Below are 119,302 nucleotides of genomic sequence, written 5' to 3'. Positions count from 1 at the left end.
AACTAGCTAACTGGGTTAACTAGTTACTTTATCCTGAGGCTTAAAGGACACATCACAAACTAACCTTACCTACATGTATCAGTGTATACTGCAAATAGTAGTAACTCTAAATAACCTTTGACGCTGTAGGTCAGTTCTTATTATATGACACTCCCGGTTTTATTGCCTTAAGTACAACTTAAGTACTTGCTGAAGTATGGGAGCAAAATATTTTTTGCCACCTCTGATGAAAAGTGTTCCTGCCAGAATATAAAATTACTCTTTTATAAGCATTATACAAAAACTAGAAATGCCCATTTCAGAGTGGTATTTTATTGTTATGACTGTATGCAACATTTATTGCTCCAGCAAATTGAGGTGGAGTTCATTTTTTTTAGCTGATCATATATTTAATACATCTGTAAAGTAACTGGTTGGGATGCCAGATAAATATAGTCAAGTATAAATGGCAGTATTTCCCACCAAAATGCAGAGGGTTGCATAAAATGTAACTTTCACCTCAAAATCCACTCAGTACATTACTCACATAAAAGTACTTTGTCAATTTCTACTGGATGGCTAGTGTAGATTTTTCTCTACGTGTTTCCTATCAGACATTTTTGATTGGTTATAATGCCAGAATGAGAGATCAGAGCTTCAGACATATAAATAATCTTGAATGCTGTTTGCATGCGTGTTGTAAAAACACTGACTTAGCTCGCAGGTTTTGTGACTTTTCAGACATTCCTGAAAATGATGGCCACATCGCTCAGATTTTAGTTGACTCTCCTGGTCCTTCGTCACTCTGCTGACAGCTGCTTCCAGAGTCCAGATGAATGCCAAAGGTATGATTTGCCTCTTCTTTATTGAGATTGTCTCACACCCCCATCTTGCCTCATCCATCCTCAGGAGAATCCTAATGCACTAATACCAACGGGGAATAATTTTTTTTTTCTTTACAATCTACTTAGCAATGATTTATTGATTGTGGCCTCCACCCTCACAGAGAATTACCGATCCTTTTTGGGAAATCAGATTTTCACACCTTTCATGAGTGTGTATGTGGTGCAGGTCTCTAGAGACGGTGTGAGGGGAAACTGACTTTGAGGAGCAGCAGTGTGTGAATCTCTGCGGTGTCACTCCTCTGCTGTCAGTGCTATGCCCAGTGGATGGCCCTGTGATTTTCTGCTGCTCTCCCCATCTCTCTCTCTATAGTTTTGCATTATTTATTAGTTGATAAATACAGTGTCTGAGCTTTATTTCAATATGTTTTCATCCCCTTTCAAAGCTTTAAAACACATGGTTCGCCCACTCTCGTATCATAAGCATGCAGGAGCTCCTCTGAGGTATAAGCGTTTCATAGAAAAAAAGAAAATAATAAAAACAACCCTTGCCCTCATAGGAGGAGTCAGATTAGTGTGCTGAAAGCTTTGATGCTCCAGAATGTCAGCTCTGTGGATCGATCTAGCAAAAAACACACACACAGCTGACCAATCAGAGGCGTCTATCTGTTGTGGACCTGCTGGGCACTGTGGTTTACAAGCTTCAAAGAGCTCCTTTTAATACACTGCTTTGATAGCCCTCAGCCTTCACTGACCCACCGATCATCCACTGGGGAGCATTTTAGCTTTAGTGGAGTCGAGAGGGATAACTGTTGATCATATTAATGAGTGCAGGAAAAAAATCAGTTCAAATGTCCACTACTTATATCTATAGACTGCTACTCCGAGACAGGGTATATATAGAAAAAGTAGATTAGAGAGTAATTTTAGAGATCGTTTAATTCAAAACTGCTGCATTGTTCAATTCAATTCAGTTTTATTTGAATAGCGCCAAATCACAACAGATGTCATCGCAGGAAACTTTAAAGTGTTTATTGTTTAAGACTTTATAAAATATTACTGTATACAGAATTACTGTATATAGAAAACCCAACAACCCCACTTGCCTTATTTCATCAATAAATAATAGAAAATATTAATAGCACTGATAGATATTTGCATCAATATAGGAGCTTTGGTGAAAATTGTCACTCATGTACAAAATTATCCTTTTACTTTAGAAGATAGAGGAACAGTTTGGTTAATAACCCTAAGGGGGAGACAAATCATCATCTACTGTACCGTGACACATTAGACAAAAAGGTCTTGAGATAGTTTCCCATTTGCAGCAGAAGAACAGAACAGATATAGACATAAATATATAAAAATCTTCAGACTGAATAGTTATACTTCATCTGTCATTAACACATTTGTACTCTTTCCACAAAATCATTATTTCATAATTTATTCTTTAGGATAAAGTTTTCAGTCTTTACTTATTGTAGAAGTCAAATCTACACTGTAAAAAAGGTAAAAAGACATAATATGCCAGTGTGTTTGTCTTACTTTAACATACATTTATAATTTCTTTAAAGCATTAGTTAAATTCATATGTTTAGCGTTAATTAGCCTTCATTGTAGTAGTTGTTTAAATTATTCCTGCAAAATAGTGACATATAATAAGACATTTTGCTGCAGCAATGAAAGCTATTTTCTCATGACAGATATCAGCTGCATTACTCAGGTCTTAGTTGCATAACAAATTATATCAACTCATCAGGTCAAAACAAATCAGTTGATCCAGGGTTTTAAATAAGGCTGTCACACGTTGTTTCCAGACAATAGATGATCTCTGGAGTACTTGGATGACATTTGTTGGCTCATATAACCAGACAGTTATTCTCATTTTAATAACATTATATGTCTAGCTTTTATCTTCCAGTTTAGGGTTACAGGTGTGTTGAGGCCTTTCCCAACATGCAATGGGACCAAGGGTGGAAAACAAAAAGTACAACCCACTAGAACTGTGTTCAAATTCTAGTCTTTATTTCTTTTCTTTTTCATTTGTCTGTAACAGTAAGACAAGTACAGACTAAAAAATATATGTGTTACATCTTTGTCTTGTTCCACTGTGAATGTATGTGACAGAAAGTTTTATATCTACTAACAACCATTGTTTCTGTTAAACCTGTAAAGTGTACAAAAATGGGTAAAGTCATAATGTCCTACAGTCTAAGGTAATACTTATACTTAATTTTATTTGAGCAACCCAAAAATATTCACTTTACTATCAAATATGTTTTCTATGACAGAAAATAGACAAGGATGTTTTTGCTAATATCAAAATAGGTGCTCATCCAATTTCTGTAGATGAATTAATTGCTTTTAATTGATGAATTATCATGTTGTTAAAACATTGTAAAACAGTACTGTATGATTTATGTATGTTGGTTGACTGTACACAGGTTTGGAAAATATACATCATATGATGTTAAATACCCTGAATAACTAAACATACTGTAACTATAGTTATGATGAGTAGTAATTATTCTTTTTTTCTCTTCAGTAACCACAGGAGCCTTGTGCATTGGAGTGGAGCGTACTGGTCTCATGTGGAAACCCTCACCCTGGGGCAGCACTGGTAAGACCATTAGCTATTAGCATGGATATCTGATGATGCTCAGGACTCTCTGCCAACTACTGATTCTCCAGCCACTAGAGGTGTTTGGTGAGTGGCAGGCAGATGGCGGGATCAAGTGCTTTTTCTTGTTTCTGCAACCTGTTCCTGAGAGCTGTTCCAGACTGAACAGAGCCCAAATGAGACAAACCTCCTCCCAGATGTCCGCTCCCCCCAACCCTCCTACACACACATATTCACAAACTCAAATTAATGCTTCAATCAACGGTCTGAAGTCTCCTTTCAAAATGAAGCTAATCCGTTGCACATCCACTGCTTAGAATCTGTAATCTAATTTCTTATGATAATTTTATTATATCCCTTTGAAATATCCCTTTTTATTGGGGATTTTTACAATGAGATTGAAGTTATCCCATTAAGTGTAATTACATTACTCCCTGCCTTTGAATTAATAAACACACCCAATTTGATGACATGATGGAAAATAGGCAAAGCTAGCTGTTTTGAAATGAAGTAATTAACAGCCGTGTAAGATGGTGAGAGATGTGTTGGCCCTCGTATCCCTGAGCTTCAGAGGCCAGGGGAAGATTAGAGCTCTGATCTCATTCCAAGCACTTGTTTGGAGTCTGTCAGGAAGAGAAATGCCAGCATTAGAGAGGTACCGCCACACTCCTGATATGATGAAATAAGGAGAAAAGGGGAAAGGGAAAAAGATGGAGGGATGGACAGAAAGGATCCTGCCCTTCTCTGAAGTGTCAGTATCTTGTTTATTCTATTTTTCATCGTAGCTGCTGGGGCAAAGATTCCCATTTTTCCTTTATTTTTTCTACCACCTCCTAACAAAAACCACTGCTCTCATTTTTTATAGGTCTTGCAAACTCTCATGCCCCAGTGAAAATTACATTGTGAAACGGTAGAAATTTCAGGGCTGCCTGTGCTCTCCGCTGTCCCTCTGAGCTTTCAAACAGTCAACAGACTGTGAAGAATAAATAATAAAAAACTATTGATTATTTTGATGACTGCAAGATTCAATTAGGTATTAATTTTGCCCTCCAGTGGACCTATCAAGCAACTCAAAGGAGAGGAGGTAGGAGGTGGGGGTGGACCCAAATGCATGCAGAGTGTGGCCAGGCTCAGACAGAGGGGAAAATGTGTTTACCTCGGCGGGCAGAGAGATGCATTGATGCGCAGTATCCCACATTTAAGTGCTCCACAAATGAAGCCCTGATGACTAGTGACATTGTTACCACAGATATAAGTATTGACCAGGCGCCTCGCGTATTTAATGACAGCTTAAACTATTTCTATTGATTAACATTTTCATAGATTATCATGTGTCATATCAAGGAGGGCTGATTCCCGTGATGAGAACATTAAAAAGGCCCCTCTGGGCAGGAACTCATCGACCACCCTGATAAAAGTGTGTGGTTGCGGAGGGGGGTGATGGTGTTGATGGGTGCACGGGCAAGATAAGACTCACCATCCTTTATCCTTTCTGTGCCTTGACTGTATGTGCTGGTCACCTGCCCTTTGCTTAGACATATTTAGGCTGGACTTGATTCATACATAAGGAAGAGGGCCTGCTGCTCCGTGTCTGTGTCTCAGAGCCTGAGGTTGGGTGAACACTGTCTGAGGAGCTCTCCAGTCAGAAGACACAAGGGGGAAGAGACAGAAGGAGTGAAGGCAGGAGGGAGAGAGAGAGCGTGTGTGTGTGTGTGTGTGTGAGGGAGAGAGAGGGAGGGAGGAGGTGACATCTTCAGTGCTTGTCTTAGGAAGCAACCTCAGGCTTGAACCTGTGGTGGGCATTCAGATACATGAAGGTTGAGGAGACTGCTTCTTGTTCAGTAGAAAGCATGAACTAGCTGCTCTCTGCATTAAGGTGGCATGATTTGGCTGCTGTTCGACTGACTTTTGGACGTTAATTTGGACTTCCTGAAAACTGTTTTGTTTAGTTTTTTGACTGTTTTCTTCTGAGGCTTTGTTTAGGTAAGAGCAATTTGTTCTTTTTCTTTCTAGGAAACCTTTACTATTTGTAAAAGTAAAAAAATCTATAGAAAATGTTTATTCCATTAATTGCGTGAGTTGAATTTCTTTAGAGTGAAAATATCTCAATGTCAGTATGACATGTTCCTAAACTTAAGTTTTGTATATTTTCAAACAATGTTTTTAATTTTTCTCTCTGCAGAATACGTTTTATTCCAAGACGTTTTCACAGATAATACTCAAATCATGTCACGTACTGTATTTGCACTTTATCCTTATTTCTAAGTGTAGACAAAAAATGAAAATAATTGGGAGAAAAATTTGGGAACAATAGTGACATCATCTCTCATTTATATCAGGCCTTAAGTTCATGTTGGTTCTCTGCTGCCTTTCTGCTGCAAGATGTCACCTTTGATCTCATGTTGTGTCCCCAAGTATGTGAAAATTGATGTAATCGCTGGTGTGTATTTTCCTTCATATTGTCTTTTTGGATGTAGAATTAGACCTGTTTCATTTACTTATCAGCACACAGCCCATGGACCTCTTTGTATCTCTGTATGCCTGCTGTCAGCTGAGTGTTTGCTGAAGATGAGGCACATGTCAGGTAGTAATGAGCCCATGGAGATGGATGTATCACCGTTTTAGGACTGCAGGGTATAATGGTAAAGCCACGCGATCCGTAACAGTTCTTCACCAGGCAGCAGCCGGCAGTATCAGCGGGGTAGCACCAGCGTCAGATAAAAGAGAGAGCTAGAGAGGGAGGGAGCAGGAGAGAGAGGGAGAGTGATGAGTGAGCGATAGAAAGGAGAAGCTGGGTAGAAACAGAGTGGGTAGAGACATAGTGAAGGAGCTGGTGAGGTGAGACGCTGAAACACATCTAACCAGGGGTGTTTTCTCTTTTTTTTTTCTCCTCCTTGTTTCCCACCTGGGCTCACAGCTCCCTCCGGGATCCAATGATTACAGGGCAGCTGAGCAAGCCGCTGCTCTCCCTGCGCAGCGACATGAGCGCGGCAGAACTCCGAGCGGACGACAAAGCGGCCACCCCAGACAGTGATCTGAACGACGAGCCCCTGCTCCTACCCTCCGAGGCCACGGACAGAGAGGGCACTCCCAACAAGCTGTACGGTGAGTCGGCTCACTCCTCCTGTTTGTCCCGTCTCCTTCATAAAGCTGCTAACTGAGCTCTGGTTTGAGCAGCGGTGAGGTGAAAACAGAGGAATTCCAGTGCTGGGACAGGTGTCAGCAGTGTCAGGAAACAAACTAAGTTTAAGTGCAATGAGCAAGACAGTCTTTGGTTCTTTTAGCATTTAGATATGTCAGTGTAAAAATGATATTGTTGAATAGTAAATTGTTCTTGAGATGCTTTATGCACCTTCAGACTCCATATTTCTTCATATTGTATTGTTCATTCATTTGTAGAAGAGACTGTTAGTTAAACGTCTGATGCCATTAAAACTTTAATAACTTCAAAAGACATTTTACGTATAAAGATGCAGTTCTTTCCTAATTGCAATAATAAAAGTATAAATACGTTATTGATACTTTAGTGTTCTGTGTTTTGTAGCAACAGCTGTGCATGAAACTCCTTTATCTGAAAGTTTAACTCTCTCCTAAAAATCTAATTGTCAGGATATTTCAAACACACATTCATGACCCTGGTGGTGTTAGGTAAATTGTTTTTACTTATTTTTTAAATCCATAAGAGAATATAGTATATATACATTATTTAAATATTGATCGAATAAAAAGAAATGCGTGCAGATGAATTCTAACTCAGTGTTTGCTGAAATTAAAACCTCAGCATTATAGCACATATTATAGTTACCGTCAGCACATCTGATATAATATTATTGTTTTTAGATTATTGCAGAGACTTCTCTCTTTGTAATTATTTATTTTTGGCTTATTCAATTAATTCTTTTGGCATCTTTTATTGCAAATGATCTTCAAAATTACCCCATTTCTTTATCAGCATGCCTCATTATTTTAGCAGTCATCTAATTAATTGAGTGTTCATACTCTATTTTGGTTGTGTCTAAATAAGTGTGTTTTTATTATGAGTTGTTCCAGTCATGTGGACTAATTCAATCACTGTGCCTCATTGTGGATCACTAAGCATAATGATATAAATTAGCATTTATCACATTTTCTAATTATTTGTTGTGATGAGAAAGGTAATGTAGCCTTAAAGTTATTCTCGTCTTGAGATGTTTTCTTTAGAGAGATTTTATAATCATTAGAATTAGAAATAATTATAAAGTGAGCATTATTATTTACTGTACATCAAATTATAATGTCTGCTGCAGTAGTTTAACAGTTTAACACATTTGTTCTTGTGATAAATAGAAAACAGAATTTAAACTTTAATGTATATATTTAAATTCAGGGAAATTGTATGCTGCTATCCTTAGTATTTGTAGAATGTATTCATCTCCACTAACTAGTAGTATTTCCAAGGCTTTGTTTTTATTTGCTTAATTTCAGTAGAAACCTTTTTAGAGATCATTCTAAATAATATACTAAAAACTTTGTAGGACCTCTTGAAGAGAGCTGATTTAACTTCTTAACATTATGTCTTCATTTGCCCTTTTGCAAGGGGACAAGTGGCTTTAGATGTTGGTTTTGAATATTTATACAAACTGTCGTGTCTTTACTGCTTATTCCACCATGTCTGAGTTAAACTGTGCAAGTATTTGTGTGAGAGTTTGGCACATTTATTTATTGTTTATTTGTTCTAATTTAAATCAGAGTTGTCAAAGGGAAATTAGTATGTGAATCTCTAAATAACCCTCTCAGTGGGTATGTGTGTGTGTGTGTGTGTGTGTGTGTGTGTGTGTGTGTGTGTGTGTGTGTGTGTGTGTGTGTGTGTGTGTGTGTGTGTGTGTGTGTGTGTGTGTGTGTATGCGTGCGTGCGCGCCTGTGTGTGTGTGGGGTTCCAGTGAAGAGATAGAGAGGATAGCAAAGTGCCTGTAGAGGGAGTTTGCCAAACATTTCTGAACAAAATAAAATGAGAATTTGGAGGAGGGATAGCCGAATCTTGTTCTCAAACCTAATCAGCGAGAGTTCAGTTGTCTTTTAAATCCTTATTTCAAGAATAACCTGGGGCTAGAGGCTTCTAAACAAGGACTGTGCACTGCAGGATTTGTCTCAAAAGTGTTGCAATTTGGTTTAATAAGCATCAAGTCTCTCCCTCTTTCTTCCTTTCTGATCAGTCTCCATCTGAATCCATCAGCCTTTTGCTTGTCTTATTTTTTCTCAGTGCATGCACACTTAAATGTTGTTAAATGATTTACTGTTTATTCATATTCAAAGCTAATATAATTTATTACTATTGCATCTTTGTCAGTGAGAAATTACTTAGCCCTTTAGCTTCTTAAACACATTAGGGATTTCTGGCAACCATGTATGTTTAGTTGTTGGTGTTTGCTGTTGGCATGTCGTCATTCTGCATGTGGCTGGTTCAGAGTCGCCGCTGTGTAACTTGAGAATTTTAGTTGGGGATAGCTTCTGTTTGCCTGGTGGCAGTGCCCAGGGCTGTGCCAGCAGCAGGTTTGGTTCAGGAATAGCTGCCCACATGACCTGTCAGGGAAAGAGGCAGGGACCAGCGAGGAGATGTGGCACAGTTGTGTATTCTAGTTGAGGAGATAGGAAGGAAGAGAGAGAGTGAGGTGGTTGAAGCGAGACTACTTCATTATGTACATCTCGCTAAACTCCTCCAGAATTAAAGGAAAGAGCTCGTGTTAGTGATTGGTCACTTTGTTTAGGCATTAATACATTACCCTCTACTGTTGAGCTAAGATTGAAATATATTTCTTAAATATCTCAAATATTTGTGATATTTTTAAAATTTTTACCTGCACCTGATGGATTATGTCAGTTGCTCTGGGTTAGGTCTAGGAAACCGCTCTAAAATAAGTGATTTATCCTGGTTTCTTAAATGACTGACTTTTTAATTAAATGAATTTCTACACACTGAGAAGTAATGCAATTTATAAAAGCAAACATTTTAGACAATATTTATCTTTAGCTATGGTTTATATGTGGGATTATATATTATTTGAGTTACATTTGCTTTAGGTTTTGCAATAAAGCAGCAGAAGCCACAACATTAAGTCACTGAGTCATTTTACCTGCACTGTGGTGAAGAAGCCCATGATTAAGGTATATTTTGAACTTGCAAGTTTCAAAAGACAGAAAAATGAAGTACTTTGTTCTGTTTATGGTGAATTTACTCTGATAGAATGCTAAGATTTCATGATTGACAGATGCTCACTACATGCTTATCACCTGCATGTTAAAACAGCACAGACTAATACTTTTCAAGGAAATCATGTTCAGATATAATTTCCAAATTGTAAATTCCTAGAAATACAGTCAGAATAGTTTTGTGACACCCTGTGTGTACAGTGTATTCATAACACAACTAACTCAAAGTGTACATGTTTTGAGTCAAGTTTAAAACTGTTGTGAGACTAGTCTCCTCCGCATGAGAACAACCTACAGGTAAAGAGCCCAGAAAATACATAGAGCAATACAAGATGTCTTTTTTGGACACAGTGACATCATATTTACAACATTTTCTGGCAGATTACCTTTATAAATAAAACACTATTTAAACTTCTTTTTTACGTCTGCTTTGAGATGCACATACGTGCTGTGTGTTTATATTTTATATTAAAAGAGTGTTCCCTTCAGAGTCTATGACTCTGGCTTTAGCTTTAGTGCTTTAATACTGTGTCTAAGAGTTTGTGTGAGACGGAGAAGTCACTGGGAGACAATGACAGTAGCGGTCATGTTTGTCTACAGTAAATTGTCCACCTTCTCCACCACTGAAGTAAGCATGTGGTGAAAGGGCTGTTCTTCTCCTAAAAGCTTGCCTGTGCAAATAGTCTTCCACTTCAGCTAACAGGGGCTACGAGGCACCACAAACATCCTGCCGCCTTGTATTTATTCCAAGTAGAAGTGGACATTAGGTGGGAAAGCTGTGGTTAGTAGGGCAAGCAATTTTTTTTTTCAAAGGACGAGATGGTGTTGGATGCATACAGTTTCTGTCTTCTCTTCTCAAGCAAATCTCCCCCTTTCAGACATCAACAGACAAGATAATAAGACACTCAGAGCACAATTCCGTATTATATTCAGCAACCAAAGGCTCATCTCTTGTCAGTTTGCATTTACTCTCCCAAGGATGTGACGCTTCTATCATCATGCTGTCAAAGAGAGCCAGGCTGGAACGACAGGAGCACTCATTTCATACACTTACTGTCTACATGAAATGGTCTGCACTTATACGGATTCTGCCAAAATGGTGGGACATTTTCACAAAGGTCACCTAGAGACCCCCCTCCCCAAAAGAACAAAATGAATCTTTTCATTGATTCCTGGTATTGGAGGTCATTCAGCACAAAAAGTTCACCCCAAATGCCACATCTGCTGTAATGCTGCACCTTGTTTTTATGTTTTTACAGGCTTCCCTCACAGTCAGATTTATTGCTGGATTAGTGAAATTAGTTTGATTTGTTCAATTCAACATGTCACTCACCATCATCTTTCATTATCTTTCCAAAGTTGCAGTTTTACTTTGATTGACTTAGTTTGATTTCACACTCTCTCTAAATATTTATTAATTTTTAATGCTACAAAATGGTAAAGTAAATTTACTTCTATCTAAGTATACTATAGTGCCTTGTACTATAATATAGTGTAGGTATGGGACAAAACTACTCATCCCTTCTCAGTTCTCCTTTGCACATCTTCCTGCTGCAAATTCATACACATATGTAGACATGCACATAAACACACTGCTGTAGGCAGGGGTTCTTATTATTTTTGTGTAATCAGCTTAGTGAGCAGGGTGCATGGTGGGATAGGCTGCTTGCTGATGCAAAGAGCCTCATAATGTTGTGTGGTGGGGTTAAGTAATAAAGCGGTGCAAACTCAGTATTGAACGGGCCACGCTGAGTAAATAAGAGTGGATAAAGGAGACAGAGGGGGAACAAGTCTCTCCCCAGGAGGTGGATCTCATTATGGGGATTCCAGATGTCTATGCAAACTTGAAAACAAGCTTAATGCATGCCTATAAAGCAAGTGTAATACATTTGCTAATGTGCTTGTAGTGCCCATGGCTGCAGCAGCTCAGTCTCTGCGTGGCATGAAGGACAGGGGAGGAGGATGAGCACAAGGAAGACTTCTTGTTTTCAACGTAAACAACAGCAAAGGTCATCAGGTTTTGTGGATGCTTGCTTGTGCAGAAATGACTTTCAGCAACACATAGAACTTAAAAATAATTGACAATGTAATTCTCCCTATTGTTTTTTTTTGTTTGTTTTGTTTTTTAAGTTAAAAAGATTATTTTTGTCTTGACTAGAAGGTTTTACAAAGAAAAACATGTTACAAGTTCTGCAGGTGGGCAGCGGTGGAGAAAATAAATTGAATTTCAATATGCACTTATTCTAGTTATACACTTTCTTTAAGTTGGGAAATCATTTTCAGAGGAGAACTTACATGTTGTGTAGCATGCACTCCATAACCAATATCAATAAGCCTTTCATGTAGAGCTAACAAAGAGGCATCACATCTCCTGGCACGGACACGGTTGGTGTTGTTGAGATGTAATTGAAGCTGCAAGGGTCACATTTTCGGAATAGAAATTACAGTCTTGTCTTTGACTTGTGTGGCGTGAACCAGAGATGCATCCCACAGCCCTTGTGTCCTTCACAAGCCTTTATTATTTATAACGCTCGCTCTTTGAGCAATGACCAGTACTAATGCATAACCTTCTGTCCTTCTGGCTGATTCGCTTCCTTTGAAACCAAAGATTGAGGCAGGAGAAGTGGGTGTATGGTGGATGAGGCAGGGGTGTGGGCGGATGGAGGGGGGGAGCATATAGGGCAGTGGAGATCCAGGCTATCGAGAAGTTATTATGTTTTTTTCCTTTATATCTGAGGATGTGGAATAACACTGTGATGCTTCTTTTCTCCAGAATAGAGTTATGGGCTTCAAAGCAATACTATTTCCTGATGTCCCTCCTTCCACTATTTGTCTGCTCCACCAGAATAATGTGCTGGGAGGGAAGGCTTGGGGTGAGGTGGAGTGTATTTTAGCTACATGATTATTTGCTTGTTTCTACCTGTACCCACTCAGTTCTGTAACTATCACCTCAACAGGGGCTTACAGTAACGACTAATGCAGGACTTTTCTCAGATAAACTCATTTCTAGATAAAGTCCGTTTAGCTCAGGTTCAGTGGAGGTAAGATATACTCTTGTGCAGCCTGTATCACCTGATGTTATCCTACAGTGATTGAGCCTGTGTTGCAGCACTGGTGTGATCCATTGTTATTATAGCTCAGTGACAGAAGGAACGGGTGAGGAGGGGGGACGATAGGACGCTTTGAGGGGCAAGGGGTAGAAAGTGGGACACAGGCAGCATTTGTGCCGGATAGCCTGCGGGGTCCAGGCTGATGTGTCAGCCATGACATGTGGGTGTCTAGCCCCCCGTGCAGACGCACACAAACATACACGCTGCATGCTGGACTGCCCTCACACTCCACCGGCTACTTCTACAGCAAGTGGGCAATAATCAAAAAGGCCCTTGTTATTAAAATGATCACAGTTTGAAGAGACTAGAGATGCATAATCTAATTTTAACATTGTCAATTCATTAAACTGTTATCTGATTAATTATCGAGTCTATGGGATGTAGCAGCAGAAATCTTGGTCACAACTTCACAGCAGCTAAGGTTGTTTTAAATAGAACCAACAATATTTTAAAACTAAAATATTAACATTGCTTTAAAACACAGAAAAGAAGAAAATAGTCACATTTTTATTTAGATGTTAAATTAATTGTCAAAATCAGCTGGTTAATTTTCTCTCAACTAATTAATACAATAGTTCTATTATCATTTCAGCATTAGTCATAGAAGATGTATAAATTAATACTGACTGTGAAATTTAAATGAATTATTAATTATTCCTAATTAATTATTTTTGTTATCTATTCATCTGCTGATGATTATCTAGATTCATCAACCCCTAATTCACAGAACAAAACATTCAAATGCTTTGTCTGAACAACAACCCAAAGTTTAAATATTTCCAAAAGAAAAAATCTCCTTACCTTCACATTAAAACGTTTTGCTTGAAAATGAACTTATGTACATAATAATATGTATCATCACTGATTGATTTACATCAAGTTCAGCTCTACTCAGATCCTTCTGTTTATATAGAGACAAAGTAGACAGACAAAACACAGAGTGAGAGAAAGGCCTTTTTTCAGCTCAGGGTTGTAGGCTGCAGAATCCTATTTACAGCAAATATCATTTAGGTAATTTAGGAGGAGGAGCAATAGTGAAGCAAGCATCTCCTAAAAGGCTTAGAGCTCTCTAAAGCTAGTCCTCATCACAACGTCCCGCCTTCACGGATGGCTGTAAAAGGATGAAAAATCATTCGGATTGTTATTTGCCTCTTTCAACCCTGAGCTAATCAGGGTGACATTGCTTTGAGAATAAGGAGGACGTTCCACAACAGATGTGCTCATGTGCAAAGTATCCCCCGTGAGGATGCAACACAAAAGCCCTCCTCTCTCCTCCTTGTCCTCCTCCATTGCTCTTCCCTTCTCCACTGTCCTCCCTTCATCACACCATCATTCCTTCTTGACCTTTGCAATGGGCATTGCCTCTTCTCACCAATTTACCTCCCTCTGGACCCTCTTGTGTTTGTGCTGCTTCCATCTCCACTCCAGCATCAAAGGAGAGACAGGTAAGAGCTGTGGAGCAGAGCACTCTCATGTCAGAGAGCCTTTTGGTGAAGACCTGTGGCCAAAAGTGAGAGCATAAGTGTTGGAGCTGTGGGCTCTTACTGCTTTAAGCATTGTTTGCATGCAGATTCTCCCACCATTCAGCAGAAATGGCAGCTTATGTCTCCAAACTGAAGTGTACTATTTTCTGTTGTTTACATTTAAAACCTTCTGGTGGGGACATCTCTTACTTCATCGTATCCATTTCTTGTCTGTCTCCTCTTCTTCTTCTGTCCTCGCAGTCTTCCCCTCTCTGCCTGTGACTTAACAATCACCTCAGAAATAACCGCTGAGCTGCTGAGGTGTAAAATCCTTTCTGTTCGGCACACTCCACGGCACTGCCTCCTATGTAATTCCTTAACTCCATAATGCCACTCATTGCCAAAATAATGAATGAGATAGATTTTTTCTCTCTTTTTTCCTCTGTAAGTTCTGCGCCCTTGCATGATGAGGAATCAGGCTTTAATGTTGGAGACCCGGAGAGATTGCTGTGGCCTCTTCTCCCTCTTGCCCCTGCGCCGGGCTCTTAATTAAGGAAATGACAGCTCTCCTAGCAGCAGCAGTAGCCATAATGTAGCTAATAGTGTTACAGGCAGCCACTCAAAAGTCAGTCTCTGGTGATTTCCTATCCCCAGAAACACTATTGACCTATCCCTAGCAGCTTCTCCACCCCAGCCTCTAAACAGAGTATTACTTCCCTGCTGGTCCAGAGGGAGCCATCTAACTAAGAGCACCTGGAGTTATTGGCAGCAGATTATGCCCTGTGTTATTGTTGAGGGCTTTGGTGGGAGTAATGAAACCCTGAGCTAAATCACTGGTGATTTTGGCTCTCTTGCATTCTACAAGGAGTTAAGTAAATCACTATAAAGCCTGCACTGCATGTTATGGGCTGCTCTTTTCTATACCGCACTATGCCGAGTGTGTAATATTAGTTTTCAGACTTTTTCCAGGCTGCTTTAGATAGTGAAAAGAGCGTGGACTAGTCTGTTGTTCTACGGTTCGTTCTCTCTCAGCTCTCTCTGCCACATTAGCTTACCACAAGTGGTGTTAACAAAATCAATGGTCAAACAATCTAGGACAATTGGTTGAGTATTGATAGAATTAAACCTCTTGTATGATGTGGCTTGTTGTCCATCTGGGTCCATCCTTTTTGCTTTAACAGCCCACAGATCCCTGTCCAACATAAACTCTCTGAACCCACAGCATATTTGAGCATGAAAATCATATAATCATTTTGAATATTTATACATTGCTGCAACAGTTCCTCTCTGGATAACAATTAAAAATCTAATTAACTTATAATCTTGAGCCTTTTTAAATGTGTTCACATGTGAAATTATTTTCCATGGATTAGATTTCAGTGGCAAGATGATTGACAACATCTTAATAGCGAACACATGCACTCAGCCAGACATTTTCAAAAGGACCATTATAAAAATGGGGGTTGGCTGTTCATTCTGAATAGCCTGAATCGTTACCAGCCCTCTCTCGTACATTTGACAACTTACATAATGCATTTCCACTAAAATAGCTTAAGTGTTAAAGCTTCTTTTATGGGCAAAAATTGATTCATAAATGCACTGAGGCGAAAGCTAACATGAACACAAAGCTTTCAATAACACCCATTTTATTCAGACTGTCAATGTATGAAGCGGTTGCATTAGACAAGGTGGCATGCTGATTGCTTTATGAAATCCAGGCTAATTGTTTTGTGGTGTAGTCCTTAGGGCACCCTGCATTAAGACAGACAGAATGAAGTCAAATAAATATAGCTCTTTGCCCCCCTCCAACACTCACACAGCACACAGAGGCCCTCTGCCTTGTGTGGCATTGAAAGTCGCTCTCCAGAGGCCACTTTGGTGATCAATGAAAGAGAATTTATATAGTGGTGGATATCAGCAATATGTCCATGACGTATACTCGCTGGCCTCTTTATTAGGTACACCTGTACAATCTGATGCTGTCCAACAAAAAGGAATTCTACTTTTCCAAGTTTAGGATTTCTCACTTCCTGTTAAAACTGTCAGACAGGTGATCATTCTACTAGATTTTTATTATTCATCATGTTTTGGCCACCCTATTTAAATTATAGGGGGACATTAGAAACACCTCGCAATATAATGCACTCCAGTATGACTCCACCACTCACTACGACCTCCATTATAAACACAGTAGAATTATCACGTTTCAACAAAATTGGGAAATTACAACCTTGTAAAAATAGAATTCATGGCAGAGCTGCTGTTTTGTATTACATTAGATTATACAGGTGTACCTAATAAAGTGGCGGTAACAGTAAGTCCATCCCCCCCCCCCCCCCCCCCCCCCCCCAATATCCCATAATTTCACCTCAGAATAAGTTTGGAATTAAATTGTCAGTCAAGGCCACGAAGAACATAAAGTTTGCACATCTTAAGAGCTAAAGTGTTTTTGTTTTTTAGAATGAAGATGGAATTTAAAGACACTTGTACTGTTACAAAAGCAATTAAACTGCCCAGGAAATTCAAAACTGTGATAACGCGTGAATGTCCTACATAAATGTAAAGCTATATTGAATGTGCTTCGCACGTTCTTTCATCCGTTTGGCCTCTTCTTTCATCTCTTCTCACATCAATACATCCATTCATTTCATTTTACCCATTGTGTGACCTGGGTATAATCACAGTATCAAAGGACTTTCTCTTTAGTGAAAGGTTTAATCGAGATATTTTCTCTTTTTTCCCCTGTATACAGTATTAATCTTCATCTGGAAAACCATTTTTGAATCATTCACCTTCGATAAGCAAATTTTTTAAAGAAAAGCAAAACACATACAAAGATTCTTGTAATAAAAAGAAGTGAAGATTGACTCCCTGGGTATCTTTCCTGTCAGCTATTTTATTTAGTTAAAGAAATTACACACATCCTTTGGGGGAAGATGTGCATGTGTATTTATTTATTATTGATTTTCTCCTCTGCGATAAACGTGTTAACGTTGCTGATATTTGCAAGGGGATGAAGCTTTCTAAGTTATTGTGAAATGATGCAATGAAAGGCATCAAGGAATCGTTAGTAAGTCAGACTCTAACTGCTGTAAGTCAGTAAGTCTCCCGCACTGTTTATTAGATAGAATATATTATTCACAACCAATATCTTAACTACAGTCATGAGCCACAGCTTATTGATGCTGTTATAAAGTCTTAATTTAGCTAATTGGCTTTGTTATGATGATAATTAGATAATTCACTGGAATAAACGTTGCTCAGTAGCATTGTTGGGTTTATTATTGTTTTTGAAGTGTAGGAGCTGCATTTACACTTTGCCTTTGAGATGGTTGGAAAGTTTGAGTTGCTGTAAATTAAAACCAGACTGTTTCAAGTCTGAGAAAAAGAAACTGCTTTAATCTGATACAAGCCAAAGTGAGAATTAATAGCTTAGAGACAATATGCCTGATGAAATCCAGTAGAAGAATGCGTAGCCTCATAATATCCACTCTCCAGTTTTCCAAGTAAATTAGAAATTACACAACACATTATGATGATATTGTATTTTATCTGTAGCTTTATTTTAACTGTAAGCCAGACACAAGGTCTGTCTTGTGTACTCAGATTGATCTTAATTCCAGATACCGAGTGCACAGGGTGGGGCTGCACAGCGTGATCCATAATGGGTGAAATAATTGCTGAAAAGAGACTGGCTTGTCAAAATGTCCACTGCATTGCAAGGCTGATAAGCGAGAGGATGTGGACCTTCGTCGAGAAGCAGGGCCAGCCAGCCAGAGGTAGAAACCAGCTAGAAAAGCAGGCTCCCCCTTGGGCTTTCACATCAACCATCAAATGCTTGAGGTTCATTTGTTAGGTCATGCCATTCACCAATTATTTGGATTTTATGTAAAGATGAAATGATTTTAGTTGGCGGAGGGGAGTTTTAAATGTAATGCATAAATATTCTTGACAGGCAATGAGATCTTGCTGGCAAGGCTATTCAATAGTACGTTTTGTATGAAGCTTTTATAAAAGGACTAGAAAACCACTGCATGCCCTGTATGTTTAACAAAAAAGCCTATTCATCTGTGAATAAAAAGACACAATACATCAGGATTTTATTCTTTATTTAAAAGCTGCGATATTCCATTTAAGAAAATCGATCTTACAGTGGAAATGTGATTACATTTTTTTAATTCATTGCCAACACGGTGCAGTTTAACAAGGTTCTGTGGCCTTCAAACGTATTTCCACATGGTTGACTTGACTTCATCTACAAAATCCACTTTATTCAAGGGAAGAGCTGTTTTATTATGGAGACAGTACATTTAAAAAGATGTTTTATGAACTTTTGGTCAGGGGTTTTGTATCATACATTCAAAACAGAGTCCAACTTATTAAATTACAGATGGCACATAACCTTTCTGTGAAATGATTACATTAATGTTTTTTTAAATCAACGTCAATTTTACAGTATTGTCTGCAAAGAATAATAGAAATTTACATTTAGCAGTTTCCCAATAGTTTTACAAGATATTTAACTTTTCTATTTATGTTTAACCCCCCTGTGTAATAGAAAATAATCCTGCTATTACAGTATGTACTATTCAATACAGCTACAATAATCAAAGGTCATAGTCAGAAAATACATTCTTACAACATATTCATTTGAAACACTTCAACTCAAAATTAATCTTTTGACTTCATCAAGACTGTGTGGGACATTTTCTTGGCCATACAACACAAGCAAACACTCCACCCACTATTTAGAATCAAATGTTGCTGGGTTGTAATTGTTGCATGGAGTTACATGACATTAGTGAGCCCCATTAAATTCAAACCAGCAAGATGAGCACAGACAGACAAAATAGCAAATGCAACAAATGGGAAAAGTGAAATAAGCAAAACCATTTCAACACTATCTGAAAAGCTTCTTAATGTCAAACCACATTCCTTATATTGTACTAGAGGTTTTCAGGGTCTGTTTTCAGATCACAGTAAAATACAGTAACAAGGATCACAATGTAACCCACTTTATACTCTGAATAAGACTTCCACAGAAATAAAACTATAAATTACTGTGAATACAAGATTGACTTGTACTTTAAGCATTTCAAAAAATGAAACAGAACATTTTGAGAAGACAAGAAAGTTACACAAAAACATTATTTATGGATGTCTCCAAATAAAACTCCTTGAAAGCCTTGAGACAGAGATACTGTATATTCACCCAGGTTAAAGCTAAACAACCGTTTTTCATTGGCACAACTGAGCGAGATGAATAAGTGAGCAGATGTTATCCCCTGTACTGACAAACTGTCACTAAGAGAACAGGGTTCCTTGTTAATAATAGTACATAGTATTGGAGGATACAGCTTCTGTAGCACCATAACCTCACCTTCACCAGCTTATTCAAAAGATATTCATCTCCTGAACCATGCAAAAAAATTCAACTCTCAAAAAAAATTAATTTAAGGTTAGTTTGTATATCCAGGGTATTTCTCTGTTTGTTTTACATTGTTGGAACAAAAACTTGGTTTTGAAACCTTTTATTCTTGAATGAAATCTAAGAAGTCTTTGTTTTAAATTATTTCAATCAGTTCTTTTAAACAGATAAAAGTATTTTTTAATTTTGGTGAGTTTTACAGTTACTTCTTCGTCCATCAATAACTTCATTTTTCTGATGGTTCTTTCAGCAACATTTACATCTTCGCACTCTACAAGCCTAACAATATCACTGAGGTTGAATGGTGAGGGTCAAAGCAGCTTTTTGGACCTTTTAGAGCGGTCCATACTCTGTGCCCTGCTGCAAGATTCTGGGAGATAGGGCTTGCTATGATATCCAATTGTTGGTGTCTTTTATTTTCCCTGCAGCCATCAGCAAGCTTATTATCATGTCGCTGTCTGCTTTGCTCCACTCTGACCTCATAGCAAACAGGTCTACTTGTGCCTCGTAGCTGCAGGCTCAGCACAGGGAGGGGGTGTGGGATTAGGAGAGTGATACTTAGTGATGTAAATGGCTGAATAATATGGCCCCAGTGTTTGTGGCGGCACTCTATCTCTCAGAGGTAATCTAGGCCAAAATGCATCATCCCCTATCAATGAGCCTTGCCGCTGGTTGGTAATTTATTCAGTGCTACAGTGGTTATTGATAAAACACTTAAATATAAATTCCCCTCCTTTCCCAACTGTCCTCCTCGGCTGTATACAACACTCGGTGTTGTAATATCAGAGCGTGCTCTGTGTTGCGTGTTTATCTACTTATGTTGTCTGTGTTGATCTAAGGTGGAGTCTTTGCTTACTCTTTTTACTTTTCTACATGGATTTCTGCCTTGTGTCCTTCAGGAGCCCGTGACGGTTCAGTCCAGTCTGATGCCAGCAGCAGTCCCTCTGAGCAGAGTCAACTGGGCCAGTGTCATCCAGGATACCCAATGGGTCCACAGGTAAGTGGGAGAATCTGACACAAAATGAACCCTTAAAATAATTTGTCACTACAATCATTTATATAAATGAGCTTACACGTTGATTGAGGCTTTTGCAAAGTTTGCAGTGAGCCGACTCACCCAATAACCCAAAAATATAAGGTTTTCTGGAAGTAGTGTCAGGTGCATGGAGCAAAAACTAGAGAAGCAGAGAAGGCTTTTCAGATTTGTGTTAATATTTATTACAAAATAAAACCCTCAAATCTGCATCACTGACTCAAATATCACAAAAACCTAACTGGTGTTACTTCACGTTTCCCAAATGAGCCCTACCCACTTCAAAAAAGTAGAAGAGCTCAGAGAAGAAAAGATAAACTTAAATTTAATGTGAGAAATACTGCGTCCACAGAGAATGACGATAATAAGTTGCTAACTGAGAAAAGTTTTTATTGTGTTTGTGACATCGTGTGGATACCAGCGTGGACGTATCTTAATGTGCTGTGTACTGTAATGTATTTAAAATTACTCCAGGTGTCAACTTCTCTATAGAAATATAAGTTAATAATTTTTTGAGACAATATCATGATCTCAATTTCCTATTCCTGGCCTTATAATAAGTGTACTGTGGTAATTTTTGCATGCTTGCTCTATTATAATATTATATTATATTATTAGGATTTAAGGTCTCATACATGGCTTTGATGCCTGCCATGTGAGCACAGATTGACAGGTGTGACTGACAGTTTGATGCTCCCCAGCTCCTGAACTCTCACTGAGTTGGACTTTCAGAGCCCCTGTTTATATAATAAGCAGTATTTTTCAAGACAGGCGGTTCTGTGACTGTGGTTAAGAAGTTACACTAAAAAGACCCTCAAAGAATGCTCTCTGGCAGTATTTCATTACGTCTAACATTGCTTGAATACGATAGCTGGTCTGTTAACTTAATTTAAGATCTTAACACTTGCTGCTTTTTTCTTAAATTTACAGCCTTGCATTTAGCTCACTTGATGACCGCTGAGGAACGTGCACAGTATGCAAACACAGAGAAGTTGTGCTCCTTTGCAGTGATAATAAGAGTACTATTAAGGTTTTTGCATGGCAGACTGCTGAGTGATGAGGGTAACAAAAAACATAAAACACACTCACTGAAGGCTAGACTGGGAATCCTTTGCAGCTAAAATGTAAAATTGTAATGTATTTTGTCATCACACATCATCTTCAAATGTAATTGAGTTGTGGCACTAATGAGCTGACAATACAGGCCTTGTCAAAACAAGCAGGGGAAAAAGAGCCTGAGCCTGCAGCCCCGTTAATAGCTCAATCAGGCATTGTCTGTCTATCTGATTGAATTTATTGGCCTGGTGGCCCTGTGATGTTTAATGAACATCTAGCTCATTAGTGTTGCTCAATGTCACTGCTCAACACACACATACACAGAGCATCAGGTTTCCTCCACCCTCCTTAATAAGGCCATTCTCCCTGCACTCAGTGTTACTCAATGACAGTCAATCCTCATCAAGATAAACAAAAGGGAAACATGAGAGGACGCGAGCTGTTCAGTTTTGTCAGGCAGGTTTGCAGAGTGAGAAATCCCCAGAGAAAGAGTCCGTCTGCTGCAAGTGCAGATAAAGAATGAGCTTAATTAAAAGCACTTTCCTGATTACACATCCCCTCACTGGTCAAAGCCCCTGTTTTGGTAATAGATAAGAAATCAACACAAAAGGCAGAGCATCGTGAACTGGCAGCAGTTAGAGTCTGAGCCTCAGCAGGCAGCTCTCAACAGTCACCATCTAATATATTAATGCTGTCAGTACAGTCTCTGTGAAGCTAACACTTTTCAGAAACAAAGGCGCTCCGCATGCCATACCCAATTCTCTTGTTCCAGGATCAATATGTTTTGATAGATTCTCGCTCCAGAGCCGGATATTGTTCGAACAACCATTATCCGATGGTAGTTTACCCAACATGAATCCACCTTCCTTCTGTTTCCCACTCGCAGTTAGGATGACAAAAGTCTGCTATCTGGGTGATTATGGGCAATTTCTCAGTGCCAGAGCTGCCAAGCAGATAGAAAGGCCTATTCTCCCCTGATGGGCAGAGAGGCTGGGTACCATATCCAGTCCTGAGTGGGGCAGCTTCCCCATCCAGAGCTGAACACACACCCAGTTTTGTGCATCTGTGTGGCCCCTAGGAGACCACTTCTCAACACTCAGCTGTCAGGCCTGCCAACCACTGTACAGCAGCTTTCCAGCAACACCTATAAGGAGAGGAGGAGTGAGAGTATCAGACGAAAAGGCAGATGATATCAAGAAGAGCTATGCTGGGTATTCTCATAATAAAAGCCTGTTGTGTGGCTGCAGAGATGAGCTAATTATGTTCACACTAAATTTATTCTTATTTCAGATTTTGCATCTATAGTGTTCACACCTCAGATTAAATTGACGATCAGTCGTAAACAGGCACAACAAACAGCCTAAAGGCCAACAGCTCACTGCTTTAACAAAAATCTCTCTCTGCAGCTGCCTGCGTGTCAAACAGCTGCCCGCGTCTCCAAAGCTGCCTGTAATGATAAATAAATCAGGGCTACATCTGATAATTGTAGAATTGTCTTTTAATGTTATTCCCTTCTATGTGAGGCTGTCTTTGCTGTCAAGCTTGGCAATCTCATTTTGTTTGACACAGAGATGAAATGTTCAAAGAGCGTCTTTGATAATATGCTGCTTCGATTCAAGATTAAATTTAGTTTAAAATGCGAGATTAAACATATGTCATTCGCAGCTAACAAATGCATCGCCTTTGTTGTCGTCCTTTGAGGATTCTTTGAGCTCCTGGATTATTCATTCATTTTTTAAAGTTAATGGCAAATGTCATTTTGAATGCTCTCAGAAGCATCAGATATTGTCATTTGTTATGCACTGCTGTTGTGTATCAAAGCAAATGTTGAGAAAAAGGAATCCTATACAATATGTGTGATTACTCCTGTCAGCCACTATCACCTCCCAGTACTTTTTTATTCCATTAGCACAAGCTTAGAAACACAAGCAGGTATTCATTTTTCTTTCAGAGGAGATATTTCACCTAAGATCTCTTTGTGCTTGGTGGCTTAAAACCCACGAGACCTTGTACCTCTTAAACTGTGATCACATGTGTGTCGGAGTGGGCGCAGGCGTTCTGCACCATGCAGGGTTATCACAGTGACATGCCTGTCACCTAGGAGCACCAGGCCTGGGAGTATAGTGGGCTCTTCACACCAGTCAGCCCGCCCCGCATCCTGTGCAAGCTGCAGACACACCATGCAAAACAGAAGCAGATAGCTGACAATTGGAGTTAAAGGCTTGTGAACCTAAGTCACAGTGGAGGAGTCACCACAGTGTTGCATGGCTTACCTACATGTAGGAATGTCTAAAGGCTGCTTTACTGTGGACACAACACAAGCTGACAATGTACTTTTATTATTTTATCCCAAACAATTCAATTCAGTGCTTGAACAGTAATGCTGTGGATTTTCATTGCACCATCTTCAGTATCTCCTGTCTCATACCTCCTGTGTAAATTCAGTTTGGCATGCTCGAATGCTGACATGATTTAAAAAAGGTTTTATAAGAATGAATGAAATTCAAGATGTCATTGCCTGTGTTTTCATGGAAATTTCAGCCATGGTACAAAGCTCTCGATGAAAAATGTGTGGGTACATTTCCAAACCCACTTCCTCAGAAAATACATTTGAAGAGATCTTCTACTGTGCAGAATATCTCAGAGCGATACTTCTGATAACATATCTTTTCCTGAGTATGACTGCACAGATTCCACTTAACTAATATGAATGAATAGATACATGAAGAGACGAGAGTGATGTGTTATATCCCTCATCAAAAGAGTAAAGTACAGATAGTTTTTTTAAGTGTATTTCAGGCACATTCTTGTGGTAGCAGGGATTTGTTCAATGAGATGAAACGTGCATCACTCGTCTCATCTGATTACTCACTCATCTCTGTGAAAGAGAAATTCTCAGCTCTTTCACAAAGATTGGATTTGATCTCTTTCATTACTAACGACACTGTGTTTTGACTGTCACAGAATTCAGCTGCAAAACAACTGTATTCATCAAAACACACTGATTAGTGGTACAGGCAAGTTGGTGACATCTGCTTCATTGTCTCAATTGAAAAGACGTGAAGTAGTGTTAAATGTGATGTCCTCGTTTTGTATTTAACTTCTATATAACAAGTATTCTGCAGCATGCAATAATTCTGTGTTATGATATATCAACTACAGAGAAGTTATCGTTCTCCCAATGTTATAGGTCTTTCAATAAATTACTCTGAGAACACACTGAGCAAAAGTACTGAATAATTATTATAATTAATCAATATTTTATTCATTTTCCCTACAGTTATATTCGACACTACTGGAATGTGTCCTTAATAAGTGAAATAGGTTTTGACTATATTGCCCAATGCTACAGTACATTACTACTGTGTAGTAATAGATGATGCTGAGATGATTAGTTGTCTGTGTTCTAAAGAGAAAAGCACACTTTTACTTACTTTAATTTCATACATCATTAAAAATAATGTTTTCTGATTACAGACACTTTAAACTGGAACGTTACTTTGCATACTTGAAAGCAGAGTGTGTGTGTTTATTGTTAGCTATTTTAAGCAATTGGAAGTAACAATTTAATTTACAAAAAAATACATTGAATCACTAACAGCTAAACAAATTTCCGCCATTAATAAAAGGTGTGTGTGTGTGTGTGTGTGTGTGTGTGTGTGTGTGTGTGTGTGTGTGTGTGTGTGTGTGTGTGTGTGTGTGTATGTGTGTGTGTTCTGTAGTCTCTACTGGTGGCACAGCAGCTGGCCAACGCAGTAGGTGGCGTGATGTCTGGAGCAGCGCCAGGCATGAACCAGCCCATCCTCATCCCCTTCAATGCAGGCGGACACTTGGGCGGGCAGCAGGGCCTAGTCCTCTCCCTGCCCACGGCCAACATCCAGAGCCTGGTGGCTGCTGCTGCTGCAGGGGGCATCATGACGCTCCCCCTCCAGAACCTGCAAGGTAAGAAAGAGGGCCAAATGGACATGGCTACAGAACCAAAACTCCTTTGTTTGACTCACCGGGGTTTACGTGACATCTCTGGAACAAGGTCTTCATGATGATTCATAGAACATGAGACTCTAGGAACTATTAATAATAAGTACAACTATAGTTTGTTATACGTCCGTGTACTGACATAGAGAATGTTTTTTCTTTAATAAAATGCTTTACAAAGCTTCTGCCCAGGTCAGAATCCTTCAGGGTTTTGCATCCCAAAAAGCTGCTATCCTCAACTTGCCCAGAGGAGCAGCCATATTAATTACAGGTCAACGTTTTGCAGTGCAGCACACAAGCACTTTATGCCTCTTTCCTGTGCATATGAGTGCACTGTACTTCACTTTTTTATCTTTTTTCCACCTCATCTGTCCATCCACATGGCTGTACTTATCTTTGTCTTTTAAACTTTAATGCCCAAGTGTTCTCTTTTGATCATAGTTGTAAATGGTTTTCATTTTAATGTTTAAAACATTGTCTCTTTTATACCATAAGGTTTAGAGATGGATGGGGAAACCGACAGTCATAAATCTTGGATGAGAGAGCTGCACTAATGTAAAAAGATGCCAGGCTACATGTAAAGCAGTGTGTTTTTAGGATGGAGATTACAATAATGCCAGTGCAGCACAAAGTGCAGGGTAGGCTCCCTTCATGTGGGGAAATGGATGGACAGATGCCCTGAGTGAGGAAATGTGGAGGTAGAAGCCTAATGGACACAAACATGCATAAATAACAGCAGCCATCGCTGTGGGCAGAGCTTTTAATAAACCTGCATCTATCCAGCGAGCCCTTCAATGTATCCGTCAGCGGTGGACGATAATGGGCCCAGCAGGCCCATCTGACTCACACTTCAACAGATCTTCTTCCTGCTGTATGAAGGACAACCCAGAGGCTTCGGTGATCTGATGAACTGATCAACACACATTGTCAGGGTGTCAGAACACCAAAACAAACACCTCTCAGTCATCCTTATTGTTCACTGCCAAACAAACCAACAGACAGTCTGGAATCCAATGTCCTGATAAAATTCCCCATCCATAAGAGATAGCAGGAAAAAAACTGTTGTGGAGAAATGCCTCTGTGGCAGATCTTTTTTTAAGCATGTGGACTGACAGACTGCCTGTTCGCACGTCCTCTTATCTGAAGGGGATGCATTGAAGGGACCTCCATGGAGAGAAAGTGACACAAGTCACGAGTGAAGCTAAATGTCTTGACTGTGTCCGGACCCCTCTGGCCACACGGCGCTCCTCCACTCTCCCCTGTCTGAGTTCATCACAGCTCCGCTGAATGAGGCCTGCTGGCACAGCACCTCTGTCAGACAACTGCGACTCTGGCCTCTGCCCCCACATCCCCCTCACTTCTCCTCCCAGCCCCTCTGGGTCTCTAGGCCTGATTAATCACACATATAATACAGCGCTGCGCCGTCGCCAGGGAGCAGTCAGCTCATTTCACGACCTCAGGAGCAAGTGTGCTTTACAGCACTCACGCTGCTACCTAATTAGTGTCAGATCAGACACAAGACAACTGTGAGGCCCAGTAATGAGACTCCAGGAGGAGCCCAGCCAATGGCTGTATTTAAATGTAATGAGGCGGCTAATGACCAACTAATAAGGCTGTTTGTCTTGGGGAATGGGTGGTTGAGGGCGGAGGAATTGTGTACTTAACTTGAGAGTCAGCATGCTTGTAGTCTCATAAACTGCATTTACTGTAACAGTGAAGTTTGGACCAGAAACAAAGTGACAGAGGATGCTGCTTCCGGAAATTTTTTCTGTGTGTGTGTGTGTGTGTGAGAGAAAGACAGGCAGACAGACAGACACAACAGAGCTCTTTTTCTGTACACAGACTGTCTAAATTTAAAACAGCACGTGGTGGATTACTAGTTTCGGTTTTAGTCGGACTTTGAGCAGGCTGGAAAACGAGGAAGATTTGTTGTTATTATTGCTTATTTCATTCTGCCTCTCCTCTCTGCTACAATACTTTTTCTTTCTGCAACCTTTTGTCCTGGACATGTGCTGTTGTAAAACGCTGCTTAGAAACCTGGATATGTGTATAAACGGTAGAAAGATCTATGTTCTCCAGGAGAAATCTACCTGAGAAAATAATAAAAAAAGGTTTCTCTAATCCTCTACCCCAATTAAAGAACACAGTTAATAATGACCAACTGTCGCCTGGTGTATGTAAACGCACAGCTTTTAGTCAAAACTAAATTAAATGAAAAGACTAAATTAGAACAAACATCATCATCATTGACCACATGTTTTGATTATGCTAATCTAAAAGCGAATGTTGACAGAAGGGAACTGGCTGCACTGCTCTGAGCTTTAGAAGGCTCTCAGCTCTCACAGACTGTGATGAATAACTATCACTGTAATGGGGTTGTGCTTTAAACTTGGAGCAGTTGCTTAAATAAAACCAAGCAGCATCTTGTGGCAGACTCAGTAAACACAGGCACCAGTGTAACTGGTTATTTGTCAGAATGATTTATGCCTGCAAACATGCAGTAAAAACAAATTCCCAATGAAACTAAACAAGGGAGAAAGTTATCTTTTGTGACAGAGTGCACACAATTCTAGCTGACTTCACAGAGGCAAAAACTAGGTTGGGTCATGCTAGAGGTCTGTAAATATGACGGCTCATATGAATAAAAAATCATATATCATCTTATCCGTTTTAATACAAGTATGCGAGACTGGAGCAGACAAAGCAACTACAGTTTTGTTTTGTTAGGTATTGTGCTGATTTTCTGCTGTATTTTTAATAGGTTTTTATTTCATGTGATTTTATAACAAGCAAAGCATGATTACCATACTTGTAAAACTAGTCGTATCAAAGCACTGTACATGTAATGCTCAATGGGAGGAAGCTGAACAAAGTCTCATCTGTCTACTCCTCTTCTCTATGACTCACTCAAAGGTAATGCAAGAAGCTAGTTTACTGGAGCTCTTTCATATTAATAAGCATATCCCATCTCATTTGCTCTCAGCAGAAAGCCAGGCAGCGCAACACATCAGAGAGCTGAGTTTTAATGGTGAGGTGAGAGCATTGTTCCTCTGTACTCATCCACAGGAAACACAAAACAGCACTCAAGCTTTCTGATAAAGGTCGGCATCCCACTCACCTGCAGTAATGAGACCCGGCGTCAGTGCCAATCAAAGGCATGTCTGCCGTTTTGATGAAAACGCTCAGCGGTGTCGTTTGCAGGTTGCGGGTGTCGGCATGATACAAATTAAGGAAATCACTCTGCTCATTACACCACCAAAGGCTGGGCTCCTGGGGGAAGAGCCAAATGTTTCCACACTAGTTAGACATGTCAGACTACATCTCTTCTGCCTCAGCTGACTGCTGCTCCTTTAAGAGGTTAGCTCACCGGGCTGAGCCGCTGACTTAACTTCTTTCTGCTCTGGGAATGGCTCTATGTCCCTTTACCTGTTACATTATCAAATCTAGAGGAATTCAAACATCCTTTTTGGGCTTGTTATAGCCTCACCAGTTGCTCATTGTGGGCTTCTTTTTCTCATGTGTGTATTTGTTGAATCGTTTTGGGATAAAAAAAGAAATAAGCTATTGTTTGTGTGCACATTCAGTCACTGGAAGAGAACATTAAGTGGACCCAGTGCAAGCAGTCCATATTTCCTCACATCATCATCATGCCATTTTAACACAATGGAGAACAAAACCTATCCTTTCTCCCTTATCGCTGTCTAATTTGAAGTGTTCTCAAGCACTATCTATTCCACGTCGTCCTTTAATGATTTAACTTTGCTGTGGTTGTAAGATGACTCGCAGGGGAGAGAGCCGCATTAAATAAATAACAGTGATAAAATGTAGACCTCATACATTTCAAAGCTAATGCAACTAGCGGTGCAATAGGAGCAGCTGCACACAGTCCTGGAGCGGTAATTTGATTGATTTGTTGTGACAGCAGCCAAATAATTGAGAGTGAGAGGTGCTGCTGGAGATGAAGCACAGGCAGAAGCAGGTTCTCCAGGCAGTCCCAGCAGATATGGCACCCGGGTTCTCATCTCTGCTATTGATATCAGCCAGTGGTTTATTGTTTGTCTTCAGTAAGCAGCTTGGAAACGTGTGGGGTTACTGCCTTTGTGACAGTAAGAGAAAAAAAAAATCACCAATCAAAATGTACGGAGAAGCAATGAGAGGGTTAGAATCAAACACAAATTTACACTCGGGCTGATGCTCAGCTTTACTGTACGTATGAACACGCAGACAAACTCCCATGAGACTTATGATTTATACTCTGATGTCTCTTTTGAAGCTGCGATGTCAGTAAATTTTACCCTCTGGTGTTTCACTTGTTGCAGACATACTAATGATGAATTCAAGTTACACATATTTCATAACTGCACAAAAATAATGATCCGCTGTATATAAAGTATGATTTGTTTTTTTAATACATGTCTCTCCAGATATTTTTATGTTTTCTGATAAGAAACAGTAGTGCTGTTTGTCTTAACCTGCTGGCTCTTGATTCATGCTTTGTTTCTGTGCATGGTGGCAGTGCCACTCTGGCTCAGCCATGCCACAGGACAGCATGCTGCCACAGCCTGAAATAGAACGAAAGCAAAGAAAAGGGGGGAGGATGAGCCTTTATGGCCATGTGGAGGAGGACAATAATATTGTTAATCAGATGTGGCTGTGCCTGCTCCTCCACAGCAAACCCTGACATCTGCCCTCACTGGTAAACACTGAGGGAGGCTTTTTGCAAACCTCCTGCCATAAACACACACACTCTACAAGGCAGTCTATCCACATTACACACTGTACATGTACCTGTCTGCACTGTAATGCAGAGAGCAAATGCATGCGTTTAAATGCATATTAAAATGCATGTTAAAGTAGAATTGTTCGTTATTAGAAGAGGGTCCATTTCTGAATTAGGAGTTTTTATTCCTACGTGATAAAATTTAAAATTAGCTTCCAGTTATATGAATAATTACAAACATTCTGCAGCTCTTCGTGTCTATTTAATCAAATAAACACTTTATTAACATTAGCAGTAGTAGTTGTTATGTGTATAATTAATAACACCTCAATAATCTGAACCTGTTATAAAATCTCCTGCACAGTGATATCCTCAATAAATATTTAGTATTTGACATAATTGCATATATTGATTAGTTGTCCCAAACAATTAAGCACAATCAATAGAGTTCATCTTTTCATCGTCACACAATCGGCCCATTGTTCATTTTAAAAAGACCTGTCGATTACAATCTGAGCTTTCATTAAATAAGGGGCTACTGAAAATAACATACGTTACAGTACATATTACTTTATTGTTTCCATGAAAACACGTTTCATGTAAAATGCTTCCAGTAAATACCTTGACCACTTGGCCCTGGAGTTGTTTTGTAGAAATTACATCTCACATTTCCCCCTCCCTTTTCCAGCCAGACTGTTTCCAAAAGATTTGCTAAAGGTCTGCCATATTGCTGAGGTGCATTTCAGAAGCTTTCAGCAACAATCTGTAGCCAAGCATTTTAAATGAAAATTGATTTGTGATTTACATGGTCAGTGAGGGGAAAATGAACTTATGAAATGTTGTAAATGAAATATTAGACAAGGTGCAGTGGGAGAGAGCAGACAGAGATGGTAATCTTGTGGAACTGGAATTCCCGCCTGGCAGAACTGGGTGACATTTTACATTTATCTGTGTTCTGCATGAGTTGTAATGTTAATGGTAATTTTATGGGACTGAACTGGAATGAAAATGGTCTTATCACTGATTGCTTCAAATGTGGAATTGTGTAAAGTAGCACAGCTGCATCCTTTATTTCCCATTCCCCAGTAACGTGAGTTAATGCATGATGTGTTCTCTAAGGTTGAATGTGTGTATTCAGCCTGTTTTTATCAGTCTCTTTCACTAAGAGTGCTTTATATCACAGACTTTAGCCACAGGAAGAAATACACAGTATATGCTGTATTTTCAGATGCGAATATTCAGCAGTTTTTTTGTTTGTTTTTTTTGTTAATGGGTCTTTTTTTAAATGATTTAATGTGATGTTAATGGTCATTTCCTCACATTATGTTGTTGTCTTGAGAAGTAATAATCAACATGATGTACAGTAAATGTGTTATGTTACTGTTCTATTTACAACACAATTTGATATTTCCGAGATAACTGTGTATAACGTTATAATGTAAACTAACATATTATCAATAAGTATCTATCATGAACTTAATAATACAAGCAAATCAGTGTAGCATTACGCTCTGATCAATACTACTTACACTCAGCCCAGATGTTCTAATTTTGATCAATACCTTGTGCAGTGAACATTTCCTATTCCCACTCTGGCCGCGTACAACATGTATGGATTTTCATAGAGCTCACTCTTCCATGTTTGAAAAAGCAAAGACCCAAAGAAGTGAGAAGAATAAACAAAGTGATGCTGCAGCAGCAGAGAGAGGCTGTGGGAGTCTGGGACCCAGTCTGGATCACTCAGAGGTCACTTTTAAACAGGCCTCTCCAGTTCCCCATGTGTGAAACCAAAGAGTCTGTGGTGACATTTGTCAGCAGATGGTATGGAACCAAATCCTCCTCCAGTGGGGACGTCTTAGCCGCTGCTAAAAGCTATCTGTGGTTACTAATTGCTGACCAGGGCCTAATTACCTTAATTAATGGCAGAGGTATCTGGGGGCCAGATTTGTGAACGCTTTTAACAGTATCAGTGCAGCTTAAAAGGTCCCACAGGATGCCTGAGGAGCGTGTCAGTCCCGTGGGGGCTATTTCTGGACTAACTGCAGACACATCACAGATGGATCCTGTGGCATCAGTATGGGACGGCACATTTCGAGAGAGATACAGAGTCTGTTACTTACAGATCATACAAAAACCTCACTAAGTACATCAGAGCTTGGATAAAAAAGGGGCTTTTCGTGCTTTCCTTTTTGCACATATTTTCTACTTTCATACACACAAGCCCCGTTTCCTGAATTACACTGTCGTAATTCACAATGACAAAGTAGACTTAGCACCTTTTTCCACAGACCATGGGGGATTTTGTTCAGTGAGCTCTCACTGTGAAATTAGGCCTGGTACTTTCATTTTCCAGCTGCAGTGAAATGGTTAAAAGACACAGATCAGCCAGTATGAAAATAGAACTGATTCAACAAAATCTGCTGCTTCCCCTTGCTTGCTCCTCACCCATCTAGCAAAAAAAAACCCTCCCCTCTATTCTCCCACTTCCGACCCCCCGTTTTTTTATTTTTTTTTTTTCCTACTATCCCATCTTCACCCCCTCCCCCAGCCCCGTCAGCCACCTTGTCCGCATCTGAAGAAGGCTTGTAAGTTTCAGGTGCATACATTTCTTTTGATGATATATTGTCCCGGTGCAGAATTTCATTTACTGCCGCTGCCCTTTGCTGAACCTGTTGCTAGTCAGTGAGCACGATAAGCGTATAAGTAGCATGCTACTTCATTCATCATACATCGTTCTGGGCTCTCAAATATCTCATATACGATTCAGGAAGAAACTACTAAACCGGCACAAAGCATCCCACCAGGATCAGCTGAGGTTCCATTAAACGCTGTGTACAAAATAGAGCACACTTGGTACTTGTAATCAAATACACATTTTCAGTGTACATTGACAAAACATTAGCCTTCATTTCATGGTGTACACATTGTTTATGTAGCATAGAGGGGGAATGTATCTCAAGTGCAATGCTCATGTAGTACATAATTCCATTCACATTGCATTTTGAATGCATGCATTTTGAAATCTGTTTTTCCCTCAATCATAGTGGCTGCTCTGTGTTGTATTAAACAGCATTAATAATCACAAGAGGCTCAGTGTCACTCAGAAGTCTCCACATCACTAAGGCAGACAGTGTTGTGCTGCTGGGCATGTTGTGCTGTGTGAAAGTGCTTACACGCTCCCTCAGACAACCAAAGGGAATAATTAAAGACAGAAGATGGAGGCAGAAGAATGGAAAGCAAATCCCATTGTTTGGGGTTATTTCATCCCACTGAATTTCTTTTTCTCACTTTCTTTCTCGCTCTTCTCACATTCTTCCCCAAATGTACTGTGGGTATGTGGCACGCTATCAAAAGGATATGTAAGCGGAGCAGCACAGAACAAAAGCCCTGTGATGTCCTCCTCATACCCACATTGTCTTTTGATTATTCTACAATAATTTTATATCTGTATACGTTGGGAAGGAAGGGAAGGCTTAATAACCCCATAATATACAATACTGTAGCTGCTTAGAAACCACAACATAAGATGTGAAAACAAGCTTGCTTACGCTTCATTTGTTCTCGTTTTCTATGATGGCGTAATTCCTTCAAGCCCTCAATATCCAGGTTGTTACCAAAATAATCCACAATGAAATTCAAATTTAAGGTGAACTAGACTATTAGGGTAACTCTACTGCACTCTATTTCTAGAGCAGTAAATGTAGCCCCTCAATCTCTTTCAGCTTTTACTGTCAGTCAGAGAGCACTCAGTCATCTCCGTGCATCAGGCCCGCAATATTGATTTTTCCACCCAGTGAAACAGCCGCATGAACATAAATTTTGCATGAGGCTTTTACTCGCGGCCTCCGCTTTGGTCTGACGACACATGATGGAACCATGAACACGCTGTAATAACCCAGACTGTCCTGCCAGGCAGACAGACTCCTTTTTAAAAGAAAGCAGGGATATTATATATAACAGTATAGGCTACTATTGTAAAAGAATTTTCTTCAACAAAACTATGAGAAATTCAGATTGTGTATTTCTGTATTAAGGTGCTAAAGATTTTCTATTCTGGAGCCTGATTGGAACAGAAGTGCACCAACTAATTTTGCTGATTAGCAACTAATAGACTTACTTTCTTGTGTAGTTTTCAGTTGAATGGAGGTTTTTATTCTTCCTTATGAATTGTTTGACACAAGAGGTCAATAATAAAGGCAGAAAGTAGCAACAGTCAAAACATAAATCCTTATACTTTATCTGAAAGGAATGAAATATAATGAAAGAAAACTAGATCTTACTTTGCTTGGGACCTTTTGGAACTTTCTCAAGGGCCCCTGGAGGTCCCTGGACCACACTTTAGAAATCAATAACCGAGCGCAAGCAACACCAAAAGTGCAACATTATCGAGTACACAGGGATTTTCTTGTGTGTCTAACATCTCCATGGAGAGGATTTGATTCTTTGAAATGCTTCCCCCAGAGTGAGAATTCTACAACACAGCTTGATATTGCCTTGCATCACAAAGTGAACGCATTATCTCTGGATCCCTACAAGCCATGTGGTTTACTCTGTAAAATCCTGTGGCTACACGACTCCACTCAAATCTTAACTGTCTTTATTTCTTTTCTTTTTTTCTATTTTTGTGCTCCTTGCGTTTTTTCTGCAGCAGGGCTGAAACACAGATATTGCCTGCTGTGGCTCTGAGTAATATTTTTGTTCAGTAGTTCATTTAATGTCTAATTTTACCCATATTTATTACTCCATTGTCAAAGCAGGAGGCTGTTCTTCAGTCCCTTATCATGATTACCAGTTATGTGATTCCACTAGTAAAAAGTTAATAGCACAAACACTGTTGTGTGCACAAAATCTGAACATATGCTGAGACTTTGTGTTTATTTTTGTGTGTGTGTGTGTGTGTGTGTGTGTGTACCTTCAACTCTCTAAATATGTGTAACTAGAAATAGATCAGCTAATTACTGAAGTGATGACATGATTAGCAGTTTTTCTTACTCCGATTTAAGTACATATGTCTTGTGTATTTCACATCATGTAAATTTATACCTAATACAACAGCTTTAGTTACTGTACAGATTGAGATTTTATACACTAACAGTTGCAAAAAATGACATTATAGCTGCACATTAATAAAGTACAACAGTAAAGTGCTACTTATACATGAATGAGAATACAAAAATATACTACAGTTTATACTACAGTTTGCCATTTTCAGTGTAAATTGAGTATTTTTAATATAGCTGTCCTCCCCTTTTTACTTGAGTAAACTATTGTAACACTCCAACGTTGGCAGTTAACTATAGTTCACTGATACAGTACCTACTTTAAGTTGCTGATAAATTATTTTTGTCATCTGTGAAACAAATGTCTAATGTTACACCTCCAATTCCAAAGACATTTCTTGTTTTTAATTTGTTCATGTCTGTTTTAAGGAGTCGATCTTGCAAATCGATCATTAATGAAATTTGTGTTAGTGTTGTGACACAGACAAGTGAACTAAAGAAATGAGTACAGACAATGTGATGTTATCCACTTCATCAGTGTGCGAGTGCTCCAATCTAATCCACAGAGAAAAAATGACCTTCCTTTGACCACCTTCATAATTACCAGATCTCATAGAGTCTAAATCTCCTTACCTCCAGTGGAGTAATTATCAGTGTGACTCACTGAAAAGGCAATTGAGACAGTGGTTTATGGACTCCCATAGCAGAACGTGATGCAGAGCTGTAATGGGGAGCTTGTTTGTCCCCTCTCACCTTTCATGTTAGAGAACGACAGTTGTGTTTAGACTAGTGCCGTTCCTAAAAGTAAAGGGTGGATCACATTGCACAGTTTCATTACCTCCTGACAGCCTTTTGTGCAGTTTCTGTTCAGCTCTTAATTTACGGCACTCCCAAATAATGGCAAAGACATTCAGACAGTGCTGCAGCAGTTAAGGATGATGTGAGCTGTGCTCTGTTACATTATGTATCTGAGCTGATTTTTGATTAGCGCTGTTGAAAATATTTATATACCCTTTTTTGTTTATGCCTACATACATCAATAGGTGCTTTTGTATTTTAATAGTGACAGTATTACATGAAACAAATAAGTTAAGCATCTTTTAGGTTCTTCACACATTACACACACACTGTACATTTGTTTTTTTTTGTTTTGCATCAAAGACAACAACTTTAGGTTGAGTAGCAATATGGTAAACATGGGAAAAGTTTGACTGGCCTGACTCGAACTGTACACAAACATGCACACTCACAAACGATGTATAAGATAACTCATAGGGAATACTTGTAAACGCAGGTGTAGCCATTTGACATGAAAACAAGGTGTCGAACTTGATTCAGGCCCAGAGAGGAAAGTGCTGTAATAGGAGGGTTGGCAGAGAATATTGAGCTAGCAGTTGTAATGAGAGAGCAGCCTCCCCCCACACTCTTCAACCACACAGGAAACAAAAATAGCATTTTGTCTGACGAATGAGCCGGCTTTGACCTAGCCTTTCGACCCCTGACAATCAGTCTTGCCTCGTCCTCCAGTACTTCAAGAGCCGGGGCCGGGACAGTCAAAGATAACAGTTGATTTCTACTGTGGCACTAAAGCAAAAAAAAAAAAAAAAACGTCTCTGAAAGAGAGATGGCAGACGGAGGTTGGAGGCCTTAGACTTCTCAGCGCTGTGTTTCATAGTCCTCAAATGAATGTTGTTAAATGTTTAAAATGCCACAGTTCAGCTTGTATCTACCCGTATAACAGCCTGGCTTTTTGCTACTTACGGCTCGTTCCTCATTATGAACATTAACATAGGCGAGTTGTGACAACAGTGAAAGTGGGACCCTTGCTCTTACGCCCCTCAAGCATGATGACTAAGTGGAAGCGCTGCTTGCATCGCAGTCAGAGGACTAGTGAATATGAAACAACAAAGAGACAGTGTGAGATATAATGAGCACTATAGGATCCCGACACCCTTTTGCCCTCTCTCCATCATACAGTAAGTGAAGCTGCGGCTCTCATCCTCGGCATTGTGTCTGCTGGAGGAAGGAGCACAAACAATTAGCTGAGACAAGCCGTTTGGATTATGTGCTCAACCAAAGCAATCAGACAGCTGTGGTTAAAAGAATGAACTTCAAAATGCCAGTTGCCCAGTTAGAGGGGAAGGGAGGGTCAGTGGTCCTGACAGTCTTAACAAGATGACAGAATTTATAAAGCACTGCTGTTAAAGAATATAGTTACCTGCGGTGTAGCCCTTATAATAAGGCCACATGGGGCTTCTTCATATTCCCTCTGTATTTGTTTTCTTTTGCCTCATATTCTTTTGTTGTGCCTCTTGTTCCTCGGCGTAATGGTTGGCGCTGGAGGAAGTTCTCCAATCGTCTTTGATCTTCTCCTGGTTTCGATAATTTTTTGACAGAAATCTCATTTTACCCCCTTTTGTTTTCTCCGTCTTTGTTCGCTTTTATTCCATCTTTAAATAGGGCTCAACATTTTGTCGTGAAGTTGCAAAGGAAAAGAGCTGGTCCTGTCAGGGGCTCAGCGCTCGCTAGACAACTTGCCCCAACATTTCAAGTGAGAATTGGACTCTTGCCGTTTGCACAGATGATATATAATTCATGGTGGGGGTGTGAGAGAGGTGTCAATGTGTCAGGAGGTAGAAGAAATGTAAAAGTGTACTGTTTACTGGCCAAGAAACGCTGGCTTTCTTTTGCCGAGCTTGTGCAGCGTGAGGAAAGAGGAGGATGATCTGATCTTCATCAAATGTTCATCCGTGCCTGTCCTGGAGACGTAGTGACCACACTAATCAAAGACTTGTCTGCCCTGATGTTTTATTCATCTTTTATGAGACAACCGTAGTTAAATTATTTAAGTGCATTGATTCTGATGTATACAAGCTTTTGTAAGCCTGTGTTCACAACTGCTTTGCCGCACTATCACAAACACTCTTTTGAAGCAGCATTTGTTGTTCAGTGTCATTTTAATAGTTAACTGTGTTTATGTGGCACAGCTTTAAACCCTTTCTGATCATTTAAATTGTCGTGGGACGTCTTCACAACATCTTTGTCTACTAAATAAAGAATTTAAAATGTTATTTTATTGTGATGTGCGCTGGAGTGTCATTTGTTAAATGAACCAAATCTGTTTTAATACATTTAGATGGAGGAAGAGACATTTATTTCCTTTTCATTTCTTTCACAGATGAATGCCTGGCGATAAATAAAATGTTTCCACATTTATAACTATTTATAACTTTGAGTTATTTAAACATAAACTTGAATATTTTTAATTGCTGCATATCTTCTGCATGTTTTGTGACACTGTAACTCAACTTTAGTCCACAACTACAATTTAAAATACATTTGTACAAATTTCTTTCTGTAGCACAGTCAAATATCAACATACAGATCAGGTCCTCTCTGAGCCTCTATAATCTTTTAATCCATAGAAACATGTGTTATATGCCATCATGGTCACCAGTATTCATCATGAGTTAAGAGCTGTGTGTGGCTATAAAAGTCATGCATAGGAACAGTATATTCTAAAGTTGAAAGTTGTTTATTTTATGTCTTTTGCCTTTTGCATTTAGAGAAAACCTTTTTGTGTCACTGTTTACACAGGACTCCTGCTGCGTAGACTGTAGTTTCTTTTAAAGATTTTCAGGACTTTATGAGTGAAAAGACTTCCAAGATCCTTCTGCATCTGTGAACAGGTTTAAAAACTTTTCTATCCAACAAGTCTGAATGGAAACTCAGTTTGTCCTTTCTTCTATTTAAGCTGTGGAGGTCAGCTTAGTTGTTGTTTTTGAGCCCAATTCTTCACATATAGTATAAAACTCGATACCCTTAGTGGACACTATGTGTTGTCTATGTTGTGTTATGGATTTCTTCTGACATTCACACTCAATATGTGTGAACATATTGAAGAGCCAATGAATTCTGTATTCAGATGTTTTCCAGTGAACCGTGAAAAGTGCCGTGAAGTTGAGGTGCACCTGCACGGCGTTCACAGTAAAATAGATTAACATTTACCTTAAGTCATATTTCAGATGGACAGTGTAGGCCCACAGCAGTATTTGCATGCTGGTGCAGCTGCAGCCTAGTAGTAGTTCAGTCTGTTAACGTTTTTTTTTTTTTTTTAAACAGCATAAAAATTTATAAGCATTTAAATGTAGAAATGAGGTTCTAATGGCATGCCATTATTGGATCCAATTAGTTAATGGCGTTATTTCTGAACTCTTGCGGTGAAGATGGATGTGTCTTTCCTATGAGATTTTAAGCCATTAAACCAAAGATTCTGATATTCTCAGAGTGACAATGAAGACTTTTGGCTCCAGAGAGAGCAATTATATCAGCTAGGCTTGATAGCTTTGTCCTCCAACTAGCTAAATTAAATTCACTGACTCTATCATGCAGGCTAAAAACCCTGGAGGACCTTGTTGTGGCTCCATGCAATTTACATCTGTCTGTCACTATTCACCCTATGCATCCCAGATGTCCCACACCTTCTCCACCTATATGTATTTCTATCTAAGGTGTGAGCATATTCTTCAAATAATGAGGGCTTCTTGTTTATGTGCTGAAACACTTGTTGTTTTGCTGTTGCACAGAGCTCATTTGAACTCTATGTAGAGAAGAAGAATCAAACAGCTCACTGTCCTGTCATCAACAGCTACCTCATCACTGAACTCCCAGCTCCAGCACCTGCAGCAGCTCCAACAGATGCAGCAGCACCACCAGCAGCAACAGCAGCAGCAACAGCAGCAACAGCAGCAACACCATCACCAACAGACCCACTCCCACACCCAGAACCAGCTGCCATCCCAACATCACATGACACCACCCAGCCAGCAGCAAACATCTGTCCCATCTCCAGGCTCTGCCTGTTCCTCCACCTCTGGGCAGCTGCAGCAGTCCCCGCCGCACCGACCAAACCAGTCGCCGGCCCGCAGCCTTCCTTCACCAGTAACCCCACCCATGCCTTTGCCGGTGAGTCCACAAACTATGATGTTTTGTGTATAGACTGATTCATTCCAGCTGAAAACTGCAGCCATGGAACTGGCCCCATGTTTTTTCTTTGTGTATCAGCTATAATGTGAGATGTTGATAAACCAAATTCCTTTTGTACAAATGTATATTATACTTTGATAGGATATTTATTTGTTTGTGTTTTTACGAACAACTAATTAATAAAAAAAAAACATATTTAATGTGGCTGGAATCAAGCAGCAATGGCAACACAGATTCAGAAAATCAGATCAATGTATAACTATTTGCATGTTCAATTTTCTCAGTGCCTGCCATTGTACTTTTGTCTAAAAAGTATGATGACTGAAATCACTAGATATCTGTGTAACCATGTCAAGGACACACTGAATGAACCACTGTTACGACAGTAAGAAACTACTATGTTAGTTTTGATGTTAAACAAAAATACACAAACCTGAAGAATGCATATCACATTTGTAACTTAACAAATTAATGTGAGGCTGTACTTGAATCTAATGTGGGTTTGGTTTTTGGATAGATCCACCTTAAGAAACCACTTAAGTAGTAAATACAGGGTTAGTCAACACTTGAACTTTATCAAGTGCTCACATTTGAATGGCAATGAGCAGCTCTTCTGTCAGTGTGGAGCGATTAGAATATGCATGTTGTGGCTAAAGCCTTGACACACTTCAGATCTCACAACTAAGCAAGAGCCACAATTCACATCCTCCTCCTGCAGATTTAGGAACAATTCGGAGGTTATGTATTCTTGAGCTTTCCAGCAGTAATCACTCCCTTAATCTTTGCTGCGCTTCCTACTCAACCTCCTTTTTAGTCACTTTGTCTGTCCATCCATCTCTGCCCTTCTGTCCGTCTGGCTGTCACTGTGTGACGATAATAACCTATTTTATATCCCTGTGGTTTCATTTCTGGTGGAGACTGGCCAGGGTCGCCTTTCTGTCCCTGGTCACATTCATCAGCGTCAGACCCTTATTGGGTTGTGGTGCAACCTTCTTTATGGCCAGGATGAGTTGGGCTATTTGTTTCCCCTCTTGCAGCCCTCTCCGGCCCTGTCATGGCCTAGTGAGACTCAGCAGGAAAAACAGCCTCTGGATTTAATGGGCTCCAAAGACTAGCCGCTACATCGCACCAAACACACTGTCTGTGGCAATAAGTGCTGCTGACCAACATACAGACTCACACATTAAGCCTGAATCTGGAAGCGTACAAAGAACTTAAGAAACAGATAGCGATGTCCAAACATCAGTGAATATCTTCCTCTGGCACACAAAGACAGAAGAAGCACGGCTATTTTTGAACAATCTCACAGATTTAATACGACTGAGACCTTTAGCTTTATATAGATTATCTTCTTCTGAAAGAAGCGGCTGATTATGATGACTGAGGACAGACCTCCCTTGAGGGGGCCGAAGGGGCCACATCAGGTATCATTACGATATTGCCTCATCAAATAGGATTATGAAATGTGTGTTTGTGTGTGTGGGAGAAGCAGAATGGCCGTAAAAGGTTTAGTTTCTATGGGTCAATGCTGGGGTTGTCAAAAAGTGTGTCACCCGGCGAGGGGCTTGCCCAAGGACAGGCCACAGCCTCAGCACCCACTCAAGGCTGCAATAGGATTTAAACAGCAGCTCCGCCCTGTCCACTGCCTGGGTCAGTGATTTGATTTTTTGTTTCAGAATCAGTGAGCAACTCATTGGTTTTCTCACCAGTTTCTAATTCTGAGACTTCAGAAAGTCAACGTGAATTGTGACTGTGATCAACCTTTTGTATGTTTTAATTACAGACACAGAAGGGCAGTTTCGGTGTTTCCACACTTTACTCAGAGGGGCTGGTCTGCGCAGTAAAGTCGAGTCATAATTACCATAATATAATCAGTATTACACAGATAACACCCCTATTTCCTTCTGTCATTATTCAGATGTGCAGAATCACCCAGCCATTCAACTATTTGCTGAAAATATAGCGCAGAGCTGTAGAGAGACAAACACTCATTATGTTCCAATTAATGTCCTATTGTAATTCCCTTCTCATGGGAGGTGTGTGATATTCTTTCTGACTCATAGTGAGGAAATCTTAAGCCTTCATTACATCCCTAGTGTTTTTAGTGTTGACTGTTTCTAATTTGTGAGACAAAATTCATTAATTGGCTCATTAATATCCCTGTTAGAGTACAAATCACACCACAACAGACTGTGTCCCCTTGAGTCAATGGTCTAAAGTCAGATTACTGCAGCTAATTTAGTTAAATGGAGTAAGAATTTACCTTTCAACCCCTCCCACACCCTCTCTACTCCCCAGCATGCAGAGTACAGTTAGAAGCGGCCGGTGGCTGCCTGAAATAGCCACCACAGTGATGACAAATACAGGGGGGAGATTATAAAATTTGCTTAAGTGTGTTAATGGGCTGGTTGCAGGAGCCTGCTGGATTTTGCTAGAGGTTGATTGATTAGAGCTGTGGGTTTTCGCCACGCCCGGAGAGCTCAGGGATTTGACGGGGTAAAGGCGCTCGCCAAGTCTGTTACACCGGAATTGATCTTAATTAGATCTGAAAGACCTGCCACAGCAGAATGGTTGCGGCGATTAAAATGAAAAACAGGAGAAATTACTGATCAAATTAATCATAATGTCGGGCTACAGCTGTAGGTCTGGTGTAATTTGCCACTCCAGTGAGTTACATCAGCCCAGGCAGGGAGAGGAGAGGCAGTACATACTGATCCGTGGCAGCGGGAAGCTTAGGCCAGCCTATCAACCTTCTTATTTCAGTTTGTTTGCCCGGACCCTCCTGACCTCGCTGCGCCATCCAGTGGAGCCCCAACGTCTCTGTCTTCCTCTGTGGCTTTGATCTAATTAGTTGCTTTTTATTGCCTTTTTTTTCTGCATTATGTCTTTCTCCATCCGGGAGCAGCATCTTCTACAACACTGCACTGTCTCTCTGCCATTCTTGTCATGGCTGTCTTGTCACCAGCATGTTGTGTGCTCACTAATAGCCTCTGACCTTGGTCCAGTGTCTGGCTGGCTGGTTTTCGGGAGGCCTGGCGGAGATGGAGGCGTCCTGTCTTCCTACTCCGTCAGACTCTTGCCTTCTGTCTGTGTGTCTGCCTCTACTCCCCTTCGCAGTCGTCTCCTTGATCGCTGTCAGAGCCCCACACTGGGCCTGTCCACTCTCCATCCGCACACTCATAGGGGTAATTACAGCCTAGGGGCCTGCATCCTATCCCTATGCTCCACAATTTACCACCAAAGCGTCCACAGACATCTCTCTTCTTCCCCACTGCACCCCGACATCACAGGACCGCAGGGCCTCAGACCCACAAGTGCTGCAATTACCTGAGCCTCTCCTCTATCCTTTTCTCTCTCTCTCCCTTCTCTCCTCTCACTCTCTCTTGTTCTCTCTCCTCTCCACCCCCTGCGCTCCTCTCTACCCCTCGGCTCCCGCACTATTCCCTGGCAATCAGCCTTCATTAGAAGCCTCTGGTGAAAACCCATCGTCACCAAGGTCAGCAGCTGCCAACCACGACGGCCTTTCAGAGGACTGGCTGCCTGCACTCTCCATCTCTCCTCACCTCCTTGGCATCCTCCTCGTCTCCTCCCCCTCCCATTCGCTTCACCATCCTCCTCAAGTCTCAGCCCCATCTCTGCTGCTTTTGTCTCCAGCTGAGGCCCCTTCAGACACTCATGTCACTGTTTTCCGCTGCACTGCACTTTTACTTATGTCAACCGCTGTTAAAATCACCACTGTCCAATTTGCTCAAAATGTCTCTTTTTTATGGGCTGTGGGTGTTTCTCCCATTATATTAACATGTGTATTAAATGAGCCTTGCACATCGATTAATTGATTTTCCAGATCAGCTCCACGTCTTTTCAATTTAGAAAAACGGGCTGCCATCATTCCACAGGGTATTAAATCAAAATTAAAATGACATGCTCAAATGTGGACCCAATGGCTCATACTGTGGCCTGTCGATGAAACTGGCAACGCTTAAGTTGAGGGAAGAGTCTATTATCTATTATAACTCAGCAGTGGTGTATAATTCAGAAAAAGACTGAAGGTTAATAATAAGAGAGTGAGAGTCAAAAAAAATCTTAATAATCTGATTTTTAACAACATTTTAAATTATAATTTTAATGTCTAAAATTTTTTAAAAAGATGCTAGTGTAGTTTGGTTTCCACAACTGAGGACACTGAGGTTGTATCTTTTAGATTTTTCAATTATAACTGAACTGTTTTAGATACTAATAAAAGTAAAAGCATTCAGACCGTCAGTGAAAGGGGTGAATTTCATAGAAAATATATTAATTAAGCTAATGTAATAAAACTGTGTGTACTAAAAAGAAAAGTGGAAAGTAAAAACTAGTTCCTAGTCCTAGTTGGGTGGGGTTGCATTTCCAAAAATCCTACTAAAACCTTAGCAAAGTCAAATTGTTCATTTATCTTTAAGTGAAACACAAAAACCTAAATACACTAAAGCTGTAAGCACTCTCCCATTTGACCATTATCTGGGATAACACCTGTTTTTAAAATCACAATTTTCTAATAAAACCTTTAAATATGTATAAATGGTATGTGGTGCCAGGCTGTGTTTAAATGGTTGTGATGCTGCAGGTTCTGTGGTTTGGTGCATGAACAGGCCCTGAGCTCTCCAGCAGCTCAGCCTAGCCTCTTATTAATGCACAGGAGATCCAGCTTTTAAGAAGGCAGAAAATTGCCTTACATAACAAGCGCTCCACAATTTAGAAATACAAATGTGCACTGTTGACTGAAGCAGAAAATAAGACTGTTGCCCATCAACAGCACCACATTTCATATGAATAATTATAAAGCATGGGAGCTAGATGAGGAAAACAACCTGACCATGACAGCTCTACTACTTTTATTTACTTCAAATGAGGGATTAGGCAGGAAGAAATCTACAGACTTAAGGACCAACGATGAGCTCTGAATTTCTAAATAAGAAGAAAGTTAAATTTATCAATTTTTTTGGAAAACTATGAAGGCACTCTAACTTTTAAAATTACACCCACTTTGCGATGTTGGCATTTCTGGTTTTGTTGGGTTTTCGGCCTCCATCGTGTTGATATTTCCTTTGCTTTTTGAGGTCTGTGATTCTTCTAAACCTGGCCCCGTTACTCTCTTGGTGGGCAGAGGGCTTCCAGCTCAGACACGTAGCAGAAAGCACAGCTCCCTGATCAGCCCACATGCACACTGGGGGCAACACGCATTAGACGCCCACAGGGGAGCCCTCAGATGGAGCACCAAGCTAGGGCTCACCTAACAGTGGATAAGGAATAGGGTTTCTTTAATTATGAGGCAGGGCTGTGACATTGAGTTCCCCCTTCCTCCTCCAGCAGCCTCCCAGACACTGTCTAAGTGCTCCGCTCCGCTGAGGAGGCCAGTCCCCCCGCGGGGCGCGATTCCACTGCCTGTAATTTCTGATGCCCATTAGTGACCGCAAACAGAGCACCGAGCTCACACAAGCAATACAGCTGCACAACGCTGCCACGCTGTAAAAAGACCCTTTTAATGCAATGTTATTGCATTATGCCCTCCTCATAGACCAAGTCAAAAGTCCCATTTGTGGTCCCTGCAGAATATTATCAGAAACTCTCTCCACAGTGTTTTTGTTTGTGGTTATCTGAGGGTAGATTTGGTATATATTTTGCAACATATAGTGGGACTGTATGAATTGCACTGAGCGGGTGATTTCAGGCCAGTTTTTATTAGGATCAGGAATGTGCAGTTGATGGTTTTGTTAATAGACTCAACTAGAATGCAAGAACAGTGCATTTTCCTAAGTCAACGCTTCAATGAGGGCAGCCTCGAAAGTCAAATCTCAAGTAATCAATACAAATATGGCTGTAAATGTCATCAAATCATCTCCTCACTTATGCTGATTTAGATTATGCCAACAACTGTGTGTATTTTAGAGAAAAAGAGAGAGACGGTGAAGCGGAGAGATGTAGAGGGAGGGAGGGACGGAGGGAGGGAGGTGGATTTATCGATCAAGGGTGACCACATCTTAGCCACGGAGCCCCTCTCTCATGATTAATCTTAGGGCTTAGAGTTGGCCAATGACACATGACAGGTCTCCCCCTCAAACTCCTCCATTTCTCTTCATTACTGGCCGTATTTTTGGACACCACAGTGGGGAGTAATCATTTACCTTTATTGTGTTTATAAAGCTGCGGCATGGATGACCCTTCCTATATTGAATTGAGGACATCAAAAGATCACTGGACATTGATTAGGAGGATATTAAAGTCATTCAAATGCTATATTTATATGTCAAACAACAGCACAGTGAACAGAGATGCCATTTCCACCTAAACGAAAACGAATGGGCAGTAGTTGGTGCAGTTGAGATAAAACTCTTAACATCTACAAATAGGTTTTATTACATATTGAATATTTCAGCTAATTGTCATCTAAAGGCTGAAAGAGTCTTTGATAATACACCTAAATAATAGTGTTCATAATATCTTTACAGTCTGACCTTCCGACTCTAATGATTTTATTTTTCATTTCCTCTCAGCAGCTAAAAACGTATCCACTTTAAAGTCACAGCAGCAGTAGATTTACTGTGATTTCCAACCCAACACCAGTATGGTACAGAAATAACTGCACCAAATATGTCACATTTAGGGCTGAAATGGTCAGCACTTTCCTGTAGCTACTTAATCACCAAGTAGTTTCAAATTTAATACGTCTGGAAACAGCTAAATATTATAAATCGTTCTTTAGAAAGGAACTAGTGTACAAAGAATGTAGTATAACCTATAGTTTTACTCAAAGACTGTCACCTAACCAGAGGAAATATACTGCAGCCTTGACTGATGTCAGAGAACCCACTCTGAACCTTTGTGCTTCACAATTACCAACAAATGGGCTAGAACAGATTTTATGTAATGATTAAAGCTGCTGTTAATTTCACATGAAGGTAATGAGTGAGGAGATTGACGGCAACTGTCTGACACTCCATCATCCCTTTATAGTTAGTTTAAACGTTTTCACGACTCTTTTCCTTCTTCATTTGCATTTTGCCTCATTAGAAATGGCCATTTCTGAGGCTGCTCGTGATATCCATTTCCTGAAGTTAATGCATTTTATTTGATCAGCCAAACCTCCTCAGTTAACTAGCTGCCATTCTGGTGTTTCATATGACATCACTCCATTAGCACCCACCATACCACCTCTTCCACCTCCACGTCCACACCCGCTGCCACCACCATCTCTCCACTGCCTATAGCAATTACAATGTCCAACCGTCATGGAATGCAGCGTTATTGTATTTTGCCGGGTGATATCTTCCCCAGTTGTTCTATCTGTCTTTCACTTCCTAATATTTTTCCTCTAGAATGGCTCTTTTTGGGGTTTATTTTTCACAACGACTGGAGCAGAGGCCCAGTGGTGAGGGCTCAGAGCTCAGAGTGCACGACCACAGTGCGAGGCCTCGCCAACCGTGGGACCAGAGGTGTTTTTGAGGCCCTAATGGCATTTTGATGTTCATAAGCACAGCGGATGTGAGGGGGTGTAAGAGGGGAGACAAGGAGGTGGGATAGAGGCCATTTTGGGGGAGAAAGAGGAGGAGGAGAGTCAGCAGAGGACTGTCAGCGGAAGACTAGCAGAGTCCTGACAGACAGAGAACGTGTTTTCTCATGTCACAGCTGATTACATTCAGTCCAGAGTGGGAAAAGAGCAGGGAGGAGACAGAGATGTGGGACTGGGGTGCATAAGAGAAACTTCCATGTTGTTTCAGAGATTAAGGACATTCTTCCAGTGCAGATACAATAACACCACTGATTGTTCATTTTCCCAGTTTGGCCTATTTTCACTGAGGAAAACATTTTCTCTAACATCATTTTTTGTTATATTTACCTTCACCTATGATCACTCGGGGTGTTTTGAAATGGAAAAGCTTTGTGTTTTAGTGCCTATCTAGACAAAAGTTTATTGTCAATTAGAAACATCACTAACCACTAATTTGCTAAATCATTCTCTATGGTCTTCAATTCTTTTTCAGTTTTCTTTTATATATTAGATAAATGTTTGATTCTGTTGTTTAATCATAGATGAGCAGAAAATAAGTTTTACACACCACTGAAGCCCGAGCGAAGACAAATCTGCCAGCCTCTAGTGTGTGCACCACTTTGTCCATTTATCTTTTCTCTTTGTTTTTCTTTTTTTCTTTTTTTTTTTTTTGTCCCGTACAGGCCCAAAAAAAAGCGATTAAGTTTAAAACGGCCACATGAAAAGAGCAAAACGAAGAATAAACTCCAGGTAGTTTGTATCAGACAATTTTACCTTCCAGGGGGCTCTCCACGGTGTGCGTGGACGCTATTTTTCCCTCTATTCCTGAGATTACACGGGTTGCTGCACCAGGTGACCCTCATGGTCAAACAGGCGACGAGAGCCCGGTGGAGTTTAGATTCCCTCCCCTTCATACTGTACGGAGAAAAGATGCATTTTTAACAATTTGCAGGCTTTTTTTCCCTGTCAGAGACATTTATTTTGTGTTTGTTGATCCCTGTGCAGCCCTGAGTATTTGGCCATTTTAGACTGTGATAGTGCAGAGAGTGGCAGCAGTTGTGGTGACTTAAAGGTGACAAGATGATGTCACATGATATAATGGAGGCTGTGGCTGAGCTAAATCTTATTTCTGACTTAAATATGTCTATAAAACCCAAACATTTCTTTAACAAATACACTGACTTCTGTTTAGTTAAGTAATTGTGTTATCCTAACACTTTTGTGACTGACCAAAATGGTTTATGCTGCTAAAAATCCCCTTGATGCCCTATTCATGGGGAATGAAAAGAATGAAACACAATGGTTAACATGCAGGCTCTGCAAACTGGAAGATCACTGTTTATCTCCTCCAACACATGCAATCAGTACAAATGCTAGGCCAGGTCTGTCATTTTGTGCCTCCCGCCGAGGTGTTGAGAGGAGTCACCGTGGCGGAAAATCACCTGTTTAGGTGTTGAACACAGCCTCGCCTCTCCTTATTCCTGACTCTCCTTCCAACTGCTATCCATATTACTTGGTGCCAAGAGATGCAGCAATAAAGCCTGCTCTATTTTCACCTAGATTTTCCAGAATAACATAGCATCTGAAAGGGCTATCATAGAATGAAACACAATGATAATATTTCAAATAAATCTGAAAGCTTCTCAAACAACCTATCACTCACACAATGACACCAAGCACAGCAGATTTTCAGGGAGAGTCTGGTTGTGCTCGCCTGAGCGGATCACATTATCTGTGTGTTGATCTGTAGCCTGTGTTTAACTCTCTTAAACTGGCCATGTTGGTTTTTCTCTGTGTCCCTGTTCACTTTAGTCAGTATTTTATGTTCACAACTACTCTCACCTAAAACACAGTGGTTGGACCAGGTTTTGTTACTTCTTCTCAACAACTGCTGTTACTTCTCCAGTCAGAAGGGAAGAGAAAAAAGCTGCTGTTGTGTTCACAACAGTGTCTGTAAATGAATTAGTAATTTAGTTATTACATGTTTGTACTGACTGGATCCAGTGTATGATCTTTAAATCTATTTAATAACATTTAAATGTCTTCCAGTCCAACATATAACAAAATAGCCTTATTAAAATGTTGATAATTGCTCTGCCTATAAGTGTTAATTTGATATAAAATTAACACTTTTAGGCAGTGTTACCTTAAAAAATAAAAGCTCTAATAAAAGTTTATCTCATATTAAACTGTATATTGTAGTAAAAGTGCACAAACTAAAAAGTCACTATTTTGCTAAATATTTGAAAGGGCAGTTTATCAGAGTAGATGTTCAGGTAAAGTTCAGTCTGCAGCAAAGTGTTCAGTCTTTCCTGTTAACTTGCTGTCAGTTCCCCTTCAGTGTAATCCAAAGTGCAAAAAATATGTTTTAAGATATACATTATTTTGTTTCATTTGACGGACGTGTGTATTTCATTGTTGATTTTCTCCATGGAAACTAAAGTAATGTAATTGTCATGATCCCAAACGAGGTTGGAAAACTTCCACTGTTGTCTCCTGAGAAAATATCAAACTTTTAATTGCAGCTTAGCTGAGATTCTGTTACCTTGGTACTTTTGCATGTAAAGTCAAGATCAGGCCTCTGCTTTTTCAACATCTGAGACACTGATATTTCTTGAAGGACAACTGCTGGACACATAAAAGACAATCTTGCGATTATCGAGGAAAAACTGGATGACTTTCAGACGAGAGGAGGCAATATCAATCACAACCAATTTGAGGCCACCAACATGAAATATGATTTCATAAGACAAATGCAGTGTCATTCTTAATGTGCTTAACCTTTACTGTCAATGAAAAAGTATTGATCGCTCGGTGGCATTTTTTCATCATTTGATTTCAGAAAGTGTAATAATATATGGTGGTGGGGTACGATAAAAGATGAATGGCAACTGAATGATCTCAGATGTACGAGGCTGAATTCTCTGCAGAGTACCGAGTAAGTGTTAGAATTTCTGTTGCAGCATGTAAAACAAATGCGTTTGTAGAAATATATAAACACCTTTAATTTCAGCAGCCTTGTTTGAATATGTAGCCAAGCGGCATTAGCAGCAGGGAGCAGGCAGCCAGATTCTAAGCAGTGTTTCTATTATTTCTCTATTCTGTTGAGTAATTGGGAGGTCTCCTATCTCTTCTTGGTCTTTGATCTACTTACTCAACCTAATAAGACTTTGCTCGGCTGCACTACAACCAAATCAGCAGTGCATTTTCAGCCCCCTAATAAGTGGTTAGCTTGATTTATATGGGTAATCTCAGCAATGTGGCGGAGCTCTACAACCTCCCCCTGATGCAAGGAGCCTCTTTTCACAACCACAGGCCAGACCAGATGAGTCCATTACAGCAGGGATAAAGACGGTCATTTTAACCCTCCTCTCCTTCAAAAGTAACAGTGTGCTAGTGCATTATGACGCAGGAGGAATTCTTAGTCGAAACGTATCGAAGCATTTGACGATACAGTGATGCATGGCCACACTGCCCGGCTCTATTGTGAGAGCAAGATGCTGTGGGGCCATTGCTGCGGGTGGAGAGACTCGACTCAGCCCGTGGGGAGCCCTGGGGGCCAGAGGAAGCACTTAGAGTGGTAAAATGGCCACTTATTCACAGACACCCTCCCGTTCTCACTGCTCCTCCCTACCCTCGAGCATCCCACTGGGTTCAGGAGCACAGACCTCTGGGAACCTTATGATGGACTGCATAGTCCGCACTAGTGGACTACACAGACCTCACTGCAGTTAGCCTATTCTGGCCATGGCAACAAAGAACAGAAGTGTGAGGCCCCCCACGCACACCAACCTCACCTGGTCCTGCTGTATCAGGAATTATACTGACATAATGCATCTGTATACTGCTACAGATGCATTTTTGATGAATGATTTATTTTCCCTCCCCAGCTGAATCCTCTGGCCAGCCAGGCAGCGGTAGCAGCGGCAGCGGCCATGGGATCCATCGCCGGCTCTCAGGTGTTTGGTAACACCCTGTCAAACCTGCAAGGAGCCACCGGGCAGCTGGTCACCAATGCACAAGGACAGGTGAGCCTTGTTTACTGGACATGGACATGGTCAAAAAATCTCGGTGAATGATCAAGAACACATGCAGCTAATTAAATACTACAGACAGAGTATAGCTGCATTGGTAACTGGTCTGTAAAATATGTTTCTGGACCATCTATCATGTATGAATGTGCGGTTCCATGCTTTATAGTATTTCTGATCTTTCCTCATAGATTTCTTATGGTGGCTCTCTGTGTTGTCTTACGGCAGTTTTGTCTACACTCTAGTAGCCACTCCAACATATATTAAGCTTTTTGGGAATAAACAAAGCTCTTCTTTCTCTTATCCGCATGCGCCTGTCGCAGTAAAACGCTGACCTTGTCATATTTACAGGGTGGTTGCAGAATTGTTCCATCAGTAGCCAGAGGCTTGAACAACGATGCTTGTCATTGTGGGGTCCTATCTAATGAATCATCTTATCGCAGTTGCACACAGCACATATTAAAGAAAAACTGTATGGACAATGTGCCCTTTCATGCCACTCTACTATTTACCTTAACCCCTGTTTTATCTCTTAACACTTTCACTGTGCCCCTGGTGCAAAGAAGTACAAAATGTAGTGAGGCCAAAGTCATTTCTTCTTATTTAATTATTTTAAATAATTGTGAATATCACTCATGACATTTAACCTACCAGACCTGAGTTTCAATATTACCAGTGTGACCATGCCTCCCTGTTTATACTAAGGTGTTGTCCATGTGCAGTCGCTTGATGCTAAACACCGCTAATGAGACAGTATGGACTCTCCTAGCTCACAAGGTGCCTGGAGCACTGGGGACAGATCACTGTGGATATGGACTTGATGGGATGCTCTGTGCTTTTGTAGTGTCTTGGCGGCTGACACTCCCTGACATAATCAGGTCACAGAGACGGTCAAAGCTCTGGGCTACAGCCTTTGCTCCCCACCTCATTATTCCACAGCATTATTCAGACAGAGGGCTCTGAAACATGCACTGCCCTATCAGTAGGTCCCGCCCCTCTTCCCTCCAACACAGTGGGGATTATACGGACTAAACCATAGAAACAAGGCTGGAGGTCCAGCAAACACACTCTGGGTATTTATGTCAAGGTGGAAAATCTACAAAACAAAAGCAGCTTTTAAACTTTCGTTTTGTATTTACTAGAGAACTGCTGCTGCTGCAATTTATAGCAATATTCAGATGGAATTTAGGAAAGTCTTCATCATCACTGTGTATTTTGAGTAAAAAGTCAGATTTCCTTGAATTTACTGTCTTTGACCTCCTAATTTCCTCTACAACTCTGTTAATAGACCTTTTCATAAGCAAGAGCTCAAGGGACCTTGAAAAGTGTCAGGTTTGATGGACATTTGGAGTTCAATACTTTTTTAAACCTTAATTATATTGGCCCCAGTCTTTTTATTCTCCAAGGAGAATCAATGAGGCTCTTTTATCCCCACTGCGTCCACAGTGTTTAAGGCTGTGGATAAAAGCCAAAATAATGTTGTCACTCTCAAGTCTGTTTTCTTTTTTTTCCTTTTCTTTTATGAATATGTCGCATTTTTGTGAATACCCTTTGTTCATTACAAATTCTCACCATTTCTTCAGCTTAATCTTGGAGTCAAAACAGAGGTGGAAATGAAGGGTTTTTCATGTAGTGTGTCACACTTTCTAGATGGTATAGACACGTCTGAAATGGTCCAGTCCCTGTGTTCCCACTAGGACATTCATCCTTCTTACTCCCAGCACTCCCAGACCTTGGTGAGAACAGGTAAAGAACATGTAACCTGCAAAATAAATTAGGCTTCAAAAAAGGTGAGGCTGAACCACAACACCACTGTGGCCCTTGTATTATTGGGAGCTTCTAGGCCTTAGATCAGTTGCAACCACAGTGTAAACTACCATTGATCTTGTAGTTGTAAATCTACTGTGGGGTTGCAACTATTGATTATTTTCATTAGCAATTATTTTGTCAGTGTCCACACTGATTAAGACTCCACAAACTAAAGATGTTAATGAAATACACACCCAATAGCAGAAAATTCACACATTTATGGTGCTTTAGTGACTCATCTTAGACATTTTTGTTGGATAAATAATTAATCCATAATCAAGGTTGTTGTTAAATAACTCATCATTGATGCATTAATCTGTCTGACTTTTGCTCTATGGAAACAAAGGCCCATGAATTATAAGAAAATATGTTGTGCTCTGTGTACAATCTGAAAGTAGGTACCCAAGTATCTTCTGTCTAGTGCACCATTAAAAGTCAGGTGTTTTAGGTTCCCATCTGTTCTGAACATTAGCTTTTTTGGACTTGTGTGTTGACACATTGTTGAAGTGTGAACTTCCCAAACATGTTTCCTCTTTGGTCTGAATTCACTGCATGAACAGTGGAGGAAAGAAAATGGGCAGAGATATTGCCTGGCGACCATGGCTAAAGACACAGATTGCCCTGGCTGAAGAGATGAGATGACATTTCTGTGGAAACAAGAGGAGCATAATCTTAATGAGTTCTGCTGGGTGGAGAGAAGCATGGTACTCACATGCTGTACAAACTGGAGAGGGAAGCAAACACAGGAAACTAAATAAAGGCAAAAAACGGAAAGATACACTGAGAAGCGAGACTAGGGACCCCATACTACAGACACATACTTCCCATTAGGTGATTGTATCTGTTTCCATCTGTCTATAACTCGCAGTAACACTCACTTAACTACTCCAAGAACTCTACCCTTCTGATGTGAGCAGAGCTCTATGACACTGCCACAAAGCATCTGCTTGAGATAGCGAGATGGAGAAACATTGCATGGTGAGTCAGGGATGAGAGCTAAGCTGTCAGTTGCCTGCTCTTTTATTATGCTTATAGAACAACCACTTAGTCCAATGACGATGAATAATTGAGCGGAACAAGTTCCCTGCCACTGTGGCATGCAAAGCGGGATCAGTGGGACTCGGGAGACACGAGCGTCAAGCAGGGCAATAAAATATGCTAAGTGGCAGGAGAGCATTACAGGGAATTTGTTAAACCGGCGCGGAGAGAGAGATAAATTATCTCTGCCCTAATGCGAAGCAACGTAAGCAAATGAGCCGTGGCAGGGATGAATTACAGATTGTCGGCCCACCTTTCTCTCCCTGATCCCTCCCTATTATGTCAAAGAGAAGGGGGAGGGAGGAGGGGGAGGTGAACCACGTGCTGAAACACACCAGCAGTGGTGGCAATAGAGACTAAGGAGCCAGAAACGGCTCAGTTAACGCTATGCAAAAGCCTGTTTGATGTTTTTTTTGCTGTAGTTTTTGTTTTGAGTTTAGTTTGAGTTGTAGAATCTGGGACTGAAATGTAAACTTGAAGAAGAAAAGTCAAAGACAGAGCAATTTTAGCAAAAGCTGTTCTTTGCCAAGTTGCCAAATAACAGAATTTAGAATGATGGGCGTCTCATCTGTGTTGAGCTGCTCTCTGGTGTAATGAGGCTTGGTGGAGGAGCACTGTCAGCAGGAGGGGTTTGGGACGACGACTGCTCAGGAGCTGCCCAGAACCAGTCCCCAGATGACATTAACCTTCATCATGGTGAAGAGGCGCTAAGTCCCCCCTAAAGCGCCACTCTTGGCTACACTCTGGCAGCTCTGAGAGCTAAAACGCTGCAGTGACACTCTGCCGCCCCCTTTGATCTGCCCTTCCTGATTACAGCCACAGAGGAGAGGAGAGCAGGGGATGGAGGGAGGTGGAGGAGGGGTGAAGTACCCCTGGGACCCTGAGAGTTGAATTAGAAACACAGGGTCCTGTCTCACTCTCTGATGCTCCTCTTTTCTCCCTCTTATTGTTTTTTTCTCTTGCTCTTTCTTTCCACTTCTTCCCTTCTGCCTGTGTGTGAGAGAGAGGGTGAATTGGGGGTCTCTGTCTCTCAGCAGCCACACTCCTTCTCACCAGAGACAGACAAAGACACTTAAGCACAAACACACTTAGGCACACACACACACATACAAACACACATACTCAAGATGGATAATACAGTCACTGGTGTGCACCATCACACACACAGGTATTCAGCGCTGACCTTTGCAGTTCCCTCCCAGCAGTCTGCTTTGGCTTCACTTGCTCTAGCCTGTAAAACCACCTCAGTGACGGATGATCAGTGGACACTTGTGCATGTTTCTCTCCCCAAATCACACACACAGACCAACTCAAAAGCCAAGCGCTCTGATTAGCCTCGACGGTCAGCTCACGCTTTGTTTCCGATCACTTCAAAAAAGCAACACAAAAAAACAGACTTGCGGCAGCGGAGATCATTAGTACTGATACCTCCAGTAGCGTTTACCCTCTCTGCTCCGTTTTTTTTTTTAAACTGCCCAGCTGATTTTGTCTCCTCTCTACCCCCTTTGTAGATAATTGGAACAATCCCACTGATGCCCAACTCTGCAGGGCCCTCCAGCCAATCAGGGGGTGGCAACCCAGCACTGCAGGTACAGCCAATTACACCTCAGCTTCTGACCAACGCTCAAGGCCAGATCATCGCCACAGTGATCGGCAATCAGATCCTGCCTGTCATCAACACCCAGGGAATCACGCTGTCCCCAATCAAGCCTGGACAGCAGGTAACATATAAAGTACACTGATGCACAACACACATGCGCTGTATAAAGGAAGATATCTTGTAGCGCAGCTTATTATACACTGAAACTGATGCTCCAGCAGTGATCAAGTAAAGATTTTAAAACTGTTGAATGAGCAACACCTAGTGGAGTCACACTAGAGCTCTGTTTCTTCCTGAAAGCAATATTCCTGCACTGCTAGTGAGGTCTGTTTAATGCTAAACACCTCATCATTTCCCTGCTTCAACACTCATAACTCTCATTTGCACCGTTTCACTTGAAGCTTTTGGTGCAATTGTTCGCAATGTGTGAGTGTGTTTGCATGTTTCCATGTGCGTCTGTGCACATTTGGAAGGCACTTGTCAGCCAACCTTTCAGACAGTCTCAGAGACTGCTGCGCCCCTGCAGAGCCTAAGCCCAAAAAAAAACAAAAAACACTTTTCATCTCCCCACTTAAAACTCACACTCCTGCTTCTGTTCTCCACCTCTTTTCGTTTCACTCTCACTCCCTCGTCAGTAACACTCTCCAGACTTATGATTTGTCCTTTCTGACCTGAACAAGAAGTATTTTGTTTTGATTTAAAGGAAGGCACGTGAAACACACAAGTTCTTTGTTTTGTTTTGTTTTGTTTTTTTGTTTGTTTTTTGTTTTTTTGCTTGCAAGATCTGCACTCATACTGTAATTGTATAAACTCAAAATCCAGTTTGACGGTCTATACAGTGCACAAGCGTGGAGCCAGATACATGCACACAACAATGAAAATGTTATTGACTTGATAATGACAATGTCAGCACAGAATTACAGGGTAAAAGTTCACATTGAAGCTGTGCACAAATGTGCCGAATGGCTGACCTCTCAGCAGATGGACACCTAATTGTGGCTCCCCGAAACACCAGATCATACTCTTGAATGAATTAATGCATTTGTAATAATGTTTATGCTTTTGTCTCCACTTCAAAGCCTGCATGTACACATTGTTCCACGGGTATAATTTACGGTTGTCAGAGCCTGCAGTCTAGAATATTTTCAGTGAAGCTAGATAATTCTTCGAGCCTGTCAACAGTCCTGACAGTGTGTGCATCGCTGTTGACACCCCCCACCATCCAAACAAACACATGCCACAGAGAAAATAATTAATAGCAAAGACGGCTAGGAGAAGCCGGCCCAGCTTATAGCAGAGACAGCTTTTCGCTTTAAAAGTGAAGACGTACCAGCTTGATCTTGTAAAAGCAATTCAAATGTGCATAAAACATGAAAAAACATTGTTTTCTCACCATTAGAGCACCAGCTTGTGGATCATGAATTATGTTTGATATGGGGAATGCTGTGTCCACATGTTTTTATTTCTGATTCACGCTGCCTTTATGAGCATCCTCACAAGCCTGATGATGAGAGACGGGGCACTAATTGTCACGAGCTGTTTTCTCTCTTTAAAGTGAAGCGTAAAGAGTGCTGAGAAGTGATTATGGGGCTCACATAGACAGTGGAGTACCTGAGCTGAACCAGCACCTACTCTTCCATTAGTAAACTACTGCTGTAGTCTATTGAGCAGACTATTGACATCATATTTTCTTAAGTCAGTCCAAATACTGGAGTCAGTAATTAACGTTTATTCATCATTAAGTACAAGGTAAATCTCATTATATGCGGCTTCTAAGTGGCTAATTTAATACGTGTTGATTGGTTTATTAGATTTAACATTGCAGCCAAATCACTATAATAACATGATTGCTATGATGATGATTATTATGATGATGGGCTGAGGGAATAATGGATATTTTTCTGCACTGCACATTGTCGATATATTGTATGAGCCCTGTGTGTGTTTGTGTGCGTGTGTGTGCAGCTGCCTCAGGCTCAGCAGGGTCAGACAGGCCCTGCATCGTCTCAGCCCAACCTACTCCACATGTCCCACAGACAGAGTCCTCTCCACCAGGCCTCTTCCTCTTCCTCCACCTCCTCCTCTTCCTCGGCTCTCAGCGTGGGGCAGCTGGTCAGCAGTAAGTGTCAACGCAGCTCACAAAAACACATCACAAATGCATAGAGTGAAGAACTGTATTTCTGCTATTGTTGCCATATGACAGCTTGTATTCTAAATTTCTCACTTACTACTAGTAGGATCTCATTTCAAGACAGTTCCTTAAACACAGTGGATATGTTTTCACTAGGTTGTATCAAATTACATTATTAGGCCTTAATGTTGACAGAAACTAAATGATAAGATGATTTAAATTCACAAACTTCACTGAAAGTAGTGTCTACTGAAGAAGCATGTTCTGTAACAGCAACACAGTTTTCTTTATTTCTTTATCTGGGTCAAACCCACCCTGTGAGGTGACGGTGCTAACCACTGCTTCACTTATTAAAGTACCACAAATAAAATTCAGTGAAATATTCTAATAGAGGCAAAAAAAAAGAAAACGCAGCGACTGATAAAATAAAGGGAAATAAATCCATAAACTTAACCGGTCTGTGTTTCTAAGGTCTAAGGTTATAAGAATAAATGTGTTTAAGTAATTTGGGTAACCTGATCCTTTAGCGGTACGAGCTGGAAACCCAACATGGCGCTTTCAGAACCTGCGTTACTCTCCGTGTAGACAGCTTCTGACTGATCCCCGCCCTCTATGATTGTTTTACTTTTCCTGACTGTCATTCCTTTGGTTTATTAGTCGATCCAAAGTGGCGTGTGTTATGTTTAATGAACATAAGTTTCATTCTCCTGATGCTTGGGCCTTTGGCAGAGCCTTATAAATCACTGGGCCACAGCCTGTCAGCATGCAGCTACTGCCTTTAAAAACTCTGTTTTATTCAGATAAATTTCATTTGTCAGAGCCAATTCCCCTAAACTCCCTGTAAACTAATTTCAAAGGCAGCTACAATGCTACTGAATTTAATAAAAAAACAAGTTGCAATTGATCAACTTGTTGTAGACATTGTGTTTAGTTGATGTTTACTTGTAGCTGGAAAATATCTTATAAACCATTTTTGAGTCTGCACAAATCGTGTGGCTCAGCCTTGTGGTAAATCGAATTAATGGTTTATGCTGAGTATGAGCCATATCTATCACTTCCTCTCAATATTACTTTAAGCAAACATTCACAAAGAAAAGTCCCATGACAGAATCAGAGTTGCCTGCTGAGGAGAGACAATGAAATGTCATTGCATTCAGTTTCCACAAACAAAGTGCCAGAAACAGATTAAAAAGCTGAGAAGGTCTTTTACTGTTATTTAAAATTATCAGAGGGGAAAATGTCAACCAGAAAGATTTATGTCAGTAATATTTTGCGTCAAGGTTGTTTTTATTTGTACATTTATTTATCTGGAGAAAGTCAACTGAGTGGCTGCTGTGTTTTTTTTTTTTTTTTTTGAGCATTTATTTCACTCTTCCAGCAAGAAACTGCACTGCCATGTCTGTCTCATTTGCATCTAGTTATAATATGCAATCTGTATCTGGATATTCTGTCTGCATAAGACAAAGATGTGTGTTAATGCAGGTGTAATGAAATCATATTAATATTAGGTTAGAATACAAAGACCTGTGGACCTGATGTAACCTAATGTTCATGTCCGGTGTAAACAGCAGTGGTTGAGAGACAGAAGAGAATTACTTACTAACTTTTCCAAAACTGTACAAGCATGCAAATCTAGATTTCTCATTTTTAGAACCAGTTCTGAAATCATAATTTTGTTGACTGGTGGATTTTTTGTAGGCCTGTTTCAGCCATTTTTTACCTCAAGACTAAAACCTAGCCTGAATTGTGCAGCCACATAATAGCGTGAGCGTAGCCTGTAATTTAAGAAGGGACTGTTTTGTTTTTTTTTATTGTTATGTTTGTGTCATTTTTCTTTTCAGCAACAAATTGAGGTTTTCACTTGTTATTGTCCTAATTTAATGATTAATCTCAGTATTGTATTATTGCTTTGAAAAGCAGATTTTAAAGCCTGCACAGTGAATGTCACCATTGTTTCAGTATTTTTTTAATTTGCTTTTCAAACCTTTTATGTACAAGTCTGTTAGTTCTCCACCATCCATTCATTATTGCAAAATAAATTAGAATGGTTTAAATCTTAAATCATGCATGACTTAATGTCTGAAGAGGAATATAGATCCAGAGGCTACGCCAGTTGAGAACTGCTGCTCCAGACTACCATTAGTATTTCAAACCACTAAGTAAATCGTCTCCACTGGGAATGATGAAGAGATGCTCATCAATGTGGAGATGATGGGACCCGAAGCTGTGAGTGCTCATCCCTCCCATTTCAGTCAGCTTGGAGTCTCTAGTCCCTCATCTTCCAAGTGTTCACACGTCTGGAGCACGCCGCATACGCTACACGTCACTTATGAGGCACAACAAGATGGCAGCCTCATAGATTTTTGCTTAAATACGCTTGGAGGATTCCTTTAATAATTCATTGATAATGACCAGGATGAATAATTCAGAGGCACAAACTTTGCTTTAGTAAGCAGGATGCCAGGGCACCTGACATTGATGTACAATGTGAAATCACTTTTTATTAGCGGGGAAATTCTTCAAAATGCTTCAGTGAAGTTTTTCAGCTCTGCTCAAATGTGGAGATTCACAAGCAGAATCTCTTTGTGTAAAAAGTGAGTGTGGTTTATGTTTGTTTATGAGTGCTGGTGCTGGTTTGAAGGACTGAACCGTCTTCACTATAGGTCACATGGATGAAATAATCTATTTACACATTCTTTACAGTTTGAGACTTCAGAATATATGTGTGTCCAACATCTGTATGTCCACTGAATTAACAAGCTGTATATCATGTAATTTGTCTATATTCCTTTGTATGTGAGATGAAAGGTTTACACTAGCAAGATAAAGCCGTGACATGCCTGTATTCACACATCAGATGAATTTATTCTTCAAAACATCTCTTTGATACATGCAGTTTACAGCACAAGGGCAAAGAGAAATAATATGTTCTGACCCAGAGCAGGAATATTTTTAGAGCTGTTTGGAAACTATCATGATCACATATGGCTGGATGTTTGCTTCATTCACTCTAGAAAATGAGGTAAGCGACAGAGGAGCAGAGGGCTAATAAAATGAGATTTGTTTGTTGTATTGTAGACCCGCAGACTGCCCCCAGCGAGGTGGACGGGGTCAACCTGGAGGAGATTCGTGAATTCGCCAAAGCATTCAAGATCCGCCGCCTGTCCCTGGGCCTGACACAGACTCAGGTGGGCCAGGCGCTCAGCGCGGCCGAGGGGCCGGCATACAGTCAGTCTGCCATCTGCAGGTGAGGACACACAAAGAAAAAAAATCTAACAATAACTGGTTCATTATTTCTAATCAATAAGTCCTCATTCTGTCACATCAAAGCAGATGAAGTCACACAGCCTCGATGAGTTGTCTGGCGCTTGTAGTCGCCATCTATTTTTTATTCCTTTTTTAACAGACATTAAGATATTAAAAACATAATTGACTCTCACCACCCTGACAAACAAAAGCTCTTAAGTCTGTATTTAGCCTTCTTTCTCTCCCTTCTCTGTCACCCACTGACATGACAGTTACGCGTTATTTATGCAAAATACAAGTATTACACAAAGCACTTAAAGCATTTAATAATTACTAAGGCCTGCTGCCGTTCACTTTATCTGAACATAGGAGAGCCCGACGGCGATGATCTGCTAATATGATTGCCATGTTTTACTGCTGCCACGAGCACAGTTTAGTCATAAATGGTGCATTATATATTCATGATACAATCAGACAATCAGTGTTACATCCCTGTTGTTGTTCCACTAGACTAACATTTTACACAAAATCACCAATGAGCCACATCTCTTTTTTATACAGAATAATCTGGCTGGCTATCGCATCCAAATATTAACTTTAAGCAAATAGCAGAAGACAAAAGTCAACAAATGCAAGTTAATGATAGAAATGTATCTAATAAAATCTAACTAAAGAATATATTTGACATTGTACAGGAACTACTACAGATCTAGTTTTGCATGCAGTAAATTTCATGTTCTTATTATTAATTTCAATGTCCATCCACAGGCCATTTGCTTTACTGATGACCTGTAATGTTTATGTGACACAGTGCTGCCACGCACTTTTAAAAATTTCATCACATCAACATCAAACAGCCGATAAAATGTGAAACACTTCAGCAGCTCAGGTTTTATAAGGCAAGGCCGTCTCCGACTAATGTTTAAAGTCTTAAAATCACACATGAAATATTTACCTTCAGGCATTATTCAAATATTTATAACATACATTAAAAGCCATTAGCTTGAAAAATAAACACTCTGCGGGCTGTTATTAATGCTGTTAAGACAATTTTTTTGTTTGTATGACATAGGACATGACATCCTGATGTTTTAAGTAGAGAGGCAAACTTCACATGCTTAAGTTTAGTTAACATCAACGCAGACATGAAGTTTGAGGAGAAACGGGACGTCACAGTAGCTCGGGGGTCTGAACCCAGACAGTAAACAGACACTGACAGATGCTTCCATCTTGTCTCCTTTCATTGCTCAGTATGTTTTCAGGCACTTTATTAGTTTATCTAAACAGGCATGGACATTACATGACCACAACGATTTGGCCCTGTTCTACCTTGAACTGAACTTGTTTTAGCTAACATGAATACAAAACATTCATAAGGCAATAATCTGATTGAAACAGAGTATGGACATGCTATTTATTCGTTTCACACAAGTACATGATTTATTATATAATAACACTAATAATACACCTTAATCTATGTTTCACATTCACCACATTAAATGGATTCTTATCCTCATTAGTTAAATCTTTAAAAAGACACATTATAAACAAACATAGTTATATTTTAAACTTCATAAAAAAACATACACTCAGCAAAGTCCAGCCATTTCTTCAGTAGCTGTAAGTCACCTATAACAATAAGCTCACAAGGGCTTTTTGAGTTTTTATTAATTATTATTATGTCCCAATGTCTGTGTATTTATTAAACTTTTACCTGCTTACTGGCTAATCTTTTGAATGATACATTCTCTCTTTTACAAGACTCAAACACTACAACAATATAGAAGTTTATTAATTGAAAAGCTGTTAATGGATGAAGTAACTGAAACCAAAAAAGAACCAAAGAGGAAACAATAACATTAACAAGGTATTTCAACATGTTCATGTCAAAACATATCTTATGCTGTATACTAATCCTTGAAACAAATATTGACGCAAAACAGCAGCGTAACACTATAATAAACCATGACGTGATGTTTTGTTGATCACCCATATCAGACACTTTCAAATAATCAGTGGAAACTGTGCATTAAACACATGTGGAAGCTAATTTTAAAATAAAAATTCAAAATCAAATGACAATACTGTAAGTTAAGATGAACCAAATTTTTGATGTAGATGTAGATTTTAGGTCACATCATCTGATCTTTACTATAGATATTTCCTCATGACTGTAAACCCCGAGGCAAACCGTAACTCAGGTCAAACATACTACATGTCTGAGCTGAGCTCCTAAGATACTTTTAAGAAGAGCAGAGGCTTGAGGTGCATTCAGGGCCATTTTCCCTAGTGCTGGTGCACTAGAAGAGGGAGTGCATACCCCAGCTGAGCAGCTCTCAGCTCATTTTAGTATCTTCAGTTCCTGTTGATCCATGAAATGTCCTGTCTCTGATGACTCTTCATATCTACTAATGTATTCCCCGCAGTATAGAGTCTTCCTCATTCCACTGTTTAGGAGGACGGGGTTATAAATAATACCGCCTGTCGACAAGCAGAAATGCACCAACCAGGTGTAGAAACAGAGGAAGCTCATGCATGCACTAACTGTTGTCTGCAGGAGCTCGCTGCACCATTAAAAACGTCTAGTGTGCATTGTTTGTTCCACAGAGAGCAGAGCATCTTTCTACAGCAGCTCTCTGCTGTCTTTCCATCATAGCTGTCAGCCCACAACATACTTTACAAAAAGCATCCGCACACATTAAATCATTGTTGAATTCATTGTGTCTGGAAGTTCTATCTTAGATCTGCTGTTGAATTTTCTCTCTAAACAGGCAATTGTACTTTGAAAGGCTGCATAAATGTGATTTTCAGTGGCTAATTTAGAGGTGGAAGTTGAGTCATGGCAACTGGACTTCCTTCTTGTTAAGTTGAAATGTTTCCCTATTCATCCAAGTATCTCCTTCGATCCTCAGTCTGAAGAAGCTACTTGGATGAGTAGTGAAGCATGGAGTTACTTTTAGTCTTAGCTGAAATCTATGTTGTTCTTAACAGTGTACTTTACACTTTTGAGATGTAAGTCTGACATTGTCAGAGTTAGAAATACTGATTTTGATGGGCATGATGTGTATGTGTTCTTCAAACTTTTCCTCTATCAAAAAAAACAACACAAAAAAATACCTTTTACAGCAATAACAATTACAAATACTGCTTTTTCTGTCCCTATTAGAGCCAGTTTGTGCTGCTCTCTGAAGAAGGTTGTTAACAGCATGATAAGAAATTTTAGGTTTCCTCACAATTCCTAGCATCTAGCTAAGCTAACAATACTCTCTAATGAAAGTTCTTTCTTTCTGGCTATTGATACCTATTGGAACCTGTAAACAAACTACTGCTGAAAACAAAGACATTTGCAAGTGATTCCAAACTTTTGAGTCATAGTGTATACCAAACAAATTTAACAAACACATTTAGGTAGATACAGCTTTAATAAGACTAAATAGATAAAGATCTCTTTTGCATGAGAATAAATTACTTTGCTGCATCAGGGTCTGGTCAGCTTGCAGTGATTGGGGGAAAGATAAATTCCCAAGTGTATCAAAAGTTTTTTCAGGATAATGTGAGAATGTCTGTACGTCAACTGAAACTCTGTAGAAGTTAAGTGACGCAACAGGACAATAAACAAAAACACACAACAGAATGGCTTCAGAAAATCAAAATCCACCTTTTGGAGTGTCCAAGTCAGAGCCCAAACCTCAATCCAAAAGAGATGCTATGGAAGAACTTTAAGAGAGTCACATACATGAGACGTCCAAAGAATATGACAGAGCTAAAACTGTTCTGCAGGAAGAAAAAGTCCTCCTGAACAATGTGCAGGTCTTATTCACAGCTACAGGAGGCACCTGGTTGAGGTTGCCACAGGGGTGGGGGGGGGGGCGTGGTCAACCAGTAATTAATTCCAAGGGTTCACATACTTCACTATCTCTACGGAGTTTTTATGGTTGTTCTCAATAAAGACATGACAGAACTATTTTTTTTTTTTTCGTCTTATTATTTTAGACACATAATATTTGTTAATACTCTTGACTTAGATGAGATTACATTTTATGACAAATTAATGCAGAAAACAATGACATTACAAAAGGTTCACATACTTTCTTTGCCACTGTAGGATAAAATAATATACAGGAAATGTGTACACGGTATTAAAAAACACAAAAAACTGCTTCTGTATGTCAGAGTGACATATACTGGGTGTGACCGCTGTAGAGGGCTATGGAGAACTCAAGGACAAAAATAAAAGTGTAAGACCGAAACCTGATACCGGTTTCCATGTTCCATGTTTTCCATCCCATAAAAATACTTTGAATGTTCCAGTTTTTATGAAAACCAAACCATGAATGAACCAAAATGAACCAAACAATACAAGCGTTACAGGCATGAGAGGGATCCCTTCAGAGCCTAGCATCATTCTTATCGTATCTAATTCACGTCAAAAACAGAATCTGCTCATATCACACACTGAAAGTTCCTGACAACCATCAAGCTGCAAACTAGCAGTGCCAGCAAAGTTTAATTCTTGCTGTGACTTGTTATAAAGTGAAGTCAGAATTATGGCTCCACACCCGTACAGTACCTTCAACGTATCCTTATTAAATATAAAATGAGAGGTTGTGAGAGAATGAAAGAAAGTTTGAAAAATGTATTAAATGTACATTTTGATTAATAATTTAAGTTAAGTTTGTAAATAAATGATGGTGCCATATTTAACCACATGCATTTTGCTTTATTCGTTTTTATCACCTGAGGGAAAGAATTTGTGGCAGTAATTTTTTTTTTTTTTTTATGTTGATTTTGTTTTGTAGTATATACAACATTTAGTTAGCTGTTTGATATGTTTCTGGTTCAGCTGGACCAGATTTTAGCCACTGGCAATATCTCCTTGCTCCACTATTGCCACTATTTGGGACAGAGAACCACAACCTCCTCCAGAAAATTAACACAGTACTGGCACCTGTCACCTCCAGCCGCTGCAGCTGAGGTGTTTCCAGGTGGAGTTTTGCTTGGATGTGTACCTGGATGTTAGTCTCAGTCCCTGTGGCATTCTGGTTGAGGAGACTAAAATACAGGCAGCGTATCGCTTGTTCTGGCAGGGCACCTAAGTAAGATTCTTTTTTCTCAATTCTCCCCAGACACACCATCCTGAGAAGCCACTTTTTCCTACCACAGGAAGCCCAAGAGAACACTATAGGTAGCAGTCTGACAGGCAAACTGAACCCTGGCCTTTTATATCCTGCCAGGTTTGAGAAGTTGGACATCACCCCTAAAAGCGCCCAGAAGATTAAGCCCGTTCTGGAGCGCTGGATGGCCGAGGCTGAAGCCCGCCACCGATCCGGCATGCAGAACCTGACTGAGTTTATCGGCAGCGAGCCTTCGAAAAAACGCAAGCGGAGGACCTCTTTCACCCCACAGGCGCTCGAGATCCTCAACAGCCACTTTGAGAAGAACACTCACCCCTCTGGACAGGAAATGACGGAAATCGCTGAGAAACTGAACTATGACAGGGAGGTGGTGCGTGTCTGGTTCTGCAACAAGAGGCAAGCCTTGAAAAACACAATAAAGCGTTTAAAACAGCCCGAACTCGGCACGGCTGCACCAATGGACCCCCTCACTGATTCTCTAGAGGAGCTCCCGAAATGAGCGAGCTCTCTGACAACAAGGTGGAGTGGAAAAGTGGCAGCCATTAAAAACAACAAAGGTGGATGAACTCATCTTGAAATGAGAATTGAAAAATGTTCCCAACTCACCTGGACGGACAGTCATGAGTTTGCAAACAAAAACTATGTGTTGTCAGTGTGATTACCACAGTTATGTAAATGACCTTGGTGAAACCAAAAACGAGAAAAAAGAGATTAATATCTGAGAATTATGTAAAAACATATGGTGTGCTGTTTCAAAGAGTTTTAGATTCTGGCCTTACAGACCAGACTATCGCCCAAATTTTGGTTCCCACGAAGAGGGATTTAGTAAAGAGATCATACCAAATCAAAACACTATTTACCAAAGTCTGTTGCATCTGAGTACTAAGAATAATTTTGTAATGTAAATGTGCTCTAAATTTTTACATTTGTACTGGCAAATCTAAGCTATATGTGTGAGGATGAGTATACATTTTATCTTTGTCTCGCTTACTTTTTTCTTCATTGTTTGTATGTAAATATCTAAACAAAAAAGAAAAATGCTGTCTTTAAACCGAAATCACACTGATAAATTTCTCTTTTGGACAAAAAAAAATTACCTTTGCTGTGAAACAATTACATAATAATGTTGTTTGCCTCCAATTTGTGTTTCATCTGCAAATATTTTCAGTCACAGTGTAACTTTGTGCAACTTTTACAGGTACTTGTTAATAATCTCATGAGATTGTTTCAGAGGACCAAGGTCGAGTAAACTGAGGACTGTCACATAATAATGATGAGTTTGGTGTTTGTTAAGTCTACTGCAGCTTAGTTTTGAGCTACTGTGTCATTCTGTTGCCAAAGCCTGATAGCCAAAGAACACATAAACATACAGCTCAAGGACTGGGGAAGATTTTACCTTTTTATTTGTTTGTGCACATGGCTTTGCCCTCCCTTTTTCTAAAGTGTTTTACTCTGTGGGTCAAGTTTAACAAAAAAAAAAACTGTCATGTCAAACAGCTGCAAGATGGTGTCTACTGTAATTTCTTATCATGGCAATATACAAAATGTATTGGAGAAAATGTCTTTTAAGAAAATGTCACTCTGCATGCTTCAACTCAAAACGTAAGAAAAGACGTTTTTTACTTGGCTATAATATATTTCACCAGGCAGCCTAATTTCTTTTAGTTATTATAAGAATTTTACTGAAAATAACATATGAAATTACATAAGAAACCCTTTAATTATGACCAATAATTAAATGTGGTTGAAGCCTAGTTGTTGCCACTGACCAAACTACAGTTTATTCTAGTTCTGCTGTTTTTATAACCTGAATATTTCAAGTCAAATGTGCAAAGATGACTGTATTTCCTTTCTTTGTATTCTGCATTTCTCTCAGCCAAGTGAAGGTTTACAGTTGTGATCAGCTTTGTTAATGGAAATATGTCTTTTTTTTCTTACCTTTGAATTGATTTCTGCTGCATTACAAAGCGTCAAAGTGTTAACTTTGTGTATTATTTGTTTGATCTTATTTTTAAATAATTTGTGCGGATTTAAATGAATTTTTGTCCACTAATATTATAATTAATTATTCAATGTACAATTATAATTTTGTATGGTATCGGGATGTCAGAAATGTCAATATTTCAGACAAAAAACCTACCAGACGTCACTACAAATATTTGGCTCCTACAAAAACCCTCACAGGAAAAGATGAAAAAACAAGGTGAATGCTGAAAATAAGTGTCACATGTCAGAACGAGTGAACTTAATTTGAAGTGAGGTGAAATTTGATGCTATTTATTCAGAATCATGTGTCTGCTCAAAATGTCCTTCCATGTCATGTTGGTTATCTCAGTCTGCCTGTGCACTGCTGTGTTCATCGTCACTGCCTGCGAAATGCACATACACTCAGTAAATGTTGAAAAATACATAAAAAGTCTTGACATATTTGTGTTGTAAAAGAAAGCAGCGAGGTTTGCAGGAATAACTAATTTTTGGTGTGTAGACAGTATAATTATAATATACAACTAGACATCTAAAGCACTACACTGGTTATGTTTTACTGCATTTACACATACAGATTTTGTCCAGTTTATTTTGCTTCCAAGAGATAAAAAAACAACTCAATTTCAGGCGATTCCTTGGCCAAAAAAGACTGTATGTCTGCACCATCTGTGAGATAAATATATGAGAAAGCAGCAGTGGATCAGTTCTGAGGCTTAACAGTAAAGCTGTAACCAAAACCAAAAAATAAAAGAAGACACAGAAAGGAGTTATGCCTTTGCTCAACTTTTCAATGCTGGACCAAAGCTCTATAGTTATGCACATTGTACAGAGAAATAGATTCACGATGTTGACAATCTTTAAAATCTGAGATAAAAGAATTGAAGTGTAGAAATGTACAGTAGTTCATCCAAGGTTTACCTCAGTACTGTTCTTGTGAGAATCATACAAATGCCATACAAGCAGCAGCAGGTCAGAAGAATAGACAAATGATTACTCTGCACTGTGTATCGTTGATGTTCACCTTCAACGCGGAGGGAGAGGCTTGTGTTTTATTTATTATGTGACACAGGATTGTTTTATTTTTTGTGAAGTGGTTTCCTGAGCCACACGTGAATCTCTAGTCTTCTGTTTTTCTATTATTGTACTGCATTATTTCTCATTCTTTGTGACGTTCACCTTAGTTTTCACAGACCTGTGGACCCGAGGAAGACGAGATTACATTAATGTTGCTCTTAACCCAATTAGGATGACTTGTTAATCACCTTTAAATACTTTTGTGAAATTTTACTAACACAGACAACCTGGTTTGATGTTTTGTTAATAGTCAAAGAACTCGAAACCAAAGCTGAAGAGCCTGCAGAGGTTGGTTTTCATTTTTTATAGAGTGAAAACTGTACTTAATCTATAGAGCAATATCTGTTTGGTCAGTTAAGCAGCACTTTGTGTATTTCTAAAAAAAACAAACACAAAAAAAAGCTTCAAGTCTGTCACATTGATTTGTACCATAATTAGTAATAAACAATTGTTTGACATGATTTATTGTGTTGTGTTGTCAGTGGACCTGAATCCAAATGCAAGAACTAAAGGCAATCTTACTTTTGACGTTTTTCTGCTTAGCCACATGAAAATGTACGGAGCCCCCAAAGGGACATTGGCAAAAAAAGTTTTTCATGCTCACCAGATACGATCTCATGAGTGCGTGAAAGCTAGTATCTGGTGAGCACTAGAATGTACGTTGTGTGCGTTGCAGGAAACATTGTTAGCCTAAATCAGAGTATTAGATCGGTCTTATGTGAGAATGTGTGCAAAGAATAATTAAACACCTGATCCATTTTCTCATTGCCAAAAAGTGATCGCTATTACCACAGGGATACATGTCATTTACAGTATTTGCACTTTATGGCGCTTTGACACCAAAATAAGCAGCTTTTCTTGCAGATAAGCTGGGAGATGGGGCTTTTAGAGGCAGTGTGCTCTCTCATGGACGGCCTTCAGTTTCTGGCAGAGAGTCACTTTTTGGTACAGTCTATAAGATTTAAAAATTAGCTTAAGAATATGTATTAATATATTGTAAGAATACAATATACTGGTGACGAATAGCAAGCAAATTCAATCCAAACCTATAATGAAACTCAGCTAATTCAATTCTTGCATTGGCATTTCCACATGAGAAGATACGAGGTAGGATAGTTTCTCTTGCTTTTATTTTTTATTTTTTTCCCAATGTCCCTTTAGGTGCTCTGTAACAATGAATATGTTAGGTAAAGTTTAATGAGACAACATATAATGTAACATTCACCCAGAATGACAACTGTAGCTAAATCAGTAAAGATATTTCAAGTGAAAAGTGTTAGCTCCTTCGACATGGCTACTTGATTAGCTAAAGCTACATTTAGTTATTGGTTTATTTAATAGTTGTAAACAGTATTTGAACAATATAAAGAATTATTATCTGAAAATTTTCTTAAAATTCTACACAAATAAATAAAATTGTGGGTAAACTCTTCGGATTTTGTCTCTAAATGTAACATTTAGGGGTGTACATTTTCATATATATATATATATATATATATATATATATATATATATATATATATATATATATATATATATATATATATATATATATATATATATATATATATATATATACACCCCTAAATGTCAGAGCAGTTGACAGATGATACTTATATACTTATATATAAAATATATACTTATTTCATACATTTAAATATTGTATGAAGGTAGATCAGGTAAAAAGGTTTTAATTTAACTAGCTACTAACTTAGATTTGGGCACTTTTCCTACAACTTTGGCATTGTCTTTTAGAAGTTGTTTCAGTTTGATATGTCGAACAGTTTGAAAACATTACTGTAGATATAATAAATAGATTTAGTGCTTGAAAAAATGTGCTATAGGAAACACAGGTAAAGACGGCTATGGAGTTCAAAGTTTTCAGTTACATACAAATATTCTACAAACATGGTCGATTTCTCTTTTCATCTTTTCAAGCTGAACACAGTTTTTGATTCAAATACATCAAATAAAATCAAACTTAAGTTGACTTTCTGTCTTTGAGAGGTCATGGTCAAGTGCATCTTAAATCATTCCTATATAAACTTTCACATTTAAGGTGGTAGGCTATACAGTTATTTGGCATTTGACCTATTTTTGATGAATAGATGAATGAATTTAACTGTCTATTAATGTGTTTAATGAGAGAAAAGTCTATGGAACGACTCTTACATTCAATACTTAGCTATTTATTTAGATTTTCCTCAGGGTCAGGAGAGAAGAATACATGTCAGGTTTGCTTCTCATCAAAGCTTCATGTGTTTGCCTCACCAAATAACAACAAGACAAGTGTAAAGGAGAAGAAATATATAAATAAATGGGGAGAAAGCCTTTTGAAACTAAACTCAAAAGTTTGATATGGCTTCTCTGTCCATGATGCCTTTGAAAACCGGGCAGGCTGCTGAAAAGAAAGTAGTAAATAAATAAATAATAATAATAAAAAGCACAGACAACATAAATTATTAACATTAGACTGAAAACTGATGTTGAAGATGCTTTTTCGTTTTCCTTTCAGCTCTCTTCTCCCCCCTTCATTTCAAAACATTGGATGTATTTTTGAGTGGTGATGGCTGAGGTGTACGGCGCTCGAGCAAGTTATTTGATATTCTTTTGTTTTCCATCTGCACCATTTTCATTGTCTTTGCCATTAACAATGTAATTGTGCAGATGCAGCTCCTGACCCATATTTGTTTTCTCAAACTGTTTGTATTCTGCTGTTGATAAAAGTTTACTTTCTATTTTCTGTCTGCAGCAGCAGCAGCACAGCAGTGCTTTTGAATGAAGACTAACAGCTCGGTTAAAAGGCAAACTAATGCACGTACTGTATTACGGAGCAAATGTTGGAGCGTGAGCTATTTATGCATGGATCTGTAAGACTAAAGAGGCAGCGTTGTTTTGCACACAGAGAGCTAACAGCTATTTGAGACTGGGTTTGTGGAGGCTAATGTCGCACAGGAGGAGCAACTTGTAGATTAATTAGTTGTTGAGTTTCAGGCTGTGTCCAGTTCAAAGTTCTTTAAAAGGGATTGATAAGAGAACAAGGATCATTAAACTAATTAAGTTAAAAAGTTCGATGATGTATATGTATTTTTAGAAAAGCCTGTTTTTTTTAAAGAAGCGGGAACCAGCTTCTGTGTCTAAAATCAGTGAGGATTCAAAGGTTTGTATTGTTCCCAGTAAAGACTGCAGCCCAAAGGCGACTTTTGACCTCTGAACCATGTTGTTTTCTGAGCTTAGAGACTAACAGGAGCAGCTAAGGTCTACTTCTCGCTCTCTAAATATTTTTAAACAGCATCAAAGTGAAATCTCCACTTTCAGTCGACTGTCTGACTTGTTGAAATAAAACGTTGCTGTTCAACCTGCAGCCACCTGAAATTGTCCTGAATGGGGAGAGTGAGGCTGGATAGAAATATTATGACATGTTGGCGCTCCAAATGGATTATGTTTCAATATCAGTCAGGACAGGAAACGGAGAGGTGGAGGGAGAGAGTGCATGTGTTGGATGCAGATGGTTTTAAATTGCTGCCTTTGTTTTCCATCAGGCATGAAGCATTCACTTTCCTTATCTTTCAGACAATGCACGGTGGGCTGATGTTCTGGATAAATGAACTGTCTGTATATCCCTCACCCTCCGCTCCTCCGCCTTCTTGTTTTCACTTCCTCCTCAAGGTTGAGATGTTGGTACACTGACTGTGAAGCCCGAGCTGCTCAGGCGTCTCCCACTTTGCTGCTCCGCACACCCAGATGCCTCTGGGGGTGCAATTACCAATCCTCACATGCAATCGAGGTTGGCCATGCATATGATCCCTTTTGCTTTCACTCTTGTTTCTATTTTTTCAGCGTTATTAGCGATGACACACTGTGAGGTATTTGCAGGTAGAGGAGTTAATAGCCTGGGACTTTACAGAGACACCTGTCTAACTTGAGCAGCTGATTGCATTGCCTCATAGTCCATTTAACTTTCTAGCAGCCCAGTTTTTGAATGCATGTCTTTAGGATGTGATGTCTCTGTTTTCTAGCAGCTTTAGCTCAGTGTATCCCAACCACACAGGTGGGAGCTGCACACCTTCTCGCTCTACTTTCCACGTGGCTCACAGAAACACAATCTACGCTCTGGATTTCTATAAAGAAAAAAGAAAATGATCAATAAGGCTTTTTTTCAAAGTTCACATTCATGTCTTTATAATAGTGGGAGGCCTTTTGAAGCAGTGAATACACAAACCAAGAAGCACAAGGACATCAGCAAAAAATGTATTAATGCAGCCAGTGAATAGTTTTAATCGTTACAGTCAGTAGATCTGTGAGTGTTGTTGCCTTTAAGAGAGATTATCTGAACTTGAGTACAATACACTAACATTACACAGCTTCATACATTTGATGTCTTAAATTAATCTGGTTCAAAAATATAAATGTAAACAGTTACAGATATTATTAACTTGTATGGAAAAAATTAAATATAAAAAGCAACATTTATTTGAGCCTCTGGATTCTACGTTTAGGGACTGTGTGAAAATCATCAATGGAGGATGTGGGGAAAGGAAATAGTGGAGAGTTACTGCACACGTGACTCTTCATGCTGAAAGAAGGAGAACATGACAATAATTATTTTTTACTTTTCACTTCTATAGAATTCTATTTTATTTAATTTTACTTTTGTCACTTGTCTGTTGCCTTACCATCTCAAGCTTTATACAGGGCTGTATATAGTATAAAGTACATCTAATTATTATTCTGTTTAATGTTTGTTGATTACATTCAAATTTTATTTCTCAAATTGAAAGTTTAAATGTTTCTTCAAATTCACATTTATGACTGGAGTAACACACCCCTGTTGACCCTCTTCTTCCTGATAATTATCCATTAATTTAGAAAGAGAATAATTTAATGAGCTCCCCTCAGTGTCTGAAGACCTGGGCCTGTTGCCTGCTTTAGTGTCTTTGCCCAGTTTATGGTTATAGGTTATCAGTAAACAATAACTTATTTAGCCCAAAAAGTAGTAGTAGTAGTATTTAAAAGTAAAACTATTAATATTGTAGTATAAAGTACTCTAGTCTAACAATGAAAAGATCACTTTAGTAAAATTATGAAAGTAGCTTCACTTCACGTTTGTTACTATGATCAACATTTCTCTGAGCTCGGCCTTTAAACTAGAAGAACACAATCTGTGACAAATATTTTGGCTTCTAATCCATCAGATTTAAACTATTTTCACACAGACAACAAAAGTGAGCAACATGGAGAAATGGGAGACATCTTATTTTGAGCAGTTAAACTTTGAAAGTGAAAAATATTTACATATTCAAAGATTCACGTTTTCAGTCAGAACAGAAAAAGATTTAATGAGTTTGTTTGTGGAAGAAAAACATGTGATACAGTTCATAATGAAAATCAGACTAATTTAAAATGTCATAATGGATGATTGGATGGGAGCAAAATTAACTTTATAAACTGAAGGTAGTTTTATCTATCGCGACGCATCGTTGTTCATCATCTCATATGTTTTGTATGTGAAATCTCAGCCTACAATGTAATTACATGTTTAAGATAAAATCTATTGTGATATTGCAGCAAATAATATTTAGTGAATTTCAAACTTATTTCACAGCAGAATATACAACAGACCCTTAATGCATCACATGGTTCTGTTGATCCTCTGTCCGCTGTGAAAAGTAGTGACACTGTGGAGCTGCAAAATGAGTTGAAAACATCATCATTTTGACAAAATAAATCAGTCGGTTTGGAGCCTAGAACTCTGGTTCTCAGCAAAACAGATCAAGGGGAAGTAATGACAACGTCGTTCTCATGACAAGAAACAAGAAAAACTTTTAGTTTTAATAAGGGCAAATTCTGAGTTTCATCAGAGGCATGGAGGCTCTACACAGAAACGGAAACTCCATTCAGAACTTCAAATATAAAACATATTTACAACCAAAAATAAAAAAAAACCCTGCAGAATATAATCAGTGATGAGGACTGAGGGGAGCTCTGATAGCCTGGATGGGGGTCTTTCAAAGTCTGGATCCAGGAGCTCACTGTCACATGATCCATTTGGCTGCGACCCTGCGATGTATAATAATAATGACAGTGTGGAGTCATATGATGTGTTGCATACATGTGGCACTTTATTAAAAATGCACCAATATCACGGCACATGGTGCCTGAAATGGATGATTATGAGTTAAAAGGCAGCAGATGAAAACTGAACTCAGGTAGTTTGTAAGCAGTGCATGGAAAACCCTTTGGCAAAGTGCAACTCTCCTGCACATAGGTCATAGCAGCTTTAAGAGGTAGAGGAAAATAACCGGCCCTGCCCTCCATCATCCTCTCATCCCTCTGACCTCTACGTACGGTATAGTATACTTACAGCACATACAGAGAGAGAATCAAAGAAGGAAGGGGGGAGAAAAGAGAATGATTGCATATCTGAAGGCATCAAGAGAGCAGATATGGATGGAAGAGGAGTGACATGGTCACACACATCTTTGCTTTCTTATTAGCGAGGACCTGTACAGACACTTTGGGCCTTTTTTATGGGGCTATGATGAAACCCCTCTTCGTGCATCGGTGGAAAATGGCCAGGGGAAATCACAGATGAGAATCACTCAAAGACAGGGGGATGTCAACAGGCCCATAATGATAGCTGATGGCTCCAGAACACTCTCCTTTTTCCCTCTCAGCCATACCTGCCCAAGTTGCACTACACTAGAAAACATAATTAGAGGTAAAACAGAGAGACAGAAGCTTTATCTCTGTGTTTTCTGTAAGCAATGCTCTTTGTTTTATACATCTGGGAGTCCTTTTTTTCCTTCCCAAGCTCTCTTTCACTTCATAGAGAGAATGAGGAGGAGGAGAGCTCCCTCTGTGAGATGCCAAGGTGCTCCCAGTCCATTGTGCTGCTGGCTGTCAGGTTAAATTAGGGAGTACAGGCTCCGTGAGTGTAAAAAAATCAATACTTGATGGAAGATTGCTCCCCGGAAAATCTGTTTTGATTCCAGGATTAATTCTTGACCAAAGGCTCCAGCAAAATGACATGCCATTAGCCTGAAAATGAACACATTCTGCAGTGGAAATTGGATGGAAATGTGTCAGGTGATTGCCCCGGCTGGTTGCTTTGACTCTTTGAGCGAGGGGACTGAAGGTGTGGCTGCCGCGGATGAGGCCTCGGGGCAGACTCCATTTCCAGAACAGAGACAACTCCAGCGTGGCCTCCGACTATTCTCAAGGCCATTGTTGTCCAGCAGCTGCAAATGCATTCCGCCAAGGTGAAATGCATTTGCCGGGCGCCCGGTCTCTCCTGTGTTTTCCATAAAGCATGGCATGAAGAATGGGAAAATCTGAAAAATAAAACAAGGAGCATTCTTTTCCCCTCTGTCTCTACTCAACAGTGAGAAGAAGGGAGGCGAGATGCATTATTGATGAGGGAATAATGTGTTTGTCATGACGGATGACATTTTCTTGTTTGAAAACTTAAACAGGAAACTGTACAGATGCACCGGACAGTGGTTTGAACAGCTGGAGTGAAACAGTGTGTTTGATAAAAACAATATCACAGGACATGATTTTTGACATTTTAACAACACAGCCGACCAAAACCCATACGATTATTCAGTTAATCCCTAAAGTTAAATCACCTGTTTTGTCTTCTGTTGTGTCAGTGTGTATGTAAGTCTATGTGCAAAAACATGATTTTGTGCTCTTATGATTTTTTGTTGTTGTTGTTTTTGTGTTTCATCTTTGTGCATTATCTGTTATTCACTAAAAAATCTGTAAAGAAAAGAGTAAAGTAACTTGTGATTTCATTTGAGGTGATTAAATTCTAATTATCACGTATTATCCAGATTCATATATATATACATATATATTACCTTTTCACTGTTTTCAGATAGAATTAAATAAAACTTTGATTATTATTATTTAAATATTTTCAGCACATTAAAAAAAACACACACACAAAAAAAAAAAAACAAAAATGTAAAATTGATCCAAGAATTAAAGCCACACTTTATTCTGTCTATGATAATGACTCATCTCTTTTGTCTCTATTTTAATAAGAACAAAACATGTGGCGGTCACACATCTGTCTACCTGGTGCACAGCGTGATCAGGATGCTGAAAGTAGACTCTTAACATAAAGAGATAAAAATTAAACCACATACAGAAAAAACAGAGGTAAAATTCTGACAATGCTGATGAGTGATAAACTTAAAAGTGTGACAAAATAATTAGAGGAAATATGTTGGAGTTAAATTGATTTCTCATCTTGTGTAAACTCTGCTGAGTGAACCATCATCTGTTTTCCACTGAGGCTTTAGCGCCACCTGCTGCAGTCAATTATTAGTTTTCTCGTGTGTCGCAGCACCACAGAAGAAGGAAACATAAACATACAGTGAAATAAACTTTAATTTCAAACATTTCATTCATCTAAATGGCAGTGATGCAGTCCCTACTTATAAATTAGCAGACGGAGATTTAGTAATATGATATTATATTATATATTTTAAAATTAGTTTTTTTACCCACAGTTTTGGTTTGGAAGCATGGTGAGGAACTCATATTTCAATAAAACTAAATTAATTGTCACCGGTACAACTTGTGGACTGTCCTTCATCCTCCTCATTTAATGCTCATAACTTTCCTCACAGCTTGGTTAAAGGCTGCACTCATGTCTGCACTTTTTTTACTGCATACACCTCATTTTCATTTCTAATGTTTATATCCTAAATAAATTATGATTTCAACTTAATTGTATTGTTTTGCTTTTGTGGAGAAAATCAAAATGTTTTCAGTTAGTTTTTTGTTTGTTTGTTAGTTTTGTTTTGCAGACTTTTTTAGAAGTACACATTGATTCAAAACTCAAGTAAAGGTTGGAGTATCTCATCAAATTCTTTACTCAAGGTTAAGCAGTAAGTATCATACAAATATACTTGAATACTTAATAAAAGTGTTGATTCTGATAGCAGAGGCCGATGCCAAGGTGGAAAGCATCAAAGTACATTTACACAATTAAGTACATTTTTGTGGTAGTTCTACTACAGTACTTTAACAGTTCAGAAAGAAATCTTGTATTTTTATTACAGTACATTTATTAGTTGTTTTTCACACATTACATGAAACCTGTCGGTACATAAAGCTTTTTAGCAGTTTACAAGACAAATGTGAAATAAAAAACTCTGAACATTTTAGTTTGTGTGTTAGTTCAGTACTTTCACTTTTGTTCCTTTGAGGTGTGTGAAGAGCAGATCACCGCTCGAGCAGCAGGGGGCGCTGTAGAGACATAAACTCACAGAAGAAGAAGAAGAAGAAGAAGAAGCAGCGTGTTTCTATCCGGTGTTTGGTTCAGATGTCAATAAAACACCATCACTCGTGTTTACAACAGGTTTAATTTAGATTTCACGATGTCCTGGGTTAAATCTGCTTTATCCAGCGGGGATGATGTCTTCGATGATAATGGGGACGAACTTATTCTACAGAGTAAAGAGTGGATATCCAACATGAAGAAGCGAGTCAGGGTAAAGCTAATGTAGCTAGCCTCGTTACATTCACATTTATATTTACATTTCATGACGTGTGAAGTTACCACTAATGTTACATCAGCCAGCCGCTACTGTCAAAATGTGCTTTAAGTCTCTTCAAATTAGGTGTTTAAAACACAGTCTGTCTACTTAAACATGCATCAAACTAATGTAAAGTATTGTTGTTACGCCTGTGCTTTGTGTAAAATGTGACTATTCCCCTTGTTCCGGACAGGATGGTTATGTGGACGGAGTGGATGCTGGGGAGGAGGCCTCGCTCCAGGTCGGCTTCAACCAGGGCTTCAGAGAGGGAGCAGCTCGGACTGCAGCTGTGGGCCGCCTCAAAGGGATCGTGAGGTAAACCTGCATGTTATCAAGGTCCTCCATTGATGTGTGTCAAAAACAGTTTAAAATACAATGTAAATCCTTGTTTTAACGAAACTACACTCTAAACCACACATCATTTGTTTACTATCTTGTCAACAAAGTCAAACAAAATCAATACTTGCCTTAAAAACGTATTTTTATTAACTTAAACTCAAGTTAAAAATATCACGTACATGCTTGAGTAGAAAAGTGCCACTACTTTACTAAGAAACCACTTTCTCTGAGCTTTAATCCAACAGAGTTATTAAAGTACTTTAATCACTATGATGTGGTTTATACATAATACTCCATCATCAGTACAGGTGTGTATCTGGGAGAACATGATTATTATAGTGATCAAAGTTTGATTTGATAAAAATAAAATGTTTTAATTTCTTACACTTGATTTTGTTGATGTTTTAGTTTTCCTTTTCGGTCCAATCATTATCTTTTAATGAGCTAAGTCACATCCTCCACAGAATCTAAACATATCTCCTGGTGACTCCTAACACTGTGAACTCACGTGTTGGTACTACGCATGGTTGCTGTCTCAGTACTTGATGAAAACAATGTTTATCACTCAGTATTAGCCATCTTTTATATTTTGTGTTATTATTTATTGTTAATAATTTAGTCTAATTAAGGGAAAAATTATCACAAAAACATTGATAATAATAAAAAAAACATAATAATGTGCGAGCAGGTTGCTATAACTGTTTGTTTAACTGTCTAGTGATGGCCGTGCAGGGACTCTCATTTATAAATATAAACAGACGTGTCCATAAACCCCATTTGTAAAAACAAACTATCTCCAAACACAAGCGTTTGTGTTTTTTTTATAATTGGTTTTTAATACTTGTAGTCCTACAGATAGACAAACGGAAAATGTAAATGGTAAATGGTCTGCACTTATATAGAGCTTTTCTACCTGTTTGGTTACTCAGAGCATGTAACCGTCATAACAACATGTTTAATTCACCTCATAGAGATTCATCACAAGGTTAATATCCTAACAAATTACTGTATATTGTGGTTCTATTTTTTTTTTATTTCTGTATTAATTAAACCAAATATTTGTCATGTTAACTGTATTCGACTCAACTGGCTTTTCAACATTTTCAACCATGTGAAACTGTAATAATCGTGTAATCTAATTAAGGAACATGAACAAAACTGCTTATACCTAATATAAATTCCTTTTTCCTACTTTCATTTTCATGTTTATGAACTATTTAAAATCACATTTGAAAACATTTCTTTCTTGCACAGAAAGGTCCTGAGTGTCTTTTGTCCTGCCTATTGTTCAGTCTCCTTTCTGGCCTGTGGATGTGTGTCCCAGTCACTTCTCTGTGCCTTTGTATCTGACACTGTTGCCTCTTGTGTCTCTTGTCACAGTGCTGTATGGTGCTGGTGCCAGATCCAGTATCCGGAAAACGCTGTGCCAGCCTCTGTCACTGAGCTCTTACAGCAGGTTTCGCAGCATGAAGACAAAATCATGGACAACATTAGAAATGCTTTGGAGAATCCTCCTCCTAGTGTGAGCGACGTGTCGGAGAGCATGAGTGACCTGGAGGTGGAGCAGACGGATTCAGGCTGTCGTGGAGAGGGTTGTAAAGAAACAGACTGCTGCAGGAGATGGGAAAAAGGAGAAAACATGGACCTGGACGCTCCTCACCAGCTACAAAAGCTACAGTCAAAATCCAGTGATTACTTATGTAGCTCAGGAGAAAGTTTAAACCTCCTCCTGCAGCGTTGCATGGACGTAGTGTCAGAGCTCGGACTGCCACGGGAGCTGATCGGCCACATAGAGGAGCTGAAGAACACACAGACCCCGGAAAACCGGACTGAAAATCAGGAAACAAAATCACTTGGAAACTTCCCATGAACTATGAAACAAAAGAGGTTTTAGTATAAATTTCTTACACAGAAATGATGATATACTGTATATACAGTAATATAAAATATTTAGAATTTTCACATTTTCACAATTTGTAAAGTAGTTGTTAAAATCAACAATTTCCCCAAAAGGGGTCAATAAACAATTCAAAATAAAAATCTATTTGCTATGTTTTACTGCATTTCGTTTCTCACAAATATCAACATTGTTTGATACATAAACACATGGGCCCGTGTGTTTTTTATTTTGCCATACACACAGAGCCTGCATTCCCATAAACCTTCAGTGTGGCAATGATAAACCGAGAAAGCTCCTTTGAGCTTAGAATGACCGTTTGACATTTTCATTTCCTAATGTCATGTTTCTCACTGTCCCAGTTTTACTTAGTATGTGGCAGTAGCTCAGAGCAGTTGGCTAGAAACCACAGGCTCAGTGGTTTGATTCCTGTTTCTTCCTGGCAAAATGTCGAGGTGTCTTTAAAAAGCGTGATTTGATGGATAGAAAGGATGATGATGATGATGAATGATTTGTTCTGACATTTACTAAATGTAACTCTTCATAAAGCATGCACTCTTCTTTAAGTCAGTGTAAACCAAAATACTGACGCACAAAAGTTCAAGTTAAGTTTGTAAGCTGTTTTAGAGATTTTACGTCATTTTAGGAAAGAACTTAACAACAAAAGCCCACTTACAGAGGTAACTGGAGTGAAAGTGCAGTCACCAAAACACAAAGAAAACTTTATAAAGAGAAAAGAAATATACTGTAAATGTATTTGTGCAGTAAAATGTAAATGGAGAGAAATGAGGTAAAGAAAAGATTTTTATTGTACTTAAGTATAGTAGTTGAGTAAGGTAGTACTCAGTTACTTTCTACCCCTGTTTATATTTTTGTTATATTTTGTTTTGCTGGTGTGTGTCATTTCACACAGACGTGAAGTGCACTTTACCTTGGTGTGGTCACGTTTCCGAGCAGCTCCTGAACGCAGCAGACTTCTCGGCGCAATGACGTCATGCGCAGCGCTCGGACCGTGCCGGGACCCCGCTGCTCCGGTTATGCTAGGAGTACGTGCCTCCAGATGTTCCGCAAAAAAACACTTTAAATACCTGGTATTTAATAAATGTATAGTATTACACGATAAAGGTACAGTCAGAAGACGAAGTGACCACTGTGACCGCAGTCTTTCTCATGAGCGGCGTTCACTATTCATTGGCTCATGTTTGTGTTTAAGTTCACCACAGCTAGCAGGCGTGCTAACTTGTTTTTCAGCTAACCAAAAGTGAAACAGGAACTGAAGCTAATAGTTGCTCCTCAATAAAACTCAACCAAGGTACGTGTCTGTCATCATTTCGGGTTAATAATGCAGCGGCAGGAGAGTGTGCGGTGTGAAATGTGCTGTCATTCTTGCATTGTTACACTAACAATATCTCTATTGCTATAATTTAGGCTAATTTTAAGTAGCTAGCTTAATGTTATTATGTGGCGCATTGTAATAACGTAGAAGGGATTTTAGCCATATTGATCATAATAAATGCTTTAATCAGACATTATCACCTTCTGTACACTGTATTAGCTGCTTCTAAAAATTGTTCCTACGTACTTTAAACAGGGTCCCAAATATTGTGGTTAAAACCTTCCGCACAATGTAATAGCTGCTATGTTGAATCAGAATCACAGTTATCCAAATCTGTGACTCAGTTTTCTTACTGTGGAAGCACCTTTATCGGTAACACCTATGATAATATATAATGTGCTATTCATTTGTAGCATTTGTAGTGGCAGCTGGAGCTGCTTTTTCTTCTTACACAGCATGCATAATAGTATTTTTATGTAGAGTTGCAGATTTGACTGCTGTGTGCAAGTTGCAAAATGCAATATGGTTCTGTTTAGATGTGTATTTCTTCTGTATAATTCTATATTATCTTCTGAATGTGTATTACATTATACATTCATTCTTCGTGCTTATTGGTGTTTTGGGTCATTGTTCTGTTGTACGAGCTATGACATGAAAGTGAGACAGGGCTCTCGAACAACAAGCAATTTCTTTCTCTCTCCAGAATTCCTTGATCATTTTTTGGTTTCATTGTGCCCTGCGCAGATTGCAGGGCATGCGGCAGAGCCCCTCCATAACTGAGTCTCCATGTTTCAAAGAGTTATTTTCTTTAAAAGCAAAATTTTTTCTGCAATCAAAAAGCTGCCACTGTGTTTCTCCTGTCCAGCAGATATTTCTCCCAGAAGTAATGGGACTTTTCAATTTCCTAATTGAAGTAAATTCTTTATGTTTCCTTTCATTTTTCCCCAAGTCCCCTTCCATAGACCCCACTTTCATTCATAAAGTGATGCATCTGTTGTATCTTGATGTTGTTGCTCAGCTTGTGTTTTTTTCTCCTTCATTTAGACTGTGTGCAACTCAGGGGAGGTTGGTTATAGTCCCATTTATCTTAAACATTATTTCAACAGCTTTGTCACAGGAACAGCTGCTTAGATATCGTCTTGTAGTCTTTACTTTGACCTAGTGGCAGTTATTTCTTTCTTATCTCCTCAGGCCACTCCTTTCTTCTCTGTTTAGTGCACTGCTCACAGTGATACCCAATAACACAATGAGGACCTTTCTCCATTAAACCTTTTTGAATATTTGCACAAATAACTGTGAACACCTTAGAATATTAGTGTTTTTGAGAAAGAGCTTTTAAGAAAGAATGGAGCAACGTCTTATTGAGGTCATTCACTTTCAGCCACATCTATAGGAGACAGTCTGAACCCTGTGACAGGATTTGGTGTAAAATTTAAATGTTTTATCACACTCCAAATGTCTGAATCATTTACTGAGTATGTTTTACATTTTGTCTTTATGGATCAACTTTATCACAATTCATAAAAAAAAAAGTTTTTTTCTGACTTTTACAGAAGAGTCACCATGGACTCCTAAAATCCTCAGGCTTCAGCGATCATCAGGTCGCTTGCAGTTGTTTTGGCTCAGAGGTGACTTTTCAGTCTGCAACCTGTCTGTTCCCCGAGCAAGAGGGAGCGAGCTGATGGGGGCCATTTGCTGTCGTGCTGAGAGTCCCTGTGGCAGTGCGGAGGAAAGAAGTGGTCTTCTGACAGATGAGTCAAAGGCCAAGGTGCCCACAGGAGAAACAGTTGTGGTGGGCACTTGTGGTCCTGAAAGAGACGAGGATGATATGAGGTGAGACAGTGGCACGTAGCACTGTGTGTTGGCAGGGAGTCCAGCAAAAAATCCTGAACTTTCTATGTAGCTTCATACAAGTGGCAACACCCATTTAAATTAGCACCAGGGACTTTATGGCTCATATTCCAAATGTCCCCATTAGTTGTTTTTTTTCTTTCAGATTACCGAACCAAACGATGATAAGAAATGTTAAAAGTGACTCAGTAAAAAAAAGTATAAAACATTTTCAGCTATGTTTAAATGTTTTAATTTCGGCAATATTGGATTTAAACTGTATTTTTAAACAGAAATTAGACACACTCAGGATGACACACCAACTGTAACTTTGAGATTTCCCCAGAAGGTTAGCGTAGGTTTATGTGACCAAATAATGGAGAAATATACTGTGTTGAGGTTACAAATGGGACTAGGGGACTTCCATCCAGAGCTCTTAAAAGGTTTCAGGAAGACAGAAATGTATCATTGAACACACTAATTGTAGGTTTTCCCCAGAACCTACATTATAGAAATCTTCCTGAAAATGTGTTTATGTGGTCACATTTGTACTCATGAAAAAGCCCAACATAGCACACTCTACTCAAAATAAGACGGTGAACTGAGCAGTGAGGGTTTTGATTTGGTTATTTAAGGTTGTTTTTGTTGTGTTATTGTGACATTACTCATTCTATCTGTCTTGTGTCTTTAAGGAAAACACCTGATGAGCCCAAGAAGAAAGATGAACTTGTGCAGCATAGTCATGAGAATGGAGAGATAGAGTCCAATAACACTCATGAGAATGGACCCCTGCAGAAGGAAAGCATTCAAACAGCTTCTCCTGACAGAGGGTCTGAAGACAAAGAAAAGTCCACCAGAGCACAAGATGAAGATTCAAAGGAACCTTCAAGTGACAGCGGACAAACTGAACATCTGCAATGCACTTTAAACCTCCAGCAGAAACTTCACGCTGCAGCTCGTTGGGATTTGAAAACAACAACTGATGTGCCAAAAGAAGAAAATCCAGACTCAGCACAGGACAGAATCCCAGATGGCATCTCGCTAACAGCCGGGGCAGTCTGGCCTGAAAGGCCTTCCCATACTGAGACAACCACAACAAGAGAGCACATTACAGAGAGCACTACTCATGATAATGATGAGGAAGCAGGCTCCAAAGTTACCAATGACAATGCTGTAGCTGAGCCATCGGGGGAGGATTTTCAAGAAGCACCAAACAAAACGCAGCTTGCCACAGCTGAATGTCAGGTGTCGTCCAGCACTGTGGTCAGTCAGGAGATCGGTGAAGAGGCTCAAAGCTCGTAAGTCACATGGCAAGACAAGCTGCTGTTTCAGTTTTCATCATTGTTTTAGATGTTTGTAACAGAGATGCATTTATTGGTTAAATTAAAATATATGTTTATGGCTCCAGATATCAGCAAAACAAAAGTCCCTGATGTCAGATTTTGTTTGATGGTGTGTTAAACAATATAGAACAGAGCATCCTTTGTAAAAGATGCCCCAATTGTAAAGTAAACAAAAATATTGGAACGTGTGACTGACAGGTGTTTCTTGTTACCCAGATGTGTCCTATATAACAATAACTAGCTCTAAATAAGTACTCTTGGTTTTGGATTTGGGTTTACCTGTAAAGACATTTTTATGTTATAAAAAGATAAGCAACCTTAAAAACCAGGTAGCTCTCTATGAGAGAAAAGTAAGCCACTTTGAACCTGATGAGAGGGAGAAACAATGAGAGGCAAAGAACAACATGACTCAACAGTCAACTTTGTTCAGATAAAGAAACAAACCACTGGTGTGGTGAGCACATACAACAAAGCCAACGAAAACAACAGAGCTGACACGAACCTGGAGAGCTTGAAGAAACCTCAAACTAACAGCATGCATCACCAACATCCTCAAAGCAGTGTGGTTCCAATTCACCTGCGTGGTTAAATTTCGTTACCAAATGGAAAGGCCCAATAGAGGAAAAAAATTTCTCATCTGCTGAAGCACATGGAGTCGTCTTGCAACTGGTATGTAGCAGTCACAGGTCATAGCTCTGCTCAACACTTACAATTAACATTTTTGTTAAATACCATCAAATAAAAGCTGATAGTCTGAACTTTGGTCTCATGCACATGTTTTGTTCTTGAACCCTCAAGTCTTCAGTGTACAGCAAAAACAAATGATCTCTGACATGGACAATAACGGTACAGAAACAACATCTCTTAGCTATTCTTACATTTACATTTATTTTTACCAGAGAACTCGGTCATAGTATTTACTTGTATATTATACAATAGCTGCTTTTTTGACTTAGTTTGCAGTCTTAAAGTCCTTTCAATGATTTCCCTTTACATGTCTGCAGTTCTGTAAAGCGATTCAAAATCAAGTAACAAATCAGGACATCTACAACTGTGTTTATAGGATTTATTTTGCTTTACATGATGTGTAAAGTATCAAAAACAGCTTTAGAAAACACACAATGTATCAGTGTGGTATATTGTTAGAGGCCCTGCTACAGTTGTCACTTGTTCTCATCTTATCGTCTTGTGTCTAGAGCTGTGGCAGAGGATTTAAACAATGGGAGCTCTGAAGAATCCAAGCAGGTCGGTGCTGAAGACTTAAAAAGCCACGATGTCCCTGTGTCTTCTGGATCAGAGCCTGTGAGACGCAGCCACTGTGGTGAGAAACGAGACTCTGTCAGCTCTGTCAGTGAGCCAGAGACCACAGTTCCAGTAGACGCCAGTGAAAGGTCAGTGGGTTCAGAGTTATCAAAACAAGACACTTGTTTACAAGAACTGTGTACCTTTGTTTTTGATGGTCTCATTGTGGCCACCAGAGGGTGTAGACACACCACAGCTTGTTGTTTTAGTATTCTTGTAAGACCCTCCCCTTGTGTTTTGCACTGTACTCCTCCACTATTCTTACAGCTTCAAAATGTAAAAGATGTTTCAGAACATAAAATGTCATAAGTGACACATTTAGTGTAATACTGTCATAGTATCAGTTTTATACTTAAATCAGAACCCTTTGATTCTTTATAGTAAAGGAAAATTTAAAAAACATGTCCTCCCTCCAGCTTAAAGTCCAGTCAGGATGCAGAGCCAAATCCTGAGTGTGCAGCCACAAGCTTGAAGGAGGTCACTTCCTTAGAGAACATCAAACAGGATACTGGGGAGAAAATGGTGCTGAAAGTGCAGGACAAAGATGCAGATGTTTCCAAAGCAAATGAGGACGATGTACTGAAGAAGGAGGAGGCAGACAGCACTTACTCAGACGCCGAGATTCAGGATGTGGTTGGAAAAGACGAGCAGCTCGTAGGGAGCAGTGGTGTCAGGGCAGAAGTTGTGACGGAAAACAAAGATGCTGAAGATGAACTGGGAAAGAGGTGAGTAAAGATAATTTGTGGGTTTTCTTTTTCAGAATCAAACATCATGTGTTCCCCGTTTTCTTCAGTCAAAGATGTTGACGTAGGACACACAACAGGGGGAAGCTATTTAAAACTGTGCATTGTTGACATTGTAATTTTTTTATCTTTGGAATATACTTCAATTGTTCAACAGAGACAGTGCTAAAAAAGTTTATTACTGAGTTGCAGGGTGAAATTTTCTTTTATTTTATTGTAAAAGTGTTTTTAAAACGTCAACAAATATGACAGAAAGGGGAATACCATAATTTTGTACATCCTATAGCGGTGTATGTTAATGATATGTACTGGTGGCATATAGAGGAGAGGACCAGACTGTGGAACAAGGAAGGTAATGCTGGAGAAATATTCTCTGTTAGAAATCTGGCTGCAGCATTTATATTTACAGCCACAGATTTATGGGATTGACTCAAACGTCAGTACCAGTGTTCATGGTAATGAAGGAACCGGTCACCCAGTAACAATCAGTGAGCCACTCGTTGGCACAGAGGAGTACGAAATGTCACAAGATACAAAGGAAATATGTCGTAAAAAGGTTAATTCGCTGTTGGCAGTTATTGACAATAAGAGTGTGTTTTATTTTTCCTTTCAGTGAGGAAGACCTGTACAGAGGGGCTGAGGAGCTGTCAACATCACAGAGTAATAAACCACCATCCATCGTTTGTGTCAGAAACTACATCAGTGCATCTAGATCACACAGCTATAACATTAAATGGCATGGGGGATTTTAAACAACACTACTTTGTCTGTTTTGTCTTGTTGAACATGAACAATGGTCATTTTGTTTTACCCATCCTATCATTTTTTCTGTCTTTTTATCTTACTCAGTTTTAAAGGTAGAGGACAGACACAGTTTGGCCCCGGCGGTGGATATTTTGTCCTACAGCGAGAGAGAGTGGAAAGGAAACACTGCCAAAAGTGCTCTCATTAGAAAGGTCAGTGCTCCTGGGAAGAAATGCTTCAGATTAAAGCCTGTGGTTGTTTTTAATTATTACACATTAATGACTTGAGAGACTTCCTGTGGTGTCGCTGTGTGTTGCTGCAGGGTTATAAAGAGATGTCCCAAAGGTTTGGCAGCTTGAGAAGAGTGAGGGGGGACAACTACTGTGCACTCAGAGCCACGCTGTTCCAGGTGCTCAGCCACAGCACCCAGCTGCCCGCGTGGCTGCAGGAGGAAGACATTACTATGGTAAATGCTCATATGAGTTGACCACTGGCCCAGCGCTGTGTTCCTGGACAGCAGGAAGTTTACAGCAAAAGCGGAGACAGATTTACCACTTAAAGTACTTTTTGAAACAATAGGTCCTCAGCTTCAAGCACAGCTCGACAAAAGCAGACTTTATTTCAAGCTCATGACTCAAACTAGCCATTACACGCCTCCCCTCATTGAGCTCTCATATTTTTCAATCGTATGTTAACTCAGTATGTAGAAAACACAGTCAGTCATAGTCAGTTGATCAATTTCTAGGTAACTTGATTTTAAATTACTGTCTTTAGTTAAAGGTGGAGTCCCTGCCTCTGGTGAGAGATTGTTGATATTTCAACTGAACAGCCAAACAAATACTCCCCTTCCTTACTTGTTCTTTCAGTAACTACACCCCCTTGTCTTAAGTTAAATCTGTGACACAGGCCAGCACAAATCGTAACCCATCTGTGTCTTGAAATTGAGCAAAAATATGCAACAGCTAAATATTTTCTGTTTATTAATAACAAAAGCCAAATCACAAAGTAACCCCATCACTCCTTATGACACAATCTCACTTTGAAATCACTCCAGAAAATGGTGTAACGCATGTAACGTTGGTTGAGCAACTGTGAACTTTACCATAAATTCTGACACCAAAAAGATGCTGTCAGAGTAACATGTAATGTCAGACATGCAAATAACAGCAACTAACATTCTCATTTTTTGGCTACAAAAAATACTTCCCCCTCTAAACTCTTTAAACACACACTTGGCAGACGTGCTAAGACTAGTTATGGTTGGTGGGCTGTGATTAGGTTAAGCAAACTGCCAATTACATGTGATTATTAGAGCATAGAAAAGATACAAAAAGATACCGAAGGAAAGACCAGCTTGTCTAATGTCTGTGTTTTTAATGTTTCAGCTACTGTCAACACAGCTGATCTTACATCTCACCCTTTCAGTTCTTTGTGTTTACAGCTTCCGAAGCAACTTGAGGCTCAGGAAGGGCTGATAAGTCAGTGGACATTTCCTGGAGAATGCCTCCAGGGAGGTGGGACAGGAGATGCCACCCAGCAGCTAAAAGGCTACATGGAGCTTCTCCAAAATACGGTACAGGCTGCAAATCTGCTACAAGCCATAGACCTATTTTTATGCCATGCATTGACACTGAGGTTATTGATATTCCATAGAGCATATCACAGACTTTAGCTGTGATTGCCACCATATGTTATAGGGAGGCGGTTTTCTAAATGCTGCTTCATCCCTCAAGCCTTTTTTCCCTGTGTGTCATTAACACAGCGTGGCAAAGCTCTAAGGGATTGGAGGGAGAGATGGACCCTCAGGCTTAAAGAAACCACTCCAAATGTTTAAAGCAAAATGCCTCTTGTCTATAAGGTCTGTGAGGCCCTGAGAAGAATTTATGATGGGTCACTGCCACTTATGGCTTGTGAGGAATCCTGGTGTTTACTGCACACACGTTTTTTTAAAAGTCAACCTGTTATTTTATGAGAGGTGACTGTGTGCTGGTTCTGTGTCTGACAGTGTAGATTATATTGCGTGTAGTGTTACATGGAGGTTTTCTGTAGTGGACAAAATTAACTTGGAAAAAAAACTCCTTAAAAAAATAATAACCCTCATATAAATACCAGTTTGGTGAAGGTGATTCGTCTTTTTTTACATCTCTATTGGCCATTGTACTGCATCTAAATAACTGGAAAGATTTGTCAAAAAGACTGAAAAAAATGTGTTTAGACAGAAACTGCAGTTTTTGTCTAAATGTATGACGTGAATCAATACACCGCCTTCACTTTGTAAAAGTTCAATGCTTTAAAATTAAAACCTTGGGGTTCCCCAGTGTCCAACTGGTTTTAGGGAGGAGGTGGGCCGTGCCATTCAGTAAATGTTTGTTTATATTGTTGTTTTTTAACTGCAGGTGAAATAATCCAAGCAGCAGAGACCGACTGGCTGTTTGACTGTAGTGAGTGTGGGCACAGTGACAGAAGTTAGTGTCAGTGAAATGTTCATTAAACACTGTTTAATTTGTGACTTTGTAGACTGATGCCGTTAGCCCACTAGCCATGTTGACAACTTCTGCAGGTTATATTTACAACTACACCCATGCTATGTCCTGTCTCCTTTTGTCCACAACATGAGTAAATATCTCCAAGCAGATTTTGGTCTGACTTTGCATTCAGTACACATGTCTAAGCAATACCTAGAAAAATATGTCAAAATGAAATTTACGGCAGTGTTAAGTACACAATTCATCACATGATGCAGTATAGTAAATTATCTTAAACGTCATAATTCTCCCAGAACAGTTATAACATAACACAATAAATCAACAACATACTAACAAATTATTAATAATTTGGAATGATTCTGAATGACTGTGCTAAAAAACTAAATACAATCAGTAATCAATAAGAAAAAAAAGAAGAAAAGGAAAATACTTTTTGACTTTTTGTACCTTTGGTTTCTTTTGTATCTGGGGAAACAAATTGTTTAAATGACCACGTCGCTTTTCCCCTAGCTCCACTGTCATGATGGACATGGGGAGTGAATAGATTTCATTACAGAGAAATCTGTTGATTTCCATAAAGTTATTATTTGGTTAGGCTAAAACAGTTATTGAACAAACAATGAAAAGTTCTTGTGACACATCAGATGTGTTGTTTAATTAATCTGGGAATTTATCATGATCCACACGTCTGTGAAGATAAAATCAGTCAAGCTTGAGTTAATCGTCAAAGTAAAAATGACTTGAGTGCTTGACTTGTATCAGAATCGTCACTGCTTTCCCCACAGTGGCAGGCAGCAGTGGACTGTTCCTCTGCTGTGGAGCGGCAGCTGCTTTGCGAGCGAGTGTTTCAGGGTGGGGATGAGGAGCTCGGGCTGCTGGAGGCACTCAAGCTGCTGATGCTGGGCAGAGCGGTGGAGCTGCACAGCTGCATGCAGGGCGGCGGAGACGTCCCCCTCTTCTGCTGGCTGCTGTTTGCTCGAGACTCATCCGACTGCCCGCGCTCCTTTCTCTCCAACCACCTGAGCCACGTGGGCCTCAGCGCTGGACTGGAACAGGTAGGAGAAACCAACCACCACCACACGTGCTCATGTCTGAGGTCATGTTTATCTGAGGTACAATTCTAAACAAACACAATATATTTCAACAAAGAAAACAAAAAGCAGTATATGCTTTGTGTCAATATTGGCCACACTATTCAAATATTCAGTGTAAGCGTCAGTTAGAAAAGGTATGTAGGCCCATAGGCTAAAAAGCATAAAGCTAACTCGAACCAGACTGGAGGGGTGAGTTACATCTTTAAGTCCTACGATCAAGACTTGGTTGTTTGCGCAAACGTCGAAATGGTTAAATAGTAATCTCAGAGGTAAGATAATCATCGGTTACACAACATGGTTTAGTTCCTGTGGATACTCTCACTACAAGTTGGTGGTGAAACAAAAGAATGATCCAAAGTTACACAGCTACAGGAAAAGCGCTTTCGAGAAACTGAACTTATGACAGATACGAAAATCGGATGCTGCTCGGATTCTCACCCTTTTGAACACAGCAATACATATTTGCTGCATAAATTGTTGTCAAGCTTGTTAAAAAAACAACAACAACAACAATCGATGTTCGATGTCATGGCACCTGAACTGTAAAACATGCTGCTGCTTGTGCTGTTGCTGTAATGTGTTTGCATCATGAGCCCTGGAGCTGAGGAGGTTTCAGAAAGGACAAGCTGCCGAGTGATTTATTATTTCCATCCTTTTAATTAAAGCTTTGCCAGCGAGTTGTTCCATAGAAACCCACCCACAGATATCATGTGCTTTAGCAGCTGATTAAACATTTTGTTGTTTGATGAAGTATGCTTTTCAATCTGAGGTCCTCTATAACCGTGCAATTATCTAACTGCTTTGTGCTTCTGGTGTAGGTGGAGATGTTTCTGTTGGGCTACGCCTTGCAGTGCACCATTCAAGTTTACAGACTGTACAAGGCTGACACGGAGGAGTTTGTCACCTACTACCCAGACGACCACAAGGACGAGTGGCCGTCCGTGTGCCTCGTCACAGAGGACGATCGCCACTACAATGTGCCAGTGGTAGAAGCTGCAGAACTACACAAGGAGCTCAACACAAGCTGACTGCCACTGCAGGGAAATCTCCTGCCATCCAAACAAAACACTGCTCAGGTCGATCAAGATGAATAGAGACACACAAATTAAAGGAATAGCTCGACATTTTGGGAAACCACAGCATCAGCATGGCTGATATAAAGCCACGGCTAATGAGCTGACTTTATCTTTTAACACTGAAAGTGGTGGATGTGTCAAATGGTACAAGATATATACATGTTCATCCATGTTTTATCTTGTGGTTTGGTTGTGGGTTTTTTTGTATTTCTTGGCAGGAGACTCCCTTGTGTCACTGTGACGTTAAACAGACATGACATAACATGTTAATCAGTGAGTTGTTGGATTTTATTACCTTTGGACAGAGTCATCCCAGCTGTTTTGTCCTGTTTCCAGTGTTAATGATAAGCTGAGCTACAGTAACCGCTGGCTGGTTCACATTTACAGCACAGCAATGGGAGTGATATCAATCTTCAAATTTAACTCTCCCTAAGAAGCCCTCTGTACTTCCCAAAATGTTCGGTATGTCCTTTGAAGATTATGCTGATTTGAGACCCTGTACAAGGAGTGGTTTACACACTTTTGTACACACTGTACTGTACAAAGAGTTTTCTATTTGGATACGTGACCATACAGTGATGCTTAAAAGATGGTAAACCCTTAAGAAATTCCTCAGTTTCAGCGTAAATGTCCTAAGCAGAAGTTCTAAAACTCAATAAAGGGCACCTGATTACACAAATGAGACCAAAAAATGAGATCAAAGACTTTATAATATATTTATTCATTGATTTGTTAATTTACATTTGCTAAAATTATGCAAACCTCTAGAAATATCAGTTTGTTTGAAGAGTAGTAGACGGTCAGTGGCGTGACAATGTGAGGCTATGACTGATTTAAAGAAGAGAATTCTGGGTCTTCACTATAAAAGTCTGACCTTGTGTCTTAGCTCAACCAAAGGAGATGTGTGAAGACCTTAGAAGAACAGTTGTTGATGTTGGCAAGGCTGGAAATGGTTATAAAATAATTTTTTTTAAGATCTTGAACTCAACTTGTTGACTGTCAGGTAGATTATTCAACAGCACTGTTTCCCTCCTCAAGGTTGATCGACAAAGATAACACCAAGAGCAAGGGGTGTAACAGTCCTGGAAAAAAAGTATTACCTAGGACAGTAAAGGCCTCTATTGCCGTGTCTAATATCAGTATCCATGAGTCTACCATCAGGAAAACTGTGAACAACAGTGGTGTGCATGGCAGAGCTTCAAGGAGGAAGCTGCTTCAGCTCTTCAAAAAGATCTTGTCTGCACTAAAACCCACGCAGATAAGCCAAAAGACTATTGGAAGAATTTCTGGGTAAGACCGAAGTAGAACTTTGTGGCATGAATGAAAAGTGTAGTGTTTGGCAACAACCAAAATCTGAACTCCAGCATGAGAACCTCATCCTATTTGTGAAACATGGTGGTGGCAGCATCATGATTTGAGCCCGTTGTGCTGCAGCTGAACCAGGACGGCTGGCCGTCATTGATGGAACTATAAACACTAGAGGAAAATGTCAAAGTGTCCATTTGTGAACTAAAACATAAGAGAAAGTGGATCGTGCAGTAATAACAACCCTAAACACACAAGTCGTTCTACCAGTTGAAGCAGAAGCAATTTAAGTTGTGACCTTAACACATATTCAATATGGGATAATTTCACACATTGAAATATTGTCTCATTTGTTTAATCTGTGTCCTTTTATCCAGCTTTAGGACTTGCTGATCATATTTAAGCTGAACTAGAGACAGTCCCAATGGGTTCAAGCACTACTGTGTATGTGCATGTAAAATTGCAGGATCATCTCAGTTAGGTCTAAATGATAATGCAGGGTGTCATTTTCAGTTTTAGATGGGAAAATTGAGCCCACGTCTTCTGAGCAATCCTTTTAACGTTGTATTGTTTTCCCTATGAAATCCATCAAAACAGTGGAGCTGCCAACAACACCACAACACTTAGTGTTTACACTGGAATCTGGGCACTTTGATTTGTGTATTAATTTATTCTTTTTTGTGTTTAAAGAATGCAGTTTAAATGGACAATGACTGTCATACGTGAAACTGCTGATTTTGTCCATGAAGGTTTTTATCAGGTTTAACGACGGCTCACCCCACATGTCGATCGGACGACTTCGCAGCCTGGGTCAGAGGCGTGATGTGTGATGATCTGTGTGGGTTTGTTTGCGACTGTGTGTGTCAAACTCAATGTGTAACATGTTGCCTTTAACCAAGCATTTCAGAATGGGGAGGAAAAATGTGCCAATGTTGCTGTAAACACCGGCAACAGTGCCAACACCAGCCGCTGGATTCAGTTAGAAAAGGCTCGCTTGGTTCTCTGTTGCCTTAGAAATAATGCACAATAAGAATGAGTGTTGGTTATTGGTGAAACGGGCCCATTTCTGTGCCCTGATGCCAGAGCAGGTGATGGTGAAAAGAAAACATTGATTATGCCACTTGTTCTTGCACTCTCAGATTTTTGGACGGCATTTAAATAAAATGGAGGTACAGTTTTTGAAAAAGTGGTTGTGTAAAAAGTTTTTGAACAACAATTTTGAATTTCAGTCCCCCACAGACGTTACGTTTTTGCAAAAAAAAAATGTGGAATGTAAATTTGTTTGTGAATTACTATTTATTGCATTTCTATTAACAGAAACAACACCACATAAAATTGCCAGTTTACTAGGTGCACTTAGTTTATTAACTAATTCAGTCTAATTCAGCTGTCCTGTAATAACTTCTCCCTTCATAAAAGTTCTTTGAGGATGTAGTTAGGGGCACTGTTATATTTGTTATGATATTTTACTGACACGTTTCTATTAAATTGTTCAATAATGAGAGGAAATAAGTAAAAAAAGATTAAAGAAACATCTGTGTGAGTAACAACACAGTTCAGTCGCAGCATAAGCTTTAGAAAGACTAAAGGTGATTGATTCATCTTGTTTTTTAAATATTAAAATTAGCAGAATTGGATCTTCTTGATTCGTCTTTGTTACGATTTCAGTGCCAATTGTCCTGTTGAGCTTTTATGTTTCGATAAGTGAGACTATCACAACATTATCTCCTTTATAGAGGAGGATTTATTACGAGGCAGTTTTTTCAGCTGCATCAACTGTGTACTTAATAAACTGGAAACTGAGTGTACATGTTCACACAAAGCCCACATCATCTTCAAAACATGAAATATTCCCTTATTTGGTGTAATAACAATGCTGTGGTCATTTCTGTATTTTGCCCCCTTATCAAATGTGCAAGCTCAGTGTGTCGCAAAGGGCAGAGTTACTGGGCTTTAATATGGTCGTAAGACATACAATAATAAATACAACCAGAGAGTAAAGACTTAATAATAAAGCAATTTATTTGCCAAATAAGAATGCCTATACAGTATATACAGTACATATGACAGTCTGAATACTACCAGAAAAACGTGTGGCAAAACAAAAGTAGATTGACTCCCAGACTGCATGGAAAGTGAACAATCACAACTGTATTCAGTAACACACGTGATGATAGAGCGGCTCCTCCGAGTACTCAGACCCCTTCACTTTTTGCACACTTTGTTTTACACAGTGGCTCAGCCTCTCAAGGACAAGCCTTGACTGTCCTTGAGTGGCTGAGCCAAGGCCCAAACCTCACAGACCGACTGTGGAGACCTAAAAGTCCCACTTCACACACACACACACACACACACTTCTGATCTGACGGAGCCTGAGAAGATCCGTCAGGATCAAAACCCATACGAGAGGCTCGTAGAGACTAAGAAGAGTCAAAGCTGTAATTCATTTCCATTAAATATAGAAATAAGGGTCTAGATACGTCTAGAGAAACTAGAGATAAAAATTTTGGTTTTTAAAATATCAGAAATTTATTATAACACAATTTCATGTTGTCACTATAGGTTACTGTGAGTAGGCAAAATGCAATTTTATCAATTTAAAATTTTATTTCCAACACAAAGTGCACACAAAGGGGAAGGGTCTGAATAATTTCTGAAGCGACTATAGCGAGGGATTCCTGATCCCTCTGGTCAATTAAATATACACAATGCATTACCCTATATAAAAAAAAAACAATAATCTGTACACCATTGGATGTAAAATACGATTGCACAACCCAACAAGTCCCACAACGTGTCTACACTGGAATTCAAGCAAGGCGTTGCTCTTAATCTTGATAAAATAACATAAAATAATGTACTATGTAATTTGGCAACTCCACTACCACTGCACAGATGTTTCATTGCTGCTGCTGAGGAGGAAACGTTCTCCTGTGTCGATTTCCCTTGTTAACCAGTAAACACATGACAGTGGTTAATACACCCGCCGATGTGATGATGCCAAACTGTGAGAACTGTTGAAAAGGTCAGAAGACAAAGGTATTTACACAGATGGATGAACATTGGTACGTGCATGGCTTTCTTTACAGTGTGCGTTTTAATGGTGTGGAGGTCGGCGTGAAGACGACCTCGTCACTGACAGTTCAGTTGTGTTGAGAGAACCTCCGAAACCAAACCATACTCGGGTCCCCTCTCTGCTCCAGCGCCGTCTCCTCTTCAGCAAAGTTTGAAATCAAGTCGGCGTTACCTTCTCCTGCTGTCAGAGTTCACTCCTGCTCCTCCTCCTCCTGCAGCTCCTCGATGGCGTCCATCTGAGTCCTGGAGCACACCTCGCTCATCGGGGCAGAGTCCACTCCCTCCACCACCAGCTCGTTGGACATCTCATTGTTTCTCTGCAGAAAACATGACCGAACTCATTACAAACTGGAAACACATATTAGAACATTTCACTTGTGCTATGAGCTGAACCTAACTTCAACTTACACGGTGATACACAATCAATCCAGAGGAAACAAAATCAGCTTAGCGGAGCTTAAATGAACACCTTATATTGTAATGTCTTTATGGAAACGGTGTGTGAAGCAGCAATGAGTGGTCATACAGGGGTTATCAGGATGCTTCTGCTATTTCAAACTTGAATTAAATTAGTGAGCTTTAGAGATGCTGGAAAGATGATGAATTTGTTCAACTGTTTCCCCCTGCTCACAGGTCTTCATGTAAACTCAGTCTAACAAGTCTGTAGCTGCAGCTTTGTGTTGAACATGCAGACATGGAACCGGTGTTGATCTCGTTTCTTTAAAAAAGAAACTTAGAAATGACTCTGGAGTCTGTGAGTCACGCTGTTCTTTTGTCTCCAGCTCTGAAATCAAGAACTGAATAGAAAGCACAATAAAGGAGAATAACAGACTCTAGACACTTAATTAAGGGTTTTAGTGGGACTTTTCTTGACTGAATTACATCTGCGTTCAAACTTAACAGGCTGATTATATGAGCCACACCTGGATTAAAGCAGCTGCTGGTAGGACGTACAAAAAGCAGAGCAAGGTGTGTTCTTTTATATTTGCAGTGAACTTCACTCGGTTTTCTCACCTGTTGCCGGTAAACATAGCACGCTGCTATGGCAACCATTGTCGACTCCCCAACAAAACCGGCCAGGAGGGATCCGACCCCGAGCGTGGCCCCATGAACCCTGAAATGCAATTAAAGTAAGATTTTAGTTGCTTTTGCCTTTCACACACATTTGTAGAAGAGAGAGTGAATTTATTTTCTACTCCTGCTCCTGTTTCAGATTTTCCAGAATAAAAAACTGGACCACAACAACGCACAATGTCGAAATAACCAACACAGCGAGCCTGAGTCACTCCGCTGACCTCTGCGACCCTGTCACTGCTCTCTGAAGTGTTGACTTACCCCATATAAGGCAGCACAACTAGACTGGTGATGAGGACAATGATGCGGAGAACCGAGCTGGGGGCCAGCACAAAGGTCTTTTTCAGGGTCATGAGCCATCCAGTCAAATGAGCCCGAACAGTCACTGCAAACACACAAAGTGGAAACATCACCCCACTGGTCTGAGCTACGCCCGGTTAAAGCCACAGCAGGAAGGAAAATCCAGCTGCAGACTGATGCTGACAAACATCCAGTGGGGCGTCTTACCTGGCAGCGGAAAAAAGGAGAATATTCGGAGGGGGACCACACACAGCTCAGCAAAAGCATAGTCCACTCCAATGACATCAACCAGGATCTTCTCCGACACATGTGGAGTCCAAAACACCACAAAGCAAAGCTGGACACAGAACGAACAAAAGCAAATTCATTTCTGAGTTATAATAATAGAGTTCTCATTGGTTTTCATGAGTTCATTAACTCAGGAGGGTTTCGATTGAGTGTGGGCCTTTGAAGCCGACATAAAACAAGCGAGACACAATGATATTGTTTTAGAAACAAAGCATCTCGGAGCTCTCGCTGTACGGCTGCATCACAAACCACCGTTTGTCTAGAGATCATTTCTCCGCACTTCAACACGCGGGACAAGCGTCAGGTGCACTGGAGATCCATACAGGTGTTCCACTCAGCTGATGTCTGGGTGTTTTGATGTTTACTGTCACCACTTCCTTTGTTGTTGTGTGTTGTGTGTGACTTTTACATACATCAGCTGCTAAATGTACAGCAGGCTGCAAACACTTAAAAGTGTAAGATGAGGCGTCTCTGACGTGTCGTGACGTTTGCTGCACTGACTGACTGACTGACTCTCTCTGTGGTGCTAATGCAATTTCAGATATGAGCAACTTTCAGCTGTGTGACATCCGGCTGTTAGCACTTAACATTTAAATAATGATAAACTCAATGAGCCCCTGAGTTATTTGTGTAAAGACCTGTGAGTCTACTTTTACTAGTCCACATTTCGATGGACAATAACTAGCCTTTCTCTCACCGTGTCTCCTCTGGACTGCACTGAATTTACTGCGTACAGTATGCTGCTTTAGTACAAAATGATTTTATGCTGTCATCACTGAGCCACAGACCTGGAGAGGTGAAAGGATCACATCGATGAAGGCCCGACAGCATCTCTCTCCTCTTTAAGAATGACATTTTTCCGGTTTAGCAGAAAATGACGAATTGCACAAAAGTCGCAGAGGTGGTTTTGTGGTTTTTTGATTCCCTGAACCAAAACCTAAGAATAGATTTCTTGTAACTGGTGATTTCATTAATTATTACCTTCCCATCTAAGATCATTTAAGCAGGATGGAGGCACACTAGAATGAATTTGCACGGTTTAAACCAAACCGTAGACTCCCCTGACTCAGCTGTGGCTTCTCTCAGCTAGGTGAGCCATCCACACTCACTGCCTCGACATCAAAGTCTGTTTTCATAGGACAAAATTATTCATTACAGACTATTACTCATTTCCCTTCTTGAACACGCTTAGTCTTTCTCCTCTGCTGTTGTTGTTCTGTTGTCTTTCTGTCATCTGAACTCAGAACAAGCCCGGGCCTGAGGGCTGTCAGCTCGTTTTTTTTTTTCCACTAACACTGCTATAGGTCATTCCTATCAACCTGCTGTGCCGTGCTGAACACAGTCTCGCATATAAGACATGTTGACAGCTCTGGGATTCCACATCTGGTGTGCCATTCTTCTCCTCCTCCTCCTCCTTCTCCTCAAAGGCCCAACCTTGGCCACAAACTTCCTGTTTTTCTCATTCAAGCTGTTAGGATAACTTTCTGGAGCTGAGGCTCCACTTAAAGGCTTCGCTCAACAGAATTCGCTTTGTATCATTCAATTAACAGTGTAAAGTCTTAAAAACTGCCTGTTTCTCTCATCTACAGTGGATCTCCAGTCACAGCGATAAACAGAAGCCAGGGATCTCCGTTCCACTCTGGAAGCAGACACGATCAGAGATACTGGGTCAGAGTGTTTCTGCAGACGTGCTGCCATAACTATACAAACATTTTGCAGCAAAACAAAAACACTCAGCAGCAGCAGCAGCAGCACACATAATATGACTGCAACACTCGTGAACAGAATCCTACGCCTTTGAGGGGCTTTAGGAATGTGTTAACTGATACGTTTTATGAGGATGCCTATTTTAACAAGCTCTTAAAGGTTGGGTTAGGGGTTACAGTGCCTCCTCTCTAATCCAAACGTGGCCCCCTCTGCCTCTGCAACCTGAAACCATGACAGAGCAAAACAGAAGTGCACTCAGCACACCTGCTGTGAACTGGAATCACATGGCTTTTGGCAATCACGTTTACAGATGACTAAGTGGAAAAGCACTGACAGCTATTCTCTCAGCAATCTGTGCAAAAATCATGTCAAGCATATATGGGAATAACACCAGACTGGTTATGTCAGTGTGCTGAACTCTGACCGACACTCTTTGTTCTAATATGAGATACAGTAGGAATTGCTGTCGTAAAGATAGCGACGTGCGTAACAGAAGCGGGCATTCGGACAGAATGCTTGTCACAGCCAAAGATGATGTCTGCCAGACAATCGAAAGCACAAACATATTACATTTTTAATTAAAATCTTAATATCTTTGTTAAAATAACCCCCCTCCCCCCCCCCCTCATCTTACCGTGAGTGACAGAGCCACACAGCAGAATGTAAACTTTTTAATATGCGACTTGGTGACGGGGCTGCTGGCGTTCAGCTTGTTGCTCGGGTTGTTCTGTTGGTGAGAGAAGAAGGCCGGTGACATAAACAACCTCCTGTGCCACATACAGTGGCCACTTCATGTAACACAGTCTGGTTTACCTTGTCGAAGGCGGGGTACACTGCTCTCAGCTCGGTCAACCACCCGTACGGCATGTGACCCACAGGGTATGTGGCTGTGAGCACTGCCACGGCCTGCAATGACAAAGACAGCTATAAGTCATCAGCCACCACTTCAGTGTTGAAAATACCACCGCACGCAGCTTAATTAAAGACAGGTGTCCAAACAGGAGCCGACATGAAAACAACACGGGTGTCTCTCACTTTCACAGCGGCGTGCGGTTTTTCACAAGTTTACGATTGGATAACAGCCTTGAGCTTGTTATTGTGTGCCCAACAACACTGGTCGGTGTCAGGCTTTACGCAGGGACAGCAGGGCCATGTAGGGATGTTTTCACTCAGTGTAATCATGCCCTGAGTCTCACATGAACATGGTGAATCACCCAAACCACTGGCAGCCAGTGCTGTCATTGATTTCCAGTTCATTCTGGTAAACAGCTTTGTATTGTCTCTAGTAGTTGGGGTCTCTGTAAGCCAGAAAGCTCCAGAGGGAGTTTGTTAGCATCTGGCAGTTCATCGGCAGTAACTTGAGGGGGGGAATCAGTCTGCTGGCTTCGCATACAGTAGCTGTGAAGTCTCTGTTAATGATTGGCTACATCAAACAGTAGCCCAAAGCTCTGCTGGCATGTTTAGCACTTTAATCAAACTTTAACGTGAAGCATGTTTGGCGAGTCTTAAGTTTGCTGTGTTCACCTCTGTAGCATCAGAGGTCCCCTTGAGGTCACGGGACACGAAGAGGTTGACGATGGGTCGACTGATGCGCTGAGTGGCCAGGATGAGGGCCAGGGGCCACCAGAAGCTCAGCATCTTTTTGATGGTGGCGTCGCCCTGCACGGACCAAGACCATAAGTCACTCTCGTTCTACGAAAGACGAAATTCAACCAACACCAGTGAGAAATAAAGGCGGCGCTTACCCCCACATCGAGCCCACTGGAGTCTGGGATGTTGTCGTGAATGTTACAGTAGTAACCCAAACCCACGATGCTAAAGCGAACCAAGGCACCCATGTACAGGGAGAGGATTGGGATGAGCAGAGGCTCCACACACTCCAGGTTGCTGTGGAGGAGAATGGCCACGAAAACAATCTGCGGGAAACAACAGAGATGATGAACAACCAGCAATCACAGATACAGAACTCTACAAATGTGTTATTAGTATTATTGTTGTTACCTGAGCTACAACATCAGAGATCGAAGCCGAGCCCACTATGACGCTGTACTTGTGCTTGAGAAGTATCCCTGCATGAATCCACGCCTTCACACAGAACAACCATACAGTTACTCCACAGACAGCAAGTTTCAAACAACAAACAAACAAACAAACCAAAAAAAACTCGATTTGCACCATTCTGGCTCAAACACAGCTGGATTTGACAGTTTGCTTTAAACCAGCATGAACAGAGGATTTAAACTCATCTATTTCTAGGTCAGGCAGATTTAAATCTACTCTTGCGTGTTAAAATGTATCACGTGGAATAATCCGGATGTGCTCCACACTCACCATCGCATCCAACAAAGGGAACGCAGCCAGGTATAAGAAAGCCCTTCTTGTCTTGTTCCCCACAGAGTCGTCCACATGGTGGAGCTTATTAATGATGTAGTATCCTAAATCTGTGTAAGCTATGGGAAAAGACACAAAACACAGGAAACCGCAGGTGAGCACAGCAGTTTTCACTGGTTTGAAGATAATAAAACTGTCAAAAGGTGCTAAAATGATGAAACTGTGGGTCTGCTACAGATGCCAGAAGCTTGCTGCGGTTCAGCCCAGCGTGTCATCATGTGTGCGCACAAACAACCCTTAAACACACCTATCAAGATATGCAAGGCGAAGGCGATGACCCCGGCCGCCACCATGCAGAACACCGCCTTCCTCCGGTCCCTCTTGCTGTTGACAAACACCAGGCCCACATTCTTGAAGTCGCTCATGGGTCCGGTGAAGAACTTCATCAGGGAGTAGGCCAGACCGTAGCTGGCCAGCATTTCAACTGCATCCTCTTTGACTGTGGCTATGCCCCTGTTGAGGGCCTGGGGAGGGAGAGGAAACAGAAGTTGGGTTTGGTAGCGTGAGCAGCCCACATGACCGTGACTTGGCCTAACTTTATCTCTGACCAGATGGCAATGGCTGCTCCACTGCAGCTCGTTACGAGTCTCAGTGAAATGAACCCCTACACGTCCTTTACAGGAGCAGTGACACGGACCTTTGGTTAGAGCAGCGCGTCGAGTGCTGTGATAATGTCTGGACGTGGAAGCACCCACAACACTGGATTACAGGACTATTTCCATTCAGAACTGCTACTAACAGCTGCCCCCTTTTCCACGGCTGGACTGTGCTATTTATACCAGCTAACAGAGGCATTACATAAGCTTAAGCCTTATCTCAAAGACTCCATGCTTTTCCCCCTCACACCCTACCTGACAGGTTTCACTTGGGAAAGGTTGGAAATGTCCAAACAGCAAAATGAGCACAGGAATGAGGAATGAGGAATGAAATCCCGGGTGTGTTACATGTGTGAGCATGATCCTCCATCATCATCATCATCATCATCATCCTCATCCTCACACACAAACAGGCCCCGGTTCACATATCAAATGACAAAACAGATGACAGGCAGGTGGAGTGGAGGTCGTCAGGGACAGGCTGGACACTGAGGGAGGGGGGGGTCTGATGACACAAGAGACGACGTTTGGTTTTTTTCTGTAATCTGGTCTAAACATCCCAGAATAAACCAGGGCCTCCATGAGGGTCCCCTCCTCTCCCTCCTCACTAACTAACGTGATCCCAGCCTAATGAAATCCTGTCCCCTCGGCTAACTGGGAGTCCAGCACGACCCCGTCCTCCCAAACCGAGGACATATCCGGTGTCCGACACTGATGCTCGGCCCCAGCCGCGGCTGACACCGACACACAGCCCGGCAGAGGCGACACAAACACGGCATCACATCCGCTAGCTGCTGCTGCTGCTGCTGCTAGCGGCTCCAGCTCCTGACCTACAGAGAAGACGGAGGTTACCTGTTCCCCGAGGTCGATGGCAACGTTGGTGATCGCCAAAGGCACCAGGAAGCGGAGGAGAGGCCAGTAAGGACTGAAGGATGGAAACTCCACCATAGTACAAGCCGGGGGGACCGAGCGACGGGCATCTGCCTCGGTCTTGATTGATTGAAAGGAAAATCAAGGATTGGCGGCTAGAAGGCGGCGGAAGCTCCGGGATTTCTAGCGGCGATGAGAGCTGAAGTCTGACGGCGGCAGGAGCCGGAGCTCCGGTGGCGGCGTCGATGCTGCTGCGCGGAGGCGAAGGTCAGAGCGGCGCATCTTCCACGCAAATCATCATCACGAAGGGTGGGGGTGTGTGTGTGTGTGTGAGGGGTGGGGGGGGGGGAACCGCAAGGTGACAGCAAACAGACAGCGCCGAGTGCGGGAGAAGAAGCGCCGAGTGCGGGAGAAGAAGCGCCGAGTGCGGGAGAAGCAGCGCCTCACGGTAACGCCGGCGGGTTTTTATACAGCAGCGCTGATCCTGGTTCTCCGGCTGCGCCTGTGCGCTGAGCTCTGCTCGGTGTGGACCCTCCCCGAGGATCAGCCCCCCGCTGCCCACACGTGGGTCTGGCGTCCCGGTGTGACATCATCACCACCGGCACGGCACGGCGCGGCGCGGCACGGCGCGGTGCGGTGGAGGTTTACACTAACCTCACGGCTCGTTTACATGTCGGTGTCGCGGGTTGAACATGTGAATGGATCCCGGTGCCGTGGTTAGTGTTTGAAAGAGGAAACACATGGAGCCAAATCACATAGTGAGAGCACTCTGGGTCAATTAGGTCAAGATCTTACAGAAATATAGAGAAAAAACAAGTTACACTAACAGTTGTCAGTATGAAACATTACATGACAAGCGTGTGTCCTGTCTCATACTAATAAACTCATCAAGACCTGATGGCAGAAGATAGTGAAATAGTGAAATAGTGAAATAGTGACCCCCAGTGGATAAAGCTGTCCCAAGCTATTTTCTACTTTTACTTACTAAAAGATTTTAAAGCAGGAGGACAGAGAGGGTCAAAGTAAAACAACATCTGTCCACTGTTTTGTCAGTTGTGACAGGTGATAAATTACCAAAGTGAAACTTTGTGAATCTGCGCCACAGACTGTGCCAAAAGTCTGTGTGTGTGTGTGTGTGTGTGTGTGTGTGTGTGTGTGAGAGAGAGAGAGAGAGATACCTGCATGCATGAGACACATTATGTAACACTTCTCATATTGAATGAGGGATTATTAAACCAGAGCTAACGTAAGAAAACTCCACTGTTCTAATAAATAAATATTTCCTGCTTCTTTAAATCTTTAGATGATATCAGTAGATCAACTAAGAACAAATATGTACATGCAAAGACAGATATAGTCATTTATGGGGAACAGAAACTAGTCAGTGATTGATTTAATCATGACATTGCATAATGTATGTTGTGCAACCTTTTTTTTTTTTTTTTGGTATCAAAGTCAACTTTTGCCCTTGAGAACTGTAGTTTGACCTTGAGTTAAGGTTTTATTTTTGTTCAGTTCTTTCAGTGATTTTAAGTGAAGACTCGAGGTGCACACGGTTACTCTGCAACCCTTTGTTCCCTGGCACACACTCGCCTGTTTTATGGTGTACAGTTAATCTGTGACCTGCAGGAGGGTGATACTGTTGCAGTGTCAGAGCTGTGAGTAAAGCCTAAGCAATGTTCAGTCAAAACACTAAGTTGTTTGTGCTACTGCCTGGAGCCCGAGCGAAGTTCAGCAATCATTTTAACATTTGACACCTTTTATTGTTAGACATACCTTTCCGTGACAGCTGTCACTGAAGTCAGGTGCTTACTAAGCCGCCTGGATCTGCAAGTGCACAAGCTAATTCTTTTTAACTGCGGGGATTGTTTCGTTGCATGTACGGCTAAATGTTCAAAGGTTTCCCAATAATAGAGGACGTTTCTTTTAAAAGTAAATTATTGACTTCTGCAATTGGGTTTTTGAGTAAACAGTTCAGTGCAGCGTCTGTCCAAGTGAGTGTGTAGATAACAGAGAGGGAGCGATGCCCAGATGGGACATGTCTGAGGCGTGTGTGTGTGTGTGCCGCAGCAGAAAGGACAACACAGCATCAAGCTGCCAAAGAAGGTGGCACAAGGATCTCGGGTATTTGCATGAACATTTTTGCAAGTTAAACCTTCCTGCACTTGCGTGTTTGTGAGTTTTTTCCTTGTTTTCCGTGTTCACGTTACCAGAAGACAGAAAGACTTCTTACAGTAGCAGTCGTCTCTTGTCACAACAATATAAGTACCTGTTTGTTGTTAACATTTCTTATTAAAGCCTGTTTGGGATTTTCACAGTGCTCTGACTCCAGCATGTCTGGCATTTGTCATTTGACAAACATTCAGATGGTATTTCATAACATGCTGATACTATTATAATACAGCTGAAGATTAGGAACCTAAACCTTGAAGTTCCTTTGCAAAAATGAGCTGCGAGAAAACGGTTTGGAATTTATCAGGGTGTAAAAATATGTTTACCGCAGATTTATTATAGAATGAAAAAAGAAATGTGAGGGGGGAGAGTGGTCAAATGAAATCCATTTAACTAAAAGTAAAAATAATATCACACCCAGCTTAAAGCAGGAAACAGTTCAAAATTATTCAAGTGCAGAATAAATAGTGTGTATGGGTAATTGTTTAATCTGTAAATGAAAACCACATGTAATGCTTGTGTATTGTGAGTTTTTGTATTCACCAGGGATTTCAGATGAAGATGTAATGAGCTCTCTAGTGGTCAATTAGCAGGTCAGCAGCTCCTAGAAATAAAACCTGCATAGGTAGTTCTCACTCCTCTCTTCACCTGCCACAATCATTTTAATAAAAATGTCATATTATTGGACACTGTCAGCACTGATATGACCATACATGATCCAAAATATTAGTCTTATGTTTGTTCTGTGCGTCTTTCCAGCAGTTCCAAGTGAAAAATTGCCTTTACTGTAACTGTGGTGCATTAACATCAAAGTTAATAATGAGTATTGTCCCTGAGTAATAAAATATATAAATGAAACCTATTAAATACATTCCTGTGTTTCTTCTGGTGTTCATGTCAGTTTTGGCATTCAGATTGTGTCTCTAACATAAAACAAAGTGCTGCCAAGTGTATAGGAATTTATTAAGATAACGATATACCAGGACTCAAACTGGGATGAAAACAAAACAGAAGCATCCGATGTCTGCCTGTCATCATTCATTATCCACGTTTGATCCAATCCTTTGACTTTCATGCAAGAAATGTTAACGTACAGAGCCTGGGCCTGAGACTGCTGCTTGATAATCCCGGCATGGTGGAAATTTATTGGTCGCATCTAAAACTGCAAGATTCACAGTGCAAACAGGAAAGAAAGCAGGTGAAACCCACACAACAATGATTTACTCCAAGCCGACACAACTGCGATGCACACCTCCTGTGTGAAACCATACATTTACTCAAACACTAATAATTACAGGATCACAGACTTTAAAACAATTCACTGCATTTGATCCTAGTCTCAGTCCCCCCCCTCACCTTTCAGAGCGTCACTGAGGTACAGCCTAGAGGTTTCTTGCTGACTTGAGGAGTTACACCGGCTATGCCTGGCTAAAAAGCAACGTTTCACCACCCCGTCTGGTTTAAAGTTTCAAGTGTGTTTGTGGTTGAGTGCGATCATAAGTGCTCTGTTGCACCTGTAAACACACCCAGCAGAACTGTTATGGGAAAGTACACCTGTGCATCAGTACTGCAAGGTGATAAGGTGCATTAACCAGCGGTGGTCAGCAAAAACACAGGATGTTAAATTATTAACTTAGACAGCAACACAGACTGTGTCTTATGAATAGATCATCACCCTAAAAACATTTACTTTACTGAGCTCACACAATGTAATGTGCAGCTGACACTAACATGTTGACACTTAGAAGGCATAATGTTTACCATGTTTAATATATTAATATAACCTGTTAGCAGTAGCAATAGCACATAGTGATTCAAATCAGTGATGCATTAATGAGAATGTACCTGTGTACACACTGCTGTGACATGTTTTTAATCTAATAATTATAAATTGAATCACTCCATGTACTGCTGCATGTGGATGTCACACAGGGGATCATTAAAGTCTTATCATTATACTGTATTTTGTATTTTGTGGTACTATTACTGTATCACACTGCCTCTCAAGTGTAGTGAAGTATAAATAATGACATACTTTATTGATCCCCTTGGGGAAATGGTGGTTGGACAGCTGCCAGACAGTACATATCAGCGCTACTATGGGGTTTTGGTGTCTTGTCCAAGGACACCTCTACAGGTAACTAGGAGGAACCAGTTACCTGTAGAGAATCAAACCCCTAACCCTGGGGTTAGGGGTTTGATTCAACTGCTCTACCAACGGAGTTACTGCCGCCCCAAAGTGGCAGAAATTGGAAATACCCATAAAAGTAAAGTACAAACATTGTACTTAAGGACAGTACTTAAATAAATGTACTTAGATCCTAATAATTAGCACAAAGTACAAATAGCAGCTGAGTTTGTTTTATCAACCAAAGTACTAGACAAAGTATTTTGTCTGGAGAGGATATGAGGATTCATAAGGATATGCACATTTGAACAACATGTCATAGCAGTCGATCCAATAATTGTGGAGACTTTAACTGAAAACCATTACTGTTGACTTGCTAGTGGCACTAAATGAAGTCAAGGGGTCACCGAGAACTGTCTAGTCACCGTGAATTTCACTACATTTCACGTCAAATAGCTGGTGAGAGATTTGAATCAACAAAGAGCCTGCTGAGCTGCGTGCCGTGAATTAAAAACTCCACTTCTGTCCCTTTTCCACTGACAGAATGTTTCCAACTTTGCCAACATATTTATATCCAGGCACAGATTTAGCTTCAAATAAAGCAGCTGATGCTGAGCTGTCACTTTAGCAGTGGAGCATGTTGATGCATGTTAGTCATGCACTGAACCGCAGACAGAGGAAGTAGCAGTTGTTTGACAAAAGATACTTTGAGATAGGCAAACAATGTGTGCACAGTCACTCATTCACCTTGAATGCTACCTTACAAGAAAATAAGGCTGAACACCACCTACTCACATTCCAGCTGTTCTTCCTCATGTTCCACAAAGCCGGTTTATGTTCTCTGCAGAATATGGATCATCAGATGCACTTCTACAGAACAAATTGCCATAATAAAACAACTCAAACAATCCACATTCAGGAGGATAGACCATCTCAAGACGATGGATGTGCTGTATATTCCCTCTCTTCTTTCCTCAGTTACATTTTCTGCTCCACGCTCTTTTGTCTTAAACCGTCCTCTCTCCTCCAGGTTTTGGATTTAAGGTCAACATCTTGCGACTTTTGGCTCTTATCGTGGACCCCAAACAAAAAAACAGGCAAGATCAAAAAACCCCAGAGCTGACATTCTCCTCCCACCAATTTACAACACAAGCAACGGCCTGCCTCACCATAACCATGACCTGTACCTCTCTGTCCGTTGCCCCCATAAACAGCCAGTAACTCACATCCTCATGCTGCAGGTGTGGTCTGTTTTTACTGAAGTTCACTTGATATACTGGCTGACCCAGCTTTCTGTGAAAAGTAGAATTTCATGGAACCATATCTCATGTACATGAAGGGTTTAAAGCGAATGAGAAACCACAGGGCACATTACACACTTGTTTCCAAAGCGTTTACAGGACAGTCGACAGGTGCTCACATCTTTTCATTGCCGACACTTGCTCCTAGTGAATTATGAGAACCAACGAGTGGTTTCAACTATTGAGAACATTAGATGATGTGAATCCTTTACAAATTTCGTCCTGCAGCCACCCACAAACTGTTCTATCTAAAAAAAATGTTCATCTTCATATTTTAAATGCTCAAAACCTATACACACCTCTGTAGGCTTTGTTCTTTTATAAACGATGAACAGTATTTATTTCTCTCTCTTTTTTTAACATTAGAAACACAAAAAGTGGTTTCTTGGCTTTTGCCTTTCCACAAAAAACATTTCTGGTCAAGCTTCTTTAGGCTGCGGAAGGACCAACTTGGCATCCACATGAAGCTGCCAGATGCTGAACCAGGTCCTTGCTGGACTTCTGACCTCTCAAAGAAGAAACTCTGGGGAAACTTCTCATCAGATTTTCCACTTCTGATTTTGTCCTTGACCTTTCCAGATACCTCTGCAAAGGTTACACTTATTATTTGTCACTTTAGCCACATAATGTTAAAACAAGCATGTTTATTCTGAAATTTTTGTGGGTTTTTTTTTCCACTGTGAATATCAACAGTTCTCGTCAAGTGACTACAATATAAATAGGTATATAGTTATAATAGCACTACCAAACCAAAGAAAAATGTTGGTGTCTAAGACTTTTGCACAGTACTATATGTCTACAGGTTTTGAAGTTAAGCTTTCCAAACTTTCCTTGTAGTGTCCAACTCTGCATAAACGTCATTCTGACCAGAAACAACTCAGTGAAGTGAAGTATGAGTAAAATCTATTTTTGAGCAGAGGAGGAATTTAAGGAATTAACCTTTATAATTTTCCAAATGATACAGCAACTATCATTTAGTACTCAGTTCAGGCAGAACTAGAGATATTGACTGTGTTACTCCAGGTTTGAGTCTGTGTTGTGCTGATGCATCCATAGTAATACTAGTGGCACCTATTGAGCTACTGGACCGAGCAGAGCAGACCAGAGGCTACAGGTTCAAATGAAATCTTCTTTTTGTTTACAGTGTAATATCACAAATTTGCTTTAAGGGACTTTAAAAAGTGATCTGTAAAGTTTACAGCATCCCCTGTCGTTAGACTCATGAATTGTATAATGAAAAACTCCCCATACTGGAGGGATCCCTTTTCCAGGTAGGACATTAAAAGTCAAATTAAGTAGATTAACATTATGGACAAACAGAATTATAACATTATAGATGAGCAGGAGGGATGTCAGACAGACAGGACTGGAGCAGAATGTGCTCTCCACAATGAAGACCTGAAAAGAGAACAGACTACACATCATTCACAGAAATGGGAGAAAGAAATGAACTTGCAGAAGGGAAGATGCAGGACAAAGAAGAGGCTAAGACAAAGATCCAGATCCATCCCATCTGGAGCCAGGAGAGGGAGAGAGAGATCCCAGGCGATGGTCCAAGTGAAATAGAGCAAGAGGAGAGAGACAGAGACAGAGACAGACACTCAGCCTGGATGTATTTAAAGAGAGAGTTGAGTGGTAAACTTGCTCATTTCCAACTACCCCTGGATTTTTTTAAATTTTCAAACTTGTACTTTCCGCAGCTTCCTGTGGAGCCTAAAAAGCCATTTTACAGTGTTTTCCTATGTGCAGTAATGCTCCCTAGGAAATAACTTGTTGCCAGCTGAAAAATAATCATCCATGCAGTAATTACCCATGGGAGGCTCTAATGTGCTTAGTTAAATCCAGGTGGTGACTTTGTTTTTGGACGGGCAGTGTAGATTTCTTGTCCAAACAAATTTAGACACAAATCAACATCAAATTTACATATTTAATGCCAAGATGTGCGTTTACTGTCAGTATGTGGACTTTTGTAGCTCCACTATTGTTTTCTTTAGGTATTTATCTTTAGGTTATTGGATTAATTTAGTTCTGGGATGTTTTATGATACTTGTATGAATATATCATATTTATGTAATTTCTTTCTATTGCTGCAATCTCCAAGATAATATGATTTTAAGGTTCTAGAGCAGAGTGTGTGGGTGGGGTGAGGAAATGTTGTCTGACGGGAATAAGGTTGGACAATGGGGGTCAAACTGTAAAGTGTGGGTACATAAAAATGTACTGTCTATAGATCTGCATGTTCTTGCTGCATCTGCACAGTGTTCACATTTTAAAAAATCTAATATTTTTCAGTAGTACAACTGTAGTGCTTTTTCTTTTCAACGTCTCTATTAGTCCTAGAGTTGGCACATGCGGGAAATCTTCTCTACATACACACAGAGACAAATCAAATGTTAAGTGCAAAATCTGCCAGTCTCCTGCAGATAAATGCGCCACAGGTTTTTCTGCATGTAGCAATTTCAGACTGTCAATAACTGTCCATTGTCCCTGTCAGTAATTAATGAGACAATTATCTCTTGAGCAGTCTGACAGATCTGTCATGATGTCATTGCTTAGTTGGCACATACTCAGCTGAACAGGCATTGATTTTCTGTTTGGTGCTGAAGAAGCTCTTCTTCTATTTATCTGAATGTGTCTGCTGCTGTGTTGAAGAGTTTAGGTGCAGATGTGAACATGGCTGTAAAACACTAGAAAAAAATATGTCCCAACTGATCAGTTTACTGGTTAGTTAGTAGGATGAAGAAGTAGAAATACTGAGAAAGTCTGACATATTGACAATACATGTGCTGAAGAAGAAAAAAACATGCAGCATGATTTTAAATTTACAGTATAACAAGGATCCAAGTATTAGAAACTTTTCAGAAGCGACTATTTAACATGTAAAATAAATGTATGGAGTAGAAATCAGGCTATATTTCCTTCTAAGATACAGAAGTATAAAGTATAAAGTATAAAGTGGCATGAAAAGAAAAAAGTAATGTAACTGGAAGGAGTACTGCAGTACGTGTACATAGTTACAGTTGAGCACAGCTGCAAACTAAGCATGTGTCAGATTTATGTTAACACACACGGGGTGATAAACAGTCAAAGACTGTGCTGAACGAGTGTGTACTGAATGTGCAGTATCTATGAGGCCACAGACGTCAGGACGTTGGATTTATGGCCGGAGATTAGAGAAGTTCAGAAAGTCAGTTTCTGAGTCAGGAGGAAAGACAACTGTTGGTTCCTGAAGTGTGACAATCGACCTCCTGACTAATTCAACAGTCGCGTGTAGAACTCTATGTTCAGATGAAGAGAGAGTCCGTGCATATGAAGAGCCTGAAGGAACAAACGCTCGATAAGATTGACTGGAAAACTACTAACAGTCAACTATTCGATCATCAAAAATGATTATTAATCATTTAAAAACAGCGTTCTAGTTTGTTAGCTCTTGAACTTAAAAATTGACATGATGAAAGATTCTGAAGTACATTTCTGGACAAAACAATTAATCTGAAGACCTAATCTTGCAAACTGTGGTGGGCGTTGTAGCCAAAATGTAAAAAAAAAAAGATTCACACGTGAGTCGGTGACGTAAATAACCTTTTGTTACAGCAACCCTTTGTTCATGTGTGATTTGTTTGTATTTCTTTCTGTAACACTATATGTGTATGGGGGTATACAGTGTGGCAGCAGAACTAGATAATAAGGCATCTTTCCCAACCTCCTTTATTATTATGATTATTAAGTCTTTATTATTAGCATCTCTTTATGACTTTCCTTTGTACAGTACCCTTTTACTTTGTTTCTTATGCAGAATTGCCTTCCAGTGTATGGATGTGGTTGTTGCGTTGTTGTGTGTTCGGACTGTGCACTAGTCCATTAAACACAGTGCTGGAAGTACAAAACTACAAGCGACAGGATGAAGTGAAACTACTAAAATGACTGAGTGAAATACTTGTATTATTAATGTATACAGCAGTTAGAAATGACATGATGTGTGTAAACAGAACTTTTTTCTATGATCATCGAGGCCAAACTAAATGGAAATTTCTGCCCTCAATGGAAAAATAATTCATGTTTCTGTAAATAGAACCTCTGGTCTGTGTCAATCAGAGGTGGGAGAACCAGTTTGACTGAGAGGAAAAACACAAACACACTTAAACCTCCCCTGAGCTCCTTCAGTCTGCACTTACCAGAGGAAAGGATGCCAGCCGGGCTCAAAGCTTCCCTCTGTGTCCGCAGAGGGAAACAGGGAAACTCAGTAACACAAGAAACATCCGGAGCTGATAAACACAATGACCGCAACACATGAATGTGGCGGTTATGATCGCTATCCTCTGCAGGGAGAGAAGAGAGAAGGATGAAGATACGACTACAGTGGAAAGGAGAGAGGGTGTAGTTTCAGGTTAGGGAATTTCTCTTCCACTTCCTCTGGAGTTAGATTGATAACACCTCATGAAATTGATCCATCCTTTGTCCTGCTGTCTCCTTCTCGTTCCTCTCGTCCATTTCCCCACCTGATTATTGATTTATTCTTTCCTCTGAAGACTCAACCATTAGTAATCTCATGAACACTCTTATTCATAATTCACTTCCACTATGTCTTGAAGGAGTCCATAAAACACAACATTGACATTTTGAAGTTACTGTGAACACATCAAAGTTTAATGTCACATTTATTGGTTGCAGGTTTTTAGACCAAACAAACAAAAGCTTTAAGCTTAAATCCACTCTTCTGAGCTAATAAAAGATATGAAGACACTTGATTACATTTAAACTTCATTAGAGTTTTCATTTTGGTCATATTCACAGAAGAGTGAAGTGATGCTACAGGTTTGTTTTGATATGAGGTTATATTTTCACACACTGCAAGTCTAATTTTTTTTAAACCCTTGTGTCTTATTTAGATCAGAATAAACAGAATAAAAATACAGTCATTCAAAATCACAATTAGTTCAAGGATGTAATTTTTTGTGTCAGAATAAGGAGAGAAATAGTAAGTAGCAATAAAGACACAGGTTCTTACGATTTCTATAACGTTGGTATTTTATTTATTTATGTTGTATTTAATGCTGTGCAAATTTGTATATTTGTGATCTATAAACAGTAACCTGACGTTTTTGAAACAGACATTTTCCAACATGAAAAAAGGAAATTCTGAATTCAATAAATAAATAGATGAACAACAAGGTTTCCTTAACTGCTGTATTTTAATAATATTCATGACAATATGTCCAAACACCCCCATGATTGATCATGGTGATCATTGCACCCTTGAATTAGAGATTCACAAATAGAATTTAGATCATTTCAGTCAGAAACATGCTTTTAAAAGTTTTCATCAATCCAAATCCACTGTTCTGTTCTTAATGGAAAGTCTAAATAATTAACCAAAAACTAAACCATTAACTTTTTTATTCAACTTTGGCAGAACGCTGTATTGTGTCGTTATTAAATCAATTTTTCGTGTGATTATAAATATCACAGCCCACTTCGTCAAAAGGCTGCAGGCTGCTACGTTTGTCATTTAATGCTTCTCCAGAGCTCTATTTTTTAATGAAGTGACCCAGTAACCCCAATAAACAGCTCCACTTACCCACTGCACAGCCCTGCATGCTGCTGCTGCTGCTGCTGCTGCTGCTGAGCCATTTATAGTCTCACACCCTCACTGGACCCCGGGCAAACTCTCAGGTTCTCCAAGCAAATAGCATTTACTGATCACTCAGTAGTAGAGATTAAGGTCACCTTCAGGATGTGACCCTGCACCTACCTGGCTGCTGTCCAGTCTCGGCGCACTTTGCACAGCAGAGGGCGCTGCGAGCCCGCTCAATGTGCGCCTCCTCTCCTCTCCTCAGCAGAGCAGGGCTCGGTCACCGCTTGATGCCTTTAATTGCTTCCTTCCTGTAGTTAATTGATGCCAACCTACCCAACCTCAAAACCGAGCCTCGTTACACGGTTAACAGTAGGTATTCGACTATTTCTTAGTGTTTTCCACGTCAACATGGAGCTATGTTACCTGCAACCTGCAGTTATTTGGTGTGTGTGTGTGTGTGTGTGCATGCATGCTCCTGTCAGTTGCACGCAGACTGAGCCAAGCTGCTGCACCTGCATCATCAAGAAGTTGAAATTCCGCAGGGCAGAGTGTTTTATTTACACCATGTGCACGCAGTGTCTCCAAATTGTGCAAAATCTGAAGACAAAAGCGCGGAAGTTCGTGCACTTTTGGGCTGCGTGTCTCCTCATTATCTGCAGCTCTACATAAACAGGAGGCTCGCGATATAAATATGTGTATAGATGTAGTTGTTTGTTTATTTTCAGTCGGGTTTTGGTTTAGTTTTTGGCGGGATCGCTGCAGTAGTAACCTAATTATGTGTCACTACTACTAACGTTAGTATTTTGTGCAGCTCTCCTGTCAATGGACGCTCAGCTCTACTATGACCCCTCCCACACTAGATATAGAATAGACCCGATGGATGTAACGACAAAATAGATGAGTTAGCAGCCAGGCATCCACTAACTAGCGGCGGGGCTACTCACTGTGGGGCGTGAGGTTAATTTTGAAGGCAGAAGGGGCAAATACATTTGGGGTGCGCTCTATTTTGAGGGGCCGGCGAGCGTTTCGCGGGAAACTGAGCGGAAGGATACCGCGGAGGCGTGGTGCGGCGCTTCTTATTGCGGGCGCGGCGCAGTCAGCTGTGATTGTCACGCCGCGGATGACAGAGTGCGGGTCGTCGGCGGAGCGCTGCTGCAGCCTCTCTCCTCTCTCCTCTCTCCCCATGCACGCTTCACACAGCCGCGCTGAAACCGCCTGCAACAGACTCTGCTCAAGGATTTAATGCTACTTCCGCACTGGAATAATTTCCCTGCGTCTTTTTTGCGCTCTTTGGCTCGCCCCCCCCCCCCCCCGACTGTTTAAAATAAAAGGTAAGAGGAGGGAGGGAGGGAGGGTTTGTGGAGCCTGCACGTCACCTACTCACACTGTCTTAGTTAAATAAGGTTGCAGATCAGCATCGGTGACAGACTAGTAAAGGCTGTGTTCACTAATGCGTGGCTGGTGCCGGCAGCTCTCCAGGTGCTGCAGCTGCACCGGTGCATCCATGCACGGCCTGCAGGCAGCAGCTCGGTGTTTTGGAGAGACCATGTGATGTTGCTTACACTCAGTGTTGCCGGCAGGATCAGTGCCAAGCAGCTGCTCTGTGCTTTGAACGCGCAGACGCGTAGAAACAACAATTAACCACTCTTTTGTTTTTGTTTTTGTTTGTTTGTTTGTTTGTTTTCGACCAGATACGCACAGTAGGCGCACGGACGGAGACATCATGCCGCTGAATTCAAGTTTAGCGAGTAAGAATTATGATTACGACTACGACTCCATTCAGCCGTATTTCTACTTTGACAACGAGGAGGAGGATTTCTACCCACAGCAGCACACTCCTGCCCCGAGTGAAGACATCTGGAAGAAATTTGAACTGCTGCCGACCCCTCCCCTCTCCCCGAGCCGCCGTCCGTCCCTGTCAAGCCTCCTGCCCTCCACGGCGGATCAGCTGGAGATGGTGACCGAGTTTCTGGGCGACGACGCGGTTAACCAGAGCATCATCTGCGACGCAGACTACTCCCAGACCTTTCTCAAGTCCATCATTATCCAGGACTGCATGTGGAGCGGCTTTTCCGCCGCGGCCAAGCTGGAGAAGGTGGTCTCCGAGCGGCTCGCCTCCCTGCACGCTGCGAGGAAGGAGTCGGCGGCGGCCGGGGACGGGGACGGCGCGGAGCCCGATGCTGCTGCTGCCGCTGCCGCTGCATGGAGGATGAACAGCAGCTACCTGCAAGACCTGAACACATCCGCCTCGGAGTGCATTGATCCGTCTGTGGTTTTCCCGTATCCGATAGCAGAGACGCCCAAGCAGAGCGCAGGGACGCCGCCTAGTAAGGATTTGGGACTGGACACGCCGCCAAACAGTGGCAGCAGCAGCAGCAGTTGTAGTGACTCAGGTAAGACGTGAACGAGCACTCAGCGTGCAGTCACACCCCACTGTGCAAGTAGGAATTCCCTCCTGTTGAGTGTGCAGGAATAGTGCCATAAACCAGGCTGAATGAAAATGACTGCTGTGATTAATACGAGTCCAGTGTCAGTTCATGACATGTGCAGCTGGAGTTTAGGCAGAAACATGCTGCCATGTCATGTTGTAGACTCCTGTGGGGTTAGCAAGAGGGGGTGGCTGCATGTTCAGCAATCAACTGATGTGGATGGGGAGTGGGTTGCAGAGATTGTAGCAGCCTGTTCCCACTGTGCCATGTGTGTCAGTAATGATTGAAGCCTTGATGCAGAAGCAGAGTGTGATTGTGTTGTTTTACATGCTGTGTTGCAGAAGATGAGGATGGAGTTGATGATGAGGAAGACC

At 40.4% G+C, this 119,302-nt stretch overlaps 5 protein-coding genes across 7 annotated transcripts in view; 4 read left to right on the top strand and 1 right to left on the bottom strand.

Moving 5' to 3' along the window:
- The first annotated feature begins 3,398 nt into the window (after nt 1-3,398).
- On the top strand, nt 3,399-67,412 carry pou6f2 (POU class 6 homeobox 2). The gene is made up of 10 exons (XM_026363857.1): nt 3,399-3,441; nt 6,359-6,546; nt 20,528-20,625; nt 25,440-25,659; nt 40,061-40,377; nt 51,814-51,951; nt 56,313-56,522; nt 58,367-58,520; nt 61,611-61,779; nt 66,905-67,412. Exons 2-10 carry the CDS (start codon nt 6,375-6,377, stop codon nt 67,410-67,412), a joined length of 1,986 nt encoding a protein of 661 aa, XP_026219642.1. The 5' UTR covers nt 3,399-3,441; nt 6,359-6,374.
- Nucleotides 67,413-79,275: 11,863 nt separating this feature from the next.
- otulina (OTU deubiquitinase with linear linkage specificity a) lies at nt 79,276-81,875 on the top strand. Its single transcript, XM_026361495.1, has 3 exons — nt 79,276-79,482; nt 79,721-79,842; nt 81,247-81,875. The coding sequence occupies exons 1-3, from the start codon at nt 79,369-79,371 to the stop codon at nt 81,734-81,736; spliced, it is 726 nt and encodes a 241-aa protein (XP_026217280.1). The 5' UTR covers nt 79,276-79,368; the 3' UTR covers nt 81,737-81,875.
- A 910-nt stretch (nt 81,876-82,785) lies between these two features.
- On the top strand, nt 82,786-97,759 carry LOC113164537 (IgM protease). Its single transcript, XM_026363877.1, has 11 exons — nt 82,786-83,075; nt 84,653-84,932; nt 85,622-86,227; nt 87,469-87,663; nt 87,991-88,299; nt 88,931-88,977; nt 89,167-89,273; nt 89,384-89,527; nt 90,503-90,634; nt 92,333-92,602; nt 93,460-97,759. The coding sequence occupies exons 2-11, from the start codon at nt 84,781-84,783 to the stop codon at nt 93,667-93,669; spliced, it is 2,172 nt and encodes a 723-aa protein (XP_026219662.1). The 5' UTR covers nt 82,786-83,075; nt 84,653-84,780; the 3' UTR covers nt 93,670-97,759.
- ankha (ANKH inorganic pyrophosphate transport regulator a) lies at nt 97,027-110,764 on the bottom strand. Of its 3 annotated transcripts, XM_026363879.1 has the most exons (13): nt 105,306-105,928; nt 104,105-104,321; nt 103,798-103,916; nt 103,468-103,551; nt 103,212-103,382; nt 102,991-103,125; nt 102,280-102,372; nt 102,101-102,193; nt 99,679-99,808; nt 99,433-99,556; nt 99,112-99,211; nt 98,270-98,414; nt 97,027-98,036 (listed from the first exon to the last, which is right to left on the bottom strand). In XM_026363879.1, exons 1-12 carry the CDS (start codon nt 105,399-105,401, stop codon nt 98,289-98,291), a joined length of 1,488 nt encoding a protein of 495 aa, XP_026219664.1. In that variant the 5' UTR covers nt 105,402-105,928; the 3' UTR covers nt 97,027-98,036; nt 98,270-98,288. The 3 variants fall into 3 exon arrangements, with proteins under 3 accessions (XP_026219664.1, XP_026219665.1, XP_026219663.1); XM_026363880.1 differs by lacking the exon at nt 105,306-105,928 and adding an exon at nt 110,419-110,764 and having other exon boundaries at nt 97,027-98,414; XM_026363878.1 differs by having other exon boundaries at nt 97,027-98,414.
- Nucleotides 110,765-117,485: 6,721 nt separating this feature from the next.
- The window catches only part of myca (MYC proto-oncogene, bHLH transcription factor a), a 2,806-nt gene continuing 989 nt past the window's right edge, over nt 117,486-119,302 (top strand). The window contains exons 1-3 of the mRNA XM_026364397.1: nt 117,486-117,830; nt 118,191-118,892; nt 119,270-119,302. The exon at nt 119,270-119,302 is cut by the window's right edge and continues 989 nt beyond it. Of these exons, the coding sequence (XP_026220182.1) occupies nt 118,223-118,892; nt 119,270-119,302 (703 nt within the window). The 5' untranslated portion in view covers nt 117,486-117,830; nt 118,191-118,222. The remainder of the gene's footprint in view (nt 117,831-118,190; nt 118,893-119,269) is intronic.

The sequence above is a fragment of the Anabas testudineus genome, chromosome 2, assembly GCF_900324465.2.
Source record: "Anabas testudineus chromosome 2, fAnaTes1.2, whole genome shotgun sequence".
Taxonomy (NCBI): domain Eukaryota; kingdom Metazoa; phylum Chordata; class Actinopteri; order Anabantiformes; family Anabantidae; genus Anabas; species Anabas testudineus.
Note: the sequence above shows the minus strand (reverse complement) of the source record. Positions and strands in the feature narration are given on the sequence as shown.

Bases quoted from the DNA above. Each gene is read 5' to 3' on its own strand.
- pou6f2 (XM_026363857.1), top strand. From the start codon at position 6,375: ATGATTACAGGGCAGCTGAGCAAGCCGCTGCTCTCCCTGCGCAGCGAC. The intron at 40,378-51,813 runs GTGAGTCCACAA...TTCCCTCCCCAG, and splicing joins CCCCACCCATGCCTTTGCCG to CTGAATCCTCTGGCCAGCCA. The intron at 58,521-61,610 runs GTAAGTGTCAAC...GTTGTATTGTAG, and splicing joins CGTGGGGCAGCTGGTCAGCA to ACCCGCAGACTGCCCCCAGC.
- otulina (XM_026361495.1), top strand. From the start codon at position 79,369: ATGTCCTGGGTTAAATCTGCTTTATCCAGCGGGGATGATGTCTTCGAT. The intron at 79,483-79,720 runs GTAAAGCTAATG...TGTTCCGGACAG, and splicing joins ACATGAAGAAGCGAGTCAGG to GATGGTTATGTGGACGGAGT. The intron at 79,843-81,246 runs GTAAACCTGCAT...CTCTTGTCACAG, and splicing joins CGCCTCAAAGGGATCGTGAG to TGCTGTATGGTGCTGGTGCC.
- LOC113164537 (XM_026363877.1), top strand. From the start codon at position 84,781: ATGGGGGCCATTTGCTGTCGTGCTGAGAGTCCCTGTGGCAGTGCGGAG. The intron at 84,933-85,621 runs GTGAGACAGTGG...TGTGTCTTTAAG, and splicing joins AGAGACGAGGATGATATGAG to GAAAACACCTGATGAGCCCA. The intron at 89,274-89,383 runs GTCAGTGCTCCT...GTGTTGCTGCAG, and splicing joins AAAGTGCTCTCATTAGAAAG to GGTTATAAAGAGATGTCCCA.
- ankha (XM_026363878.1), bottom strand. From the start codon at position 105,401: ATGGTGGAGTTTCCATCCTTCAGTCCTTACTGGCCTCTCCTCCGCTTC. The intron at 102,373-102,990 runs GTGAACACAGCA...TTGTCATTGCAG, and splicing joins GGACCTCTGATGCTACAGAG to GCCGTGGCAGTGCTCACAGC. The intron at 102,194-102,279 runs GTAAACCAGACT...TCTCACCAACAG, and splicing joins TGTACCCCGCCTTCGACAAG to AACAACCCGAGCAACAAGCT.